This window comes from Eulemur rufifrons, chromosome 3 (genome assembly GCF_041146395.1).
Source record: "Eulemur rufifrons isolate Redbay chromosome 3, OSU_ERuf_1, whole genome shotgun sequence".
Classification (NCBI taxonomy): domain Eukaryota; kingdom Metazoa; phylum Chordata; class Mammalia; order Primates; family Lemuridae; genus Eulemur; species Eulemur rufifrons.
Genome location: NC_090985.1, coordinates 6,194,329 through 6,336,573, shown reverse-complemented (window position 1 = coordinate 6,336,573; position 142,245 = coordinate 6,194,329). Strand labels below are relative to the sequence as shown.

General features: G+C 47.0%; 4 protein-coding genes across 7 annotated transcripts in view; 1 reads left to right on the top strand and 3 right to left on the bottom strand.

The window, feature by feature from the left end:
* The window catches only part of RHCG (Rh family C glycoprotein), an 18,866-nt gene extending 9,823 nt beyond the window's left edge, over positions 1–9,043 (bottom strand). Inside the window, exons 1-2 of the mRNA XM_069465725.1 lie at positions 8,857–9,043; positions 3,041–3,227 (exon numbers count right to left, since the gene is read on the bottom strand). Of these exons, the coding sequence (XP_069321826.1) occupies positions 3,041–3,227; positions 8,857–9,043 (374 nt within the window). The remainder of the gene's footprint in view (positions 1–3,040; positions 3,228–8,856) is intronic.
* A 54,509-nt stretch (positions 9,044–63,552) lies between these two features.
* TICRR (TOPBP1 interacting checkpoint and replication regulator) lies at positions 63,553–105,962 on the top strand. The gene is made up of 22 exons (XM_069466507.1): positions 63,553–64,206; positions 68,553–68,832; positions 69,806–70,044; positions 71,048–71,282; positions 76,571–76,700; positions 81,341–81,480; positions 82,063–82,281; positions 87,055–87,206; positions 88,038–88,138; positions 88,761–88,854; positions 88,949–89,028; positions 89,201–89,440; positions 90,287–90,383; positions 93,741–93,798; positions 95,759–95,905; positions 97,681–97,771; positions 98,973–99,031; positions 99,841–99,975; positions 100,530–100,687; positions 102,562–104,734; positions 104,882–105,007; positions 105,850–105,962. Exons 1-22 carry the CDS (start codon positions 63,553–63,555, stop codon positions 105,960–105,962), a joined length of 5,721 nt encoding a protein of 1,906 aa, XP_069322608.1.
* An 873-nt stretch (positions 105,963–106,835) lies between these two features.
* Positions 106,836–124,790, bottom strand: KIF7 (kinesin family member 7). Of its 4 annotated transcripts, none has more exons than XM_069466623.1 (19): positions 124,712–124,790; positions 122,774–123,138; positions 121,014–121,214; positions 120,315–120,708; positions 119,596–120,106; positions 118,970–119,086; positions 118,327–118,554; positions 117,432–117,568; positions 116,858–116,973; positions 116,532–116,684; positions 113,995–114,197; positions 112,386–112,583; positions 111,855–111,980; positions 111,517–111,693; positions 110,333–110,548; positions 109,037–109,243; positions 108,112–108,310; positions 107,878–108,024; positions 106,836–107,661 (listed from the first exon to the last, which is right to left on the bottom strand). In XM_069466623.1, exons 2-19 carry the CDS (start codon positions 123,099–123,101, stop codon positions 107,294–107,296), a joined length of 4,026 nt encoding a protein of 1,341 aa, XP_069322724.1. In that variant the 5' UTR covers positions 123,102–123,138; positions 124,712–124,790; the 3' UTR covers positions 106,836–107,293. The 4 variants fall into 4 exon arrangements, with proteins under 4 accessions (XP_069322724.1, XP_069322723.1, XP_069322720.1 ...); XM_069466622.1 differs by lacking the exon at positions 124,712–124,790 and adding an exon at positions 124,258–124,423; XM_069466619.1 differs by lacking the exon at positions 124,712–124,790 and having other exon boundaries at positions 122,774–123,278.
* Positions 124,791–130,546: 5,756 nt separating this feature from the next.
* PLIN1 (perilipin 1) overlaps positions 130,547–142,245 on the bottom strand; it is a 12,648-nt gene continuing 949 nt past the window's right edge. The window contains exons 3-9 of the mRNA XM_069465724.1: positions 137,968–138,172; positions 136,541–136,623; positions 135,014–135,278; positions 134,556–134,728; positions 132,614–132,802; positions 131,946–132,191; positions 130,547–130,936 (exon numbers count right to left, since the gene is read on the bottom strand). Of these exons, the coding sequence (XP_069321825.1) occupies positions 130,577–130,936; positions 131,946–132,191; positions 132,614–132,802; positions 134,556–134,728; positions 135,014–135,278; positions 136,541–136,623; positions 137,968–138,172 (1,521 nt within the window). The 3' untranslated portion in view covers positions 130,547–130,576. The remainder of the gene's footprint in view (positions 130,937–131,945; positions 132,192–132,613; positions 132,803–134,555; positions 134,729–135,013; positions 135,279–136,540; positions 136,624–137,967; positions 138,173–142,245) is intronic.

The window sequence follows — 142,245 nt, the reverse complement described above, 5'->3', positions numbered from 1 at the left end:
ACCATCTGCAATGATGGGCACATAACATTCAGGGCTACTCCAAGAACTAAGAGAAACAATACAGTGAAGTGCCCAGCACGGCAGTGGCACACGCTAGGGGCTGCCCCTTCCACTGCAGCCCATCTCTGCCCCCACACCTCGCAGACAGCGTGTGCTCAAGGTACCCAGGCCGTCTGGTGGCTGTTGTTGAACATGCCCCATATTTGGGGCCCTGCCCTGCCCTCTATGTTCTTTCTATCTGCCCTTCCAGAACTTCCTCTCACTGCCTCCTCCTTCAGGAAGCCTTCCCGATTCCTCCCACCACACATGGTCTCTGCCTCCAGAGCCTTATCTCTCTCTCGGCACACACCTCTCCTGCTGGCCACCAGGGCCTTGCCTGGGTTCGAGCTACTGGAACCTTCCCTTCACCCTCCCTGTGAGAGAAGATCTATGTCCAGGGAAGAGGGAGAGCCTCCCTGTAGGAAGTAGGGAGTTGGGTGGGACTGGGTGGAGGGAGCGGGCAGGAAAGTCAACAGAGAAAGTGCGGGGCTGAGGAAGAGGTGGACAGGAGGAAGGTGCTGTGTGGCCGAGGCAGACCTGGTTCCATCCACACGTCCACTTTGCCTCACCCAGCTTCGTGCTCCCTGCCCGCAGCAGAGCTGCCTTCGGGGTTCCAGGGCCGACCCTCTCTGGCATGAGAGCTGTTAACAGGGTGGGCGTGGGGAGAGGAGGGGCTACTTCCTCAGGGCTGTCATGACTACAGGAGACCCCCCCTGCCCCGCTCAGGGGTATGTGTGTGTGAAAGAGAGAAGCGGGTGATGGGTAAGAGGTAAGCTATTTGAAAGCCAGTTTGTGGAATGGGGCCAGGGTCCCTCCGAGACAGAGTGCTCACTGGAATGTCTACCCAGCACTGCCTTGCTCACCGCTGTGTCCCCAGGGCCCAGGGCAGGGCCTGGCCGAATGATGGTGGTTACTAAGTGCTAGGCACTGAAATATCTGCTAAGTACTGCACATGCCCTCTGGTACCATACCAGAACCGTACAGGACAGGTACTGTCACTAGCCACAGCGTATAGATGGGACACGGAGACTTAGAGAGGCTGAGTTACTTGCCCAAGGTCCCATAACAGCAGCCGGAAGACCCATCTTGTTGGAAGTGACCATTAGGAAGGAGAGAGAGAGAATGGAAAAGCCCGCCCCATGGGCTGTCAGCACTGGGAGATGGAGATCTGGATGCCACATCTTGGGAGGGCCCGAGGAGGCGTGGGCAGGGCCTGCAGAGGGGCAGTTCCCTAGAGAAACAGGTGAGACCTGGAGGACTCTTCTGCAGGGACAGGACAGAGGCCAGGAGGCGGGTCCACATCTCTGGGTCCACAAAGTGAGGTCTGGGGACAACATTCTCATCCCAGCCCTGAGCACCAGAAAACTGGCTCCAGGTCAGTTGCTGAAAATCAATTTCCTAAAAGCCAGTTTGCTAAAACTCAATGTGTCAAGTGACCAACTTGCTCCCCTTGAAGATTTTTAAAAAATTGTATACTTTTTTCATTTAGCCATAGCTATTTTACTGGGGTGGCCAATGAAACATATTAGAGATGTTTTTATACTTTGGGTCTATGGCTTAGGGAATGTGAGTTCCTTGTGTATTTTGAACTTCGGGGTAATATGCATGTCAAGGATTTTATATACAAAAAGACCGATTTATTCGTTCCAACATATATCTAGTCAACTATCTTTCCTGTTTCTTTTAATTCATGGATTCGTTAATTGGCTTGAATAAATTATGCTTTTGCAAATATTTGGCATGTGTTTTAAATTTCGGGCACCTGGCATGTGATGCCCGGTTGGTATCCTACATGAGACAGCAGGAATTTGGCCTTTAAATGCAGTTTTATGCCAGTCTGCCTCTCTGCCCTTTCTGTAGACTTAGTTTGTGAGCAAGCTAATGAATGTTAATTTCCACACACCACGGATGACTTTCTCAAATTAAAGAAAATTTTATTTAGCAAAACTTGTCATAGCTCTGCAGAAATACTTTACTTTTTAAAAAATTTTTTAAACATTTTTTTCACTTCCCTCCCCAGACATGTCTGCAGAAATAAATAGAAGACTGTCTAAACTGGACTTGAAGAAGAACCTCCCATAAACCAAAACTTGGCTGAAACTAGGAAAATTCTCTCAAAGGCTCTGGGTTCTGTCCCATGCAACACGATTGCCATAGGTTTCATGAGTTGCCACAGGACAGACAGTTTGACAAGTGAATCCAGAGAGCAGACTGCTTTGCAGTTGATTTTTGGCAAGTTGGCTGTGGGCGAATGCATTTTATAACCAGTTGGTGGTGCTGTGGGGCAGGGAAGCGTGCTGAGGCCTGGAGGGGGTCACCTGAGTCACGGACGGGACGGGCTGGTGGTACTCCACAGACCAAAAGGTTATCACAGAGAAAAGCCCTCCAAAGGATGGAAGTGAGAAGAGACGCGGGTAGGGTGCCCCACCCTTGGAGGCTGAGGCAGGGAGGGGGCTTCAGCCCTAACCTCCTCGCACACCTGTCTCACCTGTTTCCAAGGCCTGTTCCCTGGGGCGAGTGGGGCGAGGCGGGGAGGGGCATCCACCTGGCTGGATTCCCCGGTGTTCCCTGGGCCAGGAACCCTCTGGGGCTGGCTCAGGCGTCCTGGCTCTCCCACCCGGGCTCCAGGGCTGCGGTCTCTCAAGGCACAGGGCTGAGTAATTTCCATGTGCCAGGGTGGAGGGCCAGCGACAAGTCTGGCCTCAAGTCCAGGCAGCCTTTGTCTAGGAGGTAGGGAGACCCTCCCACAGCACCTGGTCGCCGTTAGAACCCCCACCCTGGAGAGGCGCTGCTCAGGAAGCCGTGTGTGTGTGTGTGTGTGTGTGTGTGTGTGTGTGTGTGCATGTATGTCGCAGGCCCGTGTGACCTGGAGGGGGCGAGGGGGAGCAGTCGTACAGCCCACGACCCGCCGCCACCGGGCACGCCCTCCCCGGGCCCACCCGCCGGGCCCCGCCCCTGGGCCGCTCCCCGCCCGTCCCCGCTGGGCCAGCCCCGCGCTCACTTCTCGACGCCCAGGATAATGTGTCTGTCTTCTAGGTGGTGGAACCAGCCCTGCATGAGCAGCGCCCATTGGATGCCAAAGGCCGCCAGCAGGAAGTTGAAGCCCACGGCGCTGAAGCCATAGCGCTGCAGGAAGGTCATGAGGAAGCCGAAGCCCACGAACACCATCACGTGCACGTCCTGGAAGCCTGTGGGGAGAGTGCCACCTGCAAAGCCCTCGCCAAGGCCCGCCAAGGCCCGCCAAGGCCCTAGGTTTGGCGAGTGCGGGCAGCGACTCTTCTCCCCCGCCCCTGGCCAGCCGGGGCAGCACCCCTAAGCCGGGTCTCCCAGCTCCACCGCCCTGGCCTCCTTCCCCCATCCCCACATCCGAACCCTGGGGCTGGGCCCTGAAGCTTGCAGACAAGACAACGAAGGTGCTGGCAGGGAGGTGGCAGGAGCCCCTGGGAAAAGACATCCTGCCGGCATATGGGGCCTTTAAGGAGAGGCTGTCAGCTGTCTGGGGGCACAGAGACACCAGGTGGGCAGCGGTAGGGTGAAGAGGACCCAGGGAGCCCGAGCGGGCAGGTATCTGCAGCGCTGGGTGGCCTTGGCCTCCCTGTGGCCCCAGAGCAGCAGCAGGTGTCCTCAGCCTCCTGGTCCGTCCTCCCATCTGTCCTCCGCTCTTTCCCCTGCTTCCTTGGGTGCCCTTCCTCTCTGCTTGACTCTCTCTGGGGGTGTCTCTTTTCTCTCCCTGCCCTCGGGGACACAGACACCAGCTTCGCTCTCCTGGGCACCTCCACAGTCACCCTCTTGCTCCCTTTCTCTTTATCTCCCAAACTGTCCTAATTTAGCACCAAAAGGTATCAGTTTATTCATTTCTGTTTCATAAAGTTTGGTGCTACCTAAAATGATTTTGATAGTAATGATTTGAGGGTCCAAACTGTATGAACTTCACAGAGGACGCGGCCTCTCTGACACAGTTTCTTGGTGCAATGGGAGGCAGTGACCCTGCTGGGGCAGAGCTCTCCCCAGAGGCCTCCACGGCCCGTTTCATGAGATCGCCCACTCAAAGCCCTTTTCAGCAATTGCTCAATTATATTAGCTATTGCTTCTCTTTTTCTCTTTCAAAACTAACCAGGTTCATTGCATTGGGCTGGCAACTTGCTGAGAGTCCGTGGAGGTTGACCCTCAGCCCTGCTCCCCACACTGGAGGACTCAAGCCACAGGGAACCTGGAGGTCCCTGATGGGGCGGGGCTGGCGCACTGGCTTCCAACCACACGAGCTGCCACCAGGGGGAATCAGTACACAGCTGTTCTCCCCCTTCTCTACCCTGCCCCCCCCCATTCTGGCTCCCGCTTCCCTCTGCAGGTGAGCCCCCACCAAGCTGGCAAAGTCCCCCAGATCGGAGTTTCCCACACTGACGGGCCACTGCAGCCTTCCTCTATGCCGCATCAGCACAGAAAGGGTGCCGCTCCTTCCCTGGGGGCCAGCCCAGCCTGCACTGTTCTCTTTGAGACCTAGTGGCCGGTCCCCCAGCTCCCCTCAGACTCTGTGCCCCACCACTCCCACTCCAGCACTGCAAAATCTCCTGGGCTGTGGTCGGGGCAGCAACGCCACAGAAGACCCTGGAAAGCAGGTGGGCCATGGGGTAGGAGGGCTTGGCTCTGACCTGCCCTGTGTCACTGGCCGGCTAAGAGTGTTAGGCTCCTCTCTAACCGTGTTTCCTCCACCATAAAATAGAGACAATAGTAATAAATGCCCTGCCTGACACAGAAGGCAAAAAGCACCTTGTGACCATAGAGACAATATTAATAAATGCCCTGCCTGACAGAGAAGGCAAAAGCACCTTGTGGCCAGGCACGGTGGCTCATGCCTGTAGTCCTAGCACTTTGGGAGGCCAAGGCAGGAGGATCACTTGAGCCCAGGAGTGTGAGGTTGCAGTGAGCTATGATGATGCCACTGCACTCTAGCTTGGGAGACAGAGCAAAACCCTGTATCAAAAAAATAAAAAAATAAAAAATAAAATCACTTTGTAGTTGGGAAAAGCACAAAGGCATTTAAATGCTATAAAAGTTCAAACTAGTATTCAGGGAGACAGTCCTCGGCCACATCTCTAACAGGAGCTGAGCCTCCACTTACACACCTTCGTGGGCAGAGCGTTCACTCCCTTACGGGGAAGCTTGATACCAGCATTTACTGTCCTTTCCCTTTCTGCCATGAGATGAGAGCCCTACCGGTGACCGGTCATCTTGAATCTTTTTAGAGATCCCGTACTTTAAATACTATTCCCACCTTTATAGATGAGCACACTGAGGCTCAGAATGGTTAGGTAGCTGGCTCGCTCCATTTAGAGACGGACCTAGGTCTGTTTAATTCCAAAGTTACACTGTCGTCTGCTTGGGGGAAGTTTGTCCTTTATCAAGTGGAACTGACTCTGAGGTGCAGGTCCCCAGGGGCCCTGGGCAAGCCTGGCTGCTTTGGCCTCATGAAACAGTCCTTCAGGTGTCTGAAACCAGAGCTTCCTCTGCCCCGAGTCATCTCCTTAAATGTGTCCTGCTCCTCCCTTGGGCTTTCCAGCAAACTTCTAGAGCCCAGGTCCGGGTGATTCCTCCTTGGGCCAACCTCCCTGCGGCCACTGCCCTCGGCCACTCAGATCCTGGAGCACTGGCCTGTGAGGACACTTCGTGTTCAGCAGCAGCAGCTACTGCCTACATACACCGCATGCCTCTGAGGGCACTGCCAGGCCGAGTGCCCAGCTGGCTCTGTGCCTGCCACCTGCCTAGGGGCCCATACCCAGGCCCATACCCAGCTGGGCTCCTGTGGAAACTTGAGATGCCCAGCAGGCGCAACTAATCCCCTGGGTAGAAATGAGGCCCATGCCAGCACCGATGGCCTGGAGCCAAGAACCAGGAAGGTACCAAGCAAGGGCCGCACTCACGTCCAGGCCCTGGGACTCCCCTAGCTGCCCCGGAACAGTGGCTTGAGGACCCGCGTGGGCCAGGATGACTTGTGTCCTCTAACTGCTAACCATAGCCACCATGAGCGTGAGCAGGGCAGGGGACAGGGATGGTGAAAATAGAAGGAGGAGAGTGGTCCAGCAGTGTAGACTCAGACCCTCAGGGCTGCTACCCGGGCTCCCTGGTTTCCTAGCAGGGTGACCTTTGCAAGACACTTCTTCTCTCTGGCCTTAGTTTCCCTCATCTGTAAAATGGGGGTCATAACCATGCTTCCCTCGCAGGATGGTGGTGATGATTAAAGGAGAGAATGCATGTTTGCCTGGAGGGCCTGCCACTGCTTCCTGCCCTCTCCAAGCAGCACTGAGGCCATGGTTCTGTCCTATACGCCTCTCCTCTGCCATTTCTTGCTCCAATGGCCAAGAGCTCCCCAGTGCTCACAGGAGACATGGCAGGAGAAAATCAAGGCCCTCCTTGATGGCTGGTAGCTGGGGCTCTCTCCCCACTTAGCACTCGCCACCACAATCCCTTTTACAAACCCTACTCTTGGGCCACCTCAGCGAATCACCCCCCAGCACCCCCTTTAGGTGGTCTCAGCCGCTCAGCTTCTCCCATCCTCACCAGCCACCACGTCCCAGGAAGCCATCACAGATCTCTCCCGCCCAGAGCGCTTGACCCCACTGAAGCACCTGTCTGCTCCTAACAGTCTGGGACCAGAGACTCAGGATATTCATTTTTCCAGAGTGACCATAAGCGCTGGCTTGCTGGGACAGTTGTGGTTTACCCCTGGGTCCTGGCAAATTACCACTAGCACCCCCTGTCACTCTCACAAGTGTCTTCACTCGGTGTCTTCACCTGGATCTCTGTTCATGCTGTAGATAAGCGCTTGTCGAGTGAATACATGAAGGTGGATAGGGAGTGTGGAGGGAGGGGGATAGGATCTGGGGAGACGTGGGGCCTGCAGCCCCCGCTGGTGAGGTTCTGCAGCTTCCTCCACTGCCCAGACACATCCAGGACCTATGAATGTCCCTGGGGGGCCTTGACCCTTACACTTTATTTGGGGGCTGGCTCTGGGGCTAAGTGGTAGCAAGAGCTAGAGGGACGCAGTGGGACAGGCAGAGGAGGGTCCCCAGCCTGCCTGCCTCACTGCTTGCAGGTAGGTCCCCCACCAAGGAGAGGAAGGTGGGCAGTGTGCAGTGGATTTGGAGCCTGAGTCCCAGGGCCACAGCTGTCAAAATCTTTTTTAAAACATGGCCCAAGTGGAGCCCTGGAGAGGCTGTGGTCTCACCAGCACAGGGCACACCCCTCTTCTGTCACCTCCCTTCTTCTAGGTACTATGTAACTATCCAGGTAGCCTGTGATAGTCCTAACTTTTTGGCAGCCACTTACTATAGCTGTCTCCCACTGAGCCTGCAGCCCCCCAAACTCAGACTATTTTCCTGCAAGCTGCCATTCTGAATGAGTGCAGCTATTTCCTTGGACCTAAGTAAAACCTAATTTCTGGAGGTAGAGGATCCCCTGTTGCTGAGAGAGTACAGCCGTGGAGGGAACAGCAGTTGATATAGGTGGCTGTTGGAGATGAGTTTTAGGGTCTCTTCCAAAACTGATAGTCCATGACTATGGGAGCACCAACAGCTAGAAGAATCGTCACGGGCTGCTGGTGGGTGGGGTGAAAGATCAGAGAGCACCAGGGGATGGAAAGAGTCCTGGGCTGGGAGTCCTGAGGTTGGGATGCTTGGACTGACCTTGGGCCAGTTCTCCCAGCTCCCACATCCCAGGGCGTCAGTGTTTACTGTTCTTGCAGCAGTCATGGAGTGAGGACTGCAGCCCAGCACTGTGCCGGAGCCTCGCACAGCTCACCACAGCCTCACCCCAGCCCCGCAAGGGAGGCCCCACTACTACCCCGATTTGATAGATGAAGAAATTGAGGGCTAGCAAGGTTGACATTTGCCTAAGGCCACCCACCTAGTTAATGGCAGAGCCATGATAGAAAGAAGGTCCCTGGTTGCAGGGTTATGCTCCTAACCACAGCACCCCTGTACCAGAAAATTCAGGGGTGCTTTTCTCCCTCTCCAAGCCAAAAGAGGATGGGTGTCACGGCCTCCTGACCCACCACTGGTCCCACAGGTGATGGCCTCACCGAGCCATCCCTGTGGCCCTTGACATCAGACCTACCCCCTTATTTGGAGTACGGGCACAGCTGGACAAGGGAGCCAGGGCACCCACTGGTGGGTGCTGGAGGTGGGATTCAGGTCTTTGAGGGAGCCAAGAAGGGCTTTCTGACAAGGCATGCCGGAGGCCTCTGACGGCTGGGGAGTGGTCAAATAAAAAACTCATCTCAGGCCAGGCCCGGTAGCTCACACCTGTAATCCTAGCACTCTGGGAGGCCGAGATGGGAGGATTGCTTGAGCTCAGGAGTTCCAGACCAGCCTGAGCAGGAGCGAGACCCGTCTCTACTAAAAATAGAAAGAAATGAGCCAAACAACTAAAAATAGAAAAAATTAGCTGGGCATGGTGGCACATGCCTGTAGTCCCAGCTACTCGGGAGGCTGAGGCAGAAGGATCGCTTGAGCCCAGGAGTTTGAGGTTGCTGTGAGCTACGCTGACGCCACTGCACTCTAGCCCAGGCGACAGAGTGAGACTCTGTCTTAACAAAAAAAAAAAAAAAAAAAAAAAAAAAAAAGACTCGGCCCGGTGAGTTTTCTCTGCTAGTTTTTCACGGGGAAAAGGAGTCCTGACATCTGACCGGTTCCCCAGCGCGATCCGCAGAGGTGGCGGGCGCCCTGTGGGGGAGCCTGCGCGGACCGTCCCTGGGCCAGGTGAGACTGGCACGCCAGGTGAGACTGGCACCGGTGCCTCCGGCCTGCCGGAGGCGGGACTTACTCGGGTAGCGGTAGTAGAATTCGTTCTCCAGGTCGCTGGAGATGTTCCTGCGCTTCTTCTCCGTCCGCCAGTGGGAGTCGGCGTCGAGGTCGTAGCGCACAAACACGCCGAAGAGAACCACCATGGCCACCTGCAGGAGCAGGCAGGTGAGCGGCAGCCGCCAGCGGAGGTTGCTGTTCCAGGCCATGCTGGGGCCTGGCGGGAGGCGGCGGTTCGGGCGCTGCCAGGAGGGACCAGGACGCTTATGAGCCCCGAGCGGGGGGCGGGGCGGGGCGGGCGGAACAGCTGACCCGGTGCCGCCCGCGCGCTTGGCCAACCGGCGGGGACACCCGCGGGGCCGGGGCTCGCACCTGGCTGCCCAGCCCGGCCCGGGCCCCCCTCAAGCTCCCTGGGTTGAGCTGGGGGACAGCTGCAGGAGCAGGGGCCGGAAGGGCAGTGGGCAGGGATTAGGGTGACACCGGGCCTTTCCCCTTTGTTCTGGAGAACAGAAAGAAGAGGGGCATCACTGGCCCCCCACTGAGACCAGTATGAAGGAGTTCCCCGACATAAATCAGCTTGATCTGTCTTTTCTTTTTCTGATTACAAAGTTCATACAGGGTACGTGAAATACAAGGAAAGTGAGAAACTGTCACAGACCAGAGAAGCCTGGGGACAGGGGACAGTGGAACAACTCAAGGCCATGTGGTACCCTGGAGTGGACCCTAGAACAAAAAGAGGATGTTAATGGGAAAACTGGTGAAATCCAAATAAAGTCTGAAGTTTAGCTAACAGTGATGCTCCCACGTTGGATTCTTACTTGGCACAAATGTACCATGGTTATGTAGGACGCTAACAGCAGGGCAGACAGGGTGAGAGGTATATGGGAGCTCTACCTTCTTTGCCACTTTTCTGTAAAGAGAAAATTATTCCAAAATAGAAGGGTATTAAGGGAAAACATGTATAAAAGATGGTGGGAACAGTTTAAGAGTTTTTCACAAAACTCAGCCCGGCACAGCGCCTGCCTGGTGTGGAGCATGCGCTCAGAACCTGTTCATTTTCTCCCTAGTGCCTGAGACAACAGAAAAAGCACGTGCCATTTGAGATTCTCCAGAGAAAGGTGACAAGTTTGAGGAAACTATGCAGGCAAGTGTGGAATGGTGGCGAAACAGCTGGCCTAAAGTCTGGGTCCAATGTCTGCCTACCCCCCACTGAATGACCTTGGCCAAATTCTTAGCCTCTCTGGGCTTGAGGCCTCACTTGTAAAATGAGGGAGGTGAATAGGTCATCTCCCAAACCGATTCCAGCTGCAGGTGCCCCCTGCCCAGGGGATCCTGCCCCCCTGCTGCTTTTTCCCACCCACATGCAGTTTTCTCTCTGGTTGGACAAGCTGAGTGGCATCGCTTCTCAGCTGCCTCCAGCCCTGCCCAGGACCTAAGTCACCCAGGAAAGGCCTCAATTTCAACCCTGGAGTGACATCACCATACCCACTCTGTCCTCACCCTGTGTGGGGCCGGCAGGCCCCCCTCTTCTGCTTCCTCAGCCTCCCCTCCCAGGCAGCCTGCTTCCTCCTCTCTGCACCTACCCTCTCTTCCACCCCTAGCACCCTCCCGGCCACATCACTGACAGTCCCTGTCTCCTGTGTGAGGCGCTACACCCCGCAGACTGCGGGGCCCTCACCTCGTGCCCCTGCACAATATTCGAGAAGGAGGTGAGACCACAGCCAGGAGCAGCAGCTGCGAATATCAGCTGTGCAGGCTCGGCAGGCCCAGTCACTCCAGGTCCAAGCTGAGGGGTGGGCTAGGGCAGGGAACCTTTGGGACAAGGTGGGTTTGGGGCACACAGCCCTCTGGAGTCATCTGTTCCCAAGGGGACATGAACTCCTTTAAGGGCTAATGATTTATTTATAAGTCTCTCCCCTGCCCACAGCACAGTGTGAGGCACCGAGCAGGAACTTGGGAGTGTTCTGGAAGGATGGAAGAAGGAATGAATAATATTCTTTGAGCACCTAGTGTGTGTTCCAGGCACCGTTCTAGGGCTGGGATATGGCAGTGAACCAAAGAGGCAACAATCCCTGTCCTCGTGGGGCTGGCACTCTCGGGGGAGTGGGGGAGGCTGACAAAAAGTGAAAACAATGGATAGATAGAGCACGGAGTATGTATGTGGCAGGGTGACAAACGCAGGGGCAGGGGGTGGAAGGTGGGAGAGAGGACCAGGAGTACCAGGCACGCAGGGTGGCGAAGGAAGGCCACGCTGAGGGAGGGAGGGAGGGACAATGGATTCCTTTGCCGTGCTCCTGCCCAGCCGGGCCCTGGCTTGGAGGTGGTGCCCCTTGTCCCACAGCAGTTTGTTGCTTCCGCCCTTTTCTGAACACCCCAGGCAGCTGTCCCCTTCCTTGGCTGCCCTGGTCCTAGTGGTGGACCAAGTTCTCAGTTTCTGACCTGGAGTGGCCAGCGATTTTATTTCTGGAGAAAAAACGGCTACTGTTCTGGAAGCCTAGGAAACATGGCCCTTCCCAGAACATTTTGTCTGCGGCTCACATAAGGCCGGGCCAGCAGGCCACCCATGTCAGCAGAGGCCCGGAAGCTCTGCAGAGCACCTGTCCTTGTGGGGTGAAGGGGGATGAGACTGGGGGGGGGGTGCAGGGATGACGGGATGGCGAGAGTGGAGATCTCGCTCCCCACCCTCCCCTCTCCCCAATCTCCAAGTCATGCGTCCCTTCGCTCGCCCTTCCTAGGGCTTCCCTGGCCTGCAGTACGTGCTTCTGTATGTGTCTGTGGTCTTCTCCCTACTCTCGAATGTCAAGGGCAAGGGCACCCTAGGAGAGCCTAGCTTGAGATCATTGCTCATTAATTTTTTTCCCCAATGAATGAATGAATCCTTTCAATTTATTCCACTAATCAAAACATGTGCTGAGCACCCCCTGCATACCCAGCTCAGTATTAGGCCCAAACAACTGTCCAAAGGTGCCCCCAGGTTTGCGCTATAGAAGAGGAGGAGCAAGTTTGCCCCCAGTGGCTGAAGCAGAAGGAGCACTCTCCTGTATAGTTGAGGAGAGCTTGGTGGGCCCTGGGGTGAGCCGGTGGGCTTCATGAAGAGGTGAACTTAGATCTAGGCTCTGCAGGGCGGGTAACAGGTAGACCTCCCTCCTCTGCCCTTTGGTTTTTCTTGTCTCATGCACCCCCACCAGATGATCCCAGGCCCCCTCCCCAGCCCCAGCCCTGGCTGGTACTTTAGCTGACAATCCACAGGCAGGAACTCTTGTCCTCAGAAACCAGGGTTCAAGAAACCTGCTGCTCGAGTCCACGGGGCCAGGCAGGGGTTTTCCTGAGGAGTTAGCCACTTCCTCCTAAGATGTGTGTACCTTGACGAGCAGGGATGACTGGTGGCTGAGACAGGATGTTTCTCTCCTCAGCCAGGGAGAGGCAGGGTGAAGGAGCCACGCTGGCAGATGGCAGGGGGCATATGGTCAGGGGGGATCTCGTGGGGCACAAAAGGTGGTTCAGACTACTTTTCTTCAAGACAAGGTGGGGCCTCCGTGCTCTGGTGTGGCTACCTTGGGGGTGTGGTGCAGGGACGGTCACTGCTGTCACCCTTCCCTCTGCCCATCCCTGTTGGCAGAAGACCATCAGCACGCTTGGCATCTTTGGCCTTGGTTCCACAAGCAGCCTGCGGTGGCAAGAGCAGCAGGCTGGGAGTCAGAAGTTCTTGGGATGGTCCCAGTTCCACAAATCTGGCCGGAACATACCACCCCTCTGGGCCTGCTTCCTCTGTGTGTAAGTGGGCACTGCCACGCCTGCTGCTCAGCCCCCTGGTTTGCTGTGATGCTCAGAGGAGACCATGCGGCACGGTGCTTAGCACCTTGACCCAGAGAGGTACAAAGGGGTCAGGCCTTGAGTCCCCGCCCTGCCACTTCAGGCAAGCTGCCTAATCTCTTGGGCGTCTGTTTCCCCGTCCATACAATGAGGGTGGCAGTAGTACCTAAGACAACCCTAATGTGTGTGATGCTTTTAATACAGAGCCCAGTAGTAGGTACTCGAGGAAGCAGTAGCTGCTATTATTTTCAACTAGAAATGCATGGGAAAGTTCTTTGTAAGTTGAAAAGTGTCACCAATATAACTGGGGTTGCTTCCATGATGGTGGATAATGGCATTCCCCTCTGGTGCTCTCTGAAAAGTCGGCCCAGGAGCGAGGCCCATGCCCTTCCCGGAACAGTAGGGCTCAGGGTGGGGGTCAGGGGCCCTGGGAAGCAGCTCTGGCCACGCTCCCTCGTGCGGTCCCTCAAAGCCACGGACAGTGCTGCCTCCCACACTCCCAGGGAAACGTCCATGCGATCGGCCTGTGGAGTCAGGGAAAAGGGTGCAGGTCTCTCCGAAAAACTCTCTCCTCCGTGACAACTTGTGGGATAAAAAATAACAGCAACAGTGGGAAACCGGACATGATGTGCTGCTCCCTGACGGCGACTCCGAGAAGGACACAGCATCCCAATGTGCTGTTCCTGCCAAGGGTGCATGCCCTGAATTTCGTCATGCGGAAGCACAGACAACCCAGACTGAGGGGCATTCTGCGAAACAACTGACCTGGATTCTTTAAAAAATTGTTAGTGTCATGGGTGACAAAAAACAAGGAGGGAACTGTTCAAGGTTAAAGAGACATGACAAGGACCCAAAATGCTTTGGTTGCTCCTTGGTTGGCTCCTGGATCAAAGCAGAAAGCTACACAGAACGCTATTGGAACAAGCAGGGAAACGGAGTGAAAACGGTATGTCAGCTAACAGGATTTTTCACGTGAAGCTTTTTGAGGGTCAGCATTACACTGTGGTTACATAGGCGACTGCTCTTGTTCTTACGAGCTGCCTGGTTTAGAGGTACGGTGCCATATGTCTCCAATACACACACTCTTATACTGAGGGAGATGAAACCAAAGCAGTGAATCCAGGTGAAGGGTAGATGCTCGTTCATTGCATTATTCTTGCAACTTTTCTGTTGATTGAAAAATCTGTAAAACAAAATGCTGGGAGAAAAGCCCTTATGGGACTGTCAACTGGATTCTGTGATATCAATAGGAAATATCTGACTTCCTGAGGCCTGGGGCAGAAGCCACAGAATCATAGACCCCAGGGGAGTCCTGCATACCTTCTGCCCAATTACAGCTCAAACCCTGCTGGGCTCTCTGCGGTCCGTGTGGGTCCAGCACATCCCAGGGGCTCAGCACCTACCCCAGGCTCGGCACCGTACAGGGCACCCAGACATCAGATGTAGCCTCTACTCTCTCCGTGCACATGGCTCATGGGAGTCTTCGCTCACTTCCTCCTGCCGCTGCAGGGTAGCGTACATACATACACACAGCATCCAAAGACCAGCAGCAAACCTCAGGTTCCGGGGGAAGGTGGAAGCAGAGATTAGCAGTAGCAGCAGCCTCTGCGAACCGGGTGCTCTGAGGAGCCAAGCACGAAGCTAAGCCTTCTCTGGCCGTCACTGCGTGTCCGCTTTGCGACTCCTGGCCATGCAAGCAGGATTTTCTTTTCCCCACAAGGTGGAAACTCTGGCTCAGAAAGGTCAAATCACTTGCCTAAAGCCACACAGCTAGTGGCAGATCGGGAAAAGATCGTGATATGACCTCGGCGTGAGGAGATTTAAACACTGGCTGGGTGGAGCAGGGCAAGCCAGGCAGAAGGAACCATTTGAATGAGGACGTGGGGAAAGAGGCGTAGGGCAGGGTGTCTCAGCTTCAGCGCTAGTGACACGTGGAGTCTGACAGTCTGCTGTGGGGGCTGTCCTGTGTGCCACTGTGTGTGGTAGTCAGCAGCACTAGCACCCCCCGTTGTGACACCTAAAAATGTCTCCAGACAGTGGCAAATGTCTCCCGGGGGTCAAAATCACCCCGGCTGAGAAGCACCGAGGAACAGCAGCTACATTCTGCCCTGAGCCGAAGGGCAGCTCCTGGCACAGCCCTGCTCCTGGTGGGAGGGCCGTGCCTCTGCCCTGAGGGTGGGCAGGTGGACAGGGCCTGGTGTCAGCTCTGCACTCCTGCAGTGTCCCCCTGCAGAGCAGGGCCAGCGGGTGCTGGCCTAGGCTCCCCCAACCATACTGTCACGCCCCCATTTCTGCCTTGGCTGCCGTGATAGTTAATGCGTCAACTTGACTGGGCCACGGGGTGCCCAGATATTTAGTCAAGCATTACTCCTTGTGGGTGTGTCTACGAGGGTGTTTCTGGATGAGATCAACTTTTGAACGGGCAGACGGAGTAAAGCAGACTGCCCTCCCTAATGCGGTGGGCCTCATCCAATCAGTTGAAGGCCTGAATAGAACAAAAAGTTTGACCCTGGCCGGGCGCGGTGGCTCACGCCTGTAATCCTAGCACTCTGGGAGGCCGAGGCGGGTGGATTGCTCAAGGTCAGGAGTTCGAGACCAGCCTGAGCGAGACCCCGTCTCTACTAAAAATAGAAAGACATTATATGGACACCTAAAAATCTATATAGAAAAAAAAATTAGCCGGGCATGGTGGTGCATGCCTGTAGTCCCAGCTACTCGGGAGGCTGAGGCAGTAGGATCGCTTAAGCCCAGGAGTTTGAGGTTGCTGTGAGCTAAGCTGACGCCACGGCACTCACTCTAGCCTGGGCAACAAAGTGAGACTCTGTCTCAACAACAAAAAAAAAAAAGTTTGACCCTGTCTCAAGTAAGAGGGAACTGCTTTTGCCCAGCTGCCTTCGAGCTGGGCTACCAGTGTTTCTCCTTCCTTCAGACTCGAACTAGAGCACTGGTGCCTCCTGGGTCTTCAGCCTGCTGGTATTCAGACCAGAACTACACCACTAGCTCTCCTGGGTCCCCAGCCGCACTGACTGCAGATCTCAGCACTTGTCAGTCCCCATTATTGTGTGAGCCAACACCTTATAATAAATCTCCCTCTCTCACATATATACACATATATATGCACACATATGCATGCACACATATACACATATATACAACACACACATATATATACACACATATATATGTATATATATACAGTTGGCCCTTAAACAACACGTTTCAACTTCATGGATCCACCTAATATGTGAATTTTTCAATAAAAGTTACACCCAGTGCGCCTGCCTCTCCTGTCTCTCCTTTCACCTCCTCCACTTCCGCCTCTGCCACCCCTAAGACAGCAAGACCAAGCCCGCCTCTTCCTTATCCTCCTCAGCCTACTTAATCCAAAGATGAGGATGAAGACCTTTACGATAATCCACTTCCACTTAATGAACAGTAAATACATTTTCACTTCCTTATGATTTTCTTAATAACATTCTTTTCTCTAACTTACTTTATTGTAAGAATACAGTATATAATACACACAGCCTACAAACTATGTGTTAATTGACTCTTTATGTTATAGAAGGCTTCCAGTCAACAGTAGACTATTAGGAGTCAAGTTTTGCGGGAGCAAAAAGTTATATGAATATTTTTTTTCAAGACAGAGTTTCAGTCTGTCGCCCAGGCTGGAGTGCAGTGGTGTGATCATAGCTCACTGCAACCTCAAGCTCCTGGGTGCAAGTGATCCTCCCACTTCAGCCTCCAGAATAGCTGGGACTACAGGTGTGCACCACCACAGCTGGCTGAGTTTTGAATTTTTTTTTTTTTTTGTAGAGATAGGGTCTTGCTATTTTGCTCAGGCTGGTCTCAAACTCCTGACCTCCAGTGATCTTCCTGTCTTGGCCTCCCAAAGTGCTAGGATTTTAGGCGTGAGCTACTGTGCCCAGCCTAAAGTTATATGAATTTGTGACTGTGCAGTGGGTCGGTGTCCCTAATCCCTGCATTCTTCAAGGGTCAACTGTTTTTATATATATGTATATATTATGTACACACACATATAGATATAGATACAGATATGCTATTATTTGAGTGTTCCCACCAAAATTCATGCTGAAATTTAGTTGCCACTGACAGTGTTGGGAGATGGAGCCTTAAGAGGTGATTGGGTCATGAGGGCTGAGCCCTTGTGAGTGGATTAATGGGATTGTCTTGGGAGTGAGTTGGTTCTAGGAAGTGAGTGAGTTCTTACAAGAGCAGCTTATCATAAAAGTGAGCTCAGCTCGCCCTTGCAGTCTCTTCCACGCATGCGCGCTTGCCCTTTCACCTTCTGCCACGTTCTGACGCCTCACGGGAGCTTCCTCAGATGCTCAAGCAGACCATCTTCCCAGCCCCAGAACCGTAAGATATAAACCTCTTTTTTAAATAAATTACCCCATCTGTGGCAACAGAAAACAGACTAAGACTATGTACATAATACATATGTACATACATGTATATGCACACACATGTACAGTCATGTGCTGCATAACATTGTTTCAGTCAACGATGGACCACGTATCTGATGGTGGTTCCATAAGATTCTAATACCGTATTTTCACTGTGCCTTTTCTGGGTTTAGATATGTTTAGATACACAAATATTTAGCATTGTGTTGCAGTTGCCTACGGTATTCGGTACAGTAACAGGCTGTACAGGTTTGTGGCCTGGGAGCCACAGGCTGTACCACACAGCCTGGGTGTGTAGTAGGCTGTGTGTGAGGCTGGGTTTGTGACGCACACTCCATGACGTTCACACAGGGACCACATCAGCCAACAGAGCATTTCTCAGAATGTATCCCCATTGATGAGTCTCACACATACACACACACACACACACAAACACACACATACATACATCCTGCTGGTCTGTTTCTCTGGAGAACTGTAACAATACAACTGCTCTCCTTGGAAAGTACAGTAAGCTGCAGCCACGCTGGGCCGGGCAAGGGTGGCTGGAGGCAGGCCTGGCCCTGTTCATCACCTGCAGGCCCCGGCCAGTTCACCCCACTTGTGTGTAGAGACAAACACACCTGCTTGGAGGAGTCCTGATAGGTCCCTGCTGCAGCCTCAGGGCTCCAGGTAGGCCTGGAATTCCAGACTGTGAGCAGCAGAGGGAGGGATCCTGCACGGGGTTGTCCCCTACGTCCCCATGCGGGGTGCCCAGAGTTCTCTCTGCAGCCCAGACAGAGTTGCTGGTCTCCAGACTCTATTTTAAAAAGTCCCTGAGCCCCTGGACAGTCAGGTCTCCAGGAATTCATCATCTGTGACAGAGCGCAGCCAGTATGCAGTGGCATGGCCAAACCAGAGTGCCCCTTGGCACACACACCCTGGTGACACCGCCCTTGCAAATTAATAAAAAGGGGTGCAAGGTGAGAACTGTGGTAAGGGCCTAGCTAAAAATAATGATAATAATTAGCCACTGTCCCTGTTTGCTTCTCTGTAATTGCCACTCTGGAGCCACACAGCTGGTGGTCATCAAGATTCTTAGCTTTCTGCATAGATAATATCACTTTTTTGAAATCCAGGGGTAGTTTCTGAGATATCTCCCAGGCCCCGCATCCCAGTGGAATGGCTGACCCACCCAGACCAGTGGCCCACACCCAACTGATCTTGTGACCCCCACCCAAGAACCTGGTCAGCAAAGAAGACAATTTCTATGCCCCTAAGGTTCCGCCCTGAACCCAGCCAATTAGCAGATTCAATTGGCTACAGCAAACTGTCTTTAAAAACCCTGTCTCCCAAGTTCTTGGGGAGGCAGATTTGAGAAATGTCTCCCGTCTCCCCGCCTAGTGCTATGCAGAATAAACCCTTTCTCTGCCATAAACTCTGCTGTCTCAGCGCACTGGCTTCCTCTTGGGCAGTGGACAAATGAACCTGGTTGGGCAGCAACATTGGCCTCCCCTAAACCAGCCACTGAAGAGTTCATACTCTCCCATTAGGGACTCAGGAACCCTCCTCATTTCCTCTTTGCTCGCTCCACGGTTCAGCTCACTGCACCATCAATGCAGTCATTACAAACCTACCACAGCCAGGTCGTGAGCTAGGTGCTGCCCTCATCATGCTCCGGAGCTGGCAGGGGAGAGAGAGATACCCAAACACCAAGGACTGATACAGCGTGACAGATGTGAAGACAGAGGCCTACACAGTGTCCCCTGGGGGTCCATGGAGGTAGGGAGTGTTTGCTCTACCTGTTGAGGAGTCTCAGAGGCAGCTTGTAAACTGCATCTTGAAGGAGGAGCAGAAAATCATATGGGAGGACAAATAGGAAGAGAATTTCAGGAAGAGGGACAAGCAGGTGCAAAGGCCCAGAGGTTGTCCATAGGATGTGCAGAGACTCTATTAGAACTTGCATTTATACTCATTTTTAGTCTCATATTATTACATCTTCTGTTTTGTAGATGTTTAATAATGCATATAACATATTAACACAGTAATATATGTGGATGGTTTATTTTTAATGCACACATTCTGGGGCGCACACCCCCATAGCTTTTACTGATGCATGGTCAAAAATGTTGCCAAGGCTGGTTTGGGACATGCTGTGTTTGAGGGGCCCGTGGATGTCCAGGAGGTAATGTCTAGGCTTGGGGCATTAGGCTCAGCTTTTTGATTTAATTGGCCCAGGGAGGAGCTGGTGGGAGAATAAACTGGTAAGAGCCAAACATACTCCACCCTAATGCCCAGCTATTCCACTCCTAGGCTTTAATCCAGGACGTGGTGGTAGCTGTACTTTATAGGCAGTAAGGGGGTATGTTGTTGTAGAGAATTTAATACAGTAATAAAAATGACTGAAAGTCAATCGTCTTTTTATTATCTATTGCTGCATAACAAGTCACCTCAAAATGGAGTGGCTTAAAATAGCAATAATTTTTTTTAATCTTCCGTAATTTTTGTGGATTTGCAAGTGTCTTGTCTGGGCAGCTCTTGCTTGAAATCTCTCACGCAGTTGAAGTCATATGTCATCTGAAGGCTTGATAGTGCCTGGAGGTCCATTTCTAGGGTGACTCACTCACATGGCTGCAAAGTGGATGCTGGCTATTGGCCAGGGGGCTCAGGTCCATGGAGCTGCTTGGATGTCCTCATGGCTTTCCCCAGAATGAGCCATTTAAGAGAGCAAGGTGGAAACTACAATGCCTCTTATGACTTCGCCTTGGAAGTTACCTGTTGGTCGCACAGTCCAGCCTGATTCAACACGAAAGGCAACAAACCGGGGTGTGAATACCGGGAAGCAGGAGTGCGGGGTTGTGGGGAAGGGGTCTCGTGGAGGCTGGTTTCATGGATGCTGTCTTATCCTCAGCCACTACCAGTGAGCCTGGCACACAGCAGGGGCTCTGTGAGCGCTTGCTGGATTAGCAAGCAGAATGGGAGGACGGGGCTGGTGGAGTGTCTCTCCGCTGGGGAGCATCACAGCAAGATGTGCTCGCAAGGAAGAAAGGACCCACGGACTCCTGCTGGCCCTGCTGCCTGGGCTGTGGGTTGTGAGGGTGAGGGAGTGGGGGCACAGGCTGCCTTCTACCTCTAAGGACAGAGCTGAGGCCCCGAGAGGGCTCTCAGCTTGCTCTGCCCCTGGGATCGACAGCCAGTTAAAGACCAGAGGAATGCCCCATGGTGTCCCCATGTCACCTCTCTGGAATGAACTCATTTTGGCATGAGAGAAGACACCGGAACATGACCTGGGCGCAAGCAGGTGAAGCTGCAGGCCTGGGATGAATTGGAGGGTGAAAGCACAAGGAGAGGGCAAAGGTCAAGTGGGTGCCATGTCCCACCTTATTTTTCCAACTGCCTGTACAGGAACTTAAGGTGGGCAGGGCGTTGGAGCTGGAGAGCATTCGGAGGGCTTTGCTGGATGGGCACAGAGTAGAATAAAAGGATGGGGCTTGCCTGTGTGGCCTCTCCATCGATGACAATGATGACAGAGTATGGGAAGGAGATAAAGGCCTATGCAGCCACACTGACTCCAAAGTCCTTAGCATCCGCCAACCTTAGGGTCCCTCTGTCCCTACTGGCTCTGGTGGGAGCTGCCCAGGCAGCTCTTCCAGATTCTGCGCCATCCTGGTAAGATCCCACCCTCTGATTGAAGCCCCCTCCGACCTTATTCCAGCTCTTCCAAACCAACTTCCCCACTGGACGCTCCTCTCTAATTGCCTCCTGTGCTTCCCTCCGCCCTCCAACCCATCTTTCTCTTGTTTTGAATATAACATATCAGAACATTTTTATATCACACAATGCAAGCGTATTTGTTCTCCTTTCCTCGGACAGCTGCCGTGGGTCTCCTGCCCTCACTCCAGTGCTCTCGTCCTGGCCTCCAGCTCCCACGTCTAACCTCAGGCTGACTCATCCTGAAACCGACTTCTCCAGGGTCTGTCCTGGTCTTCCCATGGGATACCTTTTGAAACAGTCACCAGGAGAAAGTTGGAGAGGGTGGGATTTATCCACAGAGACAATCAATGTTCCGTATGAGCTAATGACCTCTGAAATGGGTCTTTCATCAAATTATGGTCCAAAAAAGGCAAGTGGATCAGGGTGCTCAGGAGGGTCCGTGGTAGGGGCAAGAGTAGAGACAAAGATTTCAAAATACGTTCCTGCTTAAAGCTGACCTCACACCTTTGCTTAACTCGGCTTCAAGGGCTTACCAAGGAAGGAGGGACAAACCTAATCCCAGCTTTCTAGAAGGTGAAGAGCTGTCCTTCACAGAGCAAGGAGACCAGTTTTTCTTCATTTTTTTTAAATCTTGGGGATAAAGCAAAAGACACTGGATTAAATGCAGCAGGAAGGATCCACATTCAAAATAAGGAAGAACTGCCAATCTGACGGTGAGAACTGCAACACCTGGGCGTGACCTGGCAGGAGCAGCTGTGCCAGCACCGCTGGGCGTCCTGAGCACGGAAACAGACCCTGACTCAGTTGCGTCTGAGGAGTGAGCCAGAGCCAAGCCCTGCAGTCAGGGCTGCGGCCGCCCATCAGAGGGCCAGGTGGGCCAGGCTGCCGCGGGGGAGTGGCACGAGATGGTCAGGGAGCCCACCCAGCCAGGACGGCTTCGGGGCAGGGCTGGTTCCATGGAGCAGAAGGGCCAGTTGGGAACCTGGAGCAGCAACCAACTTGCCCATGGGGATCGGACTCTTGTCCACCTTCTTTCCTGGCCAACTCCTCATCCTTCAGGATTCAGTGCGGATGTTGCCTCCTCCAGGAGGCCCTTCCTCAGGGCACTGAGCACACAGCATGAACTCTGGGACTCACTGGCTTCCCCCTCTGGACCACAGGTCCCTTGAGGACAGTGAGTGACTCATCATTATGTCCTTTTTTTTTCTATATAATCAACTTTTTAAATTTCAGAATATTATGAGGGTACACATGTTTTGGTTACATAATTTGCTTTTGTTCACTTGGAGTCAGAGTTATAGGTGTGCCCTTCACCCAGATAGTGTCTACTGTACCCACTAGGTGTGAATTTGCCCATCCTCTCCTTCCCCCTCCCACCTGCTTGATTTCCGTTGGGTTTTACTTCCATATGTGCGTATAACATAGGTGCACATAACCGTTGATTGATTAGTTCCAATTTAGTATTGAGTACCTGTGGTGTTTGTTTTGCCATTCTTGCCATACTTCACTTAGAAGAATGGTCTTCAACCATCCAGGGTGTTACAAAAGATACTAGATCATCATTTTTTATGGCTGGGTAGTCTCCATGGTATACATATACCACATTTTGTGAATACACTCCTGTGTTGGTGGGCTCTTGGGTTGTTTCCACATCTTTGCAATTGTGAATTGTGCTGCTGTAAACATTCAAGTGCAAGTGTCTTTCATTATGTCCCTTGTGCCTGGCAGGTGCTTGGAAGAGGCGGAGGGAATGAGGGAAAGAAGGAGGATGGGAGGAAGGGAAAGAGAAAGGGAAGAGGAAGGAAGAGAGGGAAGAAAGAGGGAGAAAAACTCCTGTGCTCAGAGGTTACGCAGGCGCCCAAGGCCGACCCCTGCTCCATGGACACTGGCTTCACCAACAGCGACATTACCCAAGGCTCCCGGCAGCTGGGGCTCCGGGCTGCTAACACGCTTCCCGCCTGGTGCAGGCGCAGCTCAGGGAGAGGGCTCGGGCCAGGCCGGCTGGTGCTGGGCTTGGGGCTGGGATCCTGGAGGTTGTGACCGGAACAGGCTGGCAAGTGAGGACGGGTAGTCCTGGGGGCCGAGGGAGAGCTGAGCAGCAGGTGAGTTTGTGAAAACCCATTTTAGATCTAGTTCTTGTTCATTTCTGCTTGACTCACATTATAATTCCAGAGCTGTGTTCTTAGAGGGAAATGTACTTTCATTTAATTTAATGTTGTTCACAAAATGAAAATAGCACTATTGCTTTTCCTGATTATAAAGAAAGCCCATTACAACAAATACAAACAAAGAATACAAAAGTGACCTGAAATCCCAGAGATAACTATTGTCAACATTTTGTTGCACAGTGTTCTAGAATGTATATGTATATATTTTATGTATTTACATATTTGCATATTAATTTTTTAATGTATAAAAGATTTTTTTTAAACAAAAAAATGGAACCATATTATACATAATGGGTTTTCTTTCCTTTTTTTTTTTTTTTTTTTTTTTTTTGAGACAGGGTCTCACTCTGTTGCCCAGACTAGAGTGCAGTGACATCATCACAGCTCACTGCAGCCCAGGTTGGTCTCAAATGCCTAGCCTCAACCAATCCTTCTGCCTCAGCTTCCCAAAGTGCTAGGATTACAGGCATGAGCCATCTTGCCAAGTCTGTGTTTTTTTGAGACAGGGTCTTGCTCTGTCACCCAGGCTGGAGTACAGTAGAGCCATCATAGTCACTGCAGCCTCAAGTTTCTGGGCTCAAGTGATCCTCCTGCCTCAGCCTCTCAAGTAGCTGGAACCACAGGTGCATGCCACCACACCCAGGTAATTTGTCTTATCTTTTATGAAGACAGGCTCTCACTATATTGCCTAGGCTGGTCTCAAACCTCTGGCCTCAAGTGGTTTTCCTATTTTGGCCTCCCAAAGTGCTAGGATTATAGGTGTGAGCCATAATGTCTGGCCTACATAGTGTTTTATAACCTGCTTCTTTTCCCACCCAGTAATGCCTTATGAACACTTTTCCATACCAGTAAATAAAATTTCACATCATGATAGTGGCTGTAAATATTTTACTTAATGAAGGTACTATAATTTATTTAACCCCTTTGGCCATTTAGCATTTTACTAAAGTTTTTACTGTTAAAAACAACTTTTGGAAAAAGTTAACCCCTGCAACATCATTAAAACAAAAACAAATATACTATAAAAGTTAGATAAAAAAAATCAGGAGTGATTTTGAACCACAAGTTTTAGAAATAACTTCTTTGTAAATAATCAACCATATCATTCATTAAGTCAAATATTGTGGGAGGAAACAAAGAATTGGGCAACATCTGGGACTGAGATGATTGACAGCAAGGTGTGGAAAGGGAGAGCTTTCATTATGAAAGGAACACTGGGGAAATTGTTTTGCAAAAATAGACTTCTCTACACATAGTTGTTTTGAACAATCTGTTGCCTGTAATCATTACATCTACCAATTCCTTTTTGTATTGCACCCTTTTAGGGTACTGAGCGTTAGTCTGTCAACAAACACTAAGGATCCTTCCCTCTCCCAGGCACTGTGCTGGGCTCTGGGGGTGGAGCAGTGAATGAGACCCACACCTTACCCTCCTGGCAGTTAGCCTTAGTGGAGAGGCACGGGGGTGCTCACGCCTTCAGCAAACATGGTCATCTGGGTCTCTAAGAGCCAGGCTTCTCCCCTCCTTCTGTGGCCCTGGGCACCGCCTCCCACAGCCTTCTTCCCAGGAATGAGAGGACGCTCTAAACAAATCAAGATGCTGGAATCCCCTGCTCCTACTGGCAGCTGCTCCACGATAACCTGTCCCTCCCTGTACTCTACCCCACAGTACAAACCTGCCACCAGACCATTCGGGTACATGGTGTTTTTGCTACTGTTCTTGAGATAGGCAACTTTCAGATTTGTTTTCATGAGGCTAAAAGGGAGCTTAAAAGTTATCTTGTCTGACCTGGCCTGATGGGCTCAAATCTTCTTTCTGTCAACTTGAAATAATCAAAAGGATCAGAATCAAATTTTATTTATTTATTTATTTAATTTGTTGTTTTTAAGAGACAGAATCTTGCTCTGTTACCCAGGCTGGAGTGCATAGCTCACTGCAGCCTCAAACTCCTGGGCTTAAGGTATCCTCCCAGCTCAGCCTCCCAAGTAGCTAGGATTACAGGTGTGAGCCACCACTAGGAAAGCAAGAGGTTCCAGTTGGCTCCTCCCTCTGTCTACACTGGTCAAATCAGGAGGAAGCATGTGATTCAACTGATCAACTTGCTCTGGCTAGTTGCTACTCTTTAGCAAGTACTGCGAGGAACCTGGGTCGTATTTGTCCTAGCAGAGGTTACCCAAACTATTTGGACTGGACAATCCTTATGCTCTCTCCTTTGTGGAGGGTACCCGCTGCCCAGTCCTCCAGAGCTCCTTGGTTCTGACCCATTTTCCAATCCTTGGTCTTCCAGTCTCCATCCAGTCTGTGAGCCCTAAAGGTCTTTCAATAAGTTATCTTTGCTTAAGCTACTCAGAGCATTTTCTGTGGCTCATGAGCAAGAATCCTGACTCCTAAAAGCTCCAATTTAATATGAATTTGGGAGATGTGACAGTTTGTATTTTGCAAGATGGCCTCAATAATTTCTCCCATCCCACATGCTAGTCAACAATTTAACCTTGCCATTCCTTCCAAGGAAAGATGGGGTCTATCTCCCCTCCTCTTGGATCTGAGCAGGTTTCCACAAATAAGTACAGCAGAAGTGATGACATGTAACTTCGGAAACTAGGTAAAAAAATCCATGCACCTTATGTCTGGTCCCCTTGAGGTACCTGCTCTGGGGGGGAGTCAGCCTCCATGTAAGAAATCCAACTGGCCCAAGACTGTCATGCTAAAGAGGCACATGTAGGTGGTCCAGTTGATCATCCCAGATGGCGCCCCCAGCCAAAAGCCAACATCAACTACAGGTGATGTGAGTGAGTCATCTTGGACACACAGCACAGTCGAGCCTTCAGATGCTGAAGCCTCAACCAACATCTGACTACAACTACATGAGAACTGACTGCCCAGATGAGCCTTCCCAAATTTATGACCCACAAAATCATGAGCAAAAAAAGGATTGCTTCAAGCAGCTAAGTTTTGGGGTAATTTGTTATATAGCAATAGAAACTAGAAAAAAGAAACTCTCAGTGGCTTTCTTATCTTGCCCCAGGGAAAACTGCATATTCTCGGCAATCAGAAAGATAACAGGTAAAAGGCAAGGAAACCTACACTTATTGAGTCCTACCACAGGACAGATCCTCTTCAAATCCCACCTAGTATAACCCTCCTGATTCTGTGAGTCGGGCACGATTATTCCCGTTCTAAAGAGAGGAAGTCACGGTTCAGAGAGGACAAGGCTGCCAGACGCTAGCAGTGCTCCTTCTGCCAGAGCAAAGCACCCACAAGCAAGACTGAAGGAGCAACAGTCAGGCAAGCAGGTTTGATTCAACAGCACGGCATTGCAGGATAAAGACTACCGGAGCTACGTGATCACTTTAAAGGGATAAATCATCCAATACTGCTTCACCCACACATTAGGCAAATGACGGGTGGAACGTGCAGTCCCTGAACCAGTGCTGAGAAATGAGAGCTTCCCTAGAAACTTCCAGTTACAGAGAGGAAACTTTCTGTGCAGACCTGGGCTGAGCCCTCCGGGTGGTTAACGCTAAGACACTTGAGGCACAGCGATACCTTGATGCCTCGGTGAATTCCTACCATGAGCCCAGACGCTTCCTGTACATTATCCGTGATCCCGCAAGATTGACATCATTATCCCCTGTGACAGATGGAGAAACAAACAGTCACAGGGGATCAAGTTATTTGTCCCACATGTCACACAACTAAGTCGTGCCGGCTAAAGAAGAGTCCAAGCAGAGCAGAGTATGGGGAGAAGGGAGGAGGACAGGCTGTCCGTCCCTCTGGCTCAGAGCCCTGAGGCAGAGCCTCAGAGACACCAGCTGAGGGCCCCTGCCAGCTGTGGTCCAGGGAAGAAGAACTAGCAGAACGTGGGGTCCCCAGAGGACACAGAATCGAAGACACTGGAGAAGGAGCAAGCAACCTATGGATGGGACAGGACCCCCGGGATGATGTCTCACATTCATTTACTCCCCAGCTGGGAGGAGGGACCGTCTGATCCAACCCCTCAATTCAGACATGAGGCATCTGCAGCCAGAGACCAAACAGGACACGCCCGAGGTCCCCCAGCCTGTCAGCACCAGGGCAAGACAGGCGTTCCTGTTCCTGACTCCTGGGCCAGTGCTCTTTCAGAGTCACCTTCCCGTGCTCTGGGATTAAACTTGTGCTTTCTAGGTGACCCTTTAAATTTATCACCCAAACCAGAATGAGAACAGGCATTATTAATAATTACACCAGGACATCAGGCATCAACAGGACTGCCCCAGGCAAATGTGACACATATAGTCACCCTAGCATGACAGCTGAATGCCACCCACTTGCCCACCAGGAAAGCCTCTTCGTAGCCTTATGGCTCAAAGGACCTGACAACCTGTCATCACCCTCCACGCCAGGTGAGGGACCAAGGGATGGAGCAGCCCTGAGCGTCTGGCTTTCCCAGGGGTCCTCAGGGTGTCCAGAACTGGCTGCTCCGTAACTGTCCTCTGTCCCTACCTGGAACTGTGTACGCATAAACAGAGGCCTCATTTATACTGTCCCCACCGCAGGGGGCAAGCGCCCTGCCGAGCCCGGCGGAACTCCAGTTTCAGGTGCTTCCCTCTGGTGCTGCCTGCTGAACCGAGGCTCTGCTCATTGCGCAGCTGGGAACGTGGGGCCCTCCTGTGTGGAGCAGGGCAGTGGCGGAAGGTCTCTTCTGGCCTGGCAGCCAGGTGACAGCAGAAACTTCTGGGATGTGAGAAGCACACCGAGTGGCTTGGGCTAGCTGTGCTATTTCTCCCTCTCCCTCACACTTCCGCCCTCTCCAACAATCACCCGCTTCTCAGAGTTTTCTGAACACACGAGTCCCCTGGGGATCTTGGGACACCGCGGGCCTGCAGAGCCTGGGATGGTGCATTTCTTTCTTTCTTTCTTTTTTTAATGACATGTTCTCACTCTGTCACGCAGGCTGGAGCACGGTGACATGATCATAGCTTACTGTAGCCTGAAATTCCTGGCTCAAGCGATCCTCCCACCTCAGCCTCCCGAGTAGCTGGCACTACAAGTGTGCATCACCATGCCCTGCTAATTTTTGTTTTTAAATTTTTTGTAGAGACAAGGTCTCGCTGGCCTTGAACTCCTGTCCTCAAGCGATCCTCCCACCTCGGCCTCCCAAAGTGCGGAGATTGCAGGCACGAGCCACCGTGTCTGGCCTAGGTGCTGCATTTCTGACAAGTCCCAGGTGATGCCACCGCTGCTGGCCCAGGAGCCACTGGGAATAGCAAGGCCATGTGTGTCCTCCCTTCCAGTCTCTTCCCTGCACTCACGTGGCTGCTCCTTCTTTGGATATTAGCAAATGGGCCTTGTCAGAGAGGTCACCCTGATACTGTCTAAAAGAGGTCCCTCCTGTCACCCTCTCTTACGGCATCCTGCTTGCTCCCTTCAGAGCTGTAACCATAACTTGTCATTGTCCTCTTACGTGCTTGTGACTGACTGTGGCACTGAATGATCGTGCCTCTCCACATCCACAGTCTCGTGAAGCCTCTTTCCGTAAAGACTCTTGGCCTGCTCATGTGATTTGCTCGGACCAATGGCATATTAGCAAGATGACACAATTGCAGGCTGGAAAAATCACAGACACATCCCGCTGGCCCTCTTGGAACGCCGCTGCCAAGTGATGAGCCCGCGCTAGCCTGCTGGAGGGCCTTGGCCCAGCCGACAGCCACCACCAGCTGCCAGGCCTGGGGATAAGTCCGCTTTAGCTCACCAGCCCCCGGTGCACCACCTGTTGACTGCAGCCGCAGGAACGAGCCCAGAAGGATCACCCAGCTGGGCCCAACCCAAACTGCTGATCCAGCAAAGGTGAGCACATAAAAGGGTCATTGTTTTAAGTCACTAAGTTTTGGGATTGATAACTGATACACTGAAGTATGTCTCTATTAGGACTGGGATGAGGTCTCTTTTTTTGGTACCTTATACCCAGTGTTTTAAATTTGTGAATGAATTAACTGGCCTGGATCTGTCTGATTCTAAAGCCCACAGGTTTCTGCTCCACCACCCTGTCCCCAGGCCAGCCGCTCACCCTAGGTATAGACAGGTCAAGGATAGGACACGTACTCTAGCCAAGGCTAATCAGTGCTTTCCAGCCACCGTGATCAGTTAAGGGATGAGTATGTGCCCTACACTAATCTAATCAGATTGAAACTGAGGACTTCGCTGAGAGTGCTGGAGAAAACACCTTCTCTTCCCCAGTCAATGTGAAGGAGAAATATGCTTAGCCGTGATTTTCAAAATCTGACTAATTAGAATAGGCCAATGCAGGAAGCAGGACTTCCAGGGCTGCAGCTGTGCCGGGCATTAACTCTGTAGTTGCAGTTTGGGGAGGTCCACAGTGGCTGCTGGATACTCCCGGGATGGGACAGTGGCTATTTACCGACGAGTGTGGAGGTTTTCCGACATTGTAACTACTGGCATCAGCATAGCAGTGTGTGGTGCCATGAGCCCCGTGTGTAGTCCTGAGAGCTGCTAGGCCACGGCAGTGGCCCTGGGAAATGCAGAGAGAGAAACCAGGCGCTGCTCAGAGCATTTAAGCCCTGGTTTATGTGGTGCTAAAACTTCTGCTGAGTTTTTCAGTCTCATGAGCCCAGAAATGTCGTTTTTTGTTTCAGCCAATGGGATTGAACTTCCTGTTGCCTGTAATTGTCAGGATCGTAACTGATAGACTTTCGTTTGGAAATGCAACTCTCCTTGAAGGTCAACCAGATAATCCAGATACTCTAAAACTAACCCAAGTCTAAGCTAGACCGAGAGAGGACTGAATCGCGGGCTGACTCCCACTTTCGCTCTCCCGTGCTCTAAGGATAGGCCTTACAGAACTCATCCCTGCGACTATCGGAAAGATGTCCTTGGGGTTGGGGCTCCCCACTTTACACAGGGTCTTTCGGGTTTTCTAGCTGTGCCTCTCCTAAGCAGTAGGTTCATTTCTACCACCTGGGCACTATAAACTGCACAACCAACTAGTTTTTCCTTTTTGTCTCAGCTGCCAGGAAACCTCATACCAAATATGTACCCATTTGCAGCAAAATGTACAACTCCCTGGTGTGTCTTTTTATAGTAGCTTCATTTCTGATTCGATCTGATGTCCTTATCCTTGTTTTACCCTATCACGTTCTCACTTACGTTCGACTTATATAATCTTGCTGCATTTTGTGTGTCCCTATATGGAGATGGAAGTTATAATCTTAAAAAATCACTTTGATTTAGGTTTGGTAAAAATGAAAAGAAACTGCAGGGAGGAGTACTGCTATATCAATGACTTTGGATTTCGGTAGAGAAAAAGGAAGGGGGGTGTGGAAGGATATTTAAATCCCAAGGATCTCACGAGCATAAAGAATCAAGACACCAGACAGGTGGGAGGAAGCTCTTTTTAAAATGTTAAGCCTCTGACTCATTTGGGTTCTGCCAAGCAGCTGCAAGAAGTCTCCTGAGCAAATTAATACAGAATTCCTCCCCAGGTGGCTATTTAGTGCTAAGTACAGAGTCCCCAGACCTGGGAAGCCCTTAAAACAATGTATGTTATTCATTTAATAGAGAAAATGTTTGTGGAAGGAACCGGAATCTGCTCCCTCACATTGTAAATGAACTGTAGGTTTTTGTGTTAGAAAAATCTCAGACTCCTGGGTATAGTTTTTCTCTTCAGTGGCTGTGCAAGTTGGAAAAAAAAACAACAACAAAAGTGGTTCCAGCAGATTCAAACTCAAACAACACAGAGCTTGGGTTCCTGGATAATCTTAGACTAATTTAAGTCCTTTCTCAAACCGGACCTAATGCAAATAAGTAAAACACAAACCAAAAGTAATTCAATGAGCACAATTCTCAGTTGACTTGGAAAGCATTGAAAAATTGAGAGAAATGGCCAATAAAAACACGGAAGGGGAATCCACGAAGTGCTCCAGAGACAGTGTTTTGGGGGTGAGGGAGGCAGTCGGACAGGGCCTGTCAGGGAGGGCCGTGAAGAGAAGGCAAAGGCACAGAGAGCTAGGGGAGAAGACGGCGGAGTGTTGTGGAATGGGGAGGGGGCAGGGAGCACTCCAGGTGGTGGGTACCCCACGGTAGAAGTCTGCAGGGGGATGAACCTTTCGAGCACCACCATCTACAGAGTGATGCCTTTGAAATACCATCGTATCAAGGCCTGTCTTCATGCGGGTCCCATTTGAAGCATCCCATGCCTCTGAAGAAAAAGATTTCATAATCCTCCATCCTGCCCGTGACTCACATTGGCCGAGCCTGCATGCGCCCATCCGAAGGGAGATCTCCCCATGTGTGACATCCAAAGGAAACACGGCTCTTCCCCTGCGTGTCTTGTTCCTGTCTCGTTTCTACATCTCCTGGGCAGGCAGTGGAGGCAGCAAAGGAGAAATTACATCAGCTAACATTAGCTAAAATCCTCCTTTCCTGTCTCTACTCCCGGAGACTGACTTCTCGGAGCAGCTGCGGCTCGTTTGGGTGGCATCCTCCGCACACTCCACAGTGGTGGTTCTCCAGGTGTGGTCCCCGGACCAGCAACATCAGCATCCCCTGGAAGCGTGTTAGAAATGTAAATTCCTAGGCCCTGTGGTAGGCAGAATAGTGCCCCCACCTCCTACCCCTACCAAAGACATCCACCTGCTAGTCCCCAGACCCTGTGACTATGTTACTCTGCATAACCAAAAGGACTTTGCAGTGTGATTAAGTTAAGGACCTTGACAATGAGCTATGATCCTGGATTAGCCAGGCAAGCCCAGTGTAATCGCAAGTGAGAGAGAAAGGCAGGAGAGTGGAGGCAGAGGAGAGGTGATGATGGAAGCAGGAGTCAGAATGAGGCTATTGTGGGTGTGACGATGGAGGAAGGGGCCGCAAGCCGAGGAATGCGGGTGCCCTAGAATCTAAAGCAGGCAAGGAAACAGATGCTCCCCGAGAACCTCTGGAAGGAACATAGCGCAGCCAACGCCTTGATTGGATCCCAGGGAGACTCGATTTGAACTTCCCACCTCCAGAACTGTAAGGCAATAGATTTATGTTGTCGAAGCCACAGAGTTTGTGGTGACTTGCTACGGCAGCCAAGGGAAAGGGATACAGGCCCCAACCCAGACCTGCCGAGTGGGAACCTCTGCAGGGGGCACCCAGCACCCTGCGTTCGGAGGCGTGCTGGAGTTTGAGAACTGCTGCTCTCATATGGTGGCTCTTGACCTTCATTGCACAGCACACTCATCTGGGGAGTTTTTTTAAAAACACCAATGCCCAATTCCACTCCCAGAAATTCTGGTTTAATTGGTCTGGAGTAGGGTTCAGAAATCCCATTTTCAAAAGCTCCATGGAAGATTCTACTGCACTGCCCAAACTGAGCGCCTGGGATTCCCTGCCGCTTCCTGGTTCTGCCTGTGCTCCCCCCTTACCTCCCCTAGATACTGGCTCCATGGGGTCTTCTTCTTGGCTCAACCGTCAGAGGGGGCTTCTTCCTGAGATGGCAGGGATGGGTTTGCCAGTATCTCTACTTCAAGAAAAAATTATATATAATATATGTGAACATACATAAGCTTTTTAAACCAAAATATATTAAAATTCTAATTAAAGTTATATACACACACACCTGTCACAAGCCCAACACTGGTGCAGAAGCCAGGTTTAGTCACACACCCTAGAAGAGAAGGATGTTGGGGAGCGTCTGGTCCCACCACACCCTTTCCAGCTGGGGGAATGGAGGCCCAGAAGGAGGAAGGGACTAGTCCAAGGTTATAGGAGTGAGGCACAGAGCCTGGGACAAAACCCGGGTCTTCTGGTCTAAAGCCGCTGTCCTTTCACCTCCCACCTTCACTCTGGCTCTGTTCCCTGTGGTGGGAAATGGAGGACTCCAGGCAAGGACTGGGCTCTTTAAAACAAACAAACAAACCAACAAAACAATCAAACCACCGCCCTGCCCCCCTCCTCATTTTCAGGCAAGGCAGGACAGGGCCTGTGCAGTGAGCAAGTGCTGGAACCCTCTGGAGGTGACCTTGAGCTGGGGCCCCATGGCAGGAAAGATTCCGATGACCCAAGATAAGGCGAGATCTGCGAGATCGGGGAACAGAGGCAGCCAGCTGGGACTATCGCACCTGGAAAGCAGCCAGCCAGCTTCCTACCTGCCAAGGCGGGAGAGGGGCAGGCACAGAGAAGGATGGCGGGGAGGGGACGTGGCCAGGCCTGGGGCACAGACCTGCAAGGAGCCTCCTCCCCACTGCAGAGGCCCTGGGCTGACAGAGGCAGGGGACCAGGTGAGGTGAGGTCCTCTGGCCCCGGTGCCCCTCTGCACTGTCCCCTGATGCGTGCAGGACACTCCCTACCACCAGCAAGGTTGTGGGGAGAGGGATTGGGGGTGGGGAACTCAGCGTGGCTGCAAATGGCAGGTTTGGGGAGGGGCAGTAGTGTGCAGTCTTTAACAGCACAGGCAGTGTTTGGAATCACACAGAACCCGCCACTTTCAGCTGTGTGACCTGGAGCAAGTCGCTGAGCCTCTCTGGGCCGGTTTCTTCTGCAAAACCGGGCTTGTAGTCCCAGCCAATCGCCTTCCCCTCAACACGGCCTTAAAAAAATGGGGATAATACTGGGATTTTGTGAGGGGTCTGAGAAAAGACACAGACAAGCGTGTACTCAGAAAAGGGCAGGCAGCATCAGGAAGTGCTAAACCAGCCTGGGTTCAAATCCCTGCCTGCCACTTTGAATACCCGGCAGGTGACCTCGCTCTGCTGATTGCCTCTGGAAAATGGGGTGGCAGTGGCACCTGCCTGATACGAGTGAGTGAACTAACGGATCTGAGATGCTTAGGACAGGGGCCTGCTCGGGCAGCTCAACTCCAAAACGGCGCTTTATTTGGCAGCCGCTGTCATTATTGCTCTTGCTCCGTGGGTCGCACCCCGGGGTCTGCTGTACCCCTTGGGGCCCCTAGACACAGCTCTAGGGTCTGGGAGGTTTTCGTACCCACAGAAACTTGAGAAAAAAAAAATTCTTAGCCTCAAAATATGAAAGGAAAACTGCAAAATTAAAATTAGTGACCATTTTGTCAAATGTCCACAAAACATACTATTATTTCAACTTGAGCAAATGTATTCAGGAACATTTAATAACGTTTGAAAATCAATTTGTAGGTTCAATTTTTCTCATTCTTCAGAATTTAAGTGAGTGATGATGACAAAGAAATCAGAACAATCATAATTCGTGTAACTTGCAACCAAATAACTTCAAATGCAAAATTACAAAAATTATTTTAGTAGATCATTTTGAGAGAGTTGAAAAATGCAAAAATTTTAGATCTGTTTAAGGAATATATAGAAAGCTTAAGGAAATGAATGGGAACAGTGTCCTCCACATTCAGGGTGATAGTTACCTCTGCAGTCAGAGGTTAAGTCAGAGAAGGGCACACAGGATGTTTCAACCGTCTGGGTAGCGTTTTGCTTCTTAAGCTGGGTGGTGAATCCCACAGATTTCTATTAGTCCTTGTCTCTTTATTTTACATACTGAAAAATTGTTGTAACAAAATTGAAAAGTATGTTTTTGTAGCAAAACGAAGAGAAAGAAATGTCCCCAAATAGTTTCAGATTATTTTATAGCAAACTTATATTTAGTGTGAAATGTTGAGGTTATTTTAATATGTTCTATATAAGACGGGGCTTCCAAAAGTACAAGTCTCCAAGGCCCTGACTCTACCCTGGCCCTCCAGGCCCCAGAGCTTCACCTGTCGTCTTAATCCGTTTGGGCTGCTGTAACAAAAATACCATAGACTGGACGGCTTAGAAACAAGAGAAATTTATTTCTCACAGTTCTGGAGGCTGGGAAGTCCAAGATCAAAGCACTGACAGATTCACTATCTGGTGGGAGTCTACCGTCTTATACGTGGCACCTTCCTGCTGTGTCCTGACCGATGGAAGGGATGACTCAGCTCCCTTGGGCCTCTCTTATAAGGGCACTAATCCCACTCCTGATGGCTCTGCCCTCATGATCTAATCATCTCCCAAATGCCCCATCTCCTGATACCATCACATTGGGGGCTAGGAATTCAACATATGAATTTTCAGGGGACACAAACATTCAGACCACAGCACCTCGGTTCTGGTTCCACCAGAGAAGCCTGAGTTGCAATGAATAGTCAGGTGGCCCCCGCAGACCCTGGCGGGAGCTCGATTATTAAACGTATGTCTGTCTGTAAAGTACAGATATGTGTATTTCTCCCTATGCACTAAGTAGGGAGGGGTAGATACATGGAGTCGTGAGAAAGCTGGAAGGTGCCACATGCTTAACATTTGCTCTGTGCTAAAAGCTTTCTGTGGATTCGCTCTGGAATCCACAGTGGAAGTCCTCTGTGGGTTTGTAGTCCTCTGTGGGGTTGGTAGTCCTCTGTGGGGTTGGTACTATCATCATCCCCATGTGAAGAATGAAAAAACTGAGGGTCAGAGAGGGCAAGCACATTTCCCATGGCCACACAGCTGGTGTGTGGTAAAGGTGGGACTCACCCCAGAGCCCTCCCTCCTAACCACGACACTATCCTACATACTCCAGTGTGCAAATCTCTGATGTCCAGGGTGGGACTCTGGATCTCAGGCCCTTCTCCCATTCTCTGTACACCATGAAAGTTTCCGGTATTACTGTGTGAGCAGAGAGAGAGAGAGAAGGAAGGAAGGATTGAAATGAAATTTCTCCCCAGCCCACTGGAGTCAGATTTAATCTGTTTTAAAGAAAATTAGGAATTTGTGATGTTTCTTGCACACCTGGGACGTAACTGCGAAGTCCTGCCTATCATACATCCTTTATCTTATTCAATTCTCAAAAGAACTGTGCCGCCATTTTACCAATGAGGAAAGTGAAGTTCCTAGAAATTCAGAGACTTGCTTGCAGTCACAGAGCTGGTAAGTGGCAGAGTGGCACTGGATCCTAAGCTGCCCTCCTGATGTCCTGACTGTCTAGATGTTTTCAAGGTGCGAGGTGGGGGCGGGCAGAGAGGTGCGCAGGCCTCCGTAAGGTGACGTGGTAAGTGAGAGTGCACACCAAGTAAACACAAGCGAGGACAGGAGCAACTAAGGAGGGGTGGCTACAGCTTCCCCAGGGGAAGCAGGCTGAAGCCGGGTGCTCAAGGAGGAGTAGGAACGAGCCAGGAGAAAAGGGCGGGGAAGAAAGCATCAGGTGGAAAGGCCCAGAGACGAGAGAAATGGCTGGTTCTCTCAACAACTAGTAGTTCAGACGAGGCGGGAAAGAGAAACTGGCTAAGGACAAGCCGTCTATAAACCACCGCTGACCACTGGCCCAACCCACCAGTCAACCCCTCAGGTAGCAGCACCAGCTGGGACTGTGCCCAGCTTGCCCCTACGGACAGCGCGATGGGATGGTTGGGGGGCTTTGCCTGGGGCCAGCTCTCAGTAGCCCCAGTTCCCGAGGCTTCGACTCCCTTCCCTTCCTCCACTCAGGCATCGCTCAGGGATGAGCTGGACCAAATGAAATCACAATGTCGCCTGCCCCTGGCTCCTTCCCACATCCCCTGACTCATGTCACGGCATTCCCAATGTGCCTTACGGCCAAACTGGGCCAAGCCATACCATTTATTTCAGTGTTTTTCAAACTTCAATGTGTGTTCCAGTCACTGGGGATTGGTAAGATGCAGATCCTGATTTGGCAGGTCTAGGGAGGAGTCTGACATTCTGCAGTTCAATCAGGACCTCAGGTGATGCTGACCTTGCTGATCCACGGACCACACTTTGAGGAGCATCATCTAGGCGACTAGGTACGGAGCTCTTGCAGCATGCTGGGCGTTGTGCCGGCTACTGCCTATACATTTTCTAATTTAATAATTACAGTCACCCTCTGAAGTAAACTTACTGTTTTAATAAATAATTTTCAGAATAGGAAACTGAGGATCAGAAAGATTAAGCATTTTACAAAGTTAGTAAGTGGCAGAGCTGGGCTTTGAACTTGGCTCTATCTGACTGTAGAACTCATACTGGGCCTCCTATTGAGAAAGCCTGCTATGGACTGAGTTGTGTACCCCTTAACTTATATGCTGAAGCCCTAGTGTGTCTGTATTTGGAGTAAGGAAGTAATTAAGTTTCGATGAGGCCATATAGGTGAAGACCTGATCCAATAGGGTCGGTGTCCTTGTGATAAGAGACACCAGAGAGCCGACTCTCTCTGTTGTGTGAGCACCAGCGGGAAGGAAGCCGTCTGCAAGCCGAGAAGAGAGCCCTCACCAGGATTAAACTGGCTGACACCTTGGTCTTGGACTTCTAGCCTCTAGAACCATGAGAGATAAATTTCTGTTGTTTGAGCCACCCAGCCACCCAGTCTGCGGTATTTTGTATGGCAGCATGAGCAGACTAAGAGAGGGACTCAGCTGCCTGCGAGTCAGCCAGTGATGCCAATTACCACGAGTGGAAATGCTGCTCTGCCCAAACTGAGCAGGACTGGGAAGAACCAAAATAATAATAATAATGATGATGATGATCATGATCATTTATACCCAAGCCAAAGCTACCTGTAGCATTCACAAAACGAAAGCACATTACAGCAAGCTCAGAACAATGGTGACACCCAAAACCTTACACCTTAAATCCAAACACATTTCATGAGGAAACAGGAAATGGCACACCAATGAGGTATTGTTCACTAATTTGCTGCATGTACTGTCATGGCTGAGTCTGCATTCTTGTGGAGTGAAAAGGTATAATTAATAAACAAATCTCGGCCCCTAAAGTTTAGCCATGCCCTCTTAGCTGGGAATCAATGGAAAATACAAGTCTGAATAATACTCCCGATGGAAAAATTAAATGCTGAGTAAAATATCAAACTAAATGTCTTTTTAAGTGTATCACTGAACTGACAGAAAAGTGAGTAATCCACAGATCCCAAAACGGGGGGTTCAGGAGCCCCAAAGCTGGCTGGTCCTCTGGGGGGTTTTGCTCCATACCGGAGGCCTTGAGCTTGCACTTTGACAGTTGTGCCCGTGGGAGGTCAGGAGCTAAGTCTCAGGGTCCACCCTGTGATGTGGAGGGAAAAGAAGATGCACATATATTTAATAAATTTTGCTAATATAAAGGACATATAGCACACTATTTGTAAATAATAATAAAGTACACATACTCTTTATTGTAAATTTCATACAGATAATTGATTCTTACAAAATACTTTTGTTGATTTTTGCCAAACTCTTATATCTATAGTCAACCTGTTATAGCAATTCACTATAGTTCTAACACAAATGTTGATTGATACTATTATGTTAAGAAGGAAAGATGAAGTGAAACAACAAAGACATATATTGGAACCTCATTCATTAGTCCATAATGTCAGCTGCTTTTTTGCTGAATCAGATAATTTTCAAATACTATAAGCATGTTTCCTATATTTTTGTGCTATTCACAGTGCAATGGCTATAGATACAACACAACTTTAATTTGAATTATCAACATTTTTTTTGGTCAGTTTAAGCCTAGACAATCAATAAAACAATAAATCAAGCCTTGATTTGTAGCATTTGCTGATTTCCATGCTGTGAATTCTCCCACCATGGCTGATTCCAAGCTACGAATCTGACATCACTGAACATAGAATTGTGAAAAGATGCACAATAGCCATTATTTAGTATTTCCATCACTGTATAGATCACTGGAAAGAGAGATCAAACAGATTTGAAAAAGAACTAAATCAATTGTTACACATAAAAACAACAATTGAAATAAAAAATACAGTGGATGCCCATAAGGAAGCAGACAAATCTGGAATGTAGACATAGGACAAGATCACTCTCCTAGTTTCATCAAAAGTCAATGTCAAAAGAAAGGGGGCTGGGAGATGAAGGATAATCATATAGTAAAAGATTAAGAGATAAAACAACCAAATGCAGTGTGTGGTCCTTGACTTGATCCTTGTTTGAAAATCTAGCTATAAATGGTATTTTTGAGACAACTGAAGAAATTTAAATATACTGGATATTAGACTGTATTAAGGATTTATTGTTAATTTTATTAGGTGTGATAATATTGGGTTATTTAGGAAAATGTCTTTTTTTAAAAGTGATGAATGCAGAAGTATTTCATAGTGCAGTATCATGATATCTACTGTTTATTTTAAGATGGTTCAGCAAAAATATGTGTAAATGAAACAAATATGGCAGAATGTTAAAATGCTTGAATTTAGGCCACAAGAATGTATTTTTTTATACAGTCCTTTCCTATATATTGTATGTTTGAAATTTTCCATAACTGAAAAATTTTTTTTCCACAGTGAATGGTTTAAGTAATGGTTGACAATTTTTTTCTATAAAAGACCAGATAACAAATATTTTAGGTTTTGTCGATCATATAGTTCTCTGTCATGTATTGCTTTCTTTCTCTCTTTCTTTCTTTCTTTCTTTTTTTTTTTTTTTTTTGAGAGTCTTGCTCTGTTGCCCTGGCTAGAGTGCAGTAGTGTCATCATAGTTCACTGCAACCTCAGCCTCCTGGGCTCAAGCAATCCTCCTGCCTCAGCCTCCTGAGTAGCTGGGACTATGGGCACATGCCAACATGCCTGACTAATTTTCTCTATTTTTAGTAGAGATGGGGTCTTGCTCTTGCTCAGGCTGGTCTCAAATTCCTGACCTCAAGTGATCCTCCCACCTCAGCCTCCCAGAGTGCTAGGATTACAAGCATGAGCCACGATACCTGGCCTATTTTCATTATAATCCTTTAAAAATTTAAAAAAACATTCTTAGCTTAAGGACAATACAAAAACAGGCCATGAGCCAAATTTGGCCCCAGGCTGTAATTTGCCAGCCCTTATTTCAAATAAATTCTTTTTATTTCTTCTACTATAAAAAGAAAGGAATTAATGAATTGGAAAATAGAGCTGAAGAAAATATAAAGAATACAGCCTAACAAGACAATGAGATAGAAAATATTAAGAAGAGAATGAGAAACATTGAAGGATACAGTGATAAGTCTCAAATATATAAAATAATAGTTCTAAAAGAAAATAAATGAAGGAATAGAGAAGAGGTAATACGCAGAGATAATGGGTGAGAATTTTCTAGAACTGTGGAAAGACACTAATCCTCAGATCCAGGAAACCCAATGAATCCTATGTAGGATAAATAAAAGGAAATCCAAACCCAGGTACCTCACAGCAAAACTGCAATACACACACACACACACACACACACACACACACACGAGTCAGAGAGAGAATCCAGAAAGCAGCTGGAGAGAAAACACAGGTAACCTACAAAGAAATGGCAATTAGACTGATGGCTAATTTCTTAACAGCAACAACTGAAACCAGAAGAGGATGGATAATATCTTAGATACTCTAAGAGAAAATGACTGTCAACCAATAACTCGATACCCAGTGAAACAATCTTTCAAGAATGGCAAAATAAAATCAGTTTTAGACAAATAAAAATAGAGTATGCTACCAAAAATCATCATTAAAGAATGTATATATATATACATTTATTTTTACTGGAAATCCCCTTAGCTTCTAATAAAGAAAATTTAAAGAATGTACTTGAGGTATCCCAGATGGAAGAACCAAGATACGAAAAGAAATGGTGAGCAAAGATTTTGGCAAATATGTGGCTAAAACAAAGCATATATTGGCCTGATAAAAATATTAAATACTGTGAAACCTGTGTGTATGACATGAGAAACAGGCTCAAATGGTGCATGAGAACACCATATGAATTAGGAGAGTGTGATGGAAATTAAAGGATTCTGAGGTTCCTGTCTTATTGCGAGGAATGTACAGATACTGACTTTTGACTTCATTATGCTAGGTATGCATGTTAAAGAAAAAGCTAGGGACAGAAAAGAGAATGGTGGTTAACAGACGGTAGGAAAGGGGAGTTATTTTTTCATGGGTACTGAGTTTCAGTTTGGGATGATGAAAAGTTCTGGAAATGGATAGTGGTTAAAATGGGGGCTGGGCGAGGTGGCTCATGCCTGTAATCTTAGCACTCTGGGAGGCCGAGGCAGGAGGATTGCTGGAGGTCAAGAGTTCAAGACCAGACGGAGCAAGAGCGAGACCCCCGTCTCTACTAAAAATAGAAAAAATTAGCCGGGTGTTGTGGCACACACCTGTAGTCCCAGCTACTCGGGAGGCTGAGGCAGGAGGATCGCTTGAGCCCAGAAGTTTGAGGTTGCTGTGAGCTAGGCTGACACCACGCACTTCAGCCCGGGCAACAGAGTGAGACTCTGTCTCTAAATAAATAAATAAATAATAAATAAAAGCGAGCGTCTGCAAAGGACTAGGGGTGAGTCATGCGAGGCGCTAGCTTCAGACTGAGGCCTGCAGCTGAAGGAAGACTTACACCCAACCTGTTTTTTGTCCTTTCCCTTTTGGTTGTCCCTGGGTGGGAACAGCATCTTCTCTACTCTCTGACCCTGTAGTTTCTTATCCTTGGTGAAGGTGGGGCTGTCACAAGCCCCTCACTGGTTTGTTTGGTTTCTCTTTCATGTTTTAACTTGTCTTTTGTGACACCTAACAGGTGGCTAATATCCTGCAAGTGTTTGTTCAAGGTTAGTGCTGTCTGGTGAGCTCTGCTTCTCCGTGATCTTCAGAGGTTTGACGGTCTCCTCATGGGAGGAGCAAAGGGTTAGGCAGCTCGAGGCTCCCATCGGTCCTGTCATCGTTACACGGAATCTAACTGTGGTGTGGATAATGGACTACAGGGAACACAGGGCACAGCTAATAATTACAGCAAACATTTATTCGGTGTGGGTGCTCTGCATGTCTGATCTCACTTAGCCTCACAGCAGCTGCATGAGCTGAGCATAGTCAGTCCTAACTGGCAGGTAAACACACCGGGTCTCGAGGAGGTTAAGTGAGCCACACACCTGGTCGGAGGAGAGCCAGGCAGTCCTACCAAAGATGCCAGGTTCCTTTGGCTCCTGTGGGTGCCTGCCCAGGGGACTGAGTACGTAGAGAGCCATTGAGAGCCCTTGAGGATATAAGAATAGACCTGTCATGTGTTCACAGAAAGCCCAGAGAAATGTCCTCAACCTCCAGACTTTCTCGGAGTGAAAAGCCCACCCAAGAATTAGGGTACAACTCTACAAACTCACTTTCCACTTTGCTTCTTACCCTTATGAGTAATCAGAGAGTAGGGAACATGTGAATGAGAGTGTACGAATTTGGGCAAGTCACTTAGCCTCTCTACCTCATTCGAATGGAGCAATTGCACAAAAATGTGAGTGCACTTAACACTACTGAATTGTCCACTTAAAAATGGTTAAAATTGTAAATTTTATGTTATATATGTTTTACAACAATAAAAAAGAAAAAGCTAGGGTAACCACTGAAATCCAGACATAAAGCCTATAAATTCCAAACAAGTAGGAGGGTGGAGGGAACTTAGCTCATGGAGTTATTATGAAAATGAAATGTTAATGCAATACACGTGCCGTTCCCAGAACAGTGCTGGGCACAGAGCAAGCGCTCTGTAAATGTTGCTGTACCTGTTACTACTATCTGCAATCCAGCTCACCCGAGACTCCTCCCAAGTTTCAGTGCGGCTGGTTGCTGGACTGTCTTCACACGAGCCTGGGTGGGTTAAGTTCCGGGTTCAAGTCCCAGAAGCAGGCAGGATTGAGAGGAGACGCAGATGGCTAAGAAGGAGGTTGGGCTGGGTGAGCTGACAACGCGGTGGGGCCAGGGCAGTGGCAGTCTTCCTCCTCCTGCTCGCTGTGGCCCTGAGCGGCCCCTGGGCTGATGGAGGGACCTCGGGAGGTGGGTGCGTTTCATCCCAGTTGGTACCTGCAGAGTTGAGTCAGAGAGCATTGTTCAGACATGGCAGCTATATATCATGTAGCAAACGAGGTTGGATAACTCTACGTACTCTTTCTCAACATCAGAATTTATGGGTGTGGTTTTCTTTCTCTCTCTTTTTTTCCCCCCATATCCACTGCACTTGGTCTCCGGTAATCTTGCGGATCAAAGGATCAGGGAGTGCTGAGACAAACGTGACATCACCCGCTGAGCTCTGGAGCATCGTGAAAGACGTATTCATCACAGGCGATTCTCCAAGTCCCAAAAGGACTCAAGGGAAATCTACTGGGCTGGCTTGGATTCAGTTCAGTTCTCATTTGCCCCGATTAGTGTGACTGACTGACTCTTCCTTGCCAAAAAACATGAAGTTAATGCCAGGGTAGACAAGATAATGCTGTTTTTGCAGATTTCACCAGCAGGACAGAGGCTCCCTCACTCAGCACCTTCCTTGCTGTCACCTCCCACATCTCAGTGGCGGCCGACTCCCAAGATGACCTGGTTCAGGGAAATGGAGAGCTTGGTTTCCGGGCCCTGTTATCTCCTTCCTCTTCACCGTAGCAGGCCTGGAGACATCAAGTGGCAAACCACTCAGAGTTCTTGGCCGCAAACAACAGAACCCGCTCTGGTGAGTTAAGCAGAAAAGGCTTTTTCATGCCTCTCTGGGGCAGGAGGACGGGCTTGACAGCTGTGACAAGGTAGAGCTGCCACGAGGAGATCTCCCTGCTGCCCGTCGTGTGGCTGATGCAGGGCTCCAGAGGCTCCCACACAACCCTGCCACCACTGCCTCTGGAAACGGGGTGCTTCTGCCACCACCCGGTCAAAATGACACTGACTTCCCAAATCGTAGGCTCTAAGGTTGCATCTGATTGGTGGAGACCAGGTCACATGTCTGTGCCCTAGCTGCAAAGGAAGCTGGGAAAGTAAGCTTCTGGTTTCTACCTCTGGGAGGCACAGACTCAAACCCCCAAAACAAGAGTGTTCATGGGCAGCCAAGAATAATGATAAACGTACACATATAATCAGCAACCTAAAATCACGTAAGTAAGACACACCCCAGAGCCACCCACACTGCCTTGGGCGCTGACCTGCCGCCTGGACACACCCACCCCATAGCCCCCCAGGTTCTCACTCTGCCCCGGGAGTCCTTGGCATGAAGCTTGTACCTCCCCTCACCAGGGACCTTCATTCTCTGTGTATCCTGGAGGCAATGGCTTAATTCTTGCTTTTATGTTTGATTGGGCCTTTTTAGGCAACCTGGAATGCTTTCAGGGCCAAGCAGGTAAATTAGTGGTAAAGTGGGCAGAGGGAAGGGCATGCTGGGACCGCTGCTTAGTGCTGGATGTTTCCATAAGGAAATGTGGGCCCAGTAGCCAGATACACAGATTTTTCCAGGGAAGCTAGAAATCTGATTTCTTTATATGATATCTCCAGATATTTAAATGTTTCAGCAAATATTATTTATCTTTTTTTAACTTTTTATTATAAAAATCTTCAAAAATACAGAAAAATGGAGTGAATAACATAATGAACACCCATCACCCAAATATGCTCATTACTCAAATTTAACAATTTTAACATTTTGCAGTATTTGTTCCATTTTTTTCTGCTTAAGTAGTTTAAAGTAACAAAATCAAAGAAGATATTCAAATATTTTCATCCTTAAATACTTCAGGAGGCATGTTTTCAAAGCATAGACATGTTCCTAAATAGCTCCAATGACACTTTAAAAAATTAACAAATTTCTTGGTATCATCTAATACTCAAATTTCTTTACTACCCCCAAAGTCACCTTCTTTAGATGGTTTCTGCAAACCAGAATCCAATTGTGGACCAAGAATTGGATTTGATTGTTCTGTATCTTAAGTGTCTTTAATCTTGAGGGATCCTCACTGATTTGGTTTGGTGTTTATTTTTTTTTTTAAGTTTATTTGTAGAACTCAGGCCAGTGTCTTGTTGAATTGTCATTTCTGTCTACATGGCTGGTTGTTTCTTTGTGGTGTCATTTAACATGTTTATCCCTTGCATTTCCTGCAAACTGGCAGTTGGATCTAGAAGCTTGATTAATTTCAGGTTAATATTTTGGCAAGAATATATCCCAGGTGATACCAGCTGCCTGATCTATCACCTTGGAAGGCACAGGATACCATCCTACTAGTAGTGGTGCTAAGGTGGTGGACGTGATTCCCTCCATCGTAATTTGGTATTTTCTTCCTTACACCAGTCATTTCCCCCCAGAAACATTTTACCTAATGGTTCTAACATCCACTGATGCTACTTGCCTGAATCAATTATTTCATTAGGAATTGTAAGATGGTGTTTTCCTAATGCTATAGATTCTTCTACATTTACTACCTGACACTCTACTGTAAAAAAGAGCTTTCCCTCACCAACTGGGGCTATTTGGTTACACTGAAACTGGGACTGGGCTCCTACTGGAAGGCAGAAAAAATGTTTAATTCTTTGCCTTTGATTACCAGTTCTCAGAGTACAGAATTGGTGTGGTAGTTTTGTTTAATAATGACAAAATGTTTTTCTTTCTCTTTTTTAAAGTATCATTATAGGCTTATGGATTTTTACATGTTCAATGTTATATAATCAATTATAGCCTTTACCCTTTCTTGATGCTCAAATTGTTCTAACTCTAGCCAGCAGGTGCCCTTCAAGGTGGCTTTGTTGTTCTTTTGATACATCGCTACTGTCTTTGGTCACTTTCCCCCTTTCAGACACAAGTTGATGTCTCACGTTTCCTTGGCCTTTTCCTGTTTCAGATGGTTTCTTTGAGCGCTCAGGTTCCTTTATTAAATGTTTTAAAGACATCGTGCAAGTCAAGTAAACCATGTTCCTGCCAGTTGCCACCTCTGCTTACGAGTTTCTATGGCTTTATGCTACAACACCCAGGCATCCGGTGTCCCTGTTTCTAGTTGCTGCTCTCATTTGCTGATCACTGTTTTTAACTACAATAAACGTCTGTGCAGGAGCCAGCTGTCCATTCGCTACCATGTTCACTGTAGCTTATGAATGTCCTCCTTTCCTGTGGAGCTCTAGAACAATCTTCCAATAATTTCTGTTGTGTAGTCAGCCCTCAAGCCTGGTCCCACTTCCTTAGACTAAATTGCGTCCCTCTTCACCTTCCCAACCCAAGCATTTCAGAATAGTCCGCTGCCTCAGGGCCTGTAATCTGTGAATGGCAAAAGCTGGGCCTTGGAAACCAGCTTCCTCATCCAATGTCGCTGGGAGTGTAACATTGTACGACCTTTCAGGAAGACAGCATAGTGTGTCATTCAGGATTCCTTCACTCACACAGACAGCAGCCCAGATGAAACTAGCTTAAAACAAATAGGGTATTTGACTCGGTTGACTGGAAAGCCCTAGAGAGGGACAGCTTCAGGCATGGATGGAGCCAGGGGCTTGGGCAAGGTCATCAGGGCTCTGACTGTATCTCCTGACTCTGTTTCCCTGAGTGTGCTGGCTTTATTCTCACCAAACTCTACCCACATGGCAGGGGAGGCAGCCTCTGATAGCCTCAAGCCTGTATCTGCATGGCTTCCAATCCAAAAGGAAGAGAAATACCCCCCCCCCCCACCCCCCAGAATCTATCAAGTCTCTGATGAACTCTTCCTGGATCATATGCCCATCCCTGAACCGATCAGTGTGGCCAGGGGAACAGAGTACTCTGGCTAGCTCAAGTCACATGTCCAACCCTACAGAGAAGAGGTGTACTGTGACTGTCAGCCCACAAAGACCACAGAGAAGATGTGGTTCCCTAAAGGAAATGCAAAGTGTTCTTTGAGAAGCAGACAAGCACATCAGATGCCCATTACACTTAGCAAAAAAGTCCACAAGACTTTAAAATAGTTGGCCCCATCTGAAAGAACAAGTTCATTTCTAAGAATTCAGCCAGAAGGAGGGAGCAGGAGAGAGAGAATAGAAGGAGAGAATAGGAAAATATTTCCAGAACCTAAATGTCCACAAAGCGAGGATTAGTTGAACAACTTAGTGCATGTCCATGTTATCGGGCTACTAAGCAGCTGGTGAGAATGATTATGTATATTTGCGTTTCATGGCAAGGAAAGACCTCCATGATACACTAGTAAGCAGAAAAGGCAGGTTACACAACAGCATACAGATTATAATCTAATTTTTTAAATCAGGTATATATACCCATTGGGCAATAAACATTATCACAGGCTTCACAGAGCTTATCTCTGGGTGATTATTTTATTTTATTTTATTTTTTTTGTTAGTAACAAATTTTAATAAGAGCAATTATTACAATAATACATCTTCAATAATTTCTAGACTCATTGCCAGCAACATAGTAAGTTAATAGAGATTTTAGCCCCTTATCAATTAATAAGTTTATACTGAATACCCATGGAAGTCATAGATACTTTAAATTCTTTCTTTTTTTTTTCTTATAGGCCAACACGTTTTATTGCTATGATATTTATATTCTTTTTTTTTTTATTTCATCTTATTGTTATGGAGCATACAGAATTGCAGGTTACATACGTTGGGTGATTATTTTAATTTCTTCAATTTACTTGTCCATATTTTCTGTGACAAGCAAGTATTTCCTTTTAGCAAAAAACATATTTTTTAATGGAAAAAATCAGGAAAAACACAGACACTCAATGAATACTCATAATGAGTAAGGAAACAAGACCACACCCACGAGTTCAGAGATGCTCAGATGAGAGGACAGCAGGCCCGTAGATGCCTGTAGGGACGACGTGTACCTGGTCGTCATTTCTGACTCGAGCAGAATTCCCTGTCATCTTTAAAAGGAACGTGTGTGACCACACTACTGCGCTGCTCACAGCTCCCACAGTAGTCACAGGGTTGGGTGAGGCAGGGTGGGCTGCCCCGGGCACTGGCCCTCTGCTGAGTCAAATCATCTTCGTCTTTCATGTGAGCCTTGTCCCGGCCAATCCTGCTCCCACCCAACCCCTGCTGGTTCTGGCAAGAGCAGCACCCAACCTGGTAGTAAAAGTCAATGTCCCAGGGCAGGGTGGTGCCGGCCATTATCTGGGAGGCTCCCCTGGGCCAGATGCTCTGATGCTCGGCTCCCAGCACTGGCTCCACAGACCCCACCCCAGCCGTGTCCCCTCTGCTTCCCCAGGTGTTGGAATAGAAACCTTCTCCTTCCCACCCTCCACCAGTTCCAAACCAAAGTCTCCCTCTGCACAGGTGCCTGCTGCAGAGAGCACTGGGGCTTTTGGGCTTGAGTCACCTTCTGCTGCCACCGCTTGGGGAATGCTGACAGATTTGTCCTCCAAAGGCTGCTCCTTTGGGGTCTGTGGCCTTTTCCTTCTTCTTCTCCTTCTACAATGTTTGCCTCCCAATAGACACCAAAATGCAATTATTTCCGTTTGCTCCTCTGTCCACAAGCGTCTCTGGCTCTCCAGGCAGCAGAGAATAAAAATAAAGCCCAGACTCCTCGGCTTGGCAGCACAGGGCCGTGACACACCCACGGCACGGCCTCCCACCCTTGTCTCCCACTGTGCCCCCACACGAAGGCCTCAGCCCAACTCAGCTTCCCACCTCCTTGCTTCTGTCCACGCTGTTCCTTCTGCTTGGAACACTCTCCCCGCAATGCCACCTACAACAATCCTGAGTCCCATCTATCCTTCAAGGCTCTGCTCAAATGCCACCTGTCGTTAAGGCCCCACTGCGTATGCTTCGTCCCTTCATTAAAGCACTCACCCCAATCCTCTTCGTATAGTATGTTATGTATTTATATGGATCAGTTATGTCTGTGTCTGTTCCCCTACTAGATGGTTCTCCTACTAGATGACTCCCTGAGTCATGGTTCTCAACCAAAGTATGTTCACCACTGATGAGTGTGGATAATTTGCAGGTGAAGCAGGAGTAATTTGTCAGGCAAAGTTGACTTCAAATCCACCACTTACTATCGAATGACCTTGAACAAGTTATATGACCTCCCTGAGCTTCAGTTTCTCACCTATAAAAGGTTGTTGTGAAGATTAAATGAGAAAATATTTATTAGCTATTATTTTGATATTATCATGATTATATTTATTGTTTTACAAATATAAAAAACTGCAAATTACATTTCTTTATTTTTAATTCATATAAAACATTAGTTTCATATACTAGGTTAGATAGGTTGTTAGGCAAATTACAGATAATTACATTAGACAAAAATCAAAACCAACACATCCTTCATTAATGACATCTTTCTTATGTTTCTGCATATTTTGTACTAGTCATTTAATTACTTGCAAAATCAACTGTACTTGTGAATGGGGAAAAAAGCTAAGCAATCTTAGCATCATGACTAGTTTTCACTTCACAGGCACTGACCATATTTTCTTAGCATAGCCACCAACATTCAGCCCCTTCTGGAATTGGAGGGCATAAGGCCAAGAGAGTAGTCTGTCACCTCTCACAGGATGACATGAAAATTTGAATGTGTGACCAATTCCCATATGAATCAAAAGTCTTTAATATTAGAATAGCAGACTTTTCCACTTAACAAGTAGTTTAAAAAAAGGTGTTAAATATGTCCCAAATTTTTTCAGTCATGTGCTAAAGATTCAAACCCTCCCTGTTCAAAAAAGGAAGTCAGTTTACCAACTCTTGCAAATTACATTTTAAAAAAATAAATTAGAGCAGAGTCCAGATAATGATGTCATTCTTACTTGCATTCTGTGGTGTATTACAGATGGCTGCAAATTCTTTGACACTCTCTTCTTAGGAGGTGGAGTGTCTGTCTCTTCCCCTTGAATCTTGGCAGAGTCCGTGACTGCTTGATCAGGAGAATACAGTAGCAGTGACACGCTGCTAGTTTCTGGGCTTAGGCTCTAAGAAACAAGCAGCTTCCCTTTTCCCCCTTTTGTAATACTCACTCTTAGAACCAGGTGCTGTGCTGGGAGGACACCCACGCAGCTTATAGAAAGGCCCATACAAACAGGAACCATCTTTCTCTAGAAGCACCTTTCTTCACGACTCTCTTTCCAGGAGATTCCCCACAAACCCCCACAGGGTCATCAGAACCTCTCTTTCAGTCCATTTCTCTCTGGATGATACCAGCACAGAACAATGAGTCCCAGACTTGAGTCCCATTGGGCTGGCTAGCATGGGGACATACTCCAGAACCAACCAGGTGGCCAAGAGGATGGAGTCCATTGATTGGCTAGGCCTGCTCACATGCCCAGCTGGGGGTGGGACCAGCCCCACCCAAACAAGCTGAGTTGAGAACGAGGGAGGGGTGGTTCCTCTAAGGAAAATGGGGGCGCTCTCACTAAAAGAAAGAGGATGAATGCTGGGCAGCATGTCAATAGTGTCCATTGTGGCCACAATGACCAACTCATTTAATGCCTTTCTGTGCCTTAGCTTCCTCAGTTGTTAAAAACAACCACCACTGTCAACCTCATGACAGTACAACAATTAAATGAGATAATGAATGCAGCACTCTTCAAATCTTTTTTTCCAAAGCACCTAGTATGGGTTGGACTGTGTCCTCCAAAAAGCTGAAGTCCTAATGCCCAGTACCTGTGACTGAGACCTTATTTGGAAATAGGGTCTTTAAGCAGGTAATGAAGTTAAAATGAGGCCATTAGGGTAGACCCTAATCCGATATGACTGGTGTCTTTATAAAAGGGGAAATTTGAGGCCGAGGCACGGTGGCTCACATCTGTAATCTTAGCAATCTGGGAGGCCGAGGCAGGAGGATCGCTTGAGGCCAGGAGTTTGAGACCAGCCTGAGCAAGAGCGAGACCCCATCTCCACAAAAAGTAGAAAAACATTATCTAGGTGTGGTGGTGCACTCCTGTAGTCCCAGCTACTCCAGAGGTTGTGGTGGGAGGATCCCTTGAGCCCAGGCGTTTGAGGTTGCAGTGAGCTATAATGGCGCCACTGAACTCTAGCTTGGGCGAGAGAGTGAGACCCTGCCTCAAAGAAAAAAAAGTGGGGGGCAGTGCTTGGGGAGAATTTGGATGCAGAGACATGCACAGAGGGAATATGGTGTGAAGACACACAGGGAAAAGCTGGCCATGTGCCTGGATGATGCATCTATAAGCCAAGGAATGCCGGGATTGCTGGCAAACACCAACAGCTAGAAGAGGCAGGAAACATTCTCTCCTAGAGCCACTGTAGGGAGCGCAGCCCTGCCAGCACTTTGGTCTCACACGTCTAGCCTCCAGAACCGTGAGAGGATAAGCCGCTGTTGCTTTAAGGCATCTAGTCTTGGGGACTTTGCTGAGGCAGCATAAGAAACTAATACCGTACACAGTACACCTAGGAGGAAGAGAGCGAGAACTCTTGGGGGTTGAAGGGCATGCCCCAAGCAGTTTACAAGCTTCACGGTATTTCTTTGAAGTTCATTTTGTTTTAAATCCTTGCTGGATTCAGGAACAACCCCCTGTAGGCAGTATTGATTCTTTATAGTAGTAAACAATGAGCCAGAAGAGTTAGTACACCAAGAGGCAGACTCCAGGCACAGGGGCTTTCTTTTGTCGCCTTTATTCTCTGCCTGAGATAGTGCTCAAGAGCATTCACACATTAACTGCCTTCGTTTTTCAGCTTTCACTGATACAACAATGTTTTTCAAATGTCTGCAGAGTCTAGATCTCCACACACGTATCTTACGTGTGGATGGAGAATGTTGTGTGTCCTCGACCCTGAGCCACAAAGTTGGGCTCTAATATGAAGGCAGTTGCTTGGAAGGGAAGAGATGGCCTGACCTATTTTATTCCTTCCCCCTGGGCAGAAACCAGGGGCCTTAGTGACATCCAAACCGCCCATCAAAACCTGGTTACTTCTTTGGACAGCTCTCTTGAGTCAGTGGACAGCTCTCTTGAGTCTGCAACAGGCAAATTAAAATAGCAAAGAAGCAGAATTTCTGGACTTTCTGGTCAGAGAAAGAGAGAGAGAGAGAGAGAGAGAAACAACAGGCACATCAGACACAATTAGCTACCCTTTTGTTTTCCAAGAGAAAGGAAGGGAAAAAATCAGTAATTATAGGTAAGCCTTGCAGGGGAGGACATGCTATAGGCTAATAATGGGAATTTATTCAAGGGTCTTCTGGAACACTCCTGTTCTATCATAAAAATTCACATAAATTTTACATGTTACTTTACGATATAGCTTATGTCTTTTCTCAACATTTTGTAATGAAAAATTTCAAACAATGATTTGTACAGTGAAAATCCCTATGCCCGTCACCCATACTATAATAATATTAATATTTTACTTTATTTGCTTTATCTCCTATCTGTCCATCCACCAAACCATTTTGGTTTTTTTATGCATCTCAAAGTCAACTGCAGACACCGGTACACTTCACCCCATTACTCCAGCATGCCTATCATTAACTAGAGTTCACTGCTTGTCTAGTTTTTTTGAGGTGAAATCCATAAGCAATGAAATGCAGAATCTTAAGTGAAACTTTGCCAGATTTTGAGAAATGCATAAGCCTGTCCAACCCAAGCTCTACCCAGCTATGCAACTTTCCCATCACCCCAGAAAGTTACCTCGGGCCCCTTCCTAGTCAATCCCTACCCCAACCTCCCAAAGTCACACTTCTAATTTTTCTCCACAATAGGTCAGGTTTGCCTATTCTAGAACTTTATATAAATTGAATCAAACAAAATATATTCTTTTGTGTAAGTCTTCTTTCACCCAATATAATGATTTTGAGAGTCACCTATGCTGCTGCGTGTATCAGTCACTTGTTCTTTAATGTTCCGTTGTGTGACTGTTACGCTGTTACCCATTTTCCTACTGATGGACACCTGGGCTGTTTCCCGTTTGGGGCTAATATGAATAACACAGCTAGGAACATTCTTGTTCCAGTCTTTGTGTGGATGTATACTTTCATTCCTCTCAGGTCAGTACTGCCTAGGAGTGGAGTTGTTGGTCATAGGGTTGATGTATAATTAGTTTTTAAAATACTGGCAAACCTTTCCCAAGTGGTTTTATACTTTTACACTCCCACTAACAAAGTATGAGAATTCTGGTTCGTCCTCACTGGCCTTTGGCATGGGTGAGGCATTTAAATTTTAGCCATTCTGGTATGTATGTAGTATTAATAGTATCTCATTGTGTTTTTAATTTGCATTGCACTGATTACTAACGGTATTGACACTTTCTCATATGCCTACTGTCTACTCATATCTTTTGGGAAGTGTCTGTTCAAATCTTTTGCCAATTTTTTATTTGGGTTGTCTTTTTATTGAGTTGTAGAAATTCTTCATATATTCTAGATACCATTTCTGTTCAGATATATGCTTTACAAATATTTTCTCCCAGTCTGTAGCTTGCCTATTCATTTTCCTAACAGCGCTTTGGGAAGCAAAAGTTTTTAATATTGATAAAGTCTAATTTATTAGTTTTTTTCACATGTGGTTATTGCTTTCTGTGTCATAACCAACATTTTCCTACTCTCAAGCCACAAAGATATTCTCCTACATTTTCTTCTAAAAGCTTTATTGTTTTAGTTTTTATGTTTATACCTATGATGTCTTCAATTACTTTTTGTGTATGGTGTGAGGTAAGAGGTGAGGTTTATATTTTTCCATGTGGATATTCAGTTATTCCAGCTCTAGTTATTGAAAAGAATTTCCTTTCCCCATTGGATTGCTTTAATATCACTGTCACACATCAAGTGACTATGTAAGTGTGGTTCTGTTTCTTAGCTTTTATCCCATTCCATTGATCTATTTGTTGATTCTATGGTGGTACCACACTAGCTCGATTACTGTAGTTTTATTAAAAGTCTTGAAGTCAGGTGAAGTAAGTCTTCTAATTTCTTTTTCAAGATTGTTTTAGATATTCTAGATCCTTTGAATTTCCACATACATTTTAGAACCAACTGTTAATGTCTATTAAAAAAAAGCCTGCTGGGATTATGATTGGGATTGTGTTACATTTATACATCAACATGAGGAGAATTACGCTCTCTCCATGTATTTAAATCTTTAAAAAATTTCCTTAGGAATATTTTGCAGTTTTCAGTGTGTAAGTCTTGCACATCTTTGTTAAATTTATTCTTAAATGTTTTGGTTTTTTGTAGCTATTATAAATGGGACTGCTTTTTAAATTTCATTTTTAAATTTTTTGCTGCTAAAAAAATATGGAATACTTCATACATTTTCATGTTATCCTTGTAGGTTAATTTTCTGTATCATTCCAATTTTAGTATATGTGCTGTCAAAGTGACATTATGTGTGCTTTTTTTTTTTCTTCTTATTGGTTTTATTTTTGAATTGTTTCTTTTTGGTGTGTGACAAAACAACACAAAGTAAGGAAATGAATATTTCATAGGAAATAATGCCTGACTTTTACAAGAATACAACTCACAAGTATATCACAGTCTCAGTTCTGAATAAATTACTCTAAAATTTTAACAACATTTTACTGAATGTTTACTTAATGAGCCTGCATGTTACATATGATAAGTATTATATATAGTCAACAATTATCAGCTAAACATAATAATGTCTCTATCGTACATATATGGTGAAGGACTATATGTGCTTTTAATAATAGCATAATATGATCCACGCCTGTACATTTTTAAGTAAATACACCCTCCAGGAAATTAAGTCTCTTCTGTCCCAGGGCTTCTTGTCCTCCTAGCACACTGCCACGGACCCTGCGTGGGATACTGTGGGACCTCTGCCCTGTGGATATCCCCTCTGCTGGGTCATTCATTTCCTGGCTCTCTCAGCCTAGATGCCCACATTCTCCACTGAAAATTCCACATACACCAGCTGTCATTCTGCAAAATGGTTCATCAGTCCCAAAGCAGGGTGGCAAAAATGCTTCCTGGGCCAGGGACTTATTAGCTCAGTCGTCATAGTTATTCCCAAATATTGCAGGGAGATGAGCAATAACCCTATCCCGGGCCTAGGGATGGCCAGAAAGGGTGAGAAGAGAGGCACATCTATCAGGCTCTTTAGAATCCATTTCTAACCCCATGGGCTGGTTGTTTCGAACCTAGAGGAAGAGGTAAGACAATGTCTCCCCCAGGAGCTGGGGTTTCCGCCTGCCAGTGCTTTGGGGCCCAGCCTCAGATGAAACTGGCCTGACAACTTTCTAAACTAACCAGTTTCATCTTTTTTTTTTTTAATTGTAGTAAAACATATATATATATATAAAACATAAAATTTACCATTTGAACAATTTTTAAGTGTACAGTTCAGTGGCTTTAAGCACATTCACATTGTTGTCCAAATATCACCACCATCCATCTCCAGAACTGTTTATCATCCCATATCATAGTTTCATCTTACAAAACACTTTTCTATTTGACCCTGTGCTTTTGAAGAATGAATGAAAATGGATTCTCCAGCGGTCCACTCCTGAGCCACTTCCAGCCCTGGAATTCACGCGTGATAGAAATCTTTCCTCATGCTCCTATCTGCTGGTCCAGGCCTCACTGGTTTAGCCCAGCTTAGGGTTGTGAAACTGCAGGTTCACACTCCTGCAGGGTATGGGATAGATTCCTAGGGGGTGGGGCCTCAGCTCCAGCCTTTCCCCCAGCTCTGGCTCTATTAGGGAGGTTGCATTCCTGCCCACCCTCCGGACTGGGGTCCCCATTCCTTCCCAACCCTTCCCCCAGGGCCTCATAGCTTCCCTGAGCTTCTACAAGCCCCTCCAAGTGTAGTGAGGGGAATCTGAGCTCCTTCCTGGAAAGTGAGGCTGTCCCCCGCTGAGCAGAGCCAAGGCTGATGGCCGTGGGGGTGAGGACCGCTTTGGCCCTGGCTGGCACACGCTGGTTCCTGCAGCCTAACTGGCTTCAGAGAAGGCGCTTGTTCTTAGGAGTGTCAGCCCTGCTCAGCGGGCGCCCTCCGCGACACTCCCGGGTCCCCTCTGCTTTAGCCTCATCTCCTGATGGGCTCCTATGAGAAGACTGGGCTGCCTCCCCAGGGGATCTTCCTTTTGTCCTTGGGTCCCACATCAGTCAATGGACCCAGTGTTCCAGACCTGAGGCGAGGGGCTTCCGGGCTCCGTGCAGTCCTGATAAGGCAGGCCCAGGCCACACTTCACTGGCTCCAGCCATGGCTCAGCTCCCCTGGCTAGAAAAGGGAGGGCCAGTTCCACAGAGGTCTGAGATTATACTGGCCCTTAGATGTGGTTTGGCGGGGCTTGAGGAGGACAGGAGGGTCCCAGGCCTCGGGCTAGCAGGGGTCAGAGAGATGACTGAGCACCTCTATGAGCAATCCTGCCCCCTACTCTACCCTCCACAGCATCTCTGAACCACAGCCCTGTTCCCCTAGTAAGCAGAAGGACCACTTAATCAGCTGTGTGATGCCCAGCAACTTACTTAACCTTTCTGAGCTGTAAAATGGAGATTAAAAAAAAAAAAAAAAAAAACTTACCAGAAAGGTTTTGGAGAATTAAATATCAACGCTCCTCAGTGCAATGCCAGGCACTCAGAAAGTGTGCAATAAGCCTTATTTTCTTTTTGCTTTCTTCTTCATAACAGCTTTCCACACGCTGCTCTGGCTCTATAAAGGAAGTTGGACAAGCTGGAAGTTCCCAGAAAGAGCAGGAAAGCCAATGTTGTCACTGCATGCCCAGAAATACTGCCACAAATGGATGGCTTCCCCACAGACCACCAGGTAACACTGGATTACTGAGACCCTGGGCAGAATAGACGTTTGGGCAAATGGCTGCTGTGGAGGAGAAACAATGTCCCTAGAAGACCTGCTTCTTAGGCAGACCCACCAACGACACATATTCTTTGTGTCACTGCCAGTAAAACTTCACAGACTCAAGATCTCCAGACTTCCTACCCAACCGGAACAGAATGTGCCTTTTCTAAGGAGGAGAAGGACACTTTCATCATCCTCACCTTCAAATAGAAACCAAGTCTTAGAACAATGGGGGAGTTCACTCACATGCCCAGAGCCCACCCCAGCCCAGTGTGATTAGAATCTTTGAGGGCGGGGCTAGCTTTGGGTATTTTTTTTTTTTTAAGTCTCCAGGTACTTCTAATGTGTAACTAGAATTAAGAACTACTAGTTTAGTCCAACCTCCTCATTGTAGGGATAAAAACACACAGGGTGGGGGGAAAAAAGCCCCAGAAAGGTTAAAAGAAATAAAATATTTAAAGTGAGGAACAGAGTATAGCACAAAGTAGGTACGAAGGATGGAAGGTATGATTATTTCATTGTTTCTATGATTGCTCCAGGCAAGGCTGGCTTCACGGACATGTGACTTGTATAGCTGCGCAGGCCCCCACGCATAGAAGGGCCCTGTGTGCTTAGTTTCCTGCTCCGATGTTGCCATCTTTGTTTGTTTGTTTGTTTGCTTGTTTTTTGAGACAGAGTCTGGTCTGTCGCCCTGGCTAGAGTGCAGTGGTGTCATCATAGCTCACTGTAGCCTCCCAGAGTGCTGGGATTACAGGTGTGTACCACCGCACCCGGCCTGATGTAGCCATCTTGAACCTCTTAATTTTTTAAAAAGGGGCCCTGCGTTTTCACTTTGCCTTGCTCCCTGCAAGTTATGTGTGGTTCCAGATCACACAACTCTTAAAAGCAGAGTGGATTGATTATTACCCCATTAAAGAAAGTTGGGGAACAAGCCAGGGCTCAAATAAGCACCAGCTTCCCCTGCCCGTGTCCACTAGCCTGGCTCTACTGCCACGATGCTGGGCCCTCCATTGCCCAAGAAGGTCCCTTCTCCTGTCCACTCCATTGGGGGAGGGGGCTGTCCCTGCATCTCTTGAGAGAGGCAGTGTGGACTAGTGGAAAGAGATTGGGTCAGACCTTTAGCACTCCCTCTAAGTCATGAGGGGTCCTCTGAGCCTCAGTTTCCTCATATGTAAAAGGGAGAAATAACACCTGCTTTGCATAATTACTGTGAGGATCGCTCAGCAGCATGACAGTCCCACTAAGATCTGGAAATAAGTGAATTCTCTTCCTTTTATTGGGGAGGGGGGAGCATCCTTCTTCAAAAGAAGGGGACCCAAGTGCTCCAGGTACAGCCTATCAGTCATCCAGGGTCCTTTTTATCCCTGGGAAGCCCACCTGCAATAAGTCCTCAGGCTTCTGCTTTTCTCACACAACCCAAGGGCAAGCAGCTCTGGGGAAAGTGTTAATTCTGGAGTGGGAGGTGGGCCTCAGAGCCCTTTGCAAAGGGTTGTTGTTGCTGCCCCCTAGTGGTAATTTATCTGTATCTGCACAAATTCCTAACTTCCTTTTGGGAAATAAATGCTTGATAACATACAATTTAATTAAAAAAAAAAAATGTACTGAGTCCCTACTCTGTTAGGCACTGGGATACGAAGACAAATAAAACACAGTTCCTGCCCCCTAAGAACTCAGAGTTTAGAAGGTCAGGCAGGCCAGGCGGTGGCTCAGGCCTGTAATCCTAACACTTTGGGAGGCTGAGGCAGGAGGATTGCTTGAGGCCTGGAGCTTAAGACCAGCCTGACCAACTTAGCATGACTTGTTTCTACAAAAAATAGAAAAAAAAAAATTAGCCTAGGGTGGTGGCATGGGCTTTATAGTCCGAGCTACTTGGGAGGTGGGAGGATCATTTGAGCCCAGGAGCTTGAGGCTGCAGTGAGCTATGATGTCACCACTGTACTCCAGCCTGGAAGACAGAACGAGGCCCTGTCTCTATGAAAAAAAAAAAAAAAAAGCGAGACAAACTCTTAAAGAGATTGCTTGAATATAACCCAATGTGTAAGTTTTAATAAAAACAGTGACTCCCAACTTCTGGTTCCAGACAAAATGAGTAGACACATTTATCCCTATTCCTTCCACTGAGTAAAGCTACGAACTCTTGGATATTATATATATAAGCAACATAAGAAGACTCTGAAAGAAGTCTTGACAGGCGAGGAGCCTGGCTGGGGAACTCGGGACCCAGGGGATGACAGGGCAGCATGTTCCCTTTTTTGTTTTTGCCTTGTACATCCTGACCAGGTCCTGGAGAAGCTGGCAACTTAACACACCAATGAACACAGACACAAAGAGCCCCGAGAAAAGCCTGCTCTCTCTAGTCAAGAGACGAGGAAAGGGGCGCCTAGCAAGACAGACAACTTCTAGTCCAGCCAAAGTCCACAGAACAGTGGAAAAGCTGAGCAGGAGCCTAGACTTCCCCTCGGGCCAGGCTGTGACTAGGTGGCCCCTTCCCCTGCCAAGGTGGTGCCAGAGTCCTCAGCGGAAAGCTCGGACTCTAGCGCCATCTAGTGGCAACGAGGCCCAACCCCTGTAATGTTAGGCCACCTGGGGAATCTGGACTTCCACATCTCTCAGAGGGTACCAGTGCCCTCTCCCTCCCCGCTGGGGCGGCGTCAGAGGAGGACTGGTGCGGAGCCAGGACTTTCACCACCACCAAGTGATAACGAGGGAGCCCTCTTCCTCCCTGTCTGGGTGGCGTCAGAGGAGGTACAGTGGGAAGCTGGGGCTTTCTCCACCTCTCAGTGGCAGGAAGGCTTTCCCACCTGTGTTGCCAGTAGACGCCACGTGGGGACCGGCGGAAGTGGCACAATGTTTTCATATGCTGAACTGTCAACCCAGAATTCTATGTCCAGTGAAAATATTCTTCAGAAATAAAGGGAAAATGAAGGCATTTTCAGGTAAAAGAAAACTAAGACAATTTGCTGCCAGCAGATACCTACCCTAAGAGAATGCTTAAAAGAAGATTTTGCAACAGGAAGGAAATGATAAAAGAAGGAATCCTGGAACACCAGGAAAGAAGAAAGAACAATAAAAATGTGGGTAAGTACAATAAGCATTCCTTCTCTTCTTGAGTTTTCTAAGTTATATTTGATGGTTGAACCAAAAATTGTAACATTGTCTTATGTGGTTATTATTATAATATTTGTAAAGAAAATATTTGACACTTATAAATGGGGGAGGATAAAGGGAGTTGAAGGGAGTCAAGCTTTCTATACTTTACTACACTACACTTCACCAGGAGACTGTGGTAAAGTTATGTGTATATAATGCAATATACTTAGAGAAAATACTAAAAAACCCACTGTACAAAGACATATGCTAAAAAGCACAATTGATATATCAAAATAGAAATTTTTTAAATGTTCAAGTTACCCAGAAAGGAGCAGGAAAAAAAAGAGAAAGCAAAACTAACAAACAAAAAAATCCTCAAAAAACAGAAAATAAAATGGCAGACTTAAGCCCTAATAAATCAATAATTACCTTAAATGTAAATTGTCTAAATACACCAATTAAAAGAGATTTGTAGAATAGATTTTAAAAAATACATGACCCAATTATGTTATCTACAAGAAACTCACTTCAAATGTAATAATATAGGTAGGTCAACAGTAAAAGGATAAAAAAAGATGCAAACATCATAATTAAAGCAAACATGAATCAAAGAAAGCAGGAGTGGCTACATTCACATCAGATAAAGTACTTCAGAACAAAGAAAATGACCAGGTACAGAGATGGATATTACAGTGATAAAGGGTCAATCTATTGAGAATATATAGCAATTCTACACGTGTATGTACCAAATAACAGAACTGTAAAATACATGAAGCAAAAACTGATAAAACTGAAAGGAGAAATAGACAAATCCACAATCATGGTTGCAAACTTCAACATCCTTCTCTCAACAATTGACACAACAACTAGACAGGAAATCAAAATGTAGAACTCAAAAACGCTATCATCACTTGCACCCTGGTCCAAAGCCACCATCATAAGCAGTCTAGACCAGTGGTCTCCACATTTATTTGAAGTTTTCCCTTATCAATATAGAATTATATTTTGTGTGATTTGAAATATATCAAAATAGAAGCTGACCCTTTATCCCTAACATATGTATATTTATTAATTGGTAAATTATATACAGGTACTTTTCTATTTATATGTATTATAAAACACAAAATAGAAATAAAGGATGGCATAAAGAGGAAATAAGCAGTTTTTTAAATGTCTAGCTAATTGTGATAGCTTCATACTATCATTTTACCTAACATCTCCAGGCACAATATACACTTAGGATAAGGTTTGTGATTAATGGTATTAAAAATCCACATTTCAAATAGCCTTTTTGTTAATCCCAAATTTCATCTGGGCAACTTAGTGTAAGATTTGATCAAATTGTCTTTTTTTTTAAATTTCAAAATATTAAGGGAGTACAAATGTTCCTAGATCTCATACTAGGAAAAAAGAGAGGGTCAGATCCACCATTTTCATGTGGTTTGCTTGTAGTTGCATTATTCACATTAATAATACGACTTCCAATATGTGGTTTCTTAGCAGGAATCTTATAAAGCCACTTATTCATTTTTTGAGACTTATTTATTAATAGTTAAAACCCCATTGGATAATCCTCAAATCCACTTAATCAGGTACATGAAAAATGTAGTATGTCATAAAACACTGATATCCAATGAATGATTGAGCCGTCAGATAAGAGAAATAGCAGTTCAAATATTTCCTTCCTGCACCCAAAGGATGCCTTGGACACTCCCTGATATGTTAGCTCTCACTTTGGTAAACAGCCACTTAGATGGTCTGACAGTCTCCTCATGGGTCTCGTTGCTTCATTCTTGCCCCTATATGTTCAGTTTTCCACCCATTAGCCAGAGCACTCTTCTCAAAACGCGAATCATGTCATATCACTCCCTTCCTCAAAACCTTCCAATAGCTTCTCAGTTCTCAATAGAATATCCAAGCTGCCCCAGTTGTCTCCAGGGCCCCTTACTGACCCACTGCTTCTCTGGCCTCTTCCCCCACCCTACCCCTTGCTCACCACCACCTCCCTTCCATTCCTCAAACTCCGTTCCTTCCTGTCTGGGACTTTCAAAGTTGCCCCAATCATTTTTCCTACCTGCTTTTCCCTGTCCCCATCCCATTCAACCCCATTGTTAAACTCCCACTTATCCCTAAAATCTCAGTTTAAATCTCACTGCCTTAGATAGGCTGTTCCTTAAAGTTTAAACAAAAATGCTCAACTATCATAGTCCCTCATATACTTCACTTTCCCCTCAAAATTCTTTTTGCAGAATGTCATATAACATTCATCTGTATTATTATTTGTCTAATGTCTGCTCTCTATTAGGCTGTAAATTTCATTAGGGTAGTAATGGTGCCTGGTATGTAGTAAATATTGTTGGATGAGTCAATGAATATGACTAGCACTGGATAAAAGGGTTAAATTGTTTCCCTGCCAAAAAGATACATTGAAATCCTATCCTCCAGTATCTCCCAGAATGTGTGACCTTATTTTGAAATAGGGTCTTACAGAGATAATCAAGTTAAAATGAGGTCATCAGGGTAAGCCCTAATTCAATGACTAGTGTCCTTATAAAAGGGAGGATTTAGACACAGACTGAATGAATGCACGGAGGAAAGACACAACTCAACCCACAGCACCTTTCGTCTTTCTCTGCTTAATTTTTCTCCATAGCCTTTATCACCACCTAACATATTACATCTTTTACTTATTTTGTTTACTGCTTGGCTCCCCCTACTAAAATGTGAGCTCCTCAAGACGAGAGGTTTTTGTCTAGTTTGTTCCCTGCATTACAACTATTTAACTGAATGCTGAACAACACAGTAGGTGTCAGAATTTCTAGCAAGTGTCTGACAAATGTTTGTTGCTCTAAAATGGCATTGAGTGGATCAGGAAATGTTAGCTTCTTTTATTCATGGACAATTTACAAGGCATCAGTGATGGTCTTTTCTGGAAACAACCAACTCAAGGAATGTCAGCAGTGGTAGGAAATTTAAAGGCCGCCAGTCCTAGCCAGAGAAAGCTTAAACCCTCCTCTGCTTTCACAACCAGCAGGAGGAACTGCTCCCATCTGGAGTCACAGCCTTTTTCCACAGGTGAGGATTCTTCCATTTGCAGCAAGAGGATTCTTTTTATTCATTAAGGATATTTCCTGTGAATGTAAAAGTAATATAGAATTGTAAAAATTTAGAAATTTCATAAAAGTGTCAAAAAAATTTTTAAAAGCACCACGGAGAGACAATCACAGACACCTTTTGGTACACAGTATTATCTTAACAGTTTAAAAATATGCATATAGATAGCAAATTTGGGGAGTTCACTGCATGTACAGTTTGCAGTCTACTTCTAAAATCTAACATTACATAATAAAAGACTATTCTAAAAAGCTGCACGATGTTCCCTTGGGGGGTACCATACCTTACTTAACCACTCCCATTCAAACTGTTTCTAATTTTTCTAGAACTAAATAAACTCTATAATGTACATACATCTTTTATCTGGCTCCCCGATCATTTTTTTCAGATAAATTCCCAGAAGTTACTGGGGCAAAGGTAGTGAACTTTTCATTTTTTAATAATTTTTAAAAATTTACAGAAAATTAAAGTCTTCGCCATGGGATTCCACTCCATAGACGGTCTGGCGGATTCTAAACCAGTTCGATCCAATCCATCTCAAATTCCCTTCCGGTACCAAGCTCTCAGAGTCTAGGAGAACGTCCCCCGCCCGCAGTCCGCACGCACGACTGCGTACTCTCGTCCGAACGCGGGCCCCCTCCCCACCGGGGAAGCTTCTTGACACGCCCCAAGCACCACCTCTTTAAATTTTAAAACGAAGGCCCAGACCAATGAATGTTAAGTTTCTCCCGCAACGCAGCGCCCCGCCCACAGTCGCGCCCTCCACCAATCAAGCTGTGGTTTTCGCCACGGCCCTTCCAATCACCGCCAAAAATGGAAGTTGCTCGCGTAACTTACGTAGGGCGAGCGGCCAATAGGAGCTGACCTTGAGAACGAGGTTTGCCAATAGTAACAGCTCTTGGAGAGCGCGGGAGCCTTTCGATCGGGGCCCCTAAGGGAAGCAGTGAATGGCGCTGGTTCCCTGAGGGAAGGGCCTAGGGGAGAGTGGCGCCGACCCCGACCGGAGCCCCGGAGCGGCTGCGCGGCCGATATGGCGTGCTGTCACAAAGTAATGCTGCTGCTGGACACCGCGGGCAGCGCCGCTCGCCACAGCCGGGTCCGGCGGGCCGCCCTGCGCCTCCTCACCTACCTGAGTTGCCGATTCGGCCTAGCCAGGGTCCACTGGGCCTTCAAGTTCTTTGACTCGCAGGGGGCGCGGAGCCGGCCCTCCCGCGTGTCTGACTTCCGCGAGCTAGGGGCTCGCTCGTGGGAGGACTTTGAGGAAGAGCTGGAGGCCAGGCTCGAGGATCGCGCCCACCTGCCCGGCCCAGCGCCCAGGGCCACCCACACGCACAGCGCCCTGATGGAGACGCTGCTAGACTACCAGTGGGACCGGCCCGAGATCACGTCGCCCACGAAGCCGATCCTGAGGAGCAGCGGGAGGAGGCTAGTGGACGTGGAGAGCGAGGCCAAGGAGGCCGAGACCGCGCTCGGAGGCTTTGTGAATGCCGTCTTCCTCCTGGCCCCCTGTCCGCATTCGCAGAGGGAGCTGCTGCAGTTCGTGTCTGGGTGCGAGGCCCAGACCCAGCGCCTGTCGCCTACCCCCAAGCAGGTGATGGAGAAGTTGCTGCCCAAGAGAGTCCAGGAAGTCATGATCGCCCGAAAAATCACCTTGTACTGGGTGGACACCGCTGAGTGGTCTAAGGTAAGGTGGTAGTACTCTCAGCTGTGGTGCATGGTGCTCTCCTTGCTAACCAGAACTCGGCAGCGTCCGCAGAGCAGCCAACAGACCCAGAATTAAGCTATCGTGGCCGTGTCTCCCTCCAGAAGGAAAGTACTGTGGTCACAAAAGACAGGGACAGTTTTCACAACAAAATGAGTGGTTTGTCACTACCTACCAAGCATTTAAGTTTCTTCGCAATTTGGGCCCTACCTGCCTTCCCAGACTTTATTTATCCTACCCATGACATATAGTCTGGCATATTGAAGCCTAGTCTGGATCATCAGCAGGGCTTGACTGCTCGTTTTGTCTTATCCTGTGCTGTTCAGTCTGCCTGGGATGCCAGTTGTCACTGTTCTAAGCCAGTCTACACCTCACTCGTCCTGTAAGGCTTTGCCCAAATGACAACTACTCAGTGCGGCCTCTGATTTCCATGTACTTTTTTGTGGCATTTTTTTCTTCATTATGTGCCAGTTTGTGCACATCTATCACCTTCTATTTGGTCTACACATACCTCAAAGGCAGGCACCGGGTCTTAACACAGCTTTGTATCCCTCACAGGTGTACATTGAACACCGTAGGCACTGGGTAAATATTTCCTGACCAAATGAATATGTGCTTACAAACTTCAAGTCTTAAACGGTTAATTTGGATTTTCACTGAGGCCCCCTGCTCCTGTTAAGTGCTATGATACGTATGTATTTTTACTTTCATAGTTTGCTTCACATCACTTCATCTAGTTAACACATTCACTGGGAAGCCACTAACGCTGAGTACTTACTGCACTGTTTTAGCTGCTGGGGGTATGGTAGCCAATGTGGAGTTGACCCTTCTGGTGAGGAAGATAACATTAGATAAGTAAGTGATGTTATTTCAAATCGTACTCTGAAGAAAATAAAGCTGGGTGAGAGGACGAGGTAGAAGGACGTGGTTATTGCATATAGGATGGCAGTCAGGGAAGGCCTTTTTGAGCAGAGACTTGAGGCACGTGAAGGTTGGGAAAGAACATTCCAGGCAAAGAGAAGAGCAGATGTAAGGATTTGAGCTGGGAATGAGCTTAGTTTGTTTCAGAAACAAAAAGACAAGGAGGGGGAAGGGAGGGACATATACCTACATGATGGGTGCAACGCGCACTACCTGGGGAACAGACACGCCTGGAGCTCTGACTTAGGGGGAAAGGCGGTACATGGGCAACGTATGTAACCTGCAATTCTGTATCCCCCAGAACAATAAGATGAAATAAAAAAAAAAAAAAAAAGACAAGGAGGAGAGTAGTATGAGAGGCCCCTACAGGGGCCAACGTCCTCAGTGTGGATTTTGTTCTAATTAATCGGAAGGCTTTGGAGAGTGGTTCACCCAGGTGAAAGATGTGATTCTACTTAATGGAAATAACATGTCACTAACCCAGGAGTGGATTAAATTGCAAGATTACAGGTGGAAAATGAGCAGGCACTTAAATAATGATACAGTATGTTAAAATTTCCGACGTGCCTTCACATACAAAGAAAGCCCCCCAAAAGCATGGCAAATGCAAAATAAAGCAGCAGTGGTTTGTCAAAGAAGAAAAGGAAAGGACAAAATGTGTTTAAGGGGATGGTAAACATTTGATGGAGAAGAGTCCTAGAAATTAAAATCTATTAAGGCAGCAAATCAAGTGCTGGACACAATATACAACACATAAGTTCTCAACTTGAGATAACTGATATCAAATCACATCAAAGATTTTATTCTGGAATTGTATTATATCAAATACTGGCTATAAGCCTTAGCAAATGGGGCTTGGAGATTGTTTTTCTCTCTCCTTTTTCTCTCTCGCTCTCTTTTTGAAATAGCATTGAAATGAGTGGGTTGACTGGATCTTTTTAAAGATCCCTTCCAGGTCTGGCATACCACTATCTGAGGGGGATGGGTCTTCTCTAAGGCTTTTCTTCTCAAATCTGCACGTTGTTTCTCCTAAGAAAATGCCCATCAGGTAATTTTAAGCTTTTCTGGAATTTTCTTCCACTAAAGAGCTATCTTTTCCTATTCAAAAGCCTCTGCCCAGCCACATTGTGGAAGCAAAAGGAAGATTTAGGCTCTGTCCTTTGGGGAGCTCTCAGTACAAGAGTGGAGAGAGGAAGGGAGATAAAAGCCAGATCCTGTCTTGGGGAGCTCACAGTCTGGGAAGGAGAACTGGGAGAAACAGAACCAGGATTCAGATTGGAGGTGGAGGTATCCACGCACACAAAACATTTGCAAAGATACAGAATAAAATGGAAGATAGGAGACACCTGACATATTTTCAATTTTGCTGTTGATTTTATTCAACACACGTTTGTTATATACTTGCCAGCTATGCTAGGGGCTGAATATACTATTAGGGAACCAAACAGATGTGGTCCCTGCTCTCTTGGAGCTTATAGTCTGGTGGACATCTACAAATTCCCAAATGTGAAACCTCAACTAGGACATGTCTGTCACTTACCCTGTAATATGCATACCAATGAAAAACCATGTTCTATATATAGTATACTCTTTGTATTTATCATGTACATTGCTGTGGTTTAAATTTGTCCATTTCAAAACTCATGTTGAAATTTAATCCCCAATGTGGCAGTATTGAAAGGTAGGGCCTTTGAGAGGTGATTAGGGCATGAGGGCTCTGCCCCCATGAATGGATTCATCCATTCATAGATTAATGGGTTTATGGATTAATGGCTTCTCCTGGGAGTGAGACTAGTGGCTTTATAAGAAGACCTGAGCTCAGCCCCCTCACCATGTGAAGCCCTGCACCACCTTGGGACTCTGTAAAATGTCCTCACCAGTGAGAAGGCCCTCACCAGGTGTGGCCCCCTGACCTTGGACTTCTCAGCCTCCCTAACTGTAAGAAATAAATTCCTTTTCATTATAAATTACCCAGTTTCAGGTATTCTGTGATAACAGAAAACTGTTTGAGACATACATTGATTACTTTGTCATCAGAAGTTAATGACCTTTTTAACTTTTATTAAAGTTTGAGCTTAACTTTTCATTTAGTAAGCAGGTTTGTTTTGTTTTCCTGGCTGCTCCTCTGGCTGAAACCATTTCAACAAATTTTTTTGTGCCCCTTTGGCAGAAAATCCTAATGAGCATCTATGGCCTCTGAACTAGCTTACTGTTCTCCCCCATAGCAGTGAACACAGGCATGGAAACATGGGTGGTAACAGCAAATACTAAGTAATTGATTAATCTGTTGCAGGTTGGTATGTATAACTGAAGCAAAAGTTTCACAATAAACATTGTTTATCTTTGTTACATGTGATATTTTCTATTATGCTCTGATATTTTCTTTTCTGTTCTTTATAAATGCTGATCATAAGCTACTCAATTGTTTCATTTACCCCACTTCTGACTTTAAGATCCTAGCCATGGTGCATAGAGGTTGCTCAATAAAAGTTTGTTGAAAGAAGGTTGGCTGAAGAGTCAGCTATATGTGAAGGAGTGAGGCAGAGCTTTTACCCAAAAAAAGCAGAATTTGAGCTAGATACAAAAGTATATGTATCATAAGCATTCAATTGGTGAAGAAGGAAGGGGAGCCACAGGAAATAAAATCAGCAAGAACATGGAAGCATTATAAAATGTGGCCTGTTGAGGAAATAGCAAAGCGTTCAGTAGGGATAAGTGAGGGAAATAGAAGACAGTGTGTTCCAAAAGGTTGTTTAGGGTCTGTTTTGAAGGGCTTTATGGTTATGCTAATGAGTTACTTTATCCTGGAGGCCTTTGAAAGCTTTTAGAGAGTAGCATGATCAGATATGTGATTTGGAAGAATACTTAAGGCAATGTGGAGAAAGACGATGACAGCTTCAGTTAAAACAGTGAAGACAGAACAGAGCAACCTGTTTGGTCCCTGCACAGACCTGTGGGTAGGCAAGTCAAAGCGATGGTCACTATCTGGGGGAGGTGCTTCTGCCTCACTCCCATGACACCTGGCCATTGTTGTGTTATGTTGTGTAGACCAGAGTTATTTTTATTAGTGTATAATGGTTTTGTGTTCCTTCTGACTCTAATATTTTATGATTTATACCTAGTGATTTGCATCACTTCTGTTCCTTGACAGAAAATATAAATGAGGTGCTATTTTCACTAAATGAATGCTTTCTTGAAGGCATATTATGTAGTAATTATGTTTGGGGTTGTACAGTTACTGGATGCTGGCCATTATTTGTATTCAGCTTAACAAATACATAAATTTTATTAATATGATTTGATCCTTTAATGTTGGCATCAACTTTACTTTCTCCTGATTTCTTTTAGCTTTATTTATGAATGCCTAATTTGTAATAACCTGAGGTTCTTTGTCATTTTTATTTTAGTTATGGGAGTCCCCAGACCACCTTGGGTACTGGACAGTTTGTGAACTCCTCCACCACGGAGGAGGTACCGTCTTGCCATCTGAATCTTTCAGCGGGGATTTTACTAAAGCTGGAGAAACACTGCTCAGGGGTGAAAGAAAGCTGTCAAGTGAACCTCATCTCTGTCCATGGATTTCAACTCTGCCAACTGATGCCACTTTAAACCGCTTGCTCTATAATTCTCCTGGGTATGAAGCCTCGTTTCCACAGATAGAAGGAACATTATTTCTCCCTGTTGAAGGTAAGCAAATAATATTTGGGTGTTTTTTTTTAGTATCTCAATTACATTAATTTCTTCAAGACAGGTCCATGCTTTTAACTTCTTTGGCATATCCCACAGCCTAGGCACTCAATGAATGGTTGTAATCGAAAGCATTAAAAGATGTCTAAGCAAAATTAGAGCTACCACAGGAAACGTTTGAACTCTAATACAGTACAACTGCCAGCCCATGTGCAAAAAGAACAGTGAATGATTTTAAGGAGTTTCCCAGCTGTTTCCAAAGAAGAGTAACATTGTTCAGGTGCCCAAGCACATGGGTGGTAAGATTTAATTGCCTTGTAGAAGAGATTGATAAGGTGAAGACTGTAGAGAAACAGTGATTGACTAAGAGAAAAAATAAATCTACAGACCACAAAAATGATGTTTGTTACCAGGAAAAGCCAGCATGTTGGAATCTTCGTAAATTTGCTTCACCACGTGATTCGTTATATGGTGCATCTCATTTCTGAATACATTAGATATTCACACAGAAATAATACTGCCTAGAGTTATATACATAAAACTATCTTGTACATTATGTGCAGCTTAAGGGATTTTCAAGAGTAGTTTTGTTTCAGCAATTTCATCATACACAGTCTTTAGAATTTAAACTCCTTGTAAGATATAATGCACTGTATTTTATGGGTTTAAGGAGTGGTGTCTTCTTTCTTACGAGTAGTAAGTATTGCTTGAGTACTTATTTCTAAGCCATAATTATTGACAAGGTCTGACATCATGTCTTGCCCTTGTAATTCCATCTGTTTACAGCTTTTCCTCTAGAACTAAACGAACTTGCTGTGATAGCTAGCCTGCTGGCAGTAGAATACGGGTTGAACTGTGAACTCAATGACAATACCTCAACTGACAATCTGATTTTTTTCCTTCTTAGACTATTAAATCTCTTTTTAGTAACTATTCCTTCTGTTAGAATTTTAATATTCTTTATTTCTAACAGGCAAAGAGATTCCAGAAACATGGACAGTCACCCTAGAGCCCTTGGCCATGCATCAGAGACATTTTCAGAAACCAGTCAGAATTTTTCTAAAAGGCTCAGCAGCCCAGTGGTCTCTCCCGATGAGCAGCACTTTGGGGACTGACAGCTGGATGTTACAAAGTCCAGAGGAGAACACATCAGCTCAAAAGCTGTTATTTCAGCAGCTGATAAGCAGGCTGACTGCTGAAGAGTTACATCTGGTAGGTATCCTCCACACGGTGTTATTCTTGTCTAATAGCACACTAGGAAAGTGAAATAAGTGTTTATAAAATGCCAAGGAACGCCCTAATAATATAGTCTCAGTCAAACTGATGATGTTTTTGCAAGTAATATTGTCGACATTGTAGCATCATGGCAAACAGTGGTCTTTAGTGAAGAAACCATTTATAAAATTGCATGTACTCAGAATCCAATTAAGTTAAATTATATTCACATAGGGAAAAAAGCAGTTGACCAGATGGAATGGTTGTATTAGGACAGTGAAGTGAAGAAATTCGATTTCTTGTTATTTTTTAAATGTTCTGTTATTTATTACCTTTATGTAAGTATTAAAGAAAAAGCTACTATAAACTACCAGCAAATTCCTTGCCTTCCTTTGTCTTTGCCTTCATAATCTCAGGGGGCATCTCTATTCTGGATCACATTGTGAAACGTTCTAGAGAAAAATGGGGTAGTCATTGAACCTATGCTGTCTAAGAGTCGTGTGCTCTGATGGAAAGTGCTTGGCTTGGAAAGTCAGTGATCTGGATTAGGTCTCAGCTCTCCTGCCCACTGTATGTTCTGGATAAATCCCTTAAATGATAATATTGCCTCATGGTTAAGTGAATGGCCTCTTGCCTTACTAACTGGGTGGCCTTAAATAGGTTGCTTCTTCCTCCTCCTCCATCCCTTCTCTGTAAAATTGAGATAATAATAATTTTTACCTCAGACTGGTTGTGAGGATTCAGAGAGCACATAATAAGAGCTTCATAAATATTCCTGGTAACGTGAGGTTTTTCTTATTTGTAAATTGAAAGATTGGGACTGTATGATTAGTAAATTCTCTTCTACCTCTAGTAACCATCAAGCCTATCTTTTCCACGATTTTCTCTTTATTTTAATAATCATTGGAAAACTGTTACTCTGTTTTTTACTAAGCTACATTCTTCTTCAGGAGAGCATGTTGACAACAATATTCTCAACTAATTAGAACTTCTCATGTAGGTTGCCGATGTGGACCCTGGTGACGGCTGGCCCCCCATCACTGGGGTTATTTCCCCGCTCTCTGCCAACGCTATGGTTCTCACTGTGTTCCGCACCGAGGAGGCTGACTTTCAAAGACATTTTTTCCAAGCAGTTGTGGCCCAGGGCCCCCAGGATACAGCTTCCCTTTTCTCAGATGTTGTGGATTATGTATTAAATCAGATTGATAATTCATTTGAAGATCCTGCTACTGCTGGTAAGCTTCTGAACCAGTAATTCATGTAGTCTAGGGTGGTTTGCAGCCTCTTCTAGCATCAGAACTTTTTTCCCACCATGCACTTAGTAGAACCTCAATATGTTCTAAGGCAGATAAAAGCAAACGATAATACTTCAGGCAGTTTAAATCATCATTATTTGCAGAAATTCTGAAGAGGCTGAAGGCTCTATGAAACTAGTTTGAAATCAAAGTCATAAGGTGACACCTGGTTTTTAATATATTTAATAATGATTGCATGTAAAACTATAGTGATTCTATCTACCTTGCAATTCATTGCATTGTTACTAATATGATACAAACCTTATATATGCTAGGTAGATTTAAATATATATAATCAGCTTGATATGTCTTTCATTCATTTATTCAACAGATTTATTGAGTGCCTACTACATGTCAGACACTGTTCTAGGTAGTGGGAATACATCAGGGAACAAAATAGACAAAGATCTCTTCCCATGGAGCTTACCATCCAGTCAGGGGAGACAAAACAATAAACTAAATATGGAAAATTATATAGATTATTTGAAAGAGACAACGTGCTATAGTAGTAAATCAGGAAGAAAGGAATGAGGAGTGTTAGGGTGGGAAGGTGGGTGGTCAGGGAAGGCCTTGGTGAGGCAGAGGCTTGAAGGAAGTGATGGAGGAAGTTGCTGGTAGAGGCAACAGCAAGTGCTCAGGCTCAAAAGGGTGTGTGGCGTGTTAAGGAGAAGCAGGGAAGCCTGTGGCTGAGTTGGAAGGAACCAAGGGAGAGTAGTAGGAGGTGAGGTCAGGCAGCCAGCAGCAGACCCAATTGGGTAGGCTTTACAGGCCACTGAAAAGACTGTGGCTTTTACTGTGCGTGAGAGAGGAAGGTTTTGGGGGTTTTCTACAGTGACATATTCTGATTTGTGTTTTAACCACATTACTCTGGCTTCTGGGTTGAGAACTAACTATAGAGCGGCAAGGATAGAAACGGGAGACCAGTCGGAAATGTTGCAATAATCCAGACGAGAGATGGTGGGAACAATGCAGGTGGTTAGAAGTAGTTGGAGCTTTTGGATATATTTTGAAGGAAAAGCCAACAGAATTGGCCCTTGGACTGAATGTATGGTGTGAGCTATAGGGAAGTTGAAAATGACTCCAGAGATTTTTGGCCTGGGCAACTAGCAGAAAGATGTTGCCTTCTGAGATGTGGGAGGCCAGGGAGCCGGGGGTGGGGGGTGAGGACAAGGGTTTCGTCTTGGACATGTTAAGTCTGAGTTGTCTGTTCGACATCCAAATGCGGTATTGAGTGGGCATCCACTACGCATGTTTGGATTTGGGAGATTTGTCTGGACTGAAGATGGTGAGAGTTATCAGTGAAGTTTAAAGATGAAATGGGTTAGGATCACATGGGGATAAGGGCAGATGGAGAAGAGAAGAGGGGACTCAAGGACTGAACTCTGGTAGCCTAATGTTAAACAGTCTGGGAGACGAGGAGAAAGAAACCAGCAAAGGAGACAAAAGGGCAGTCTGTGAGGTAAAAGAAAACCCAGAGTGTGCTGCCCTGGAAGCCAAGTGAAGAGAAAAAGTGCTCAACTGGGTTATTTGCTACTGATAGGTCAAGGAAGATGACATCTGAGAGTTGACATTCAGCTGAGCAATGTGAAGGTTATAGATGATCTTAATACCAGTTTTGGTGAGATTGTGAGGGCGGAAACATGAGTGGGAGTAGGCTCAGGAGAGACTGAGAAGAGGAAAACAGCAAGTGCAGACAATTCTTTGGAGAAATTTTGATGTAAAACAGATTAGAGTAATAGACACAGTGGCTAGACAGAGAGGTGGGGTCAAGGTTTTTGTTTTTGATTTTTAGAAATGATACCATGCTTGCGTGCTATGTGGCAAGGTAAAAATTGATGCAAGAGAGGAGAAGAGTCATTCGTAAGAGGCCTTTGAGAACATACAAGTGGAGAGATTGATCTTAGGAACACATACAGCCCATCCGTGACAACTGGAGGGAAGGCAGAAATACATGGGCTGGGGTGCTGGGAGGTGAGTGCTGGGTGGTGAATTTCTGGGGTTCTCTTCCGACTGCTTCTGTTTTTGCAGTGAGCTAGGAAGCAAAGTCGTCAGCTGAAAATGAAGATTTAAGGGACTGCTGGAGGTTGGGGATGGGGGGGAGGAGGAGGAGGTGGTGAGTGGGGGTGTGAAGGACGTAGGAAATGGAGGAAGGTTGCCAACTGGTAATGAAGGTGAAATGAGGCCCCTCCACATGCTTGTTTGCCTTCAGCCACGTCCACCTGCTGGCACAGGTATAGGGTGGGCAGAGCTGGGTTAACCAGCGGTGGGATTTTGCCAGTTATCATGGTGAAGCCAGAGAGGGGCCAGGGGTTCAAAGGGGTGAGCAGGAAGAGATTACAGGGATTGGCCACAGAACCAGGCAGAGGAAGGAAGGAAGTGAGGACAACAGAAGGACAGAGAAAGAGTGATCAGATCAATGGATTCTAGGGATCTAAGGATTGTGGGAGCCAATGTTCTAAATGGAGAGAGCTAAAAAGGGGGCAGAGTTGGTCAGAGCAGTGTGTTTGGAGTTGAGAGTACAGAGGGCAGTGACCAGGGGAGAGAGTGGCTGAGGTGGGCCAAGCACTAAGGCAACAGAGGGAAAGAATGCAAGGGGCCGGGAGGCCAGAGCATTGGTAGACTAGATGTGGATGTTCAAATCACCCAGAATTAGACTGAGTAGTACTGGAGAGAGTGACAGTGAGTCAGGAGCTAAAAAAGCCTGTGAAGAAGGAGCGGGAATGATCCAGGCTTGTTAGATGACTACAAGAGTAGTCTGTTGATGTGAGAATCAAAGCTGGGTTTTTGTCGTTTTCAGCAGATAGAGGGAGAATGGTCGGGAAGGGCAAGGAGGATACCAACCCACCAAGTGGAAGAGGGCCATGGCAGGGGACAGCCAGCTTTCTAGAGCGCTGCAGGGGAAGCAGCGTGTTCAGGGGAGGAAGAGATGGAATTGAGGACACGGGATTTTGCCGATGAGGGTCAGTGAGTTCCAGAGGGCAAAGCAGGGGGTTTTACATGTGGAAAGGGCTGGGCTGTGGGGACAGAGTAAGAGGTGGAAGGAGCAGTGAGGGAATTTGAGTGGACACACAGGACTGACCTGGGAGTCTAGGGCTTCATGCGACAGGCAAAACCAGGGGAGCATGAGATTAATGCCTGGTGGTTTCAAGGCAGCCTAGTGGTGCTGAACCTGTGAGTTTTGAGGGGCAGGAAGGGTGGGTGTTTGGCCCACCCCCACTCCTGCCCATGCAGTTGTGGAGACTAGAGGGAGGGCATCTTACTCCAAGGGCCTAGGGTTTTCCTAAAGCCCTGCTGGAGGCCAGTGGAAGGTTGGCCGGATTCTGAGTATGGGGGCTCCCTCCTGACCCCTGCTGGTCAGGAGCTGCGGGTACCTCTGAGTGTGAGGGGCTCTTTCTCCATGCAGATGCAGGCTTGAGACTTGGAGGCCTGAAAAGGGTGGAAGTATTTCTGGCCTTTCTTCCCTAATCCAACATACAATGACTTGGGAGGAAACGATCATGTTTATTCTCATAGACATTTACTGCCCTTGTTTAAATTTTGGGATGTGACATAGCAAATGCAATTACAGGCATTTATGCTATAATGTGATGTGAGGTTTCTTTTGTTTAAAAAATTCTACAAAATCTTACACCAAAAATAATAGCTTTGAGAAAACTAGAGCAGGTACTTCTCAAAATCTTAGGTAGTAGCAAAAACTAATAGCAATCCTAATAAAAATTCTAGTTCAATTAAAAAGACATGTTAAATTCATAGTAAGTAAACTCCATAATAAATATACTTTATCCTTTAAAAAGAAAGGTGAAGATGGCATGACAGAAGGGGGTGACAGGAAGGGTTGCAGTTATGTATGGTATTATGGAGACAAGGGCCAATGACAAAGGTAAAGAACTGTAGAGGAAGTACTTTCAAGAAAGAGCACATGGTCAGACAGCCAGGGAGCCATGGGTCGAAAGGGCTTAGTGTATGGTACTGTGTTACTCTGGTTTGTTGTATTTAGCTGTATTAGTGCACTTCAAGTGCAGTGGCTGCTACTTGGTGGTATAAAGTATTAGCACATAAGGAGTAGTCACATATCAACCAAAACATCATGTTTTGTGCTGATGTCATTACCTTATTCACCAATGGTGTGCAGGCTATCTGTATTACAGAAAATTTATATTGTAGTAGAACCGACTGTACCTTAATTATTTATAAAGTTTTGAAAATCGGTCAGAAAACTGTGTTTTGGAATCTAGTGAAAGAAGAATTGTAGTATTTTACTAGTACTCTATGCCTAGCCTGGCCCACGTTTCTTTTAGGATGTAAATCAGTGTGCTAACTTATTGTTCAGTCTCCCCCCACACTCCATCCAGGTGAGGTCCTACTCACGCATAAGTACCTAGCCCAAATATCATATTCTCCATGAGGCCTTCCTTGCCCGCCTAGACAGAGTTAGTATGTGCTAATAATTGAAGGTATCTTTATCATGTCACGAGAATAGATCTGTTCTTCCTATACTGGGAGCTCCTTTCAAAGTTGGTGTTGTTTTATTTATCTCCGTATTCTCTCAGTGAAACGGGGCCTAGAACTTGATAGTCTCTATATGAGTTTGAATACAGTTTAATATTTGAGTTTTTTCACTGAGACTTCCTGAATGTATAGCATTTCATTTGTCTGGGGTCTTGGATGGGCCCCTCAGAATTACTGAGTTTACTGAAGTTTCTGTTAGTGTCCCCCGACTCCCGTTTCCATTAGGCTTATTCTGAGAACCTACCCAGACGCTTCCCAACACAGTGCCACATCTCACTCTTTCAAACTCACCTACTCAATGCAGCAGAATTGTTACACTCTGCCGTTTTATGCAGCTGTTACATTACTGTATTATTTATTCTTGTGCTAAAGTACTTTTAAGGGGTACATTTTTAAGAATAGAAAAACTACATATATTTTAACCTATTTAGAGGACCATTTCAGAAATAAGATGAGTGTATTTGCTGCCAGCAGTGAGAACAAAAGACTTTAAATTATGTTTGCACATTTTTCATAGACAACATAGGCCCATAGGAGTTGGTGGTGTGGATGAATGAATGTTAGTGATGCCACTCTGTGGAGGGATGCCACCCTTTGGAGGGATGCCACCCTTTGGAGGGATGTAGTTAGTACAGGGGTGGAGCAAGTGCTTGGAAATGTCTCTGCTTCGGTTCTAATGGCTCTTTCCTCTCCTGCCCCTGTTCCATTGTTCCTGTAAGCTCCTCCTGTTCCAGAGTGGGCCCAGCAGGAGATTGAGCGCACTATTCCCTGGAGTCCGGCTGTTGTGGAAAAATGGTTTCCTTTCTCTAATAGCAGTGGTGCCAGTTCAACTTTGATGGAGTCATTTTGGTAAAACTTTTATCTTTCTGGGTATTGATTATTAAAATCAACTTTCAGTTATCTGCATTTTTTTTGACAGACCATATTCTCTGAACATGATCCAATAATATTAAAAACAAGCTAATTACAAAAATAAAACATGTCCATACTTAGTACATATTGTGAGAGTATGTTAGATAATATATTAATAATATTTAAGTATATACATGCCAAAAATTCTAACAACTAAATAAATAAAATGCTCTCATATTATGGGTGTCAGAAAATATGTAGAAGTAAGCATCAGTGAAAATAAAAAAATAGCAAACTTGTATAATGCAGCTGAATTTATACTTAAAGGAGTATTTATAGAATTAAATGACTAGTTTTGTAAAGAGAAAAGTTAAAAACCAATTACTTAAGAATCCAACTTAAGAATTGAACAAGACTATGACCCTCCCTCACAAAAGGAAGGCATTAAAGACAAGAACAGAAATGAATTAAACAGAAAACAAATAATAGCAATCAGCAGAAACGATACGGTTCTTTGAAAAGCTAAATTAAATAAATAAAATCTATAGTACGATTGAGCAATTTTTAAAAAAGAAAAAGACACAAAGAAATGTAAAAGACACAGCAGAAATTCAAAGTATTATTAAGAGGTAAGGTTGAGGTTTATTTTTTTTACACAGATATCCAGTTGTTCCAACACCATTTGTTAAAAGACAGTGCTTTTCCCATTGAACTACTGTGGCACCTTTTTCAAAAATCAATTGACCACCATTTTGCATATCAATTTCTAGACAGAATAGAGGCCACAAACTACATTAATACCACATTGTCTTGAACATTGCATTATACCAATACCACATATTCTAGCTTTGTAATAAGTCTTTAAATTAGGTAGTCCTCTTGTTTGGGGGTTTTTTGTTTGTTTGTTTGTTTTAGAATTGCTTTGGTTATTCTAAATCCTTTGCATTTTCATATAAGTTTTAGAATCAGCTTGTCAATTTCCACAAAAAAGACTGTTGGAACTTTGGTAGTGCTTTGAATCATAGATAATTTGGGAAGAATTGACATCTTAATGTTGAATCATCTGATCCATGAACATGGTACATGTCTCCATTTATTTAGGTCTTTCCTTAATCTCCTTCAGTGTTTTGTAGTTTTTAGTATACAAATCTGGCCCATATTTTTTAAAATTATCTCTAAGTATCTTTATGAGGTATAAATAGTGAAGTTTTTGAAGATAGTGTGATTCTTCATAGAAGATCTAAAATATTCTACAGGCAAATAATTGATAAGAGAATTCAGCAATATTACTGCATACAAAAATTATAAAGTCAATTATATGCCAACAACAATTAGAAATTATAATTTACAAAAAAGGATATAATTTATTTAAAATGATTAAGATACTTAAGAATAAATGTAGCAAAAGATCAATAAGAATAAAGGGCCAAGAACAAAACAAGTACACTTCCCCTTGTGAGACAGCAAGATTTGCCATAAGGCTATTGTAAATAAGGCAATATCCTTGCACCTTGTATTGGTGCAAGGATAGACAAATAAACCCACGGAAGAGAATGGAGAGTCCAGAAAGTGACGCACACACATATGGGAACTCAGCATATGACAAAAGGAAAGAATATTCTATTCAGGGAAAGAATAAAATATTCAACAAATGGTGATGTAACAATTGGCTATCTATAAGAAAAAACATAAAAATTAGATTTCCACTTCGCAGCATACACAATAATAAATTTCTTTTTTTTTTTTTTGAGACAGAGTCTTGCTCTGTCGTACTGGCTAGAGTGCAGTGGTGGCATCATAGCTTACTGCAACCTCAAACTCCTGGACTCAAGCAATCCTCCTGCCTCAGCCTCCCAGGTAGCTGGGAGTACAGGTGTGTGCCAAAACGCCTGGCTAAGTTTTCTGTTTTTTGTAAAGATGGGGTCTCACTCTTGCTAAGGGTGGTCTTGAACTCCTGAGCTTGAGCAGTTCCTTCTGCCTCGGCTTCTCCAAGTGCTAGGATTACAGGCATGAGCCACCGTGCCTGGCCTCACAATAATGAATTTCTAATAGATTAAAACACCAAATATGAAAAACAAAACTTTAAAATTCTTAAAAGGAAAAAGATCCAGGAGAATATCAAGGTAAGGATGGAGTTCTTAAACAAGACATAAAAAATTCAAACCAAAAAGGAAAATATAGATAGATTTGACTATAACCAATTTTTTAAATTTCTTTATCATTAAAGTAAAAAGACAAGTTATAGGCTTGAGTAGCTGCAATCCATATAAACAACAAAGGATTAGTATCCAGATTAATGTAGAGCTCCTAAAAATTCAATAAGACAAATTCAGTTGAAAATTTGGCAAAGAATGCAAATAAACAATTCACACAAGAGGGAAATCAATAGGCTAATCATTTGAAAAGATAGTTCAGGCAGCTGGAAATTAAAACCACAGTAAGAAAAAAACCAATAGATTTTATTTTATACCCATTAGATTGTCAAAAATTAATAAATCTGATAGTAGCACATAGGGAAATGTGAACTTTCGACCATTTGAAAGAATAATTTGGAAATTCCTGGTAAGCAGAAACTTTACAAACTCTGATACCAAGTAATTCCACTTCTAAGTGTCTATACTAAAGAACTTCTTGCATGGACATAAGGAGAACTATACTTGAATATTCATTACCAATCATTAATAGCAAAAAAGTGGAAAGAACCAGCTGATCCTCAGAAGGGAAATGAATAAATAAAATGTAGTATAGTCATACAGTAGACTATTATGTATAGATTAGTAAAAAAGAATAAGCTAGAGCTATTTATATGCTTATGGAAAACTCTGGAAAAATGTTAAATACAATAAAAATTGCAAAGAGTTGGTATCATATGATATACATTATAAAATTTAGAACATATAAAATAATTTACATTGGTTTGTTACATATGTGTGTCTCAAAAAATAAGATACAAATCTAGGAATGCATCTGGGAGGAAGGGATAGGGTGGGACTTCAGCTGTGTCTATAATGCTTAATTTCTTTAAAAAAAAAGATCTGAAGCAGATATGGCAAACTATTAATAAGTATTTAATCTTATTTATTTATTTATTTATTTTTTTTTTTGAGACAGAGTCTCACTCTGTTGCCCAGGCTAGCGTGAGTGCCATGGTGTCAGCCTAGCTCACAGCAACCTCAAACTCCTGAGCTCAAGCGATCCTCCTGTCTCAGCCTCCCGAGTAGCTGGGACTACAAGCATGCACCACCATGCCCGGCTAATTTTTTCTATATATATTTTTAGCTGTCCGTATAATTTCTTTCTATTTTTAGTAGAGATGGGGTCTCGCTCCTGCTCAGGCTGGTCTCGAACTCCTGAGCTCAAACGATCCGCCCACCTCGGCCTCCCGGAGTGCTAGGATTACAGGCGTGAGCCACCGCGCCCGGCCAGTATTTAATCTTGGTGGTATTTACATGCTTGTCTACTTAATATTGCTTTCTATACTTTTCTATTTTTAAGGTTCATATGTTTTTAAAAATTAACAGCAAAAACAAAAAAAGACAAACCCTCCCCACTATTGAAACACCAGCACACTTAAGGAGAATTTGGCCAGGCGTGGCGGCTCACGCCTATAATCCTAGCACTCTGGGAGGCCAAGACAGGAAGATCGCTTGAGGTTAGGAGTTTGAGACCAGGCTAAGCAAGAGCAATACCCTGTCTCTACAAAAAAAATAGAAAAAATTAGCCTGATGTGGTAACATACACAATCGCTTGAGCCCAGGAGTTTGAGGTTGCAGTGAGCTATGATGATGCTGCACTCTAGCAAGGGCAACAGAGCAAGACTCTGTCTCAGGAAAAAAAAAATTCTTAGGGAGAATTCATCTGCTTCAAACTGGCTGCATGTATGAAGCTGATAGCCCCAGCACATATTCTGACTTGCAATAGCTCGAACTCCTCGCCTTAACCAGTTCTCCCACCTGGGCCTCCCAAAGCACTGGGATTACAGGCATGAGCCACCACTCCTGACCAGTGTCTATTCAACTAATGTCACCATAATTTTCTTCCTTTTTAATCAGATAATGTCAGATGATGGAAGATATTGAAATACAAATAATACATTTTGAGTGTTGTGCTGTTTTCATAATTTCCTTAGTAACAGATACTTAGCTCTAGGTGGAAAAGCATTTAATAACTAATCATCCTGCCTGCCCTACTTCCTCATCTTCTCATCAATCTGAAATTAGTTTATTACTATGTGAAAGAATTAGCCTAAAGTCATTGCAATACTTGTTACACTGTATTCCATCATCTTATATTTTAATGTATGGAAACTAAGTAAAAAATAACTATGGAAGCCCAGAAGTAAAATGGTTGGCCATTATTAGATATGTACCCCAATTCATGAAAAATCTTATTAATAAAAGTCAATATTGTATATAACGATTAATGGTTTTGTGAACAAGGCAGCTTTGCCCCGTGAGTTTGTTCAAGTTGAAAATGAGAGGAAGGACATTTTCCCTCCTGAGAAAGTATTTTTGAAGACATCTTGTGGGGAATATCGTTTAAAAAGATACTGGAGTTTCTGCTATTGTTTTGTTTATTTTTAAAGCATTTTGGAAAATTAGAATTTTGATTTTATACTAGGTATCTTGACCTTACAGGTTACTACAGGCTGCCTCAGCTAATAAGGAAGAGTCTTATAAAACTGAAAGTGAATTAACACATTGTCTCTCCGAGCTCTACCAGAGAAAATCTTGTGAAGAATCCACCGTAGCTAATCAAGAAGACAACAAAAAGAAACGTATGCATATAGAAGGGCTGTTTCTTAAGGCAGTCTTTTTTGAGACTATGCATTTCAAAAGACTGACATTCCCTGAAATGAGGTTGAAATGGTAACTAAATAAAGAAGGGCAAATTATTATATTGCAAATTTAAAAATAATTATGTTAGTCCAATAGTGCTTTAAAAAATCACCCACAGTCCTACCTTCCTAATGAATAAACCATTTTTATTTTTAATTATAACAGAAATTTAAATATAAACTGGCTCTTGACGCAGATTGCTAAATTATCTTTCAGAAAAGTTTCATTGTAATTCTGTGGCCATTGGGTAACACCAGAATGAGTCTGTTTGGCATTTGCCTTGTGGAGAAAAACATCGAATCATGTTGAGATGTTTAGTTCCTAAGCTTCAATTAAAAGAAGGGCTCTCTTTCTACCCTGTGTGGTGGTAGAAAGAGATGCAAGAACTAACTAATTCAGATCATTCTGAAGGGATATACTTCATTTTGATATTCTTTTACAGTATTCTGAATTAAAGTAGCTCTTGATTCCACAGAAGTGAAAGATAATTTACTTTTCTTCCTCTGATGTTGTTTTGGTAGGGAGTGTCCCTCGCACTCCAGTGAGGCAGAAGATGAATGCCATGTGCCGTTCCTTAAAGATGTTGAATGTTGCAAGGCTGAATGTAAAGGCTCAGAAGTTACTTCCAGATGGCAGCCCAGACACGGCTGGGGAGAAAGGGATCCAAAAAATAGCCAGTGGAAAAACAGCAGATAAATTGCAAGAGAGAGGAAGAACATTAAGAAGTTCCAAACCTAAAGGTATTCTTCCATTCTCTAGCATTTTGGTGTCTCAGTCTAGTTTACTCTCTTATACCCCTCTTATTTTTCAAAAAATTTTAATTATGTCCCTTAATTTATTAAATATCTGCTACATGCCCAAACATGTGTTATGGTGAATACAATAAATAATAAGGTAATGTCTATGATCTAGCTACAAAGATCAAACTAATAAACTAATATATATTGATATATTTACGTATAATGAACTAATAAAACTAATATATAAGAGAGCCAAGAATCTAAAACAAAAAACATGCCCGTTTGGGAAGTAAAACCAGACTAGGAGTTGAGAAAAGGAAAGTCGGGACTGGAATGGGCTACAGAGGCTTGTAAGGAACTACTGGAACCCAGGCTAGACTTCCAAGAATGAGCAGAGTTAGATGTCAGAAAAGTAAAAGAAGAGCACTGGGGAATTAGCATAAGCAAAGTCACAGAGAAAAAGGGCCATGATTAGGCCACAGGACAAGTGATTATAGAAGTTTTACATTTGTGATTAAAGGGAGAGGAAAAAGGTTTGTGAGTAATCTGGGGCTAAGTTATTGAGATCTTTCAAAGGTGCACAGAAGAATTTAATCTAGCAGCTTTTGTTTTCCTATTTGTTCTTTTTTCTCTCTTTGTTTTTTTAATAGATTGTATAATGATGTGTTGCCTAGTCTTAGGGTACATTTTTAACTCACAGTGATGGTGCAAGTCCTATCGGGTGATTGTAACCATAGCTTATAAACTTTGGACAATAATTGCATGATGTCACCTTTGAGTTCTTTTGAAAATTCTTGAGCAAAAATTTTGTGCTCCTTTAAAGATTTTTTCCTCCTGTGGAATGCTAGATCCATAGATGATAGTCAGTTTGAGTGGGACAGAACATCTTTAATGAGCTAGTAAACGGATGCAAAAATGTGGATATTATATGCAAGGGAGAATAAAAACAACGGTACTTAAGACAATGTGGCAGTAACATAATTCCTGGACTAGATTCTGTCTAGAAATAGACAAGTACCAACAGTGGTAAAATGATTTTTGACAAAGGTGACAACTATAATATATCAATAATTCAATCGGAAAACAATAATCTTTACAACAAATGATTCTGGAACAACTTGATACCTTTATGGAAAAATAAAACTTGATCTTACCTTTTAATAGTATTTTGAGTTTCTGCTATGTTTGTTCGTGTCTAATATTGTTTATGCCTTTTTCTCCTTTTTTTAAATTGCTCAATCTTGCTATAGATTATTTGGCTTTTCAAAAAAACCATCTTTTGTTTCTGTTGATTGCTAGTGTCTGTTTTCTATTTAATTCATTTCTGTTTTTATCTTTATTATTCTCTGCCTTCCTCTATTTTGGGGTTTTACTTTCATATTACTTCTTATGTTAGACCCTTAGCTAATTAATTGTTTTTAAATTTATAGTCTTTACAAAAATAATCATTTAAGCCTATAAATTTTCCTTTAAGTATAATTTTAGCTGCATTATACAAGTTAGCTAGTTTCTATTTTCATGATACTTCTAAATATTTTCTGACATCTATAATATAAAGAAGTAATTTTATATTATAATTACCTTTGAATATTTTTGGACTGTGCTCAATGTAGTCTATAAGATATTGATTCCTTACTAATTGCAGAAACTCTGGGCTAATATATATGGTCAATTTTGTTAATATTCCATGTATACTTAAAAATAATGTGTATTTTCTAATTGTTCAATACTTGGCTGTATACATGGCCACACATCAAGTTTATTAGTGATGTTATCAGCATTCTTAATTTTTTTCTGCTTCTTTTATCTGTAACCAAGACGATTATATTAGACTTCTACCATGTAGATTTGTCAAAATTCTCTTGCAATTCTGCCAATTTTTGTATCTTATACTTTGAAGCTTTCTTGTTAAGTTCATACAAGTTCATAGTCATTTATGTCTTCCTTGTGATTGTCTTGTCAATGAATAATAACTCTTTTTATATATTCCTAATAACTCTATGCCTTAAAGTTTATTTTGCCTGGTATTAATATAGCTACACCAGCTTCCTTTTGGTTAGTGTTTGCCTCAATATTTTTTCTATTCCTTTATTTTCAATGTTTCTTTATCATTATGTTTTGGGTATATCTTTTGTAAACAGCATAAAATTTTTTTAAATCCAATCTGACAGTTTCTATCTTTTAACCAGCAAGTTTATTTATAAAATAAATGTTTACAGTCATTATGATTGCTGATAAGTTTTGATGTATTTCTGGTATCTTTTTGTGCTTTCTATTTACCGTGTTTTTTCTGTTTTGTTTTTTCTTTTCTATTCTATGGGATTAATCAAGTTTTGCTTTATTATTGTTCTTTTTTCTCTTCTGCTAGGTTTGGAGGTTATAGTTTATTTCTTTTCCATTAGTTGGTTACCCTTAAGTTTTTTTTAACAGATTTTATTTTTTAGAGAAGATTTAGGTTCATAGCAAAATTGAGCATAAAGTACAAAGAGTTCCAGTAGACCCCCATCTCCCCAACAATCTCTCCCACTATTAACATCCCATACTACAGTGTGTATCTGTTATAACTGATGACCCTGCACTGACATACCACTATCACGTAAAGTCCACCGTTTACATTAGGGTTTACTCTTACTGTCGTACATTCTATGGATTTTGGCAAATGTATCATTATACATTGTATTTTACGCGTGTTCACCATTGTAGTATCATACAAAGTATTTTCATTGCCCTAAAAATAAAAAATTCTCTGTGCTCTGCCTATTCATGTCTCCCTTCATCCCTCCCTTCTAACCCCTGGCAACCACTGATCTTTTTGCTGTCTCCATAGTTTTGCCTTTTCCAGAATGTCATATAGTTGGAATCATACAGTATGTGGCCTTTTCAGATTGGCTTCTTTCACTTAGTAACATGCATTTAAGGTTCCTGCATGTCTTTTCATGGCTTGATAGCTCAGTTCTTTTTAGCACTAATATTCCATTTTCTGAATGTCCACAGTTTATCCCTTTAACTGTGGAAGGACATCTTGGTCACTCCCAAGTTTTGAATGTACCACAGTTTATTTATCCATTTAACTGTAGAAGGGCATCTTGGTTCCTTCCAAGTTTGAGCAATTTTGAATAACGCTACTATAAACATCCATGTGCAGGTTTTTGTGTGACGTAAGTTTTCATTTCTTTGGGGTAGATACGAAGGAACATGATTGCTGGATCATATGGGTATGAATATGTTTAGTTTTGTAAGAAACTGCCAGACTGTCTTCCAAAGTGGCTGTAGCATTTTGCATTCCCACCAACAACGAATGAGAGTCCTTGTTGTTCCACATACTCACCAATATTTGGTGTTGTCAGTGTTCTGGATTTTGGCCATTCTAATAGGTCTGTAGTGGTATCTCATTTTCATTTGCAACTCCCTAATGACATATGATGTTGAACACCTTTTCATATTCTTATTTGCCGTCTTCTTTGGTAATGTGTCTATTCAAGTATTCACCTATTTTTAAATGAGGTTATTTGAAAAGTTCTTTGTATATTTTGAGTAATAGTCCTTTATCAGGTATGTCTTTCACAAATATTTGCTCCCAGTCTGTAGCTTATCTTCTAATTCTAGCAGTTTTATAGTTTTTCTTTTTACAATTAGCTCTGTGATCCATTTTGAGTTAATTTTTGCGAAAGATGAAAGGTCTGTATCTAGATTCATTTTTGCTTGCATGTGGATGTCCAGTTGTTCTAGCACCATTTGTTGGATGTCTGTTGTGTTGTCTTTGTTCCTTTGTCAAAGATTGGTTGACTATATTTATGTGGGTCTATTTCTGGGCTCTCTACTCTGTTCCATTGATCTATTTGTCTGTTCTTTCACCAATACCACACACATTGTCTTGATTACTGTAGCTTTATAGTAAGTCTTGAAGTCCAGTAGTATCAGTCCTCCAACTTTGTTCATCTCCTTCAATATTGAATTAGCTATTCTGGGTCTTTTGCCTCCTCATATAAACTTTAGAATCAGTTTCTTGATATCCACAAAATAACTTGCTAGGAATTTGATTGGGATTGCATTGAATCTATAGATCGAGTTGGGAAGAACTGAAGTCTTGACAATAAAAAAGTTTTCTTATCCATGAACATGGAATCTGTCTCCATTTATTTAGTTCTTTGATTTATTTCACACAGTTTTGTAGTTTTCTTCATACATCTTATACATATTTTGTTAGATTTAATGTCTGAGTATTTCATTTTGGGGGGATGCTAATATAAGTGGTAATGTGTTTTTAATTTCAAATTCCACTCGTCACATTGCTGGTATATAGGAAAGTAATGGAGTTTTATATATTAATCTTGTATCCTGCAGCCTTGCTTTAATCATTTGTTCCAGTTTTGTTGTTGATTCTTGCAGATTTTCTACATAGACAATCATGTCATCTGTGAACAAAGTTTTATTTTTTCCTACCCTTAAATTTTTAACTTGTACATATGATTTACAGAGCCTTAAAATCAATCACTTATCTCTGCACTTTATCAATCTTCACACTGTTGACATTTTGGACCAGATAATTCTTTGTTGTGAGGCTGTCCTATGCATTGAAGGGTATTTGACAGCATCCCTGGCTTCTACACACTAGATGCCAGTAACATCCCCACCTCCACCACCGTTCGTGACAATCCAGACATAGCCAAATGTCCCATGGGAGGCAAAAATCTCTCCCAGTTGACATCCACTGGCTTAAACAATACAAGGACTTGGGCTGGATGTGATAATCAATTTTACTTTTTTTCACAGATTTTAAAACTGAGGAGGAGCTACAATCTTACATACGTGAAAATTACCAAAAGACTGTGGCCACAGGAGAAATCAAGTTGTATTCATGTGCTCGGAACATGATCTCAACTATTAAAATGTTCCTAAAATCAAAAGACACCAAAGAATTAGAAGTAAGGGTCCAGCTGTTATTGTTTGTCATAGATGTAGTGGTTGGTTGGTTTTTGGTGGGTTTGGTTCATATGTCTCGGAAAAATGTCTATTCCATACATGATTCAAAAATGATGAGATGAGAGAGAGAATGAGTATAATTCTAGATCTTGGAAGGTAGATATGGTGAACTGATAAGGCAGAAATCAGAGAATCAGGGTGAGTGTATTTCTCTCCTAATGAAAACTTTCCTCATTTGAGCCATTTGTTAGCTGCATAAATAAAGCCAGTGTTTTTTAATCCCGGCTGCACTTTTGAATGAACTAGAACATTTTTTTTTAAATGCTGATTTCTGGCTCCCTCCAGACTAATTGAAACACATCTCTTAGATAGGGACCTGGGCATCTGTACTTTTAAAAAACACATGATTCCCTAGATGATTCTTATGCACTAGGAGAGTTACAAAATAACACTGTTTTAGACCATGTTCATTGTTTTTATTCATGTTCAATGACAAAAGCCGGGTTCCTTCTTTAAAGCAAACAAGAGGATTTGTTTATAATACTCAGGCTTCTCAATCACTACTTTGTGGAACCTTCCTTTTTAGACAGTTCAGATCTGCAGGCTTGCTTTATCCATGCCCATTTGCTCTCAAATATTAATACTTTTTTTACCATGTTCTTTTTAAAGATATAAGGGAATATTCATTTCACTATTTTTAATTCAAATGAAAGAAGAGGGAAATTTGTAAGGGAATATACTTTGCTTCTTGGGATATTAGTCAACTGTGAAAGAAATTAGAAATAATGATGAGTAGCTTAATATTCTCCTATATAATAATTTTGTATTTTCAGGTGAACTACCTGAATCAAGTAAAAAGTAACCTCTTAAAAACTAGCAAAAGTCTTCGACAGAACCTAGGGAAAAAACTGGACAAGGAAGACAAAGTCAGAGAGTAAGTAACTACTTTTTTTTTTTTAACCATTAACTCCAAACAAAACTCTGAGATTTGCTCGCATCCATTTAAAATAGATTGCCAGTTGCTTAAAGTTGCTTTTGTAGCTGATTTTTATGATGTCCTAATGTGCAGTTTGAGTCACCCATTTCTCTAATAACCACATCAGTACTTAGAGAAGGCACTGGCTCTTCCCCTTTTGGATTATTGTTTTGTTGTTTCTTTTTTTTTTTCTGGAGATAGGGTCTCGCTCTGTCACCCAGGCTGTAGTTAGAGTACAGTGGCGTCATCATTGCTCAGTGCAATCTCGAACCCCTGGGCTCAAGCGATCCTCCTGCCTCAGCCTACTGAGTTGCTGGGCCTATATGCACATGCCACCACGCCAGGCTAATTTTTCTGTTTTTCTGTTGAGACTGGGTCTCACTGTTGCTCAGGCTGATTTCAACTCCTGGCCTCAAGCAATCCTCCCGCTTCAGCCTCCTGGAGTGCTAGGATTACAGGCGTGAGCCACCATGCCCGGCCTGGTGGTTGTTTCTTATGTAAACAGATCTATGCTTAAGGAAGGAGCTTTCTGTTAAGTGGCATTCAAAGTAGATATGACCAAATATTTTTCTCTCTCAAGGTGCCAGCTTCAGGTGTTTCTTCGTTTGGAGATGTGTCTGCAGTGCCCTTCGATACTTGAAAGTACAGATGATATGGAGCAAATAGTGGAGGAGGCAAGTAAATAACTTAGTGCCATTGGGGATGTGCCCGAGATGCTTTCAGCTTCCCTGTAGAGGGCACATGATAATTGTTTAAAATCTCTTTCAGATGACTGATTTGCTACGCACGGTGTGTTTAACTGAGGACTCAGCTTACCTAGCAAAGTTTCTGGAGGAAATTTTGAGACTGTGAGTTTGATGGCTACTAACTTAACTTTAAAATTGTTTTATCAAGAACTACGTATGGCATTGTCTGAGAATTGTGAAATTGTAAGGGCTACTTCTCAAGCTGGATGAGGGAGGCAATAGAGCAGGTGAGATGGTAACTCTCTGTTCCATATTTAACCAATCTCTTCCACAGGTATATTGACTCTATCCCAAAGACACTTGGAAATCTTTATGACAGCCTAGGGTTTATGATTCCTCAGAAGCTGGCTGGTGTCCTTCCTACAGATTTTTTCAGTGATGACTCTATGACACAAGAGAACAAATCACCCCTTCTTTCTGTGCCTTTTGTGGCAAGTGCTCATAGATCAGTGTCAGGCAGCACTGAATCCGACCAACTGGAGGCGCTTCGTACCAGATCAGCCAAAAAGAGAAGGTAGGAGCTCAAGGAGTCAAAGGAATTACTTGCACTGTTACGGTCCTGACAAAGGGTGTATTTAAACCATAGTCCATTTGTGTCTTTGTCTGTATAATTTATTGAATTAATAGTCGTCCTTATGTCTAAATCACAGAAGCCAACCATTGGAGTTCCTAACAAGGAGCATCTGACACCCTATATCATCTAGGGAATATACAGTCGTGTGTTGCTTAATAATGGGGATGTGTTCTGAGAAATGTGTCATTGGTGATTTCGCCATTGTGTGAACATGATACAGTGTACTTACACAAACCTAGATGGTATATATATTTTTATTTATATGTATTTTTTTTTCATATGGAAAACCTAATGTCCCAGCACCATTACTGAATAGGAGTCGTTTCCCCTACTTGATCTACAATGCCAATATCAATTACTATATATCAGGTTTCTGAATATGCTCCATTATAATCTTATGGGACTACCGCCATATATGGGGTCTGTTACTAAGGGAAATGCCAGTTGCACGTGACTGTTTATATTGTGTAGTTCACAAAGCCTTTCTTTACTGTCCACATGAGGTCTCCAGAAACTAGGAGCCTGTTATAAAATTAGCTTAGGGTGTCAGCTTAGTTTTTAAATTTCCCTTGATGCTTTTCATTGTTCATAATTAGTTGAATTTATAGGAATAACTTTAGGAAATTCTGGGGTTGCCTTGTTTTGTTATAAATCCAGGCCAACCCCAAGATAACAGGCTTTTCTTTAAATAATATTTTATTTTAGACCATAGTTCATGCAAATTTAATTACATATAACTTCTATAAAGACTCGTGTCATAACTGGTTTTTTTTCCATTTTTAAAAGGAAAAATGCATTAATAAGACATAAAAGCATTGCTGAGATTTCACAGAATCTTCGACAAATTGAAATTCCCAAAGTGTCCAAGAGAGCTACAAAAAAAGTAAGTAAGCTCCAATAGACAAGAAATTACACTAACAGAATTGATCATTCCAGCTTGAGCTGACGCAGTAAATAAGAATGATAGGCAGAGTCTCTACTTTTAGAAAAGGGACTTCAGAGGATACAGAAATAATACTAAGTGTTCTTATGAATGTGTATAAAACTGTAATCCAAGAAAAACGAATTTGTTAAGAGATTAACCATTTTACCCAAGAGTATGATAGTTAGAGGTGGAATATGAAGAGAAACAGCAAGTAAAAGTTAGGAATGAATAAATTAATTCAAAGTTTTAATGTAGGTAAAAAAACTCATAAAATAATAACAAAATAGTCATAGAAAAATAACATACAATCATAATAGGACTTTGGTTGCCCACCAGAGGTACTTTTCAGTAAGTTATGTTTTACTTCAATAACAATTTTAAAAATAAAAAAAGAAGATGACTGTCATGAAGCCAGTAGTCCCACCTTATCTGCAGGGGATACATTCCAAGACCCTAGTGGATGCCTGAGACTGTGGATAGTATTGAATGAACCCTATATATATTGTTTTTTCCTGTACATATTAATAAATACCTATGATAAAGTTTAATTTATAAATTGGGCACAGTAAGAGACTAACAATAATTAATAACAAAAATAATTATAGCCATATACTGTAATAAAAGTTATGTGAATGTGGTTTCTCTCTCTCAAAATATTAATATCTTATACTGTATTCACCCATTTTTGGGCTGTGGTTGACTGCAGGAAAGTGAAACCTCAGATAAGGAGGGAATATTGTAATTGATTTTTCTGTGGCAGTTGATGATAGAAGGACTTGAGGTTTTTATTGGTTGCAATAAAAAGAACTCTAGCTGGAATCTATTTACTCAGTGGAATTAATGTCTTGCTAAGGAAAGAAGGGAGACTAAAAATACAATGGAACTTTTAAGCTGCATGAACTATCCAAGAAAAGTTAAAATTCTATGAGAACTAGTTTTAGAAGCATTAATCATTACGATAATGGTTTGTTCTCTGTTTCTAGATGTTTATAGCTGTCCTTTGGAGTTGGGGGTGGGATTTCTTTTGAGATTTAATGGTGTTCACTCTGAATCCAATCCAATCAAAAAATAAAAACAGTTAGTGGTGTTCATTTTCTTACTATACCTCACCTGTGAATAAAATGCAAATCTTATGTATTTCACAATCCTGATTGAAGAGTATAAAATCCAAAAGTGGATGGCCAAGAGTCATCAGACCTTTATTCTGACTAGATTTTACAATGATTTGCAGATCTTTCTAGGATTCTTTGAAACTTTTGTTTTAGATTGGCCAAGACAGTTTGCTTCTTTAATACCAGATTTACTGAGATCAGGATTTGATTTTGGTTGATAAGTAATATTTTCTCATTTCAAAGTCAGTACCATAGATAAGTGACAGTTGTTTAACAGAAATACCAGATGTTAAGTTTTTAATAGAATAAATCTGAGTCCTTTGAAGGATCAATATAGTTAACTCAAAAGCAATGAACTTGTAGTGTAAGTGTAGACACATAATATTAATTATGTCTGTATTAGTTACATTAATACATATTGATTTCTTTGCATATCTTAACTCCAAAAGAGCACCGTGATTAAAAAAGGGTTTGATCCTGCCCTAGTACCTCCTGGACATACTCTCCTACTTTTTCTTTCAGTTATGTGGATTAACAAGGGTTGACAAACTCTTTCTGTAAAGGGCTGGATAGTAAATGTTGTAACCTTTGCAAGCCATGTAGTCTCTGTAACATCTGCTCAATTATCCTGTTGTAGTAGGAAAGCAGCCAGAGATGATATATGAACAAATGGGCATGGCTGTGTTTCAATAAAACTTTATTTTCAAAAACAAGAAGTGGCCCAGATTTGCTGACCTCTGGATTAGGAAATTGGATGTACAACATATTTTTACATTGTAATTTAACTCTTTAAAAGAGTTATTACCAACCAATATAAATGACCAAGAATTACCATGTTTCATTTCTTTTTTTTTTTTTTTTTTTTTTTTTGAGACAGAGTCTCACTCTGTTGCCCGGGCTAGAGTGAGTGCCGTGGCGTCAGTCTAGCTCACAGCAACCTCAAACTCCTGGGCTTAAGCGATCCTACTGCCTCAGCCTCCCGAGTAGCTGGGACTACAGGCATGTGCCACCATGCCCGGCTAATTTTTTGTATATATATATATTTTAGTTGTCCATATAATTTCTTTCTATTTTTAGTAGAGACGGGGTCTCACTCTTGCTCAGGCTGGTCTCGAACTCCTGACCTCGAGCGATCCACCCGCCTCGGCCTCCCAGAGTGCTAGGATTACAGGCGTGAGCCACCACGCCCGGCCTCCATGTTTCATTTCTTATCAGCAAGACCTTGGTTGTATCACTGAGATCATTTAAGTTTCTGCACATGCATGCTTCAATTATTACAATGGCATAAAAAAAACCAAAACTTTAAAAATCATTCCATTGTTTAGGTGCAACTAAGGTTTACACTCTTGAATCCTCTACTGTAATAGCAAGTAAATAGCAGTTTGATACAGATATGTTCCTGACAATAGCCAGTCTCTAATCAATTTATATGACTTTTCCCTTACTTTTTAGATATAAAAGATATAAAGTTGAAACATAAAGTTAAAAATTAGAGTGTCCCTTCTCATCCATTCTTCAGAAGTAATCACCAATGACATTTTGTTGTGTATATTTCCAGGCCGTTTTCTGTAGGTACCAATAACAACAAAACTGTATACATATCTGTTGTATACACACATATACATAAACATTAAAAAAGATTTACTGTACTTATTATTCTGCTTTTTGCTTTTATTTATTTTTTCTTTTTCCCCATCACACAGATCTCTTTTCTCTGCTAGTACAGGTTGAGTATCTTTTATCCAAAATCCTTGGGACAAGAAGTATTTTAGACTTCAGATTTTTTTTTGCATTTTGGAATATTTGCATTATGTATACTTGCTGGTTTAACATCCCAAATTTGGAAATCCGAAATACTCCAATGAACATTTCCTTTGAGTGTCATGTCAGTTCTCAAAAAGTTTTGGATTTTGGAGGTTTTAGGATTAGGGATGCTCAACCTGTATATATAGGTCTTACTTATTCTTTTAATGTCTGTATTGGATGGGTGTATACTTTATTTAATTGTTTTATTTTTATGGGCATTTATGGTGTTTCTGTTTTATATTATTACGATGCAGCTGGGAGTGTCTTTGGAATATATCTATTTTTGTGCATTCTAAAGAGAACTTGCAAGGGTCAAAGGGCTCATATGAAATTTTTATTTTTTTATTTTAATGAATGCCTATTTAAATTTTCTTTTTGGATTTTTTTCATCTTTCAGGAGAACTCTCACCCTGCTCTTCAGCAGCCTCCACTCCCAGTGAAAGATACGGTACAAGGTATACTTTGTTTTCTCAGTGTATGCATTTATCCACTAGAATGACGAATTATCTTGATTGTGTGCATTTAAACAGCTAAATACAGTTTTAAATTGTGGCTTTATAACATTGTTGATTAATAATATATGTCCTAATACCATACCCCAGGGAAATAATGTGGTTACATGGTCTTAAAATATTGTACTCTACAAAATAACTGGCCTGAAATATTTTAAAAACACCATTTTACGAAAGCAAAAAGAAAGAAAAGAGGCAGTAGAACTGTTTTATATGAAAGGAGTTTGAGCATGACAGCTAAATGCACTTTCACGATCCCCACCTGGATCTTAAAATTTAGGGGGAAACAAGCTAGAAAAGATATTATTGAAACAATTAGAGCAATTTGAAGAAGGAATTTATGCTAGATAATATTGTATCAATGTTAAAAATATTTTGAGTGTAATAATGGCATTGGGGTTATGTGGGAGAATGTCCTTGTTCTTGGGAGATACATGCTGACCTCTAGGGAACAATTATATGTTTGCAACTTATTCTCCAGTGTCCAGGAGGGAAAATTATATATAAGCAGAGAGAGAGATGGAGAAAAAAATTGTTGACAGTTGGTGAATTTTAGCAATGAGTATATGTTTATTTTATTCTTTGAAAGTTTCTGTAGATATTAAACTTTTCAAAACATTGGGAAAAATAGAAAATAACAAATCAAATTTGGCTTGAAGGTCATAAATCAGTTTCACAGACAGCTTAAGTCAGGTAACAGTAACTCTTATAATGAAGATAGAGTAACAATTTTTGAAACTTTGTTGTGTGTTTTTGATGTTCTTAATGTTTTTGTCATTGGTGGGTAAACAAAAGGCCTGCTCCTGGTTTATGGATCCTGGATTATTTGGTTTTTATTTAAGTGTTTGCTCTTAGAAGAATTCACCCTTGGTGACTTTTTAAATCGCCTCCACTAAGCTATCTTACTTAAGATTAAGGTGTCATCTTACTAGCTTTGTCAAGTATTTCTCAATTTTTCAGCTATTTTTTATAACTTTGAGTCTAAACTCTCATGCTTTGGAGTCAAAAAGAAAATTTAAAATAATACAGCAGATCAGTAAAATAGTGAGAAAAAGAATGAAATCTGTCGAATTGAACAGTTTCTCTACTCAAGGCTGAGCTGAATACAAAGCAACAAAAAGGTCCAAGATGAGAAAAATAATCAGAAAAATAATCAAAAATAAAAAGTGACTGTGACCTATATTAGCCATCCTTTGACTTACAGTGAGTAAAGCTTTTAATTTAATAAGTGATGTGGGCTTTCCTTGTGTTCCTAGAAGTTGTATTTAAATTGAATTTGTAATGGAATACTATGGACAACTGTATACCAACAAATTAGATAACCTAGATGAAATGGACAAATTCCTAGGAAGACCCAAACTACAGAAAACAGACTCAAGAAGAAATAGAAAATCTGAATAGATCTATAACAAGTGAAAAGATTGAATTAGTTATCAAAAAACTACCCACAAAGAAATCCCCAGGACTAGATGGCTTCACTGCTGAAGTCTACCTAATATTTAAAAAAGAATTAACACCTTAGAATTTATTATGGTCAACTGAATTCTTACCAGAGCTCCAAGACAATTCAATGGGGAATAAGTGGTCTTGAAAAAGTGGTGCTGAGACAACATGCACAAGAATGATATTGGACCCCTACCTCAAGCAAAAAATATACCAAATTTTTTTGAATTTGTAAGAATACTTTTAATGCATCATAGGAATGTACTATTTAAGGAAATCTTACTAGTAAATGTAAATATAGTAGTCTGTCTATAGAGTAGTTTCCTTAAGCAGCTTCTCTGTTTTGGATATCTTTTTTTTTTTTTTTCTTGGATTTATTGGTAATAATATTTGGCTTTTTCTTTTCTTAATTTTTTACTTTTTTCTTTCTTTCTTTTTTTAATTTTGGTGATGCTTTCAGAAGTGACTAAAGTTCGAAGAAATCTCTTCAACCAGCAAATGATTTCTCCTGCAAAGAGATCACTAAAGCGGGGGTTGCCTAGAAGCCATTCTGTGTCAGCTGTGGAAGGTCTAGAATATAAACTTGACAATTTTAAGAAGACTAAAGGTACTACATTTCATGGTAACCAAGAAAAAGGGGGTTCTTTCTGTAAGTTTGGTAGTGCTCTTTCATTCCTGATTTATTAGTTTGAGTCTTACTGCTTTTTTTCTTGGTTAGTTGAGCTGAAAGTTTGTCAATTTTGTTGATCTTTTCAAAGTACTTACTTTTGGTATCATTGACTTTTCTCTATTGTTTTTATAATCTCTATTTTTTTTTTTTTTTTTTTTTGAGACACAGTCTCACTCTGTTGCCTAGGCTAGAGTGCCATGGTGTCAGCCTAGCTCACAGCAACCTTCAAATTCCTGGACTCAAGCAACCCTACTGCCTCAGCCTCCCGAGTAGCTGAGACTACAGGAATGCGCCACCATGCCATGCTAATTTTTTCTATATATATTTTTAGTTATCCAGCTAATTTCTTTCTATTTTGTTAGTGGAGACGGGGTCTCGCTCTTGCTCAGGCTGGTCTTGAACTCCTGAGCTCAAACAATCCTCCCGCCTCGGCCTCCCAGAGTGCTAGGATTACAGGCATGAGCCACTGTGCCTGGCCTCTAATCTCTATCTCATTTCCTACCTCTACTTGCTTTGGTTTTAGTTTGCTGTTTTGCAAATTTTTTAAGGTGAAGTTTAGATTATTGATTTGAGATCCTTTTTTTTTTTTTTTTGAGATACAGTCTCACTCTGTCCCCCAGGATAGAATGCAGTGGCATCTTCATAGCTCACTGCAACCTCAAACTCCTGGCCTCAAGCAATCCTCCTGCCTCAGCCTCCTGAGTAGCTGGGACTACAAGTGCACACCACCACACCCAGCTAACTTTTTCTATTTTTAGTAGAGACAGGGTCTCGCTCTTGCTCAGCCTGGTCTGGAATTCTTGATCTCAAACAATCCTCCTGCCTCAGCCTCCCAGAGTGCTAGGGTTACAGGCGTGAGCCACTGCACCCAGCCAAGATCTTCCTTTTTTAATACAGGCATTTAGAACCACAAAGCACTGCTTTATCTGTATCTTGTAAATTTTGTATGATGTGTTTTCATTTTCATCATCTCAAAATATTTTCTAATTTCCCTTGTGGTTTCTTCTTTGACCCATTGGTATTTAGCAGCTTATTAGTTTCCATGTATTTGTGTTTCCCAGATTCACTTGTTATTGATTCTAGTTTCATTTTATTGTGATTGGAGAACATACTTTGTATGATTTCAATCCTAAATTTGGAACTTGGTTTATGGTCTAACATTTGGCTTATCCTGGAGAATATTCCATGTGTGCTTGAGAAGAAAGTGTATTTTGCTCTTGTTGGGTGAAGTGTTCTTTAGGTGTATGTGTTAGGTCTAGTTGGTTTATGGTGTTGTTCAAGTTTTCTGTTTCCTTGTTGAAGTTCTGTTTAATTGTTCTATCCATTATTGAAAGTGGAATATTAAAGTCTCCTACTATTATTGTTGAATTATTCATTTCTCCCTTCAGTTGTCAGTTTTTGCTACATATACTTTGGGACTCTTGTCTGGTGTGTATATGTTTATAATTGTTACATCTCCTTGATCAAATGAACTTTTTATCAATATGTAATGTACTTTATCTTTTGTAACCTTTTACAGCTTTGATGATAATATAACCACCCCACCTCTTTTCCTATCCTTTTACTTTCAAGCTATGTCTTTTTATCTAAATTGAACCTCCAGTCCAGCTAGGTGACAAGCCATATAGGCATCAAACAGCTCCCTCTGTCTTACTGCTGCTTCTCGGTAAGGTTAAGTGAAATTTATAATTGAGGCTGCGTTTACATTTTAGGTTATCATAAACTGCTGACTAAGAATGTGGCCGAGACGCCAGTCCATAAGCAAATCCCCAGAAGGCTGCTTCAGAGACAAATCAAGGGCAGGTGAGTGACGTCCTTGTCCAGGCTTCTTCACACACCCACACCACCTTCATAACAACCTTGCCGGCCACTGCTTGCCTTCTCTTAACCTGTGCGACTTAAATCTTAACTGCATTGCTTACACCCAAAGAGCATTCTATAAACTCTGTATGAGGGCAAGAGAACCATACAAAGTGTACTCTTATCTGGCTTCTTTCACCCAGCATAATTGTCTTAAGTTTTATCCATGTTGTTGCATGCAATAGTTCATACCTTATTGCTGAGTAGTATTTCATCGAATGGATATTCCACAATTTTTAAATCCATTCATCTGTTGACATGGGGAAGGCTGGAAGTCTAGGATCCCAACTCGGCCTTTGCTGATGGAGGTGTGGGTAGGGCTGCAGTTTTTTCCATGGTGCTTGGCTGAGTAGGGTAGTTATCATCTGAAAGTTTTTTGTCTTGCTTGGCTGCTGCTTTCCTGCTGCTTCAGCTTGAGAGAGCTCTTTCCTTGGGCACTTTTTATCTATTCCTGTTGGTATATCCAGGTTGTCAACTTCTCCTGCACCCGCCCTGGGGCATATGCAGCAAAAAGAAAACCCAGGGAGCTCACTACCCTGTCTATTGTGAAGGCCCTGAGGTCCCAAGCCAGATATCTTCTCTCCACCTGTCAGAGTCGTCTTCCGTTTCTTTTATATATAATGCCAAGGGGTTTGGGGCTGTATTTTCAAGGGGAATAGGGAGAAGTGTGCCACTTCATCTTGTCAAGAATCCATCTTGACATTATTTGTGTACAAATTTTACACACTTGTGAAAGTTTAAGATGCAAAAAGTGAAATTAGTGGATCAGAGGATATATATTTTTTTAACTGATTTTTTAAATAAAGCCCTTGACAAATTGGCAGAAATTAAGGCTCTTAAACAGAAATTTGAATGTTGCTGCTCATTACTGTTGCAGTCTGCTACTTAGTATAATTTTTTAAAACATTAGTGGAATTTAAAGTATTAATCTATTTTTAAGTAAATTTTGATGTCAAATTGCTTTGAAAAAATAAACATTCTAACCATCTCACTCTGAACAATAATCGAATGAGAGTGCTGATCAATATTTGTGTTATCAAACCCTGTGTCTTTGTTACTTTGTTAGATGAGAAGCTGTCTCTCTCTTTAATGTGCATTGATTACAAGTGGTATCGAATAATCTTTGTGCTTATTGTTCCTCAAGATCCTCCGATCCTGGTCTTGATATTGATGTTGTTGAAGAGTCCCCTGAAAAGGGAAATGGTGAGTGTCACCTTTTTTTTTTTTAATGCATTCTACCTAGCTTCTGTGAAAACCTTTCTGCACTTGTATTGTCACTCTGCATATCTTAAGATATTTTACAGAAATTGTGATGGCTCTGGGTCCGCAATATAGCTCAGTAAGTATTTAAGTGACTGTTCTTTTACACAGAATTTAGCGAGAATTTCTGGAGAAGAAATAATTTTACACAATAGATTTCCAATTCAGAGTGAGGGCTAAGCTACTGTGTTGTACAGTGGCTTATTTTAAAAATATACATGATAAAGGAGGGGTTTTTAAAAACTAACTTCTTTTTTTAATTGTTCAAGTAATTCATATTTGTTGTGGAAAAAATCAGAAAATATAGAGAAGCCAAAATTTTAAAAATCATTTGATAATTCCGCAACTCAGGAATACTCTGTTAACATTTTAACATACATTCTTACTGCTATTATTTCTATACAAATATGTAATATATATTATACATAGGAGACCTAACCTGCATTTTTTCAGCAAAAGTCACACATACCTTTTTTCACCCTACATTATGCTTAAAGGTGGCAATTTATAAGACTTCTGAAGATGACAGTCTTTTGTGTCAGTGTTTTTTTTTTTAATATGTTTGTTGGGACCAGGTATCAAACCCCTCTTAGCTTTTTAAGCAATACTTCAGAAGCCTCTTAAAAGCCAGTGGTTTGTTGAATTTCCATCTTGTATGTGGTATTGTATAAATTTTGCCCATTTCTGACAACATGGGAAAATATCAAGCTTATAGTTCTTCCTAGTTACTTACTGTGGTTCTGGTTTTACAGAAATAAATTTGAGACGAAGTCCTCGAATCAAGCAGTTGTCACTTAGCAGGACAAATTCTGGTTCCTTCTATTCTTTGTCTCAGCCAAAGTCTCGAAGTGTGCAAAGAGTCTACTCATTCCAGCAAGACAAGTCAGGTAACGACACGGGCCCATCTGTCTTCACTAGTCTGCTTTAGGGAAAAAAAGCTTGAAATGTGACATTTTCTTTCTTGACATTGGAAAGTAGAATAGGCATGTGTAGTTGAGGTTCAGGGCAATAACTAGAAAAATCCATATCCTTTGTAATAAGTCATCCCTTGGATTCATGTCAAGAAGAAATTAACCATAATTTTCATGATACAGCCAAATCCTGAGGTATGTAAGTATCCCAGGTGGAAGGTGATATCTGTTTTTATGTTATTCATTCTTTTATCCATGATTAGCATGGTGAATAGTTACATGTTTTTATATTTATAAATTATTTCAGTTGCCCACATTTTCTAACATAGGAGCTAGGGTTAATATGCAGTCTTATTAAAATTCAGGAAGCCAACAATCATTACATTGCTGGCATAATTAGGTGGGATTTTTTTCCCCAGTTGCTCTCAAAAATAATTGTCTTCTTTCTTGTACAGACTGGCTGTTTTAATAGAATTGGGAGGGCAGGAGTTGAGAAAGAATTAAATATTATTGCTATTTTTGACTTGCAGACCAAAGAGAAAATTCTCCAGTTCAAAGTATTCGGTCTCCCAAGAGGCTTCTTTTTGGGGCAGTGTCTGAGATGATCAGCTCCTCAGAGAAGGGTTCAGCCCTAATTAAAAGGCCTTCAAGAAACACGTTGGGTTCAGAGATACCTACAGCTTACCAGGTATAAAGTTTCTGTAATGTTTAAAATTGTATAGTCTCATGGAACACAAGCAAAAGACATGGCCAAGGAACCCATAGTGTCCATCAGGGAAGAGAAAGCAGGTGATCTACAGGTAATGATAGAGATTTGGGGTGGTTGGGGTGAGCCACGAGAATGATTACTGGGCACGTGGATACTTAAAAAAGCAACAGGTTTGGCTGAAGCCACAGTGGTGGGGAGGAGAAAGAGATGGTCTCATCTACTCTCTTGGCTTCAGCTGTCATTCATGTCATACACTACACATACGCACACACATATGTAAAATACACTATATATTTTTTTTTATCATATTCTCTCTCTCTCTCTCTATATATATATATATAGATCTCATTCCAAAACGTATAGCAGTCACTCATCTGTCTCTGTTTGATTGCCCACTCGATACAGTCACCCACATTAGAAACCTGGCAGTCATCCTCCCCTGGGCATAGCCAATCCATCAAGCCCTGCCCGTTTTATTTACAAACTGACTCCCATATCCACCCCCTCTTCTCCATCCCTGCAATTCCTACCCTGGTTCACTTCTACCTGAAACATTTCAACCGCCTTTTCCCTCTCAAATCCATCCTCAAGCCAGAAGTCAAAGTGTTCTTTCTGAAACATTCATCTGACTTTGCTTAAAGCTCTATAGACACCCTCTGCTAAAGCAAGGTTTTCTAAGTTTCCTAACATGGAAGCTTTGTGTTCAAAAGTAATAATCTGTATTTGGAAACCCAGTAAATTGCTTAGAGCTTGGGGAGGACACAGAGCTCTGAGAAGGGTTTGAAAACTACAGATCTACACAACCAAGGTCGCTCTCCTCCCCCAGGCAGGCCAAGTCCTCCATGGTCTGGTCCCTGCAGGCCTGGCTGGCCTCAGCCCTCACCCCTGCCCTCTTCACACTCCACTTTCCCAGCAACCTCAGGCCGCACATTCTCCTGCACAGGACTGCTCGTTTTCACTTTCGTGGCTTTGCTCATATTGTTTTCTATACCTAAAGTCCCCTCTCCCCCACTTTTCCATCCTTTGCCTTCCCCTGCTGACAGCCATTCCTGAAGACCTGACTCACTAGTCCTTCCAACCTTCTCGCTAGCTGGGCCAGGCAGCCCTCCTTTGTGTTCCATAATGCCCTTTGCATGTCCCTGTCATTGTGTCAGCCACACCTGTCTGTACTCTGCTGAACATGAAATGCCAGCTAGATTCCCTTTTGACACAATCAAGTAAGGTTGTAGAAAAGATAGGCGTTTGACTTCTTACCTGTTGGAGTTTTTGACTACACTTTTGCAAGAAGGAAGGGAAATTTTTTGTTGGGGAGCATCTTTTCTGAGACATAATCTTTGTTGCTGTGCTTTATGTATCTGTATGTTCCATCTGCATATAGCACCCCCTATACACTGTGCCTGGCACACAGTAGGTGTTTAGTAAGCACATGCTGAGTGAAGGTGAACAGCAGATGAGGTGGCTGCTGGAGGTTGTGTTGGGCGAAGGTCGGAAGCAGCTGTCTGGTTTGAAGAGAGGGAAGACCTGGTAGATAGCTGCAGGTGGTAGAATGATTCAGTTAGAGGCAAAGCGTGGTTTAGTTGTAGTATGAAAGTTATTAAAATTATTTGTTCTTAGGGGAACAAACTAAAATTGGATACAGTGTTTGGTCCTAGAAAAAGTAGACAAGTAAAATCTTAGTCATGTTATAGAGAGGGAAATGGATCCCTATTTGCAATTTACAACTTTAGATAATTCCTTTGGCTCACTATAAATCTCCCATTTGCTTTTCTATTTGTCTTAGAGATTACTAAAATGCTTTCCAGAGAATATGGCTTATAATATTCAAACACAGAAATAAACATTTTTCTTTTCAGACTCCCAAGAAGAGTTACCAGAAATCTCCAACCTTTCCTAAAATTACACCAAGAAGGTTCCCTCGTACACCACAAACTCCATCGTACACTCCAGAAAGGCTGCAAAAATCCCCTGCAGAAATGACACCTGCAAAGCAGGCAATTTTTAAAGAGTCCTTAAAAAACTCCTCCTTCCATGGCTGTGACTCACCATTGGGTTCAAAAATCACTCCTCAGAAAGGGTGCTCCCAGGCAGAAGAAGGTGCCTCTCTTGAAACAAAGATACCAGGAACCCCCAAAAGGCAAGGTGCTCAGCCGCCTGGGCGTTTGCTGAGTTGTACTTGGCCGCATTCAATGAGTTCCGGTCTAGATAGCTCCTCCTGTCCGGCATCCCCAGTGCCATCGACTGCCCGGCTGAAGCATGAGTGTCTGACTCCCGGCAGCCACTCTCTCAGAACACCTCCGAGAGCAGCAGCCTTCCCGGAAACACCTCAGAATCAAAAACGCCAGAAGCCTCATGTGCCTGGAGCTTCTGAGGCAGAGGCACCAGCCCAGACAGTAAGGAACGAAGCTGTCAAAACCCCAAAGAGACCAGGGAATACACCGGTGATTTCTTCCCCACCTATTACTCCAAAGAAACTACATACCCCTCCTTTATGTGATATTTCCAAGAGTCCCTTTAGGAAATCTTTGCTAGAGTCTTCTCCCCCTGGAGAACTAGATTGGAAAGAGCCGCGGATATCATCCAGTGTAACCACATCTCGCTCCTGTCCTGTTCCCTCATCTCCCCCCACAATCTCACAGATAGCTACATCTGATACGGTCCCCCCACCACCCCCTTCCAAAACTAGCAAACGGTGTAGAAAGATCTCTAATCCTGAGAGGAGCTTCCTGGAGCGCCAGCCTGACACCTCTGCTGCTCCTGGGCTTGGCGCAACTGACAGCCCCGTCTCCACCACAGACTCTAGAAAGGACCAGAAGGGGGTGGTAAGCCTGTCTCCTCGGTCTCCTCTTGAAAAACGGAGCCACCCAGGCACTGGTTTTGGGAATGACTGGCATGTGTCCTCTCCTTTGCTCATTACAAGTGACACAGAGTATCTCACTCTCCTCGATGAAGCTGAACAAAATGGCAGTGATAACTTGCAAGGTAACATCTCACCAGGGGAAGAAGGTGAGGGGCTAAGGACAGTGGTTGCCGATGAGAAGCCTTCTCTGTCTCATGCTGGGATTCCTCCGTCTCCTCCATCCTCTGGGCCCGGCTCTCCTCTGACACCCTCCTACGACCTGTGCTGTACTGCGGACAGAAGGCAGCGCTGGGCTGCAACACAGCCGGAGAACCCACAGGCACCAGCGTGGCATTCCAAAGCCCCTGCCAGCTTACAGACCTACGAAGTTGAGCTGGAGATGCAAGCTTCTGGCCTTCCCAAGCTTCGGATTAAAAAGATAGACCCCAGCTCTTTGTTAGAAGCCGAGTGCCTAAGAAAGGAGGAAAGCTGTCTGGGAGAGGAGAGCTTCTGCCCGGGTCTCGGCATGCCCAGGGGCAGCAGGGCCTCAGGCAAACCCGAACCCACCTACGTGTCACCCCCCTGCCTCCGCCCCTCCCACAGCACGCCTGGCAAGAGTGGGGGGCAAACCTACATCTGCCAGTCCTGTACCCCCACCCGCTGCCCCTCTAGTACCCCCTCTCCCTTTCAGACAGATGTTGGGGTTCCTTGGACACCATCCCCCAAGCACAGTGGGAAGATGACTCCTGACACAATTAAAGACTGGCCCAGGAGGAAGAGGGCGGTGGACTGCAGTGCCGGCCCCTCTGCTGGAAGAGGCGAGGTCAGTACAGACCTTTCTGGGAGCCTGTGGTTGCTGGATCCCGAGGGAAACGAGCGGGGCCTTGAAGTCAGCATCCACAAGGCTCCCATCTTGGAGGATTTCGAGCTCGAGGGGGTGTGTCGGCTGCCAGACCAATCGCCCCCCAGGAACTGTGTGCCTAAGGCTGAGGAAGCCACCTCATGGGGGAAGTTCGGGTTGAGTTCCAGGAAGAGACGCCTGTCTGCCAAGGAAGAGGCTGAGTTTGGAGCCAAAAGAGTGTGTGACAACCTGAGAGAAGACTCAGAAGTTAGTAAGAGTGAAGAGAGGTCTCCAAGTTCAAGTATGCAACAGCTCCCCTCCATAGGAGACGATGAGGTGTTTGTTTCTGGTGAGTTTGTCTTTGAAACCCACTTGCCATGGTTTCTGTTGGGCAGGGTATTTGGGGAGGAGGCATTTGCAGTTGCTTCTTGGGAAGGCCTGGGCTTCCTCGCTGGGGGCTCTGTGGGGCTGCACTGACCCTGTGGGATCTCTTTAGGCTCCACCCCACCTCCCAGCTGTGCCCCGCGGAGCTGCCTCTCTGCCAGTGGTCTCCAGGCTCTGACCCAGTCTCCACTGCTGTTCCAGGGGAGGACACCTTCCTCTCAGTGCAGAGACCACAGAGGTAATTTGTCTGCTCGAAGTCCAGGATCAAGCTCCTGTCCTGTGGGTGACTCTCTTAAGTTCATGCAGGGTTGCCAGGCAACTCGATTTTGGAGGCGGCTTGGGAAAGCCAAGTATGGGATAGAGGCTTTTGTGCCTGCAGTGTCATGTGTCCTTCCCAGAGAAACTCCACATCTGTGGAGCGTGCAAACTATAAATCTGAACAGAAACCCCCTCCAAACCCTACTAGAAAATCTTAAAATATTCGGTCTTCCTGAAGATGGTGACAACGGCGGGCACACTGCAATGAGCTGCTCACGCAGAACCTGCACGGGAAGGTGTTCTGAGCAGCACGAGTGACAGCGTGTTTGAGCCAGGTCCCCGCAGCGGGTTCCTCGTGTTTTCTGTACATGCGGCATGGTGACTGTAGTGGCGACCTGCCTTCAGACTCCAAGACTCCCATGACGCCATCTGAAAGAACAGGATCTGGCCTGCTAACCGCACTGCTGGAACTGAAAGGGATGTAGGAGGTGGTTCTCGTCCCTCAAAACTAGGATGAAATCATGCAAAATAGCATAACCCCACAGAGCTGAGAGAATGTACAGTGTGTCAGACTGGGGGAATTCAAAGCACAGGTACTTTGCATTTTTACAGTTGCTTCCTGTCAGCTCGGGCGTAACTGTTGAGGGCAGGGGGCCTTGTAAGAAGTGTGGGTAACACTGCTGCAGGACGAGAGAACCACCAAGCCGCGCTTTTTTTCTTAAGTCTGTTTTTGTGTGTAACCCTCTGCAGTTTAAGCCCATGTTCTTTTGTTCAGTGCTCGGTTATTTCCTGCACGCTGAGTCTGTCTCTGCCTTTTTCTAGATGAGGAGAGGGATGTATTTCCCTCCGCCACAGAAGATTCTCCTTTCAGCCGAGCACTCTCCAGGAGACGCCCCATCAGCAGAACTTACTCACGGAAGAAGCTCATCAGCTAGTCAGGATGGAACCCGGTTGGAGGACTTACAACTACAAACACGACCGAGCTCAAAAGAGGAAGGTGACGTCACAGGACCCCATGGGCATAAATAAATTGGGGGCCTGGTCTCAAGCCTCTTCTACCGTGGTTGGCTTTCAGATCCCCACTAGATGCCTTAGGGCCTCTAATTCCCTTCATGGAGTCCGTCCACCCCAGGCCCTGCCCCTTGCCATGGGGAGGTGGGGCGGAGGGCAGTGAAGCTGGTGCCGTAACTCAGGCAGCCCTGGGGGTCAGGAAACCAGACAAGGAATTGCAACACTAGAATCCCATTCCAGCCCCACCCCAGCCGTGACCGGTGACCGTGGCAGGTTGGAGGGCCGCTCTGTGCCTTGCTTGTGAAAATGGAGAAAGGGGCCCTGCCTTGGGGGTCCCTCGAGGGGCTGCTGTAAGGCTGGAACACTACAACGTGGGCAGTGTTTTGTAAACTGTGAAGCCCTGTACATGAGACTGAAGGCTGCAGTGGGCGGCAGCAATTTTTTGCATTCCCTGTGTAACAATAAAATCGTCTCTGGCGACTCAGCATTCAGCCCGTTCGTTCCGTGTTCCAGCCTGAGCCTCAGTGACTGTGGCCCAGCTCTAGTGTTTTCTGGAGCAGCCACATTTCAAGGTCTGCCCCGAGAGTCGGCCAGTTCATGGCACAGGCCTTGCCCATTCGTGGGGAGAGCTGGCTCCTGGTGCCCACCTGGAGCACCCCACAGAGCAGCTGGGCCTTGGCCTGGCGGACAGCACTGGCTCGGGACGTTCTCACAAAAGGGTTCAAGCCTATTGTGTTCCCAGATCTGATTCCTCCTATTGTCTTATAAACCAAACTCTAAGTGGAAACTCCTATTTCTCCCTTGAGAGATTATTGTTTATTATTAAATGTTTTTTTAAGATTATACAAATGTGCTAAGAAGTTTCCCAGTTCCCCCTTTACACATAAGACCATTGAAACCACAACCCTGTTGCCACTGACCATTTTGTGACAAGACTTGGCTGAACCCCAGAACTGTGGGCACACATTTATGCCTGAGACCAGAATTGTCCTGAAACTCTTGCACAAGCCAAAAGGTGGCAATCAGGTAGTACAGCTTAAAGAAGTGAGCGGTAGGAATTTGCATATTATTGTTTAAAATGAAAGTCCAGTTCTATTGGACTGTGGCCCAAATTTGTTGGCTCCACTTAGCGTGAAGCTGAAGACCCGTGTTTAGGGTGCGAGGTAAAGACTGTCCTTCACAGAAGCAAAACAAGCAACTGCACCTTTCAGCAGGATCGGAGTCTCCCTCCAAGGCAGGGGTCTGCTCCAAGGGCCTACAGGGGGTTTCTCCGGACGTCAATCATCCCTGGGCTGGTTCTTCGTAGCTCCCGCCGGGGCTTGGGCAGAGGCCCAAAGTTCCAGGGCAGGCCCGCCTCGCCTGCAGGCAGCACCCGCCCCGGCAGGGGCTCAGCCGCCTCCCGCTGCCTCAGCTCCTCGGGGGAGCCCTGGTCTTCGCCACTCAGGCTCGAGCGTTTCCAGGTCACAGGTAATGGTGCGTGAACCAAGTCCCGCATCTCCTCCCGGGTGCGGGGGGCCCCCTCAGCGAGGGGGGACAGCCAGAGAAGCTCGGGCACTGGGTGCGACTCCTCTTCACTCCCAGGGGCTTGTCTGCTCTCGAGGCACAGGCTCCTCTTCTCTCCACCTGTCACAGAGAATGACACATCCTTGTCGGAAATGGAGGTGGCAACACCTTCCCAAAGTCCTAGCTTCCCAATGCCCCAGCACAGTAAGCAACCTGTGAAATAAGCCTCTAAGCCCAAGTGAGGGTGGTTTCTAAGCTTTCCTCAGAACAAAGGAATAAGCCTGACTTCAGAGCAAGCAGGACTGGAAAGGCACGAAGACAGCAGGTAAAAATTACCCCTGCTCTGGCCTGCAGCAGTCACACCGCTGAGCTTCTGCTTTAGTTCCTGGTTTATCCACATGTGGCGGCCCAGTTCCTTCTCCAGAGCTTGAATCCGGGCCTCATATTGTCTCTTGCTGTCCGCCAGCCCCTCCCCGAGGTGGTCTAGAGAGAAAGGCGGAGAAGAGGGGTGAGGGGCTGCGGGCAGGGCGGGCAGCGGGGCCTGTGAGCCGTGGGCCAGGGCTGCCTCACCGCGACTCTGCTGGAGGAGCAGCTGGATGTTCTGCTCGTGCTCCTTCTGCTGCAGGGTCAGCTGGCGGTCCATCTCCAGGCGCTGCCGCTCCAGGGCCACCTCCAGCCAGTACACCAGCCTCTGCTGCTCCTCCAGCTGCATCTCCAGCTCCGAGAAGGCGATCTGCTGCTGATGCTGCTCCTCTCGGAGCGTCACCACCTGTCCCGAGACCCAGCCAGGCTCAGCCCCCTTCCGCCCAGGTCATCTTCAACCAGGGACAGCAAATATTGACAGACTTGCCACTGTGGTGCCATGTCACTAAGAGATCACCGGGGTCTTTCCTGCTGAGCTAAGACTTGGCCTCAGATGCCGCCTCAGCAGTGTTCCAAGTGATCTTTTGCAAACGATCAGAGCTGGCTCTCGAGATGGAACTTACCTGCCATCTCTGCCGCAAACCCTTTCCTAGCCCCACCCCACTGAGCTGCTGGGCAGAGCCTCGGGCTGTGCAATTTCATCTGGGCCAACCTCAGCGCTATGGACATTTCAGGCCGGATAATTCTTGGTTGTGGCGGCCTGTCCTGTGCGTTGCAGGATGTTCAGTAGCATCGCTGGCCTCTACCCCCACCATTGAAAACCAAAAGTATCTCCATTTGGACATGGCCAAATGTCCCACCTGTTGAGAACCACTGATCTAGCCAAGGGCCACCCTGAACTTAGCCAATCAGACCAGAAGAAGGGGTGGAGAAGACTGTGTCTAGTTTCACCAAGTGAAACAGGCTTTACAGAGGAGAGTCAGGAGATGCTCGGGAGCCCCAGAGACAAGCTGGTCCTGATTCTGTTCCCCTATCTGGGAGGAAATGGGACATTCGCTGAGAAGCTGCCATCTGACATCCCCACATGAGTTGTAGAAGGAGGAGGCAGGGGGTGCGTGGGCCGGTGACCCACCTTGTCAAAATATTTGCAGAGTAAGGCTCTGGTCTCCGAGGACGAGAGGTAGCTGAGCTTGGCCATGAGGTTCATCTCGCACTGGGACAGCAATGAGGCTGAGGCCCGAAGCACCCGCTGGCGGCATGTGATGGCTTCGTTCTTGTACTCGATGGCAGCATCTAGGGCCTCGATGGCCTCATCCAACTGGAACAGTGTCCGCTCCTCCTGCAGGGACAGGGGCACATATGGAGGGGGTGTACCAGGCTTCCTACGCCTCAGAGCACCCTCTGAACACCAAAGTCCTGGGCAGACACGTGACAGTCAACACTTAGCCTTAATGTCCCCTCATCCTGAGAGCAGAGTCAGCACATCAAGAGAGGGGTGCCCCCTGCTCACTGTCACAGCCTTGACCAGGGGAGAGGGTAGGGCACGGCCCAGAGGCTGCTTGCTCAAGTGCACACCCTTCTGAGTGATCTGTACTCAGGAAGCTCTGAATACCTGATGTGGACCCAAAGGCCTGGTTGGGATTGCCACAGAGGCACCATACAGTCTTCTGGGTAAGTTTATACAGTCATGCGTCACTCAACAAGGGGAATACACTCTGAGAAACGCATCATTAGGCAGTTTCGCCATTTTGTGCAAATCCTAGCGTGTACTTGCACAGACCTAGGTGGTGTAGCCCACTACACACCGAGATTATCTGGGCTAGCCCATCGCTCCGAGGCTACAAACCTGGACAGCGCGTTACTGTGCTGGATACTGCAGGCAACTGTAACACAAAGGCGTGTATATAAACATATCTAAACATAGCAAAGGGACAGTGAAAATAGAGTATCTTATGGGACCACCATCATATATGTGGTCCCTCATTTACTGAAACTTTGGCACGCAGCGCATGACTATTCACGTAGGACTCCTCTCTGCTCAGGGAACACAAGCATGCGGCCGAGGTGGGCTGAACACACGCCCGACACTCAAGCCCCCGCGGGGAGCTGAGATGCTCAAGCACGTGTTCTAACACAGCACGCAACTGAAGGAGTACAGTTCCGGCTGGAAGGGACCTGGGAGGTCACGTGGCTGGGCCCCTGTGTCCCAGACAAGGGGGCTAAAGCAGTGGGCAGAAGGGCCAGGCCAGCCCTTGCCAGCCCCTGCCCCACCTTGCAGGGCCTAACACACAGCCCAACTTGTGCACAAGCAGCAAGGCAGCACCCACACGGGGCCAGAGCCGGGGGCTGAGGCAGGCCGCACAGCTGGACCACGGGAGCAGAGAGCCAAGGGGAAGGGCCGAGCTGCTGGGCCACCCACAGGACGCACCTCAGGTGACAGCAGGCTGCCCTGCTTCAGCTTGCTGTCGATCTCCAGGCGCTGCTTCAGCAGCGAGTCCTTCTCCTGGCGCAGGCTGTCGATCTCCCCGCGGATCTGCTGCTGGCTCTGGGCACTGCCCTGCCGCAGCTGCCCGCTCTTCTCAGAGAGCTCCTTCTCCAGGTGCTCCAGCCGGCTGGACACTCGTACGATGTCCTCGTTGAGGGCCTGGGGACAGCACCACCAGGGATTAGGCAAGGAGCAGGTGCCACCCTCACAGTCCTGACAGAAAGGGCCAGCCTGGTCACTCGATGCTAAGGAGGACGATGCTAAGGAGGACGTGGGTTCTCCCCTTGGGAAACCTATAATCTATATGTTCTGCCCAGCAGGAGGCCCGAGTCTTAGTTCACAGAAACTCAGGGAGTCGGGGCCAAAAGCCCCAGAGATGGCCCAGAGGGGATCCGCACAAGCAGAGGGAAGAGGCCCTCCTGGCAGGAAGGGATGACATGGGCAAAGGGGGTGGGGGTGGCCTATCGCTGAGACGACCAACTGGAAAGTGACAGGAATTATGGGAAATCAGTGGCCAGCACCTGGCTTTCCCAGAGCTGAATGAAGAGAAAGGGCTCTAAGGGCCAAGGGAGGTTAGGGACCACCTGGCAGCTCCCTCATCCCTCTTGGACTTCAGAGTGCTCCGTGATGGCAAGAACAGGGTCTTGGCCTCTGGGTCTGGAACCCCTTGGGAATCTAGCCAGCACCTCTACTGGAACAGGCTCTGCGTTTCTGTTTGACAGCCCCCAACCCTAATCACCATGGCAACATTTGACGGAAGAGGAAACTGTGGCCCAGGAGCTGACCTTCCTACTCAAGAGGGAGTGATGAGTGACAATGGCAGGTGCAGAAGTCGCTTTCTATTTGGCCATATGGCCTTCCTATACCTGCTCTTCCTCGTTCTTCCCCCACAGGCCCCAGGCAGCTGGTTAATGAGTGAAATGAATTGTAGGAAGGGATTCCTCTACCCACACATCAGTACCTGTGTCATAAACATCCTAAAGCCTAGAGATCTTGAGGATCCACAGGATATAACCCAGTAGGACAGAGCTTCACCTTTCTGGAACTCACCTGGCACAGACATCATCTAGAAGAACCTCACCTGTCTAGATCTCACCTGGCAGGGACATCACCTATTAGAGCCTCACCTGGCTGGACCGCAGGCGCTTGCTCTCCAGCCCCGTCTTCTCCTGCATCAGGGCCTCCTTCTTGGCCAGGATGGCCTCCCGCTTGTGCAGCTCCTCCCCCAGCTCCTCCAGCGCCCGCCGCTGCTGCAGCACCTTCTCCATCTCCTGGTCCAGCCACTTCTTCTGCTCCTCGATCTTCTGAGGAAAGTGGGGAGGCCACTCAGTGCCCACCTATGGCTGGGTGAGCTGCCACCCGAGGTCCACCCACCAGCCAGCCCCCAGGGGACTCGGGCAAGTGGCCAGGGCAGCCCAGCCAGGCTACAGGAGCTCTTGGAGGTGCGGGCGCAGCCCAGTCTCACCTGCTGCTGCTCCAGGCTGACCACAGAGCCGTTGCTGCCGCTGCGCCGCTTCCTCTGGAACGCTGCGATCTCTTCCGTCTTGATTTTTAGGATCTTTTGCTGCTGTTCGTGCTTCAGCTCCAGCTCCTGGGTGAGGAAGCTTGTGAGCGCGGCTGTTTATGGTGCCAGCATCTTACCAGAGCCGGCCAGTGATCCCAAAGCCCGCAGGAGGGTCCACCCACTCCCAAGACAGCCCTGCGGATGGTCCCCCCACGTCTATCTGGGGACCAGGAAACATATGCAGATACTTATCTTGTCCCTACGAGATACCAGTCACCTATATACTTCATCTCACTGATGTTTCACCTTAGCCTTGAGTTTCCAATAACACTCCATTCTCGGGTGGAAAAAACAAACTCAGAGAGGCTAAGTGACATGTTTTCTAAGACCACATGGCTGTGACGGGAGGACCCCGCCTGGGCTTCCTAGGCTGAGCTCCTAGCTCGGCCTCCTGGCCTGGGCAGAGGGTGCCCCGCCCGCCATGAGTCTGACCTTGACGCGGTGCTGCCGCTTGTTCATCTCCGTCTCTAGGCGCCGCTTCTGCTCTGTTTCCTCCCGAAGCCGCCTCTGCAGCTGCCCCTGCTGCTGCCGCATGAGCTGCACGTTCCTCTCCAGCTCCTGGAGCCGCTTCTCGCTCTGGGCCGACAGCGACACCAGCCGCTCCGTCGCCTGCTTCTTTTCCTTCAGCACCTGGGACCCACACAGTCTCCACTGGGCCATGCACGGGCCACCTCGAGCCTGGCACAGTGCCTGGCACTCAACAAGGGTGGGAAGGACCCAAGGACAGACAAGTGGACAGAGGAACAGATACAAAAACAGGTAGGTGGATGATAGACTAATAATAACAAAATACTAATAGTGGTAGCTACTATGACATTTACCATGCATCAGGTGCCATACTAAGTGCTATGTATTAAATGATTCTCACAAGCCTAAGAAAAAGTGTAATTATCATTATTCCTACTTAACAGATTAGAAAACTAAGGCACAGAGAGGTTAGGAAACTTGACCAAGGACACACAGTAAGTGGCTGAGCTAGGACTCACACCTGAGCAGTCAGGCTCCAGAGCCCTGCACTCAGCCATTCTGCTATATTGTCTCATGGACACCAGAACTGAGAAAAGAAGGAATGAATAGTGGATGGACAGCTGCAAAGATGGACAGGTGGGTGGGATCATATAAAGGTAAAAAAAAGGGACAGTGTTGTGGGCTGAATTATGTCACCCCAAAATTCCTGCACGGAAGCCCTAACCCCCAGTACCTCTGAATGTGACTGCATTGGGAGAGAGGGTCTGTAAAGAGGTGATTAAGGTTAGCTGAGGCTATCAGGGTGAGCCCTAATCCAATGGGACTGGTGTCCTTAAAAGAAGAGGAAGGGACACTGGGGGTGCGAGCGCACAGAGGAAAGGCCGTGTGAGGACCAGCAAGAAGGTGGCCATCCACAAGCCAGGAAGAAAGGCCTCAGGAGAAGCCAGACCTGTGGACACCTTGACCTTGGACCCCTAGCCTGCAGAACTGTGAGAAACTAAACTTCGGTTGTTTAAGGCATCCGGTCTCTGGTACTTTATAATGGCAGCCCTAGCAAACTAACAGATAACACGTGAATCAGTAAAACAGAATAGAAGGGGGATGGACACGTGGGTAAGTGGACAGCCGGTCAATCAACTGATAAAAGGCTAGACAGATGGGTTAGATGGACCACGGACTGACAGACAAGGGAGGACGGGATGAGGGGTGAGGGAGTGGAAAGCCGGAAGGCGGTGGGCGGACGGAGGGAGGGGAGGGCAGGTTTCCTTAGATGCCCACCCCTCGGCCTCTCACTGGGCTCCTAGGTGCTCACCAGGCAGTACCCGCCTCCCTGCTTCTGCTGTGTTTAAAGCTGAGCTGAGAACCCCAGCTTCTATACAATGCCAGCCTCACCCCCGGAGGCAGGGTGGAGTGGGGGCTAGTGCCACCAGCTAGGGCTGGGGCATAAGGGCCTGAGCACACACAGGTTTCCACGGTGAGCATGTGCCTCAGAGCCCATGAGTCCTGATCCCAGGACCACAGCTGGGAAGCCAGAGCCGCCCACACACCCTTCACCCTGAGCCCCGACACTGACCTGTACCTGGCTCTGGGCTGCAGCAACCTTCTTACGGAACTCCTGGAGCCGAGACCGCTCCCCGGCGTCCTGGGGCTCCCTGCCCTCCAGCTCCCGCAGCTGCCTCTGGCCTTCGCTCAGCTCGGCCCGTACTCGCTCCGCCTCCTGCTCCAGCTCCCGGATGCGCTGACTGTGCTGGCGGTTCAGGGCCTGCGCCGCCTTCCCTGGGAGAAAGCAGCCGTCAGCCCAGGTGGCTGTGCTCCACCCAGAGTGCCACCTGTCCATCCCCCTGGGAGCTTTCCCAGCCCTTGGACACCTGCATGGATTTTGCCAAAATTTTGTACCACCAGTACCATGATTTACTTAAATATTTTTCTTCAAACCAACCCGCTTTCAAAATGACCCTTATCCACTGCAGTGACCCAAGGAAATGACAAATTTAGTTTTTTTTTTTTTTTTTTTTTGAGACAGAATCTCACTCTGTTGCCCAGGCTAGAGTGAGTGCCGTGGCGTCAGCCTAGCTCACAGCAACCTCAAACACCTGAGCTCAAGCGATCCTCCTGTCTCAGCCTCCCGAGTAGCTGGGACTACAGGCATGCACCACCATGCCCGGCTAATTTTTTCTATATATATTTTTAGCTGTCCATATAATTTCTTTCTATTTTTAGTAGAGATGGGGTCTCGCTCTTGCTCAGGCTGGTCTCGAACTCCTGAGCTCAAACGATCCGCCCACCTCGGCCTCCCAGAGTGCTAGGATTACAGGCGTGAGCCACCGCGCCCGGCCTAAGTAGTTTTATTTTTACCTAATACATGCTAAAATAAATACATAACTTGAACCTGCATATAATTAAGCATCTAGATCTAACTTTCACTTGCAAGAAATCTGGAGGACAGAGGAACAAGTTAAATGACACCACAAGAAAACAAGGAGACAAACTCAAAATATTTGGGGTTTGGAACATTGTAAGGATGACTGTGAAGAGGTGACAGAAGGGAGACCTCAGACTGCAGAAGCCAATGTGGTCAGCCCTCCATGGCTGAGAGTGCTGCATCTGTGGGTTCAACCAGTCGGATGGAAAATATTTGAACAAAAAAAAATGGATGGTTATGTCTGTATCAAACATGTATGGACTTTTTTCTCATCATTATTCCATAAACAATATAGATTAACAATGGTTTATATAGCATTTATGTTGTATCAAGCATTATAAGTGGTCTAGAGATGACTGAAAATATCCGGAAGGATGTGCGTAGGTTATGTGCAAACACTACACCATTTAATACCAGGGACCGGCCGGGCGCGGTGGCTCGCGCCTGTAATCCTAGCACTCTGGGAGGCCGAGGCGGGTGGATCGCTCTAGGTCAGGAGTTTGAGACCAGCCTGAGCAAGAGCGAGACCCCGTCTCTACTAAAAATAGAAAGAAATTATACGGACAACTAAAAATATATATAGAAAAATTAGCCGGGCATAGTGGCGCATGCCTGTGGTCCCAGCTACTCAGGAAGCTGAGGCAGTAGGATCGCTTAAGCCGAGGAGTCTGAGGTTGCCGTGAGCTAAGCTGACGCCATGGCACTCACTGTAGCCTGGGCAACAAAGTGAGACTCTGTCTCAAAAAAAAAAAAAAAAAAAATACCAGGGACCATGAGCATACAGGATTCTGGTGTCCGCAGAGGGTCCCTGGAACCGATCCCCCCTGGATGCCAAGGGACAACTGTATGTGTATGGAGCATGTCTGGGCCTGGTGCAAGCAACAGGTGCGGACAGACACTGCTGACCGACCAGGGCACCAGCTCACCCTGGGCACTCAGAGCCCATCAGCTTTGTGACATGTGCGAACAGCATCGCGGTTCGGTGAAAACATCCGCATCTTTAGAGAGGCACCCTGGACAGTATAAGGATGAAAGACATGATGTCTGGGATCTGCTTTAAAACATTTCAGCCAAGAAAAAAGGGAGAGGAGAAACAAATGTGGAGAAATCTTGATAGCTGCTTAGTCTGGATGGTGGCTAGCTGGGGACCACTGTACTAGTCTCTCTTCTTATATGTGGCTTTGAAAATTTTCATAATGGATTCTATAATAAATAAATTCACAACTGTTACAAAGGCTCAACTGGTCACCACCTGAAATCATCCCCTGGTCCTTTACTCATATCACCAGTAGTAGGCGCAGCATAACTTGGGCACACTCCCCTCGTGCTCCCGGGACCAAGAGACCTGTGCCCGGCATGATGCCTGAGACGCAACAGCCACTTGATAAATAAGACACCCTGTGCACTATTCCCAGCACTGCCTAAATGAGCGCATTTCACCTCACGACACCCCTGTGAAGCCGGCACGATGACTAGCCCCATTTTGGAAACGAGCGCACTGAGGGCTGGAGGGGTCATGCTGCTTGCTCAAGGTCCCACAGCTGGAAGAGGCTGGGCTGGGTGTGACACGTAGGCCATCTGTCCCTGCTTCTAACCACCACGTTGCTGAACCCTCTCTAAGACAGTGTGGGAGAAGAAATCAGTGAGAGCCCCCCAGGTGGGAGGCCCACCGCAATGCGCGGCCTCACCTGTGCGGACCAGCTCGCCAATGAGCTCCTCCTTCATGCGGATGTTGATGGCCAGCTCCCGGATCTTCTGCTGGGCCTGGGCCAGCCGCCACTCCGAGGCCGCGGCAGCGGGCGCCTGGCGGGTCTGAACCGGGGCCTTGCCCCCACCAGCCACTGCAACGGGCAGACTGTCAAGTCTGGGGTCGGGGAGATAGAGGAATGGAGGGCAGGGGCATGGCCAGGGCAGGGCCTGCCAGGGATGGTGAGGGGACTGGCCCAGGGTGGCCGGCCCAGGACCATAGAGGGGAAGGGGTGAGGGGGCCCCCTCTGCCCCCCATCCTGCTTACCTCTGGGCCCCAGGATAGCCGTATCCAGCTCTTCAAGGTGAAGCTCCGGGCCCTTCCTGTCTGGCGGACTCCCTGGGCGGGCCCCCACCCTCTGGCTCCAGCTGCTGATTCCATTTCTGGAGGGCAGAGCAGGAGTCTGCACTCCTCCCCAGTCCCTGCCCCAGCCCGGCCACCTCCCAGCCCTGGAGGGAGGAAGAGAGGCCACCGCGCCTTCCATCTTCCAGAGTCAATGTAACCTGGGATGTAAGTCCAGCCAATCAGAGTCCAGGGGCAGAGCTTAGGAGGTACAGGACAGCTGGGACAGCTGGGGCACCAAGGGCCGCCTTGGAGGCTGAGAACCAGGAGGCCTGGCCTCCCTGTTTCAACCCACTCCAGTGAGACCTCGGTTCAGAGCCCACAGCCCCTGTCCTCTCCCCAAGAACTGGCCGGGGCAATGTAGGTGAGGGCACCCTGAGACCTGAGACGGTTCCCCCACTGCTGTCGGGGGAGGAGACAGTGGGATCTTCATTCTGCTCCAGCCCAGCCCCAGGCCCAGAGTGGCCCCTGGTCAGGTCAGGCAGCGGGTCCCACTCACCTGCGCAGGTGCAAGCTCTGTCTGGGCAGCTCCTCCTCCTCCTCATCGTCCTCTGCTGAGGCAGCTGAAGAGCCACTTTCCAGCCTGTCCACCTTAGCCAGCAACTCAGCTCCAGCCTCCCTGCCATTTGTCACCTGCTAGGGGAGTGAGCCGTTTCCCAACCCAAGTCTCTGCTCCGCAGCATGCCCTGCCTGCCCTCCTCACGTCTCTGCCTCAAGCCCAGCCGTGCCTTCAGGACCCAGCTCAAACGACACCTCCAGGAAGCCTTTTTAATCTCAAGCTGGAGCAAGAGCTTCTGCCCCCCACCCCACCCTGCTCCTGCTCCCATGGTGCCTGGTACTCCTCAGGTGACAATCTTCTCTTTCCATCTTGTGCAGGGGTCATCTGCACCCAAGTCCTGTCTCACCAGCAGTACCCTGCCAGAGTGCAGGGTGCACAACAGACTTCTGCCAAGGGCTTTTAGAGCTTAGGTGACCCAGAGCTTTCAGGCATAGCAGGAGTAGCCTTTGCCCAAAAGGCTGCGAGTGGCAGAACTAGAAGCAGGAGACCACAGCTCATGTAAAAGTGAACTTGCAAAGACAGCCACCCAAAGGCAGAGGGGCTGGCCTCGGAGGTGATGAGCTCTCTGTCTGCAGAGGTGTGAAAGCTTTCTATCTGGTGCCGGAAGCCAGAAGCCCCTCTGTGACCGCACTCCAAGCAATCTCCACCTCTCCCAGGGATGCCCAGTGGCACTGGACCCTTCTGAGTCCCTTCCCCTAGGAACACTGAAAGCAGCACCTCACATCGCCCACCCATGAAGCATGGAGAGGGGCATGTGTCCCTCACCACCCTGCTCCTGCCCCGGCCTGACCAGTCTAACGAGGCCCAGCAGACACCCAGCCTCACCCCTCCTCACCTCTCCCCACTGCTCGGGGCCACCTTCATCCCCAGGGAGGCAGGCAGGAGGCACCATGCCCAGGACATGGGCGTGGGCACCCCCCAGGGGGGCTGTGTGAGGCCGAGGTATGAAGGACCCAGGGGACAGGCCCTGCAGGAGCCCTGGGGGTCCCCAGCCAGGCCGCACCAGCTCTAGCCGCAGCCGCAGCTCCACCATCTCCTCCTGCTGCTCCCGCAGCCGGTCACTCTGCAAGACAGGGGCCAGATGCTGAGGGGGCATGGATTTTGGGGACACGGATGCTCTGACCCTGTCACTACCTCATCAGGCTCCCACCATGCCAGCCTGCCACCTCCAACCACTGCCACCAGAGGGCGCCAGGCGCAATGCCAACCTGGTTACACCTGGCTCCAAGGTCCCACGCTGCTGCCCCTCCAGCCCACTCTCCCACCCATGTTCACCGCCACCCAGCAAAGCTGTCCTGCTGGCGGTCCCGCGCACCCACCCGCACCGTTCTGTTGCTCACCTCCATACTTTTGCTCATGCTCGCACCCCCTGTATCCCCAGGCTGGCTAACTCGCTCTCATCCTGAGAAACTCCGATCCAACTTCCCCTGCTTCCTCCTCTGGGAAGCCCTCCGGCACTGTGGAAGGGACGGCCCCACCTGCAGTTTATACTGCTCCATGGCGTCCTCCAGCGCAGCCAGGAAGTCGCGATTCTCCTCCTCCAGCCGGGCCACCTGGCTCTGCAGGCTCAGCAGCTGCTGCGCCCCCTCGTCTTCCTATGGGGCAGGCAGAGAGGCTTCAGGGGCCGGGTTGGCAGGGTGAGCTGGGACACCCAGGCCCTTTCTGCGCTCTGCCATCGGCTCATCTAGGTCTGCTTCCTACCTACGCTGTCCAAGCCCTGCCTGCAACGCGGGGCTCCAGACCCACTGGAGGGGAGGGCACCCCAGACCCCGCCTGGCCTGAAGTCCCCCTACAAGCTATTTGGGCCATCTCTTGTAATCATTAATCATACTTTTATTAGTAATGACATAACCACTATTATTATTAGAGGAACAACTTAGCCCTCACCAGCACGCCAGGCACTTGTTACACCTTCAGCCCTACAACGTCCCCAGGAGATAAGTGCTAAGGTTATACCTATGTTTTACAGATGGAGCCCCTAAGAGTCAGCCAGGGTGGGCTCCTGCTAATGGACAGGGTGCAGGGGCACAGCTGGCTGACTGAAGACCCTCTTCTTTCCCTCCTTCCTTGCCCCCTCCCCGGAACACACCCGGCCCTTGGCCACCTTTCTCCTGCCAGGCTCCTGCGCCGCCTGGTCCTCGGCGGAGGCGCTCTCGATGCCACTGTCGGGCCCGGAGGCGGAGCTCAGGGCGCTGCGCTCGCCCTCGACGGCGCACAGCCAGTCGCGCACCCTGCGGGCGGCGTTGCCCGGCAGCCCGGGCTCGGCCTGCAGCTCGCGCAGGAGGCTGTAGGCGGCGTCGGTGCAGGCCCGGTAGCGCGCGCACTCGGCGCCCAGGCGCGCGGCGGCCGAGACAGCGCCGCCCGGGGCGCGCCGGCCGCGGTGGATGATGCGCGTCTCGGAGCGGTGGCGCGGGGGCCCCCGTGTGCCGGCCGCCGCCTCGTCGGGCGCCCGCTCGGCCTCGGGCCGCCAGTTGACCGTGGCGCGGTTGCGGATGTTCTGGGCGCGGCTGGCGTAGTTGAGGGTGTTGAGGGTCTCGTCGAAGTCGGAGGAGGAGGGGCTGACGCAGGCGATCATCACCGTCTTGGCGTTCCCGCCCAGCGAGTCCTTGAGGATCCTGCGCGCGAGGGCCAGGTGTCAGGGGCCCCAATGCGCGGGGTCAGCCAGCCAGACCCCGCACGGCTCCTCCGCGTGGCCCCTGCGGGGGGGGGGGGGGGGGCTCGGACCGCGAGGGCGGTGTGGCCTGGAGTCGGAGAGGTTCCCACCCCCAACTCAGGGGCTTAAACCCCCACCCCAGGCCAGATAGGAGACAAGGGGTGGCTCACCGGGTGATCTTGGAGTCGCGGTAGGGGATGTGGCTGCCTCGGCGCTGGGGGTCCCCCAGGGCGCTGATGACGTTGCCCAGCGCCAGGAGGCTGCTGTTGATCTGGATGCTCTCCTTGAGCCGCTCGCCCGTGCTGCCCGTCTTGAGCACCCTCTCTGAGCCCGCCAGGTCCACGAAGTGGAACTTGGAGACGAGCAGCTGGCCCGCGGCGGGGCGCGGCAGGCGGCTGGGGGCACGCCCTCGCTGCTCCAGGGTCACGGTGAAGACCGTATGCGAGCGGCTGGACAGGCGGTTGAGGTGCGTGGCCCCCGTGTGGCGCGCTGCGTTGCCCATCTCCAGGACGCTCAGCACCTCGTCCAGGCCCTCCACGTCCACCTCCTTTACCCCACACAGCACTGCGGGCACGGGAGGCTGTGAGCCCCTGGCAGCCCGGACTGACCGGCCAGGAGGGCAGCGCGCAGCACGAGCTCTCCACCGGCTGTTGCTCACCCAGGTGCCCCTCCCCTGCTGTGCCTCTCCCTCTGGGTACAGAAGTCCGTACTGAACTCAGTGGGGACAGGGGAAGCTAAAGCAAGACCTTCTCGGGCTCGGCACTGCCACGAGGAGCGCCCCTCTCAGACAGGCAGGCCACCCCCATAGAGCAGGTGAAGCCTCCCCAAGCCGGATGCCGATCTGTCAGGGGAGAACCCGAGTTCCTCACCAACATTCCCACGCTCATCTTCGCGAAGCTGGATGTCACGGCTGGCGGTGCCCACCTCAAGCAGGTCTCGGAACTCCTCCTTGTACACTTCCAGGTAGGACACGTGCACCAGACAGTCGAGCAGGTCGTTCTCATCAATGAGCTTGAAGGCCTCGGCCATGGCCCTCGGGATGATGCCCTGCTCATCCTCGTGGAGGGAGGCTGGGGAGACACCGCAGGGCCTCCTGCCGCCATGCCTTCAGCTGGATGTGGCCCAAGGCCCCTGGGCCCCTACCAAAGCTGGAGGATGGAGCTCCGGGATGGGGAAGCAGCAGCAGAGGCCAGGAAGGGATGGGCAGCCTGGGCCAGGCCATGCTCCAGGGTGGTCAGGCGGAATTCCAGAATGTAACAGTCGGAAGCGACTCTCAGGGGACATTCAACCCCTGCACGACGTAAGTGCCCCTCACTACATTCCAACAACCAGCAGACGCTCTTGGCCTGACGACTGCCTAGGACGGGGATTCATCATCATGGCCCACGCTCAGTTATCTACAGGGCCTCTTAAATTCGTCCCGAGGAAGTAACCAGAGGCTGTGCAGGAGAGCACTCTTCTCATGGCTTCAAAAAAATGCGAGCAGCCTAAGTGTCCGAGCTAAGACCTGACAGCTCTGGTTCAATAAACTGCTCTATATTCACAATGCAATGCCAGGCTGCCATAAAATATTAGATTGAAGAATATTTAATGATAGAAATGTTCATGACATATTGTTAAGAAAATAGAATACAAAAGAATGAGTATAATATAATCTCATTTTTTTAAAGTATAATAATTTTCACAAACTGGAATGCCAATGGGGTAAGTGATTTCTGAAAGGCAATTATCAAGTAAGTTTTATTTCGTGCATGTGTTTTTCTGTATTTTCCTAATTTTCTAGACAAGTATGCTTCTGTAACTATGTTTATGTCTCTCCCAAATTCAAGTACTGAAATCCTCACCCCATTGTGATGGAAGTGGGGCCTTGGGGAGATGATTACGTCGCGGGGGTGGAGCCCTCATGAATGGGAACTGTGTCCTTATAAAAGAGACCCAGGAGACACCCCTTCTCTCTCCCATGTGTGTTTCGAGAGAGAAGGAGGCTGTCTGTGAGGAAACAGGCCCTTGAATCTGCTGGTGCCTTGATCTTGGACTTCCTGGGCTCCAGACTGTGAGAAATCAATTTTTGTTTATAAGGCACCCAATCTATGGAATTCTGTTGTAGCAGCTGGAAGGGGACAGGGCGGTAGCCTGGGAGAAGGGCGTTCATATTACTTAAAAGGGGGCTGTTCCTTCAGTTGGCCCCAGGCATCTTTCGGAAGACTCTGCCCCAGAGCTTCACCAAACCAGCCTGCAACCCTGCTATGCAGAAGCCCAAGCTGCTTCTGGAACAAACACTCCCCATTGCCAGCTGCTCCAATCAGAACACAGATTCGTGACCCTCGGTAGCCATCCTGACAACCTCCAGAGACACGCCACCTTCCCATGCCCTTCCTCCCCTAAGGTCCCCAGAGCCAGGCAGAACGGCCCCATCTCTATGCAGTTGAAGGCCACTCACCTCCAGCAACCCTTCCTGCCCTGCCCTGCCCAGCCCACCGATGTGGCTTGTCCCCCACTGGACTGCAGATCTGTCTGGGAAATCTACTCTCCCTCCCCCAGCGTCCCCACCTTCAACAGGGACTGGCAGCAAGAGGAAGACACAGAGGCCCCTCAAAGTGGGCACCAGACCACAAGCAGCGTCACTCACCCACACTGGCCTCCCCCATGGTGTACGTCTTCCCGGAGCCCGTCTGACCGTAGGCAAAGACAGTGGCATTGAAGCCCTCAAAGAAAGCCTCGAGGAGGGGCTGTACACAGGCCTGGTACACGGCTTCCTGCCCAGTGTTCTCGGCCAGCACCACATGGAAGCCAAAGTGGCGGTCGCGGCCCAGGGTGACCCGGCCCTGCTCCGGCTCCACCTGCAGGCAGCTCTGATGCCCATGCAGCAGCTCCTTGGGCAGCAGTGGGCGGACTCGCAGGGCCACTCTCACAGGGGCCTCCTCCGCCCCTGGCAGCCTCTGGGCCTCCAGCCCCATGCTGAGGGAGCACTGCTGAGGGAGCACTGCTCCGGCCCTGTGGAGAGAGGGAGAAGCCCCTGTCATCAGCACCTGCCCTCCAGGGCCCAGACTCACCCTGCAGGTCACCTGGAGCCAGATCCTGCAGCTCCTGACCTTGAAGGACTGGGGGGAGGGTGGCAACATTCAGAACGACCTCTGCGCCCACCCTGGTGCCCAAACACTGCAAGGGCCATGCTATATATACTCCTCCACGGTAACACTTCATGGCTCCATCATCGGCCAAATAAGGCCCTGCCTCCTCCCCTCAGTACCCAGGGGCTTTGGTGTCCCAGCTGCACCCTGCCCCTGTGCCCCCGTCTCCTAGAAGAACACACAGCACCACGCCACACCAGGGCACTCCTTTCCTAACGCCCACTGGTTAATTGCCACTCCCTGCCTCACCTTCGTCAAAAAAGTCAGCAGATCCTTCAAGGCCAAGCTCCCACCGCCAAATCCTGCCAACTCCTTCTCCTAAATATCTCTCAGAATCACCCGCTGCTCCCCATCCTGCAGCCAAGGCCCTGATCCTGGCCTTCCCCTCCCCCCCCAGTCTCCCCGCCCCCTCCCACAGGGCAGCCAGGGGCATCTTTCAAAAACGTAAAGGAAGTCGTGTCACTCCCCTGCTTAAATGCTCCCCTCAAAAAGTTTCCCCATTGCCCTTGGGATTCAAAACCTCAACAGGAAAAGACAAGCCTGCTCACCTCTGTACCCCAGACCTTTCCTCACCTCTCTGCCTGCAACAGCTCGGTGTCACCAACGCCTCCTCGCCTCTCTGGGCTTAGGCTGGACCCACCTTCTTCAGGGAACCAGGGACCCTCATCTGCTCTGTGCCCCACCACGACGCGCACAATCCCCGGTGCCGCCCCCAGCCGCCTCTGACCACTCCGGTGCAACTGCCAGGTTACCCGCTGTCTGCCTCCACCTTCTGGACCAGGAGCTGGAAGGCAGCGGCCCTCTTTGTCCCTTTCGCCCTGTATCACCAGCGCCCTGCACAAGTCCGATGCTGCCCAGTAAATAGGGATACTCTTCATCCAAGGGGCCTTCCCCATCCTCCGTCCTCTTACCGCGTTCCTCGCCCCAACCTCCAAGCCCAGCACCTCATCATTTGCCGTTTAACCTCCCTCGGAGCACGCACCTGTTCGTTCCCTCAATCATTCAGCCCAGCTGGGCGCCCGGGCCCGGGCCCACCGCTCTGCGGGGCCCTTCGCGCACCCTCCACCCCGAGGGCTTTCCGGGCCCCGAGAGGCGCCGCGGGGAGGGGATCCCGGGCCGGAGGCGGCGAGTGCGGGACGAGAGCTCCCGGAAAGTTCGAGGCAGTGATTACCAGCGGGGACCGAGCCTCGCAGCGTGGGCGCTCGCCCCTCCTGGCCAGGCCGGGAAGCCGGCCTCCGCCCCAGCGGTGGGGAAGGGGGCGCCGGCCCGTCGCGGAGGGGCCTCCGGGAGGCTGGGGAGCAAGGCGAGCCGGCTCCTCCCGCCGGGTCAGGACTCCCCAGGCGTGCGGGCGCCGGGGGCCACCAGGCCCAGGCCTGCGCCGGGAGGGAGCGAGCGCGCGCCTGCCCCCAGCCGCCGCGTCCCGGGCCCCCACCCACCTGCCTGGGTGCGAGCGCAGTCCCGGGCCCCAGCGCGGCGCGCTCCGATGCCGTCACCGGGACCCCCGCCCCCAGACCATCCCTCCGCTCACCCGCCGCTCGGCCCGCCCGGGCGCTGGGGGCGGAGGCGCGAGCCGGGCGGCGCCGGGAGTCCGCCCGCAGACGGGGGCGGGGCCTGGGTCTGGAGCTGGAACGCGTGTCCTCAGGGTGGCATCTGCTTATTTTCTAGAAGGCGTCTCCAAACCGGACGCCAGGCAACCCTGTCCTCAGCTCCGAGTCCCTTCTTCACCCATCTCGATTTTCTACTCCCAGTCCCAAGCCACGCCCCCTGCACAAAAAAGCCGGCAGAAACTTTCATCTCCCCACATTGAAAAAATGCTTTAAGTTTTAAGACTCGTTTTCTCACAGTTTGGCATTTCTGAAATTGGGTTGTATCTTACAGTCTTGTCGAGGGAAGCTTGGCACCAGGAGAGGCAGGAGAGGAGATACGGGGTTGTCCACGTGCGGCCTGAAGGAGATGGTGTCTCCACCTGAGACCTCTGATGCATTGTTTACATTGGGAGCACCATGCATGAGTGAATTTTTATTAAATCTGGAAACATGTTTGTCACCTAAACTGTCATTAGAAAAACTGAACTCATAGAGTAGTGAAATTTAATGTATGAGGTATATAGATTACCTGTAATACACAAGCAACATAATTAAAGGCCACATCTCTTCCTTCAGATAAAGCTTAACTAAGAAACCCTCGGCCTCAAGTAACAGAAACCACGACTTGAAGTGGCTTGAACAATAAGGCCATTTGCTATCTCTGCTAACAGGGCTAACAGTGAGACACAGAGGGGGAGGGCTCCAGGACAGGTTAAATAAGTGACATTACCAAGGGCCTGGCTTTTCCAATTCTCCTCTCTGCCATCATCTTCAGACATAAAACTTCCAGAGGAAGAAGAGAGGATTGTGTCATGTGGCAAGCTCTTTGGATCAAGCGATCTTTACCTAGGAGCCCTACAGGCTGCTATCAATGTGAATTCATGACTTTAGAAAGAAGTATCTGTTTTCTAGCTCTTACGAGTGGTTGTGCAATGTTTTTCCATGTATCACCAATACCGACATGGAATTCTCGTGTGCATGTCTGTAGTAGTGTCCAAATTTTGGTCTTTATCAGTATTCCCCGCTAAAACTAGATGATTGCATATAGGTCAAAAACTGGAATAATTTTTTTTGTGACCAGAAAATTCAGATGCTTTTACAATGTGTTTTATAGGCCCGAAAAGACAAAAGCCCCAACTTAAAGGGGTTCCCACCAGCCAACTCGTGACAGTTTGAGCATCAAAAGAGCAAAGAACAATTATAGTTAATTGACAAATTGAGTCTGTAGAAATTCCTTTTGTAGAATTTGACAAGCTGATTTTATTACTTATGTGAAAAAGCAAAGCACCAGAAGTTGCAAAGACACTCCTGCAGAAGGACCGTTTGGACGGACTGCCCAAGCAGATATGAAAACGTATTTGAAACTATTGTAATTCAGACAGTGTGTTGATGCCATAGGAATAGACAAGTAGAACACATTTGGAAACTGGATCTATTACAGAGCTGAGAGTGCAGATCTATGGGGGAAAGCAAGGCTATTCAACCCATCAGACAGAACCTGATCCCTTGGTCCCTTTCTTGCATCTAAATAGATACAAGAAAACATCATTCTGTTATCAGACATCTATAAATCAGAAGCTTCCAGCTGACTTTCAAGAGAGCTATTAAATTTCCTGCAGTATACAATTCAATTAAGAAGAAACTAAAAATCCAAGCCACTGGGAAATGTATAGGACAATCAATTATTCATATGGAAGAAAAAAATGGATTCCTACTTAAACCATACATTAAAAAAAATAACTCAGGGTAAAAGACAAAACTATGAAAGTATTAGAAGAAAATCATAGGTTGGGCATGGCAGTTCACATCTGTAATTCTAGCACTCTGGGAGGCCAAGGCAGGATGATCACTTGAGCCCAGTAGCTTGAAGTTGCTGTGAGCTAGGCTGATGCCACGACACCCTAGCCCAGGCAACAGAGCAAGACTCTGTCTCAAAAAAAAAGAAGAAGAAGGAAATCATAATCATCAAGTGGAATATTATCAGGTAAATATCATCATGACTTCATGGTGGGGAAGAGTTTTTAAAACATAACTCAAGGCCAGGCACAGTGGCTCACTTGTAATCCTAGCACTCTGGGAGGCTGAGACAGGAGGATCACTTGAGGTCAGGAGTTCAAGACCAGCCTGAACAACAGTGAGACCCTGTCTCTACAAAAAATAGAAAAATTAGCTGGGCATGGTGGTGCATGCCTGTAGTGCCAGCTACTTGGGAGGCTGAGGAAGTAGGATCCCCTGAGCCCAGGAGTTTGAGATTGCAGTGATCTATGATGACGCCACTGCACTGTAGCTGGGCCAACAGAGTGAGGCACTGTCAAAAAAAAAAAAAACACCCACACACACACGAAGAAAAACAAAACCACACACACCAAACAAACAAAAACAAATTTAAAAAAAAACCCATAACTCAAAATTGCAAATCACAAAGGAAAAGAATGATAATTTTAACTAAGTCAAAATTAAGAACTTTTGTTTTTCAAAAAAATTGACAAAGAAACCATAGAGAGAATAAAAAGACAGGCCACAAGCTGGAAGAAGGTATTTGTGGTACGTGTAGCTGATAAAGAATTAGTTTCCAGAAACTATAAAGAACTTCTAAAAATCAATGAGAAAAACTACCAATAGAAAGATGCTCAAAAGTTTTGACAGACACTTCACAGAAGGGGAAATACTAATATTCAATAAACATAATAAACAATGTTCAATATCATTGCTAATCAGAAAATTAAATCCACAGTGAGATTCCATTTTATGCCCAGCAGACTTACAAAAATGATAAAATTTAGATAATATCAAGTGCTGGGGAGGATGTTGCGTAAGAAGACGCATATGCCTCTGATGAGAATGTAAATCAGGACAACCATTTGAAGGACAGTTTGCACAGGCTCAGTCCCCTCTCTGCACACAAGAACTTCTGGATGATACCACCAAGTATAATGAGATACTAACAAGGTATGCAGAAGTTTCCATTGACTCAGGTTTTATAGAAGTGTTTAGAACTCGACTTTTTAGTTTGTAATCAACATTTAAATATTTAAAATAATCTGACATAGACTTTATAAGTTTTGACTAAATATGAAGTGTTTAAATGTTTAGGAAAATGATGCTTAAGACAACGAGCTCTGAAGCACAAGTCATAGTGGTATCTCTCTCTCTCTCTCTCTCTCTCTCTATATATATATATATACACACAGAAATCCCTTGTACATTAAGATCCTAGATAATTATGGAAGAAAAAAGTGGTAAATAATTGCCTGGATAAATGCATGCTATGGTCTATAATCGTTCTTTTTCCATTTCCAAAAGCTGTGATTGAGTTGGAGAAGCATTTTGTAAGCTGGAATAGAGGGCATGGGGTGTTCCTGCAGGCAGCCCAGTATGAAGGGGAGGTCTGCCCTGGGTCCTGCGCTGCTGAAGACACCGACACCGAGTGTGGATGTGCCTTCACGTCCACTTGACTAAGAGGGCTTGCCAAGGTGATGCCTCCCAGAACAGAGAAAAGTCCCTCATCAAGCCCAAAGCTAAGGAAGCAAATTTCTGCCATTTAGAGGGCTACTTTGCCCTTGTTTCTGGCCAAAATGTGTTAAAAAAAAATAGTGAGAAACAGGTTCCAGGTATCTTGCTAACTAATCAAGAGGTTTTTAATCATAAAAAAGAGACTATTACAATTTACACTGTTTCTTGGACTTTCCTATTCCATATGCTGGCCCCCAGCACCCTGGCCAGCAGATGTGTTGACTGCTGCGGCCCTGCCCAGGCTCTCATGGGTTGCTGGGGGGGCAGCCCTCCTGCCTCCTGGAGTATGGCCTAGCAAGAGGAGCCAGAGGACTAGGGAGGGCTGGATACCAGGAGTGTGGTTTCCAGAGCCCCAGGAAGAAAGCAGCACGAGTGGGTGATGCACAGGATGGGCAGGCATTTCTCTCTGACATCCAGGCCTGAGGTCACTTCTGCAGCAGCTGCCCATCGGAGCCCTGCCAGGGCTGGGCTGGGCTGTGTCTTCTCAGTCCTGTCATATCAGCTTCTAAGGGTCCCTCTTGCCAGATCCACCCCTCACACACTCCTCAGGGAACTGCTGGGTGTGGTGTACATTGTGGAAGTGGGGTGGGGCCCAAGGCTAGCTCAGGGTCCTGGCCATGTCCACAGGAATATGTCTATCAGCCCCTCTCCTGTCCCCTTTCTTGGCATCCTGAGACTCTAAAACCATGGCTCGCACCAGAGCTATGCCAGGGCCCCAGAGTCAGCTTCAGAGAGCTGAGCTCTCAGGTACACAAGAGAACAGGGACCAAGAGCACGCTCATCAGTCTGAGGGGAACCTGTAGGGGGGTGGGTGTGTGTGTGGATGTCTAAAAGGACTGACCAAAGAGTCATAATTATCTGTGCATATTTCCGTAGCCGCAGATGAAAATAACTAGAAAAACAGGGTGTGGTTGGGAAGACTACTTGGCATTATCTGTCAGTATTCAAAATGCACATATTCTTTTGCCCAGCACGTCACTGCTACAAGTTACAAATTTATTCTGTAGAAATAGCCACACGTGTACACAAGACATTTTTGATAAGGACATTTATTATAGCACTGTGTATAGTAGCAAAAACATTGGAAACAACTTAAAAGTCCATCAAATCTGGCATATCCATATTATGAAGTACTCACTATGTGGCCATTAAAAAGAGCAAGTAAGATTTATGATGTTGATACAAAAACACTCATAAGTTGTATTGTTAAGTGAAAAAAGCAGGTGAGTGTAACATCCCACTTTTGTGTAAGCAAAGGTAGGGAGAATATACACACGTGCTTTGTACATGCATGGCCTCTAACAAGAAGGATACACAAGAGACCACACCATGGTTGTTTTTATGAAGGGGACTGGGGAACCCAGGGAGAAAATCACACACCCTTTTATAATGTTTAAATGTTTTAATTATATGTACGCATTTTCCAGATTTAGCAAATATTAATATTTCCAAAAATAGGGTTGGGAACTAACTATGGCTATAAAATCTATATATGGGCTATACAGTAGAGACTGTATGGGGTGAAAGGTCACTATTTTCATCCCCCAGTATCTGGGGGGCATTCAAAGGAGTGACTATGCCGGTAGAAGGCAGTGAAGACACAAATGGAAATACCGCTGTGAGCCAGCAGGTGGCGCTACAGGAGACGCGCCTGGGACAGCCTGCGCAGAGCAGGCAGTACTCGGTGACATAAACACAGAAGAGCTTTTGCACGTGTTGTTCCCTTCAAAGCAGTCCGCTGAGAGCCTAGGCAATCAGAGGATCTCTGGGTTCGGTGCTAAAAATGTGTCAAGAACTCCTGTTTGGACCCTCAGGGTGGCGACATGTTACTCATTGGTGGCAAATATTGGTCCGCAGAAAAAGAATCTAAATTTTGGAAATAGTCAAATGGATTTGGCCACAAGTTTCGTTAGAGAAGTGAAAGGTCAGGCTAAGCAATTACTCTTTTAGTAAGAGAACAAGCCATGGAATCAGAGCAGACTGCCGCTCTGGTGCCCCTTAAAAACTGGCTCTGACGGTGAAGCCCCAAAACAATGCTAAAAAAGTGATGTGTGTCTTGGCAGCACCGTCGGGACGAGGCTCGACCACTTTGAAGGAGTCAGTGCTCACCCGGCAAGTGTGCGTCCTGTTTATTGGTCAGAGAACACGGGCCTGGCCCGGGGGGCGCGCCGGCCGGCCGGCAGGGGCGGGGGCGCCGCGGGCTCAGCTCTGCTTGCGCAGTTGGCTGTACTGCGCTCGGCCCAGGATGGGCTCCATGACGCTGGGCCGGAAGAAGCTGTCGCTGACCCTGCGCTTCGGCTTCTCGCGGGGCACGGCCGGGAAGCCCAGGCGCGGCAGGGCGGGCGTCTCAGCCTTGTCGTCCAGACCCGGGCTGGAGGGCGCGCCGGGGCCCCTTGCGCTGCGCAGGCTGCCACGGGGCTGCCCCGGGCGCGGCGCGGGCTCCGGGCAGGGGGGTGGCGCTCCAGACCCCCTGCGCTCCCCCTCGGGGCCCTCGGCCTCGGCCGGCGGGTTGTCGATGTCCCGGAATTCGCTCTCGGGCTCCATCAGTGACAGCCTGGGGAGCTGAGGACCCGGCAGCTGCGTTAGGACCCCAGCTTAGCCCTCGTCCCTGCGCCTCCAACCCACCACCCCCTCCGGGGCCCTCGCCTTCATTCCTCCGGGAGCGGCGGTCAGGAGGGGACAGGCTGGGGCGTGGGACAAGAGAATGGAGGACACTGGGGAGACCCCTGAGGTCCTGTCCACTCTGAGCGTCTCCACGGTCCAGGCCTCTCAGGCAAGGCAAGCCTCCCACAAAGTTTCAGGATCCCTTGGGCCTCCGTCAGGGGGACCCTGAGCGACAGGCTTTCCTAAACGTTCCTTGAGCCAGAGTTGTAGGCTGAGTACGGCACACACATTGACCTGGCCAGGGTCAGGGTACCCCTGCCTGGGCTTGTTTTGGGCCCAGGGTGAACAGACTGGCAGCCAAGATCCCTGGCATGCCTCTTGGTGGGAGTGAGTGACTGAGTAACCCACCCCCTTGCCAGCTCTAAGGGTGCTTCCTGCCCAGACCAGCCCTCCTGGCGCCTGCACAACCTGTAACTTGCTCTGGGAAGGGGCCTAGGGGCTCCCAAAGGGATGGCATAGGCATCCCTTGGGTTTTTCCTGTTGATGATGGGTGATAGAATCAGGTGGGGACAGCAGCTGGACTCATGGCCCATCTCTCAGGATGCCCTCGAAGCCTCCCAACACCCCCTTCCCAGGCAGCAGCATGCAAACCTGCCAGGTTCTTTGATGGGGAGCCGAGGGGTGAGGGCTAAGCCACTGCGAATGCCCAGAGTGGGGGCAGGAGACGCCACCAGCAGGTGGGAGGAGAGACATGGGGGAGAGGCCTCAGGCCAGGGCCATAGGCCTCCACACTCCTGGGCTGGGAGAGGCCCCAGTATGTCAAAATGTTTCTGAGGCACTGAGAATTGGAGGAGGGTCTCCAGAGGGTTGGGGGAAGGAGGGGCTGCAGCCCCTTCTGTCAAATCTGCTTTGTCTGCCCTGTCCAGGCCTCCTTGGAGAGGGAGGGTTAGCTCAGGGGGGGACTCACCGGCACATAGTGCACCACGGTGTCCACCACATTGTCAGTAACGCCTTTCAGGGCATCCGATAGGGACATGGCCCTCCCCTTGGTTGAGGAGACAGCACGGGCCGGTGTAAGGTGCAGCACCCTCCCTGCTGTGCCCAGCACGGCTGCAGGTGCCCATGTCACGGCTGAGATGGTGCGCTGGAGGGCCTTCTGCAGAGTGTGTGCCACACTGCCCAGAAGGCCTTGCGGGCTGGGCAGGGCTGCTACCTGGTGGGCCAAAGCAGGGTCAGAGCCTCCTGCAGCGACTCCACTGACCCTTCCCCTTCCCACCAGCCCGAGAGCTAGAGGGGAAAGCATGGGCACACCAAATTGGAGAAACTTTAGGCCTAGCTCTGCCACCAGCTGTGTGGCCTTGGACAGGTCACGTCCTGTCTCTGAACTTCAGTTTCTTCACCTGCAAAATGGAGCAATAGCCTCTGCTCTGCCTATCTTAAGGGGTGTTGTGAGGGTCAGCTGAGAGAATGACATGGAAGCACCTTGTTAGCTGGGATTTGGGGCAGGGTGAGGCGTGCTGGACCTATGTACCGTGTCCCTGGGTCTGGGGAAGAAGCCCTGATTTCACGCCATGCTTCTGCTGCTCACCTGCTGCGTGGCTTGTGGGACCTAGGGGCTCCCACTCCCTCTCTCACCTCACTGAACTTGTTCTCAGTCTCCAGTTCTTCCTCCTCCTCCGACTCCTCTCCCTCTGTGTCCGTCTGGCCATCACGGTCCTCCTCCTGGGTGGCGGTGAGGTTTTGCAGCCAGGGCACCTGCACCTCGCTCTTCCGCTGGGACACCACCTGCATGGCCGCTGACGCACCCCACTGGGCCAGGCTTCTCTGAGGGAGGATGGCAGCAGACTGCTGGCTCAGCAGCCCCTGCCCCAGGTGGGGCTGCCCCAGCAGCCAGAGCCTGTCACCCAGGGGCAGGGCCAGGGTGGTAAGCAGGGCCTGGCCCTGGCAGACTTTTCCTAAAGCTCCATTGAGTGGTGACTCACATACACTAAAGGGCACACATCTGCAGTGTACAGCTCTACGAATTTTTACAGCTCTACACACCTGTGTAACTACCACAGATCAAGATGGAGACTACTTCCAACACCCCAGAAGACTCTCTGTGCCCCCACTCGGTCCATACTCCCCCAAGAATGACCACAATTCTGATCTCTCTCACTATGCCTTAGTTTTGTCTATTTTTGAACTTCATATAAATGAAATTATACCATGTGTGTTTGTTCATGAATAGCTAAACATTATAGTGTGAGATTCATTCATGTTGCTGTAGTTGCTTCTTTTTAAATTCTGTGTAATATTCCATTGTATGAATTTACCACAATTTACCCATTCTACTGTTGATGGACATTCTCATTGTTTCCAGCTCTTGGTTAGAAGAAAGCTGATGTGAATATTTGGACATGTCTTCGGATACATAAGTGCTCATTTCTGCCAGGCATACACCTACGAGTGGAATTGCTGGGCCATAGGGTATATGTATGTTTAGCTTTAGTAGATATTCCTCACAGATCTTTAAAGAATGAGAAATTCAAGTGGGCCAGAGTGTCCCATGGGAGGAAACTGGCTGAGCAGGTGGACAGGTGGGCTGAGGCATAGCTTGGTTCATTCCAAACCTATGGGGAGCCCCACAGGAAGGTCCTCCTTATAACACAAGTTTTAGGGACACAAATCCATTGTATGTGAATGGTGGCGCCTGAGGTTCTGCCCACTACACGCTGGGCCAGGGCACATGAGTCGGTCTTGGCTCTTATTGGTAAGTGACCCTCAGTGCAGGGCACAGAGGGGAGCTACCACTCCCGTATCCCTACCAGGGATTTGCTTGAATGGAAGATCCAGGCATGGTGATGCTTTTAAAAGTACCTCTCAAATGATGGCTGAGAAGCAGTCATCTTGTTTGCAGGCCTTTATGCCTTAATGTTGTTTTTATTCCCTTTTTTGGCCTCACTTTCTTACTAAAGTTCTTTATGAAAAAATCCAGCCTGTCTCTGCTAAAATACACACAGAGGTAGGGGTGGGCAGCTGAGGAGGTTTAGCCCTACCTGGGCCTAGAAAGGCAGCTTTACCTTGGGTGCAGTGGGAATGGAAATTAGAAGCCTCTAGAAGGGAAATTTAAAAAACCTGGGGACAACTAGGGCTCTCTCTCCCTGACAAAATAGGTTTTATGCTTTGTTTATTTAAAGATGACACTCCCTAGTGCTTGGACAGCAAAGGGGGTCTCTGCTCCCTCATAGGCAGGAGGGCCCACAGCAAGAGGCCCACTTCAGGGGACGAAGGCTGCAGTGGGGAGACTCAGAGAGAGAATAGGGGAGCCAGAAGTGAGTGGTGGGGCAGGACCACCCTAGCAAGATAGGCCTGCCCTTGACTAACATCCTCTCCTTCTGTCCCCCTGTGGCCTGGAGGACAGCCCTCCACTCCTCTTAAGGCCTCTTGCGCTTTCTTAAACCTAGAGCCCCAGACCAGGTTGGAAAAGAGAACATTCCCAGGACAGGACAGGGCATCAGGTGGGAGATGGAAGGGACCAGGAGGCCCACAGGACTCTCCGGTGTGGGGTCAGGCAGAGCTCAGGGCAGACACTCACCAGAGGCGCCACACCCGGGATCCACATGGCCAGGGCGTGGCCCTGCTTCAGCACCCGGCCTGTGGTCTGCATGGCGTGCTGAGAGAGGGTGTTGGTCAGGGCCCCAACTCTGCTCACGAGGCTCGGCTTGGCCTTGGGAGGCTTCTGGGCCTGCTGGTCTCCAGGAGCAGGGGCTGGGTAGGGATTTGGGGGGAAAGCAGAGAAAACAGATCAGAGAGGGGCTGGGGAAATCTGGGTGGTGTCTAGGGCTGGAAAGGCATTGTCCTAGTTCCACCACAAACTCACTGCTGATTTGTGCAATTCACTATTACAGATGGAGATCCAGGGCTAAATGATTATGGATCCATCTGAAAATCCCACCGGCCTCCCTAATCCAGAGCAGTGGCCGGATGATTCCCAGGCAGCCTGAGTAGCGGCTCACTCCCCAGCGTGGGTCCAGCCTCCGCAATGGCAGGTACCTGACTCTTCCTTGTCCGGAGGGAGAAGGAATTCCACCACCTTCTCAATGCCACCCAAGGCCAAGTCAGCCCCTCCAGAGGCCAGTCTGCCAGCTCGGGTGTTGGTGGCATATTCTGCGGTGTCTTTGGCCACCTCCCAGGCAAGTTCACAGGTGGCCAAAGCAGCCCCCAGGACCTTGTCCGAAGTGCTCGTGATGGGCACGCTGATGCTGTTTCTGGCGCTGCGGAGGCGGTTGGAGATGGTGCCCTTCAGCTCAGAGGCGATCTGGGGGAAATTGGGGGGGGTGTCAGGAATGTGAATTTCACAGGTCCTACAACGGCTGCCCTTTCAGGGTCTCGGGCCCTGAGCCCAGCTCCCAGGAAGGCCTTATTTAAAGGCCGGGGGGACTGGCACCAATATTTGGGCACTTGGATTAAGCTGGGCTTTAAAAGGAAAGGGCATCAACCTTCCCTGTGCCAACCGCTCAGATCTCCTGGTTTCTGCACACCCCATCACTGCCCTTCAAGATCCTATGCATCCTTCAAGGACAGCCCCAACGGCCTCCTCCTTGGTGGCACCTGCCCTGATACCCTCATGCACACACAAGGCATCTTCTCTTCCAAAGTCCTATACTGTTTCCTCTGTCCTTTCCTCAGAACACTGCATTGATTTATAGATGTGGTTGATCTTCCTACAAGTTCTGCATTGAAATAATTTGTCCTTCTCTTCATTAGCCCAGGGGCTCCTTTGTGACAAAGACATTGCCCTTTATCTGGAAAAATGGGGAGTGAAGACACAAGCCTCAGAGCCAAACAGACCTGCTCCCATGTGGTCTCCACTTAAGGCTATGTGGCTGGGAGAAGTCGCTAGTTTTCTCATCTGTAAAATGGGGGCAATAGCCCCCTATCCCGAGGGTGGCCAAGAGGAATAAATGAGAGGGCTCTATAAGCACATGTGCTGGCCCCTGGCATAGGGCAGGCCTCAGTAAATGTTTGTGAGATGAGCAGATGGTTGGTCAGTGAGATGGATGAGGTCAGAGACTGAAGCTTAGTCACCCAAATCACCTAACGTGGGCCCTTACCATAGCAACTACCAATAAATATGGAGCCAGGTAAAGTGACATTTTCGGTCTCATGGTCAATAAAGGGTTGGATCTTGAGGACATGGGACTACAATCCTGGGATCCCAATGAGTGTGACCCATGATCTTTTGGGCAGCTGTAGTCACCAAGTGATCCAGTGCAGGCCTACGGAGCCCCAGGTCCTGGGGCAGGACACTAGGAGGCAACGGGACCCCCCCAGCTCCTGTTTGAGTTTGCCTCTGGGCTTGTGCCTGCTGGTCCCAGGAACCCCACCTCCATTTGGCCCCACAGCGGGAGGAGGAGCCCGTTGTGCAGCTGAGGAGCAGGCAGCCTCCACCAGCCTTGGAGTTTGCTATAGAAACAGAAAGACTCACAGTTGTGGGACCAAAAGCTCCCACCCTCTCCTCCATGGGGGACGTTGACAATGGAGTGTGGGGGAGCATTAGAGAAGAGGGAAGGGGCTCACCTTTTCAGGAGGGTACTGGAGGGCTGGGATCTTTTCCTCCAGGTGGTCCAGGCCTCGGCAGGCCAGGTCATTGGCAGCTGTGACTGGAAGGGAAAGGTCAGGTTGGGGTGAGCACTGTAGGGTGGTCGTGGGGAGGAAGTAATTAATGGAAACTATGTGAATCACCAACAAGTACTGTTCTCCTCCCTCCTTCCCCACTGCTTGGGGACTGTGGGTGAGCACAGGGAGGAAGGAGAAGAGAGGTGTGAGTGGGAGGTGGGTGGCCACAGGGCCTCTGGGATGGGCCTCGGTGGGTCCAGACCTGGGCCTGCCTAGCTCTCAAGGTGACAAACTCCCAACTGTAGCCAGTGCAGGCCCCAGATTGAGACCCTTCTTTTTAACCACTAGGTGTTGAGATGGTCAACTGTGTGAAGAGGGACACAGAGAAGAGAAAGGAGCTTCCCCCAGAGAGCAGGGCTAGCACCGGAGGATGCGAATGCTTCAAGGGGACACTGCCCAGGCTGCCGGGACATCAGCTGTGCAGTCATTGTCACGGAGATCACACTTCTAAAGGAGGTTTCTAGATGCTCTTTCCTTCTCCAGATATCTGATATTTCTCAAGCAGTAGAGAGCCCAGATGACCTATCTCCTGATCGGGCAGAATGAGACCCAGGGAAGGTTTTTGAGGAGCTTGCAGTCAGGGAGGCCAGCCCAGGGCCTGGGCCTTCTTTATGTATTTGCGTTCAGTGTCCTCGGATACTCATAACTCTCTAATTAGGGTGGTGGAAGGTGCTAGACTTCTTAGCATTACTGCTATTTCCCTCAGCCCTGTCAAGAGCCACACCTTGGAGACCATATTTTCAGATGGGGCAGAACAATTTGAACAGGGCACACCTGGTGAGGCCTGTGTGGATGGTTGTCTTCCACCTCCAGGACCCTGGCTGGTGGCTCTCTGCTGCCCCCGCCTGTCACGAGCCGCTACCATCAGCCGCTAGACCCAGAGGGCTTCCCCTCTCCCTGCATGCCCTTCAGCCCTGCCAGACCAGCCCTAGGGCCTGCTCCTCCTGCCTCTGTGCCAGACTGCTGGTTCTTGCTGCTGTTGCTGCTGCTGGAGGGGGCATCTGGTCAGCCACGGGCCCCTGTCTCACCACAGCCCACACAGCTCTGCCCATCCCTACCCCCTGCAGATTCTTTGGCCCTTCATTGTTATCCTAGGAAAATGCCAGTGGGCCACAGATAAGGTATCTGTAGATGAAGAGAGATCTGTATCTGTATCCGTATATCTACAGAAGAGAAGACAACGTAAAGGGATGGAGGCAGCTAGGTAGGCAGGTAGGCAGACAGGCAAGCTCGCAGGCGGCCAGACAGATTGGTGGGCAGACAGACAGTCTCGCAGGCAGGCGGTGAGCGTCAGGCAACAGGCAGCTGCCGAATGCCGCAGGACTCACACTGGGTGGACAGCCTGCGGACCACCGGCTCCATGCTCCAGGCAGCAAAGCTGCTGGCGCCCTGCATGCCCTTCTCATAGGCATTGCACACAGAGGCCACCAGGGGGTGGGCTTCCTTGGTGCTGGTGTAGGTCTTCTGGACGCACTCACAGGTGCCACTCACCACTGGCAGCTGCAGGACCCGCTGCAGCACGTTCTCCTGCTCCTGGCGTGGAAGGAACACATTCAAGTTGTCCCACTTTCCTCTCCGACCTCCCAGGAAGGTGACCCCAGGCTCATGGAGACCAAAGGCGAGGCTAGCCTGAGTCCCAGTAGCTTGAGAGGAACCAGGGCCAAAGAGGTCTCTGGATGCCCCAGTCACGGGAGCATGGGGGTGCCCACAGGGAACACGAGAGCCAGCCTGCCTTGCCCTCCTGGTCACCAGCCAGGCTCTGGAGAGCTGCTGAGGCAATCTCTGTTCTCCAGGGGCCAAGCCAAATCCTGCCCCTCCCCAGCCAATCCCTCCACCCCCACCAATTTACTGGTAGACAGCAAGTGTTGTTGACATCTCGAGTTCCAGTCCACCTTAGATCAGCGGCTTCATCTGAACAGTTTTCTGGTCTTTCTGAGATACCGCCTCCCTGCCTGTGCACGCTGGCTCCCCTGCCTAGAGTGCTCACCTTCCCGCCCACAGCCCTTTCTGCCTGGCGGAATGCCGTGCCCTCCACACTCGGGGGGGCATCCCTTCATCTGCGAAGCTTCCTGACTCTCCTCCCTCACATCAGAAGCCACTGCTTCCTTCCCTGGGCTGTCTCTACATTTGTCACACTGTGCTGTGATTATGTGTGTACTTGTCGCTCTCTCTCCCCATAGACTGTCATCTCTGTATCCCCAGTGCCTAGCCTAAAGTGTGGCGTGTAATGTTAGTTGGATAAATGAATCATAGTCAGGGCCGTACCTAGTAGAATGTGTGAGTTTAAATCTGCCCAACTATATAACATCACAGAATCTTAGGCCTCTAGGGGACTCTGCAGCAAGAATCCTTTCTCTGGTAGATGTGTATTTGAATGTCTCCTTGGATGGGAGGACTCTTTCATAGAGTGGCCTGTGCCACTTGTTGGACAATCCGCCTTCACCCCTGTCTCACTCTCTGCCCTCTGGAGCAACACTCAGCAAATCTATTTTACCATTCACGGGTTGGCCCTTCACATATTTGAAGTTAAAGACGTCTCCCTTTAGAGGTCCCTTCTCCACGCTAAATAGCTCCAGTTCCACTTTAGTTTACTAATGGTCCCCATCGCGGTCTGGTGTCCCCCTCCCCTGGACATGCTATAGTTTCATGTTGGCTTTTTTTTTTTTTTTTTGAGACAGGGTCTCACTCTGTTGCCCAGGCTGCAGTACAGTGGCGTCAGCCTAGCTCACAGCAACCTCAAACTCCTGGGCTCAAGAGATCCTCCTGCCTCAGTCTCCTGAGTACAACTACACGCACATGCCACCATGCTCAGCTAATTTTTCATAGAGACAGGGTCTTGCTAATGTTGCCTAGGCTGGTCTTGAACTCCTGGCCTCAAGCAATCCTCCTAAAGTGCTAGGATTACAGGCATGAGTCATCACACCTGGCCGTGTGTTGGCTTTCTTAAAAATATAGCACTCAAGCTTGAAGACAGAACTCCAGGTGTGGTCTGAGCATGCAGGGTGTAGTGGAACCATCATTTCTCATTATTGGGGTGCTGTGCTCTTATTAATGCATTTCACTTTGGCAGCAGTCATATAACTAAGCTTTAGGTCACCTAGGAACCTGAGTGAAAACACACCAGTCTTTACGTAAAAGAATAGATTCTAATCATGCAGAGGGCAACAACATTTCCTAGGTGCCATTATGCTTCAGGCACTGCTCTGTGTGCCTTGGTGACATGACCTCACTTAATTCTAACCCGACCCTCTGTAGTGGTGACCCATTATCACCACTGCTTTGCTAATGAGGAGACAGACTCAGAGATGTGAAGAGATTTACTGAAGATCACAGAGATAATAAGTGGCACAGTCAGGATTCCAAGTCAAGTCTGAAATGGCCTATCTGGGATTTGCTTCAAAGTAACACAAGGCAGGGGAATTGATAGGGAGAAGGATGAGGCAGGCCTGGCCACGATTCGTGGTTGCTGGGGCTAGTGAAGGATACATGGGGCTTCTGTCTACTCTTATGAATGTTAAGAATTCTCGGCCGGGCGTGGTGGCTCACGCCTGTAATCCTAGCACTCTGGGAGGCCGAGGTGGGCGGATCGTTTGAGCTCAGGAGTTCGAGACCAGCCTGAGCAAGAGCGAGACCCCATCTCTACTAAAAATAGAAAGAAATTATATGGACAGCCAAAAAAATATATATAGAGAGAAAAAATTAGCCGGGCATGGTGGTGCATGCCTGTAGTCCCAGCTACTCGGGAGGCTGAGACAGGAGGATCGCTTGAGCCTAGGAGTTTGAGGTTGCTGTGAGCTAGGCTGACGCCACGGCACTCACTCTAGCCTGGGCAACAGAGTGAGACTCTGTCTCAAAAAAAAAAAAAAAAAAAAAAAAAAAAGAATTCTCGGCCGGGCGCGGTGGCTCACGCCTGTAATCCTAGCTCTCTGGGAGGCCGAGGTGGGCGGATCGTTTGAGCTCAGGAGTTCGAGACCAGCCTGAGCAAGAGCGAGACCCCATCTCTACTAAAAATAGAAAGAAATTATATGGACAGCTAAAAATATATATAGAAAAAATTAGCCAGGCATGGTGGTGCATGCCTGTAGTCCCAGCTACCCGGGAGGCTGAGACAGGAGGATTGCTTGAGCCCAGGAGTTTGAGGTTGCTGTGAGCTAGGCTGATGCCACGGCACTCACTCTAGCCTGGGCAACAGAGTGAGACTCTGTCTCAAAAAAAAAAAGAATTCTCCACATACAGGCCGGGCGCGGTGGCTCACGCCTGTAATCCTAGCACTCTGGGAGGCCGAAGCGGGTGGATCGCTCAAGGTCAGGAGTTCAAGACCAGCCTGAGCAAGAGCGAGACCCCGTCTCTACTAAAAAAATAGAAAGAAATTATCTGGCCAACTAAAATATATATAGAAAAAATCAGCCGGGCATGGTGGCGCATGCCTGTAGTCCCAGCTACTCGGAAGGCTGAGGCGGTAAGATCGCTTAAGCCCAGGAGTTTGAGGTTGCTGTGAGCTAGGCTGATGCCATGGCACTCACTCTAGCCCGGGCAACAAAGTGAGACTCTGTCTCAAAAAAAAAAAAAGAATTCTCCACATAAAAAGTTAAAAAGAGAAAACTGTCCAGGTCTGACTCAGATGTTCGAGCTCTTGTATAGCTTTAACTATGATGCTGTGGCATGGTTCTGCTCTGCAGGCGAGGACCGAGCCTGTTCTGTTTGCAGGGGACAGAGTTAGAAGATCCATCAAGGAGACCTACATGTACACTAGACAAAGCAGGCCACAGCAGTGTAGCTTTTCACCCTACAGGCGGGGTTTAAATTTGAACTAGAAAAATATTTTGACTAAAAACAAGAAAACATTCTCTAACATTTTGGATGGAGCCTTTGGGAGTTGTTTTAGACAGAGCCAAAGTGGGAAAGAGATCCTGGGAAGGGAATAAACCACCATCGGTTAGGATGGCTTAACTATGCACCTGACCATTTTATGCCTTTCTGTACGATTCAATACAAAACTTAACACAGCAATTCCTAATGCAAAGGTTAGTTAAAGCCTAACTTGGGACAATGTAGATATTGTACGGGTTCATAATTTTTAAGTTTAACTATCTCAACTGTGCCCAAATCAGGCGGCATCAAGTATACCTACAAGTATCAAAACCATTCTAAGCCACAGTGAAATCCAGGTCAGAGACACAACACTGGACACACTGAACATCCAACCCCCCCCCACACACGGCAGCGCAGGCTGTGCACCGTCCAACTCCGGGAAGTGCCGGTCACCGTATAAATGACGCCGGAGTCCGAGGACGCAGGGGCTCTGCGCTGCACACGCATCCAGCTGGGTGGTGCGCACAGCCCCGGCTGTGTCGGGGCTTGGAACATGGCAGTTCCCTTCTTCCCCATTCGCCCCACCCCTCAGCCAGGATTTTTGTCCTTTTTCTCCAAGGTGCTTAATTTTTAATAGGCATCTTTTTTTCCCCCTCAGATACTCCAACAGCCCCCTGCAAAGGTAGGGAGGGCAAGAATAACTAAGACACAGTGGTTAATGAACTAGGATTATAATCCGGACATATTTTACTCTAAATCCCCTTCCTACCCCCTCCCTGCTCCTTCCTCCCCCG

What these genes read in the sequence shown, in the direction of transcription:
- TICRR (XM_069466507.1), top strand. Translation starts at nt 63,553, where the DNA reads ATGGCGTGCTGTCACAAAGTAATGCTGCTGCTGGACACCGCGGGCAGC. An exon ending in AGATCAGCCAAAAAGAGAAG is followed by an intron (nt 89,441 to 90,286) that starts GTAGGAGCTCAA and finishes CATTTTTAAAAG; the next exon opens with GAAAAATGCATTAATAAGAC. An exon ending in TCAGTGCAGAGACCACAGAG is followed by an intron (nt 105,008 to 105,849) that starts GTAATTTGTCTG and finishes GCCTTTTTCTAG; the next exon opens with ATGAGGAGAGGGATGTATTT.
- KIF7 (XM_069466619.1), bottom strand. Translation starts at nt 123,266, where the DNA reads ATGTTGCCACCCTCCCCCCAGTCCTTCAAGGTCAGGAGCTGCAGGATC. An exon ending in CAGCCCAGAGCCAGGTACAG is followed by an intron (nt 112,584 to 113,994) that starts GTCAGTGTCGGG and finishes TGTGGGTCCCAG; the next exon opens with GTGCTGAAGGAAAAGAAGCA. An exon ending in TGCTGCAGGCCAGAGCAGGG is followed by an intron (nt 107,662 to 107,877) that starts GTAATTTTTACC and finishes TCTCTGTGACAG; the next exon opens with GTGGAGAGAAGAGGAGCCTG.